Below are 110220 nucleotides of genomic sequence, written 5' to 3' on the forward strand. Positions count from 1 at the left end.
TAGCTTTAAAGCTTTGCTGATTATTTCTTTAATCTTGCTTTCTAAAGAAATATTTGAGTCAGAATTTCTCAAACGGGATCGGTCATTTACATTTACTGTACTATCCAATACTATCCAAAATAGTAGTTTGAGATCAAAAACAAATTTTGGAGATTTTGGAAGGAAATTCTGAATCATTTCCCATTAGAGATAAACATTTTTCAATAATTTAAACGTCGGAAATAATAATTTGATGAATTCTAATTCTTTATTTGTACTTATTAGTCGAATACCTGACTAATAAAATTATAAAATTAAATTGGCATAGACAAATATGATTTGAAAAATTTTAAAAATATTTTTCCTTGAGTGTGCTGACTGGAATGGGTTTCTGAAAAAATAGGTTTGCTCACATACAAACACGAAAAACAGGAAATTGAATTTTCGACTTTGGCAAGTGTGCGTGCCAGGAAAGAGGAACCAGAACCAGAAGCAGAAGCAGTAGCAGCAGCACAGGAACAACTTATGCCCCGTCACTTGTGTGTAATGCGGATAGTTGCTGCTGCTGCTGCTGTGTAGTTGCTGCTGTGCAGTTGCTCCTGGGCTGCCGCAACTATTGCCAACGCAGGACGAGAAGTCCTGAAGTCCTGAAGTCCTGACACTGGCAGCGCCTCGTTTTGCATACCAAGCATGCGAACGGAGCTCGACTTGTGCCGGCGGAAACGAAATATTTAACAACAAAGCAAACACCCACAGCGACACACACACACTCGCACATAAACGGGTATTTTTGTGTGCGCTGCATAATTGAGTGGGCGTGGCTGGCGTCGCAAGTTTAACTTTAATTTGCCGACTTTCATCTGACTTGGTTGTCGAGCGCCGCAGAACTAAGCTCAAATTAATAGCCAGTGATCTGGGACGCCCCCTTTCGAAAACCCCTTTTCCGCCCCTTTGCCACTAAGTCGGCAGCTCAATGACTTATCATATACAAATTACAAGAGTTTTGCTTCCAGTCAGCGCCACGCCCCACGCCCCCAGTGTAGAACAATTAGCGATGGAAGTTTTCCGGCTAAAAGGGGAAAACATCTCAGGGAGTGAAGCAATTTAAACTAAAGTTGCTGCGGACTTTCCCTTTAAATTAATAAACGTTCAAAAAGTGGTTGTTTATTTATGCAGACTCAGGCTTATTCCTTTATTTACCATCGAACAAAAATATTTATTAAAATATTTTGACCTTAGTTATTTTTCTGTTTTATATACCACTAGTTTTGAAAAACAAAAATTTCAAAACAAAAACACTAGTTAGATTTTAATTTTAAAGAGTACCTACATTTAGGTTCATATTTACTAATTTGTTTTATGAGAAATGTCAAAGTATTTGCTTTATTCAACAAATACAAACATTAAAGAGGCTCTGATTGCCTTTTATTTTTATTTAGGGCTTGACGAACTTAAAATAATCTATTAAGAAACAAAATATATTTATCTGCAACCATCCCTTTAGTTGGAATTCCTACCCTTTCGAACATACCCGCTTATCAAACTCTATTCGAATAAGTCATCCCTCCATCTCCATGACTTCCCACATACCCACACACCCCCAAGACCCAGACAAAAGTCAAAAAGTTACAATTTACGCTTGTAAATTGCTTTAAAAACTTCTCTCCGGTTGCTATCTGCTGCAACAATTTTGCTAATTAACTCAAAGCTCAAGTTTTGGGGACAAATCCACCCCTCAAATCCCATCCCAAAATCCTCTTTCAGCGGAAGAGACACCAAGACCCCGAAAACTTCCCTCTCAACACTCGACAAATCGCGTCTGTCGCTAATTTCGCTAATCAAAGCGCGGGGCATTCCCCTCGTGAAAAAAGGCAAAAGCGTTTGGGGGGAAACACATTACTTCGATTTTATTAAACGGGATGGGTGATGCTGGAGAATGGGCCATTTTTAAAAGGAACCGGCAATAATTTGCCAAAAATGAAAACAACTTCCAGAACAACAGCAATAATTGTAGAACTTTTCTTAATGGTAAAGCGAACCAAAATGCTGCCAAGGAAATGAGTTTTTTTCTATTTTCGGCGATAATTAGTAGCGTTGTTTAAGGCCAAAGCAAAAAATATAGAAAGCGACCCGGGTTATGGTTATTGTCCGGGCACGTGCCACCCTTCGGGAACCCTGGTTCCCCAAATATCACACACAAAATGAAGAGCTCGCGGCATTAAGTCCCCGAGAGTCGATAATGTCGCGGCATGGCCACAAGAGCAAACACAACAAACAAGGCAAAAAAGGCATGGCAAGGGAAAAATGAAAACCTTCACTGCGAAAAAACTGATAGCACAAAAATAACACAACATATATAATCGAATATAGCTGCTTATTACAATGAACAGCTGCCACAAGATTTTAAACTTGTCAAATATTTAGGTTTTAAACTAATAAACATTTCAAAATAATAAAAAAATAATTTTAACAAATTGAAAATTCCAATACAATGTGGGTTCTACAAAACCCACAAGGGTTTTAAAAATAATAAAGTTGTCCAAAAGTATGCAATGAGAAATTGTCATATTGTATATTACATACTGACTGACAAAGTTATTGTTATAAAATATTATTATGAACATTTCAAAACTAAAATTTGTTTAGCGAATATCGATTTTACTAATATTTTATTACCTTTTTAAGTGTTATTTGACTTTTTCTTACAGTGTTCAATGGAAAAAAAGGAAAGGCAACACGAAAAACCTTCTGTGGAAAAACTAATAACCAAAAATTGGGTAGGAAGCGGAATCGGACTCGGGGAGTCCGGAGATTTGAGAACTGGATGCTGGCGACGAGCGCCAAAACTCATAAAATTCAAGCCATTGAGTTTTCGAAATCGCTTCAGGCTTCATTTCGATTGCCCCATACCCCTCGATGGCCTTTTTGGCCTCTTGACTTTCGGTCGCACTGCTCCTCGTTGTTTGGCCATTTAAATTCGTTACGTTTCGATTGCCGTGAATATGCAGTCAACTTTATAAAATTTATAGTTTAATCTGATAGATAGGAAATTGCTTTGTTTTGGCCCTGGTTGTGTAAATGGGATGGGCCAAAAAAGAGCGTTGGGGAAGCAGTGAAATGTTGGCAAAATATGAATGAAGATTGCGGATAAGGAGGCAGACTTTACCAATGCCAAGGCAGCACTTTAAAGCTTTCGACTGAGCCGACAAAAAAGGATAAGCCCGAAAATTTATGCCAGCAAATAGAAACAGTAGCGAAGTATATTTTGGATACAAGACGAATTTTGAGTGTTCTTTTGTGGTTTTTATAAATTAATAAATTAAACTTAATGTGCTTAAAGACAGTAGTGTTATTAGGTGCTTTATAACATATTAAAATTAAACAAATGTACATCTCGAAAATGATCTACTTTTAAGCTTTATTTCAAGTAATCAATAATACTGTATATAGTAAATCAAATGAAATGAAGTCTTAATTCATTATACATTTTGGTTGCAAGAATGTGTGCTTTTTTTAATTTAATATCTCCGACACAGCCCAATCCTTTAAATTTTCAATAACACCCATTCTGTCTGCTACATAAAATAAAGATATTTCAGTTATTCCAACACCCTTTCACCCCCATAAATGATGCTGTGTTTTCCCATGTCTTTTTGTGTGTCTGAAAGTCTTTGAATTACAAAAAAGGGAACCTCTGCTAAATAAATGTCGTGCTGGATATGCACCCATGAGCTTTCCAGGCAATTGCCTAATTAAATTTTATATCAAATGTCGTAAAACGAAATTTCAATAAGCGCAAGACAACAGAAAGGTGGGGAAGTCGGGATATTTGCATATCTTTGCGTGCCCATCGAGGCTTAAATAATACTTTGTTGCGACGGCTAGTTCAGGAGTTAATAACACGGTCAAATATTCCGACCAGGTCAGCATTAAAATCATGCGGTTCATTGACCACAATCTCCGCTTCGGTTTCAATATCAAAAGTGGAAGTGGAAGGGCTGAGGAAACAAAACCCAAAATCTAGGAACGATGTCATCATCTTTAGCTGCTGAGCCAGTGTAAGACATTCCAGCACATGAGTACACTTCACAAAATTATTTTAAAATATATGATTATATTTCATTATTATCGTTTTAATTATGCTCACTAGGTAAGTAAAACAGTATCAGATCCGAAATGCGCGTGATTCACTATCAGATAAACTTTTAATTTTCCAATTAAGACCAATTTTTTCTTCAAGTGCGTACCAAAAAATGGACATTGAGGAATTCTGGAGCGGACAGTTTGACAAGTGGCTTCGTTCTTTGCTTAGCCCATCACAACCCAACAGGTTGAGCCATCGAAAACTGAACCGGAATGAATTGAGCTCGACTTTTGACGACTCGACTCGTCGTCATCATTCTCATCATCATTGGACTTTAACCTGACCATCGCCCGAGATACATAGAGATATATACTGCCAGATACGTACTATATATATGTCAATGACGATGCGAGCGCAGCTTGTTTGTTCTTATCCTTCGGCACTCATATAAAGTTTGTTTGCGGATTTGTGCAGTGCAATATGTCATTGCTGCCTCTTTGGGCCATCGACTTGAACGTGGATGAGGATGTGGGTGTGAGTATGGGAGGGAAAGCGACGACCACGCTTAATGGCAATGTACGTTCAAGTAAACACAGCCGGCACCCTGCACACCCACACTCGACAGCCTGGCACACTTGTGTGTAAACGAGGGTCGAGTAATGGGTTTTTCTATCCTTAGACAAGGTCTATGAATCAGTTGATTTTATGAAATTAATTTCGTATTTAAACATTTTTATATATACTGTTCACGATATAATATTTGCTTGAAATAAAGTTAAATAATTTTAATTGCACCAATGTTAAGGACATCAATTTTCATTTATTAGCTAAGGCCAAGATTGTAATTTTGAAAATGCATCTGTATATGTCTGTATATTTTATTTGTTTCTTCAATTTATATATTCAGTTTTCTTAAGTTAAATAATTACCATTCAAACGTTTGTCCTAACAATGGATATATATTTTTTTCCCATGATTATACTAATTTTGGTTAATGATTAATATTGACATATATCATGTAAAAAATGTACATCTAAAATGTGTTAAAATAATTATTTTGTGAGTACCATGTAAGCTTAATAATTTAATATCATTGCACCAAATATGTACCATTAAAAGCTTAAGACCTAGTTTGAAAAACAAAAACATTTTTAGGGATGATTAGGTATTTTCTTTAATATCTAAAACTATTTATTAAATTTTTTAAGTGCCATACAGAATCTACAAAACTCTGGAGACCACCCCTCTTGTGTGCTGATAGAGCTCAGTGTGCAGCGTCGACTAACAAATCCTTTTGGCATTATAAACATTATTAAAATTTCATGTTTCCCGCTACGAGCGACAGCCCCGACCTGCCACTCCCACTTTTTCGCCGCCTTCCGCCCCCGATTCTCGTCCTCCCACTCAAAACGCAAACGTAACGAAACATGAAACTCGAAACATGGCAGGCCGAGAAGTGGATGAGGACGAGGACCAGGACGACGATGAGGATGAGCATGAAGAAGAGTCGGCTTTGAGCTCGTATAGCTCACAGATTCTGATTCTCCTGACCAGTAAGGAAGGCCCCACTCCCCTTAGAGGTTCTTTGGCCCGTAAACCCAGCACCCACCGTTCCCTGGCTATAAGACTGTCTAGCCTTACTTATTTGCAGCATGCTTCATGCTTTATGGTTACTTGGTCAAGGGCCTTTCATGCTCTCCAACACATTCACATACGCATATTGACTTAAGCGCACACACACACACGCACTCATAAAGACACACACACACACACACACACACATAAAGACCGACCCACGAAATGCATGAAATTTTGCACCGTAAATCGTTAAAATGGTTTTATTTAAGTAAATATGCAAAAATGCTTTTGTTAGACTCGTAGCATTATGTTCGGGGTCAGATGTGGATACGTTAATATCCGGAATTTAATTTGAAAATTTAACAATCCACATAAAAGAGAGATACGAGCTGAGACTAGGTAAATATTAAATACTGAACGTGCTCTATATTTACGACTGGTCTGTTTGAGGGTCCACATGTCGCATGTGGAATCTTTGATGGCAAATCTCAAAAAGAGAGATGTGTGTGAGATGGAAATAGTGACATGAATGATGTCTTATTTATGCAAAATAAACTATTTGAGATGGGGGCCGAGAGTAGACTGCTTATCAAAACTTAGGTAAATATATTATGGTGAAATTATTTCTTAATGGGATGTCAAGAATGGGAAACAACACAATCACAGCCCCAAGAGTTAACAGTATGGCCGGCAGTACGTGTACTTGTGAGCATAGGAGACTATTTCATATGGCCTGGTGGTTTTGTGCAGCTGGCGATTTATCCCGGTGGATTTCGAACAATAAGTCTTATGATCAATGTTCCCTGTTTTTTGGGGGTTATACTGAGGGGATATACTGCATTGTCTGGGTAAAAAGCTTAAAGTCTTTGTTGGAGCAAGGCAAATCAGAAAATTTTAAAAAGTGTATTTATTTAAACCAACTTTTCGCCACAAAATTGGTTATCATAAAGTTTGTGGTGTTAAGAGGAGTTTTTGTTTGATAAAACTAAATGTAAGTACTTTGAATAAAGCAAAATAATTATAATTACATGAATGCAGAATCTGTTAAACTTTTTACTTAATGTTATTTTTGTAATGCTTATTATAACTTATTTTAGTACTGAAATTATACTGGGTCTTTGTAAAATCAGCTTATAAATATTCAAACACCTTACATTTTGTTAACCATTTTTACACCGATATTTTTATTAGATCTATTGTACGTAAATACAAAATATTAAGGATTCGATATTTTTTAAAGCTAACCACACTCAATAGTACCAGGCAAAACACTAAATTAACAAATTAACGGATTCAAATCATTACAATTCCAACCATTGTTTCACCAAAATGTTATGAAATATTTCAAACAAAAGTTCGCGAAAGCCATTTGACCTTTGCCCTCGACTTGGCGAAATATGGGGTCCAAAACCTTTTAAACAGTTGCAAACTCTTTCGGGTCATTGTTATGCCAACTTCTTCCGTGCAATAGCTTTGCAATTTTCTTGCCAACTCAAAAACTTCAGCTGCGGGAAAGGCTTTTTTTTCCTAACTAGCTGTTTGCTGGGTGGAAAATGGCTGAAAGGCTATTGGAAATGCACTGGGGTTAGGGCCAGAACTGAGACGTCTCTCCTGCTGGCTAAACCCAAACGCACTTAACACTTGCTACTGAGTTTTGCGTAACTTTTGCGCCCGGAATCCGGCGAACTTTTTCTCGTACCTGGGCAGGGGGAATAAAATCTACTTCAGTGCGTCACGTAGGCGCTTCAAAGTTTTCATTTTTGCAAAATTTACGATTTAACGTTAAAGTGGAGCAAAACAAAAAAAAACCCCTATATTTTCCGTTGTATATATACATATGTACTACTTAAAAGAATGGCAAACTTTGCACACGACCGAAATCCCACTAAGTAAGTGTACGCCCAGTTCGGGTTCCGGGAATATCCTCCGGGTTAGCCGGGGTTCTTCGACGGGCTCACAGGCCGGGTTCAGCTGCACGTACTTTGGATTTTGTTGCTTCTCCTTCTTTATTGCACTTAAGATTTACTCATCAGCAGGTGTGCCAGTGCCCGGGTGGCTTCTATCTTTCGTCTTCCAGCCCCGAAACCGGAATCTACGATTGAATTTCAGACACTATACGTACAGTATGCGGCACCCAACACCACCGCCCATCCCACCATCCGGCGACCAAGTAAAACGCAAAGGCTTTTGCAATTTTTATGTGCAATTTTTTACATGAGAACGAAAGGCGGTACGAGAGTGTCGCTTGTGGCTCGTTAAGGTTATGGGGGTGGTGGGGTGGCTGCTGTTTTTGGGGCGTTAAGGGGTGGGTTAGCAGTTGGGCTGCCACTGATAACCGGAGAGTGGATTAGTCTCTTGGTATCGTTTGCATCGGAAAAAAACAGCCACTGTCTGATAAAATATTAAATGCAAATGCCAGTTAAAGATTAGTTGGTCCTAAGATAAAGCGTGAGTAGTGCGAAAAAAACGATTATGTCTCCAGTTTAATTATCACCATGTTTTTAGGATACTATAAATAAACCCAAAATAACCTTAAAAAATGACTAAAAATACCTAAAATGAGGAATAAATTGTTTTGGAAGTGGGTCGATTTTTAAATATAACAGGTTCTACCAATTTGTTAAGCTGTTTGTGAAAGTAAGCAATGATTTGTAACGGCATTTTTATAGGCATTTAAAGTGCAAAGAAGTTGATATAAAATTGGACATTTGATTTAAGTTTTAAATACATTGCGACCCTGATTGAAATTCAAAAAGGTCCCACAAGCCTCTTTCACCTGATGGCATTCCTAAAGGGTATTGAACACTGAATCACCGCACATTTTTGCTATGATTTAGTGTGCACCACCTGCCGAATCATCGCCACCCAGCGCCCGCAAATACAATTTAAATTTTTAAGCGGCATCTACTTTGGACACGCCTTGGCCTGGGATTCGTGTCACGCAGCCTCGACGGGAGGCAGAGTCATCAGGATCCCGCGCCCTTTTACCACCCACCCCTCCACCACCCTCCTTCCTAACCATCAGCATTGAAGCATCAGCATGTTGTCCTTTGGCTTCGTTTTTCCCACTTTTTTTTTGCCATGGAGCTCTTTGTTGAATGTTGCAATTTCAACCCGTTGATGGATTTGATGGTTTTTTCCCTGTGCTCTTCTCTTGTGCACTTCAAAAAGTTTGAAAGCAAATATTTATTAAGAGCTCTATTGTGTTTTTTAACAGTATCAAACCGCATTTTTTGTTTAGCAACTCTTAAAAAGTTGAAAGAATTTATTTTGTAAGCTTTAAATTTTAAAAAAACTGTAAATCGAATTTGGAAGCAAATGGCCAAATTAGTAGAAAAAAATGAATTCCCACTTGGAAATAAAACTATTTTTTGCAAGTGTAACTATGTATCCTGGCAGCGGCTGCAAAATCAGCGCAAATCAGTGGCAAAGGGGCCGAGGATGGAAAAGGGGGCGGAACAAACTCAAATTGATGACACCCGCAGCGTCCTGTCTGTCATTGATACTTGCAAAAATGCTTCTTTACATGTCGCACGCACACGCTGCGCTGAAATGACACTAAATTTGGTTGATTAGATGCCCGCCAAACAACAACACGGATTTGGCATCCTGCCCCCAGAAGTTCCCCGAAACCCTTTACCCTGTAAATATATTGTGTATCACTCTCATTGTGGGAGCATCCTCGACGCAATCAATGGATCTATAGAACCGCATTAGACTCGAAGCGTGTTAAAAAGCCAGTTGCGAAACTGATTTTGTTCGTATTTTCTTCGGCTTAAATAATTTAAAATCAATCAACATTGAAGTCAGAATAACTCGAGTCTCGACATTACAAAATGCATGATGTATTTAACGAATCGTAAAGTAATTTAAATTTACCTCAGGTTTTTAAAAAAGTACCAGTTTTTTTTAAACACATTTTTAAAGCTCCCGAATTTATAAAAAAAAGAATGGCTATAAACTGTGATGACAGTCACGTTTTGAAAGCTTCAAATTTTTTTCATTTTCACAGCCAATTTTCCTAATCCATTTCCATAACACGCTTTTAGTAATTAAAGTTGATGGGTAACTCTGTTTCGAAAAAAGATTGGCTCTACTTTTTTGGTAGCCCCATCAAAAGTTCCGCTTTCCCGTCGTTTTATGTACCAGTTAACGTCAGTCTAATTGACAAATCTGCGCTTAACAAGCAAACGCAATCTGCTGCAACGCTCCCATATATCCACATAGACGGCGGCTTCTGTGGGGGGCTCAAATGCAAACGTTAGTCGGGTGGGGGTCATATAAATTAACACAAGTATTTTTACCTGGGCCACACCCACCATGCAGAATGCATGCTAACAACCACTTAGCGCACACGTACCTACCGACTCATCCTCTCACCCACTTTCCCACAGGCACCTCTTGCACGTCCCCTTTTGAATTCCCCTTCCCACCAATGATGAAAAACTATTTAAGAAATTACGAGCTGATTCAAACGCTGGGTGTCAGTGGGATTTGAATGGATGGGGGCTAGGGAACACGGGAGCGGGAATGGGAACGGGAACAGGATGCCATTGAGGCCGCGTTTTATTTGCAACAATTTGACGCAAGTTGAAAAGCATGCGGGTGCGTTAAAAGTTGCCGAATGTCGAATTTTATGTGTGCTGCCTCGAAGTGGTCTCAAATCAAGCACTCGAAAAAATTGTTCAAGCTGGGATACAGTCTTTTAAAATAAAATATTTTTTTTTGGGATGCAGCAGAAATAACTATGATTTTTAAATCAATGATGAATACCGAATATTGTTGGATTTATTAGAAAATACGACGTTACTTTTTCTTTGCATGCTTTAAGACAACTTAATTACTTTTTCAAAACCATTTTTGACTTTGATTTTAAATGATGAAACTTACTTGAAAATATAATGAGTTCTTCAACATTTTCGAGCTTTAAAACCTATTATGTTGAAGCAAAATGTTCCTTTAAAGGTACATTCACGAATTCATTTAATATTATCCGCAGAGTTTGCTTGTTTTAATGAGGCTTAATTGGCTTTCATGCTATATTAATCTGTAATATTTTGATGAACATTTGAATAAAGTCAGATATTTAAAATTACAAGCAAGTGTAACGACAATATGATACATTTTCTTGCAAGTGCACTTTCCGTATTTGCAGGAACATGGATCTCCCGCATACGGAAAACTTTGCTGCGCGACAGCCTGTGTAAATAGTTGTCTATCGAGGGGGCTAGATACAGATAAAGACTGCGGAACGTAGTCGGGATTGGCATAATATGTCCCTAGTGAGTCGGCCAGACTGCCAACCCAAACCCGAATCAAGCGCCGGCCTCAATCAAAGTTGGGCGTATAATGATTGTGCCCACAAAAAGCCAGCAGGATAAAGTTTTTCGCACAAGCGGTTGCATCTTTGCATCTCCATTCCATCTCCATCTTTGCTTTAACCAGCAGTTTTAATTTCGCCACAAGGCGACGCGACGCTGCCGAGCGCATCTTCAATGAAATTTTAAACAAATAAAATCGCTTCGACTGCGCCTTCGCCTTCGACTTAATGATGTGGCTGCCACCCCGCCGTTGGCCTGGCACTTAAATTAGTTTCTGCCAAAAAAGCCAAACAGAAGAAAGTATAACAAGAAAGGAATTTTGGGAAAAGTGGGCCTGGTTGACGCCTTGATTGGCTGGCACTGGATAGCAAATTTTATAGGAATGTAGCTCTCTTTAACAAGAGTTTTTATTTTAGCTACTATAATTCAAATTAATCTTTTATTTATTTTTTAAAGTCTTTTGATATTTATTTGACAACTCTTTAAGAGGAAACCATTTTTTATAATCGCACTGGGGATTTGTTTTAAAATTCTAGTTGTATCTAAGGGACAAAACGAATTTCTTTTTTTTTAGTCTAAATGTATTTTTTCAAGTAAAATATTTTTTTCGACGATGCCTGTTGTTTATCTGTGAAAAAAAACTAATTACTTTTTTTTCTCAGTCTAAACTGAGTTTTGCAACTAAAAAGCTGAAATGAGATGAAATGCAACCAACTCACAGTCTTGTGGCGTAATTTGAATTAAAACCAACCGAATATAGTTAACGAAAATTTTTAGCCCACTTTAGATATTTGCGTTGAGTGGCATCAACTTCAGCTGCCCCTCTCACATTAGGCTGTGGAAAATCAACAGTCTTTAAACTTGCTCCCGACGGCTGAGTCAGCTTAATGAATGCAGCACTAGCGGCGCTTATTCGCATTGGCCCAGACCAACCCGATTTATAGTATTTTAGCCCGGTTCGCGGGCCTGGCCCCTGACTGCAACTTAAATTGGAACTGCTTCCGGCGGCTTTAAATACCGTTAGTCACGCACCCAAGTTCGAAGGTGTCTTCAACCGAGAACCGAGGTCCGTCCGCTTACATTGTCTCGTATCCAGAGCCAAAGCTATGGCCAAAAGCCAAGGCAGAGCCAGGACTATCATGCCATTGGCAGCAGAGACCCATTCCGAACTGGCTTATCTGACCCCTCCTCCATCACACGATCCAATATGTCTGACTAACTGACTCAGCGCTTTGATTGCCAGCGGAGCGGGAAAGGAAGCAACTTTTCTTTCTGCCGCTGCCTTGGCGGTTGGCTTCCGTTTCACCACCCCACAGTCATACACCCAATCACACCCCTCCAAAAATTTCAACTTTGGCTTAATTTCGCGCACGAAGTAATACAAAAAGGAGAATTGGTGGGGAGGCGGTAACACGTGCGGCATCCTTAACACATTCCAACAACTGAAACTACATAATAAAACACTTGGCGCTAAGGTTAAATTCCTTTTTGCCAGTTTTTGCAGAGAAAAAAAAAGAGTCTAGTAAATCTAAAAGCCTAAAACAACCTAATTCGTATTCGTAGCCCTGTTAAATCACACAAATAACAAATTTCATAAATTTATATTTTTTTCATTGGTTCTTTTACAATTAAAATAAAAACTTGTAACAACTAACTATTTAAAATATAAGATTTATTTCTTGAAAAAATGTCTATAATAAAAATGGATTTTGAATATTAAAAGAATATCAAAACAGGATAAATTTATTTTATGTTTGTTATGTTATTATAGTCAAACTATTAAAATGAAAATAAAGTATTTTCCTTATCAAAAGATTTCATTTAAAAACGAAAACTAAATATTATAGACAAATAATCTTTTAATAAGAAGATCGAATATTTCCGTTTTTCAGTGTGTCACTATCCTCTGCCCAAAGAAATTAAAACTAAAACGTTGCAACATTTTCGCGCGATGTTTTGCCTTCACTCCCGGATAGCGATGTCGGGGGCTTAAAGGACCTGGTCTGGGGTCGGGTCGGAGGTCCCGTCAATTATTGAGGAGCAGGTTGGCGACTGCAAAAGGTGTGCTTTTAATTGTCCTCGTCGTCATCGTCCGTGGCCGTTCTTGTTGTTGCCGATATATATTTAGCACAAACGCCCACGACCCCAGCGAGATACTCGTGGCACAAATTGCTCTGCTGGCTGGTGTCGGCGTTGATGTTGCCGTTTGTTTGACTGCTTGTTTTGTAATAATTTAGAAACTTTCGCTGAATATGTGCTTTTGCTTTTGTGGCATGTCTGTGCAGGGGGTGTATTCGGGCGAAAGTGTGGATGGGAATGCATGTGCAGCGAACAGTGGGTGGAAAAAGTCAGCTTGCAACGGTTTCATTAATGCCGGAATGGTAAACTGAAAAGTTAAAACGATAAAAGAAAAAAAATAATAAATCCTTTCGTATATTTTAGTTTAAAAAAATGTATTGTTGATATGTATTGATTAAAACAAAATAATATTACTCCCAAACTTATTGCATAAAAAGGCTTAGAGCTTAAATTTTCTAGATGATTTTTCCAGATCAACCAGTTATCCCTTATTAAAGCCTTTACCTTTCCATTTATTTATTCAATAAAATTATCAGACTTTAATTCTATCTCTAACTCTATTCGATTTTTAAAGGTTTCTCATTTTGCTCAAAACGATTATTCTATTCAAAGATATTTTAATCACCCTTAGAACATTTCCCACTCCAACCATTTCCCTCATCAAACTAATTTCAACTCATTCCAACTTACAAATCTACTGACGTCTTCTAAGACATTTTCCTTTGCCAAACTTTTGGCACCCACTGTCCCCCACACACCAATACACACACTCACCCACAACGTCTGTCTCTGTTGCGTTCTCTCTCCACTTTCCACTCTCCCATTTCCACCCCCACTTCACCCATCAGCCGCTTAATTCAAAGCCTTTTCCTTTTGCCTTTGAGATTTGCGTGTTTCGCTTAATGAAGAAGACAAATAATCGCGCAATTAAAGCCTTTTAGCTTTAAGCGCGAGTAAATAATTGCTGTGAGTGCAGAAACGAACACACGCACACGCTCACAGATACTAAATCCACAGCCATGGCCACGGACACAGATACGGATACGCACACAGAGGCAGCGGGCTTCCTGAGCGCTGCACTAACAAATGGTAAATGTATTCAAACAACAAATCTTAATGGCACGCTACAATGAATAGTAAACGAGCACAAGGAGCGGAGCAAACGCGAGGTGGGAAGATAGCGATGAATTACCTGCGAATTTGCACTTCAAAATAATACCAAGCTATTTTAAAAATAGCATTTTAGATTACCAAGACATAATTAACATTTGTATTAACTAAAGGTTATCATTAGAATATTGTCAATTGTTGTTCTCGCCTCTTTAAAAATAATATTTTTCAAATAATTAATAGAAATGGGTTTTTATTTTTATTAATACACATATGAAGTCGTTTTTTACAAGATACGTTTTATTTATAAATGATAAACAATTTGTAATTAATGTAAAACTAAATGTAATTGAGAACATTACTCTTGGTACACACATATACCATTATAAGAGCTTTGTTTATAATTTAAGAAATGTTATCCTCAGTGTATAGAAGCCTAGAAGATATCCCCGTTCCGCTCCTCCCCGTGCATGTTGACTTGACTTGGCTTCCGTGCAAAATTCTTAATTGCACCTGGTGTACGGCGCTTTCCGCTGACTGGAATATCTGGATAGCTAGCTGTATAGCTGGCTGGCTCTTGATGGGTTAGATTAACTGCCTGACAAGTAAACCCACTTGCACACCCATAGCCATACCGACACTCGCATATATGTAGGGCGCAGACTTTGTTGCTGCTTCCGGCTGACTGTCAGTTGGACGAACCAGTCCGTCAGTCAGAGATTCAGTGCCTTCTGTTGGTGTAATTTTTTCACGGCTTATCCGGATTCACTACCCCTTGCTCCATACCCGCAGCCATTGTTAACCACCCTCAAACCGCTCAAGTGCCCTCCACTCACGTGCTCAGCACTCGTAATTATTTTTCCTATTGTTCGAATTAAATGCTCAGGGATTTATATGGCTCTGTTCAAGATTTGTGCCAAACACACACAAAATGTTATTAATTGTGGCTGGGGAAACGGGGGCGAAAGGCCAATGAAAGATAGTTTTTCTTTCCTCTTTCACCACTTTCCTTCTTCGGCGGTTTCTCTTTTACTTTTTTTGCATTGACATTTGGCATAATTATTGCTTTCGGAAATTGCATTGCTTGGGGGGAAATTGATTTTATAACCAAAAATACCACTTATCACCTTTATCGAAGGCCTCAATTTTGTATAAGAGGTTGCAAAAGTAAATAAATAAACTAATATATAATCTGGTCAGGATGAAATCACTTATTATTTGATTGGTGTGAAAAAGAAGGAACATTTGGATTTGATCTGGATCTTTGGATCTTTGTTTTCAGAATTCAGAAAGCGGTTTAAATTTACATTTTGCCTTATATATTTTAAATAAGCTTTGAATTACTATGAGTTTAACAAGGTACCTATACATTTAAATTGGTTTGAACTCAGTTAAATGGTCTTCTTAAGTGTTTGGTTTAATTTTAAGAACCCAAATCAAAGTTCGGCAATAACTTAGAGGATCTTAGCGGCGCCTTTGGCCCAGCTGGTCATAATTTTTGGGAAGAAGATGGCCACGACTCGTCCTTTGTTACCGCAAATTTAAATTTATTTGTTGCTCCTGAAATTGATAACATAACTTTCTTCAGGTTTCCGCATCGTTAGCTCGCTATGCAGCGGAAAGTTTTATATTTCAACAATTTCACAATATTCCCACACAGCCGCCAGCGTACTTGGGCACTTCTTGAGGCGTTTGCCGTTCCTTTTCTCTTCACTTTTCCCCCCTCTCCATTTCTTTCTGGCGCGAAAATTGTTCCGAAAATTGTCATTGGTTCTAGTGGTGGGGATGCTGGTGCTTTTGCTTCTGGTTTTGTGGTTGCTGCAGCGTCAAGTCATAAATTACAGAGCGAGTCATTGGAAAAGCAGAAGAGCGGTAGGAAAATGCGAAAGGGATGGGGGAATTTTTAGCTACTTTCTTGGCTACTTGTGGAAAATTGTTGAATTTATGCATGCATTACTTGATTTGTTGTTCTTAGATGCTGGCGACGTAATTTATTGGTTTGCCCCCGACTCTGCTCCAAGGACCAACCCCCCTCCCACATCCACCATTCCCGAAAGTATGCAGCACTTAAGCCAAAGTCATATAAATGTTTATTAAAGCTAACAAATGTGTTGGACCCTCCTATATACCCCCACATGCACATACGCTAAAGTTTAGTGAAAGCACTTGTACACTCAATTTGAAAATATGACAGTGTTGTCTCTTTAGATATTCAATGCTTTTAACCCCAAGTGCAAGTCTAACAAAGGGAGAGCCGAACAATGGTGGCATTCTCCTGATTCGCTGGCTGCTTAGCCAGAAGCTAGTGCCTGCTGTCCATAAGGAGCAGCGAAAAAAAAGGTACAAGGTTAGCACTTTTCCCCCTTATCAACTGGCAAATGAAGGATATTTTCGGAGGGGGCCATCTCGTAAAAACCACACGGCGACATCTGACTCGGGTTTCCATATGTGCGTGAATATAAACACGTCACTAAACTATAGAAATCCACCCCCCTAATCTTCGATCCACCCCAAAAAAAACCTTTAATATGTCCATTTCAATTGAACGAAAGCGAAAAGGAGAACAGAAATGCGAGGGGAAGAAATTTATATTGAGACTTGTATACCCTTAAAATTACTTTGATTTTTAAGTGATTAAAATATTAATAAAACATCCAACATCTGTGTTACATTTTTGAGTTATCAAAATATTACAAAAATATCCAACATCTGTTACATATTGTTATAATTTAAATGAATTATATATTAGACATATTAAAAAAGAGAATTTTTAAAGTTATAGTTAAATTTTTTTTTTTTCAACCAAAAATACTTTTTTCAAATTACTTTCATGAGTATTAAGTAATTTTAAATATTTTCAAAAAATTATTTTAAAATCAAATCAACGTAAGGGTTAACTAGCTTAAAACTTGTTTTGTAATAAAAAATTTTGGTAGAACCCCTTTGAAAAATGGTATGGATGAAATTGAAATGAAATGACAAAGATCGAGGCATCCTTTTTCATTTCACTGCCACAACTCATTCGCACACCATCGCATAACTGAACATGTGCTTTCGCATCTGTATATGGTCCTGTTTGTGCTCTTGTATGTGTGTGCATAAACATGAAGTAAACAGGATAATAGCAATAAAATATAAGCGCCAGTCGCGAGCTGGTTTTCGGTGGCTCTGTCCTAGCATAAGTTTGAATGCTTTTGGCCTCAGCTATTTTTATGGCTCGCTGGCGGTTTTCACCGCCCCAAACCATTTTCCCCACTAAGGAACCCGCCTTCCCCCATATTTTCCTGTTTTGCCCCTCTTAACTGCTGTTTGTTTATTTTCCCTTTCAGTTTTGTTGTATACGGCAGGCAGCTTGTTTTCTTTTGCCATAATTTGATGTTGCGACTCCTTTTCGACAAGCCTGTGACGTAATATGGGAAATATGTTTACAGTTCGCTTTGCTGGTTTTTTTGGTGGTAGAAAGTGAATGGAAAAGCCGGGTAGTTAGCCAGCTTTGGTTATGGAAATTTATTAAAAATCTATGCCTGGCGGAAGTTTTCCCTTATTGGTTTCTCGCTATTGACATTTGCTTTATGGGTCAATGACTTAAGCTTGATTTCGCGATTGGTTTATTTGTCAATTCTTTTGTATAGGAATTAGAAGTAGGGAGATTCGAGATAAAATTGTTGTCTTTTCATGAGATTCATAAATATTTAATTGCAGCAGAATCATCAAGAACGAATAAATATTAAAAAACTGCGAGAACGTAATATTAAATAGATTAAAAGGTTGCTTAAACTTTCGTTACGGAATATATTTAAAGTTTTTCTGTATTTCAGAATCAATATAAATAATATATAAAAATGTGTTTGAAAAATTCTATTATAGCCTGAAAACCTTCATATTTTCTGGAATAAATCAAACTTAAATGTCTTGGGTTAACAATTGAAATCCATTAAATTTATATGAATTTTTAATTTAATTAAATATCTCAAAAGCGCAAACAAAAGTCTTGCGCACAAAAAAAAAAGTGTGATTTAATTGATCAAAAATAAATAGTCTTAAATGTGTCGACCATGGCTTGTTAGCACAAACAATAACATGCTGGCTCATTTAGCACAAACTATAATTAATTGCCAATTAATTTAACTGTCCTTGCTGTTGTTGGCTGCCAGCCGGTGCCAAACCATGTCCATGCTGAATGCCTATGCTATAATTTTTGTTATTAAGCCTATATGAGAATTTATAATCAACAATGAATATTTAATCAAAATACGAATTGCAAAAAAAAAAATTAACAGAAAGGGAGTTATACGTTTTTAATGGAATTGAAAGCTGGTGCTTAATTTGTATGTTCAAACATAGGAAATTGAATTAATGTTACTCTAAATAGAGTAAGAGCTCATTTTGAAAAGTTTAATTCTAAGCTCGTCTTTATGAGTTTCACTTAAGCAAATGGATATCCCTATTTAACTATATACAAAAATATATTTAAGTTTCAGCAAGTGATTGAAAGCTAGGTACCTGCTTTACCATAAAAAAAGTTAATTAGGTAAAAAATTTTAAATGTGTTTTAAAAATTAAGGAGAACTGGTATTTGCATTGCCATACATTTTATAATACAATCCATACAAAAGAAACGGCACATTTGTTTAATTAAATCAACAAAAATATATTTAGATATTTTTTCAGCATATTTTAAATATGATAGTATATTTTCGCCAATAAATATCCAGAGGCCAATGGGGGTTATGTAAATGTTAACAAAGGGCGCATGAATTATGCTCCGCAGTCAGAGCCATAAAAAATAACTCATGGGGGAGACTCCACCTCCAGCTGCAATATTTACTTTGGCTACATTTGCAAATGGAGCATTACGAAAATAAACAAATTTTCATAAATGACAAGTACAAAGGGAGCGGAGCACAAAAGGATGTTGCATACAAACATACGTGTGTCCTGCGAATGTGGGTCTGTGGAGTGGGGTTTTACGGAAAAATTTCAATTTGAACGACGTGGCAGGGCAATCGGGAGAATGGAAAAGCCATTGAGTCGGGAAAAAAGGGGGAAAGGGTACTGCAATTGGGCCATGTAAATTGTCACAGCAGCCAGGACCTGAAGCAAAAGCAGCCAGCAGGAGCAGGAGCAGGAGCAGGGAAATCCTTGATAGTCGATATTATTTTTCTTACGGCGCTCCATTTGTTCCTTGCCGGCCGTTTGTCAAGTTTGGCTCGAATCGATTTCCATTTTATTGCCAAATAATGTTTTTGCCATAGATTGTGTCATGTTATTTATAGGGCCGCACAAAAGGTATGAATCGCACGTCACAAATGGTTTATTGGCTAACCATTTTTTATGCAATTCTATAATCAGACCCGCGATAAATCCACCATCCTTCCCACTGCGTTTTAAGCCTTTCGCCGTGACTTATCACACGACTTTGACTAATAGCCTTTGTAGCTTGAGACCTTTTCCTTTCGGCCATTCGCCTCGCAAACACCTGGGTCAAACTAATTAAGCCTCTTGGAAGGCGGCGTCCCTCCCCCATTTGTGTGCCAAACAATGGGCTTTGAAACATAAATCAATCAGGCGAAACAGTAACAACAACCAGGGCCAACTTGACGAGTTCCATGGGCGACCCTCAAAACAATCCAATGGACAATGATTAATCGCATTACGGGCAGCGAGATGCGAGATCCGCAATGCCAAATGTGCTATTAAATACCCTAAACGAAATTTGGACATATCGAATGCAAGAAAATTAAAGGTAGGTTCCTTTGGTTTCTGATTTATTGGGGATGAGTTCGTACGCAGTCATGATCGTAATTTGGCAATTAAAGTCAGTATTCGGCATCAAAACAATTTGTTCAATTTCATTTTGTTACTAGATTAGGCCCATTTTTTAATTCATTGTTAGATTAGGCACTTTTTTTATTAAATTGTTTTACTTAAAATTGCTTCCACTTTTTATTTTGGGAATTTAAAATTATAATCTAAGCAAGCCTTTAAATTTTTGTTCAAAGCTGTCAAAAAAACAAGATTTTAGTTTGTGGCTGACTTTCTCAAAGGAAACAACTCCAGTAAAATTTAAGCGAATTAAAATAACAATCAACAAAAGGTATTTTATTTCAAAGTCTCTATTGTAAATTTAAGTATTTATTAATACGGTGTCTTTTATTTGTGAACCATAGTCATGGATCGAGTTATTTTTGAAGATTTTGATAAAATATCGGCTCAAGAGAAAATGACAAATCAGTTCAACCTAAAGTTGCTAAGATATTTTTATGAAATTATTAGCAAAAAATATGGTAAGCCTGTGTCCTAACGTAGTTAAATTATATTACCATTAACTCAGTGTTTTGTTTGTGAACCATAGCTATGGATCGATATGTATTTAACGATTTCGAAAAATTATCGAAAGACGAGCAAAAGGAGAGGTTGAGCCGAGCCAAAGTGGAGCTAAAGAGATTTTATAATATAATTCAGGATGATTTTGAAGGAAAAAGCAATTCGGATCAGGAACTAGTGGACATGATGAGCGATATGGGATTGACCCAAGTTTCAGGATCAGTGCTCCTGACGGAAATTATTAACTCAATATAAAACATAATCTTGCCAAGTATTTGATTGCCTAAATAGTAAATACATTTTATTACATAAACAGCTAGAGATTTCGTGAATATCCTGAATACCAGAAAGCATCCTTATATTCATCCGAAAATATCATTAAAAGCATACAATTAAAAAAAACACATTTCCTCAAGAAGAGCATTGGTTATTTGAAACGAAAATGTTATTTTTCCAATCTTACCCCTTCACCCACTGACCCTTGCAAATGTCACTACGCTTTTTTGGCGCAGTCACGCTAATTAGCCCCAGACAAGGACAAGCCATCAGGCGACCACGCCCACGCCATTTCATCCCACTTTATTCGGAAGTCCTGCCAGACAAAACGAGACGAAGCCAAGCCAAACCAAAGCAAAGCTCGTCTTGCCTGCCACGCCCACCGTAAACATTTTAAAAATAAATTTTACGAATTGTAAATAGCCTTAGTGCGCATAATTTTGTGGATTATACTCACGCCCCATGCGGCTGCCCCTCGAAAAGTCCGCAACGCCCAGAACTTGTTTACTCCTTTCGAGCCATGATAAATGCCTTGACATAAATCTCAGACAGAGGGGGGCAAGCAGCAGGGGCGGAACTCAACTTGGCTGGCTGGCAAAAGTTAATCAACATTTCATTAATTAATTTCTTTAAAGATGTCGTTGGGTGGCGAGTTGATGCCGGCCAAGAGAAAAATGGCTCGGCCGCCAGACGATTTCGACTGAGTCGGGGTAAATTATGTAAATTGGTTAAAAGCTTTTCCGGTTTTGAATTAGCAGCCTCATCAGCGACTGGATATTCCTGCGTCACTCATTATGCTGCACCATTCAAAAAAGCACTGACTTATTTTCCTCATTTAAGATTGGCCCGCGTCTTATTAACAAGCAAGTTGTGCAGTGAATGGAAATGGAAAAATAAGCTAAATTCGGCAAGCCGAAGATTATGCATCCTTAAATATTCTGTAAAACATCTAAACTTTGCATTATATGCGTATTGTTTAAACATTAAAAACATTGAAGTTATGATGATTTTTAGCTTAGTTAATCGATCGTTCCTTTGGCAGCTATATGATGTCGTAGCTGCCATAGAAACGAACGAATAATTTAGCTGAAATCATATAAATCGAAGTTTAGATGTTTAAAAGAATATTTAATTTTTGCAATAACTGCAAGGGTAGATAAAATTCCTTGGTGATGAAATTTCAATATATTTAAAAGTAACGTTTAGTTATCAATACCTTTTTCTTGTAACTTTTAATAGATTTAATTTTAACCATATTGAAACATTGTTTTGTTGATAGATTCGTATCTGAAGTATCCTCAAAACTTGATAAATACAAGGTTTCTTAACCTGCCCGTTTTCTCTGCGGCATTAGTGCAGTGGGAGATTTCATTTAATTTCATTAGAAAACGTGATTAGAGACAACACGACGCAAAGGCCTAGAGGCAAGTGCAGACAGGACATTCAAAGTGCATTTAATTAAGCGGCACGGAGGGCTCAAGGGGGTGGGAGGTGGCTTTGGGGGAGGACAAGAAATGAATCAAAACAATTGTAAATACTGCAACACAAAAGCAATTAGTGACACACAAAGCGGAAGTGCAAAAAGTGAAGCTGTTGAAAATAGCTCGGCAAAAACACAAAAGAGCAACCGAAAAAAAAGACAACAAGATGGCGAGTGGAGCAGGGGTGGGCTTAGGGGCTAGGGGGAAAATGGCCACTGCAGAAGGCGCCAAAATAAACAAAGCGCATTGCTAGTTAGGCCAGACTTGATGAAAGAACCGAAAACCGGGGGGAAATCGGGCGAAGGCCGAAACTGGATGCGCAACTGAAAAGTGGCCAATGTAAATCTAATTAAAAGCAAAACAAAAGCCACTCTCAACATGCCACTCAAATTATAATGCATATAGCGTGGGTCTCTGGCGGAGATAGTTGGGAGAAACGGAGAAATGGAGAAGGAGAGATGTGCACAGAGAAATGGAGATGGAGAAAAGCGCCAGAGTGTGAGAGATGTCAAGTGGAAAGCCTCTGAGCCTCCTCCTCTTTGTTAACCGAAATGAATCGTGGTTACATTTTGATTTTAAATAAGATGTATAAATTTGAAACACATATTTGCTTAAAAATTACAAAGGATACAACACCAACAAATGTTCTAATGAGCCTAGCCTATTTATTTGTTTAAGGACATTTTGCCTTTGATTTATAAGAATTTAAGTGAGTTTGACTATATATTTTTATTTTTATTTTTTTTTTTTGGTGAAGGGTTGTTTTATTATGAAATCATTCAAAATAAAAAGAGTTACCTCAAATTGCTCATTAAAATTCTTGAAACCTCGCAGTTCATTCTATTTTTGAAAAAACCGTACCTTCTCTTCTCTGATTGCGTATATTGGTATACCATAACCAGTATTTTGCAGAAAATGAAAATAAATTGTCAAACCCTATGCAAAAATTTACAATGTTAAATTTAATAGAATTAAAAATATTTTAAGTTTGCGAATTTTTTTTTTCTTTTGAAGATTATTACATGACATAATTTAGGAAATTGCAACAACATTTTTCCCAAATGCGGTTTTTCGCAAAGCGGTGAGGATTTTAAAACCGAGTTTTTAAATATAACATATGTTAATATAGTTATTTGGAATAGTTTTTTTTTCATGATTGCTTTTTTTTTTTTATTTGGAATACTTTTGAGGGGCCATTTTTGTAAATGTAAAATACATTTACATCTTAGTCTTCTCTAACTTTTTATTGGAATTTTTTTTGTATGACTACCAGATTTTTGTATGGGTCGCAAGCCACTGTGCAATCACTGTGCAGCCCGCTCGCCCGCCGAGTTCACACAATGAACCAGCGACAAATGCCAACACGGAAATGCATAGAATTTCACCGAGTCGTGTGAGTAGGGTGTAATTTCGAGGGGCTGATGGGAGGGCTTTGGCCGAGGCCTAGAGATGTGTCCGACGATGTCCGGATAAGGGGGCTTGCTGGGGCTGGGGCTCAGAACTTGGCACATGAAGCCAACGTTGTCGCATCGTTTGCCAAAATCCGCATTAAATTTATGCACTTTTGTTGTTACGGGCAAACGTAGCCGGAATGTCCGTACGGATGCGGGCTGGGGCACGGGTGTACGGGTGTGCTTCTCCGTAAGTTCTGCAGCAAGTCCGTGCCAAGATGGCAAAGGGGAGGCAGTGGGTCGGATGATGATTGCATTGACGATGATGCTGGCAGCACTGCTGCTGGCCGCTCATCCGGCTCAGGTTTCTGGCACGGATCTGGCTTTTTGGGCCGGATCCGCGGCCAAGAACCGAATCAGAGTCGATTGGGGAAAAACAATCCCACACTCAAGCAGAGCACATCCACCGCTGCCCATTTTGGCTGTGATTTTGCAATTAAATAGATTTCAACGTCTCCAACTCCGCCCGAATTGCTTCCTTCCTTCGCCGGCGACTTTCGAGTTCAATGACAAACTCTTGGGCCCATCTGCAATGGGCCGCAGACAACTATATTTCTATACAGGGGCCGCTCTATTTCGTTTGCAGTTCATTTGGCGTGCATTGAAGACGTTGCCATTACGGTGGCAATTTATTTGTAAACAAAATACTATAAATATTCATACGGCAATAATAGCTTTGCACTCCCTTTTCCTCTGATCATTTTTATAAATTTATTTACCCTTTAATGCGACTTTTGAGATTTGGCAAAAGAAAATTGAGATTGCATTTGTTTTTGGCGATAGCTCACTGATGGAAAAACATCCAAGGTTTTGCAATTAAATTTGATTTGCACTCTATTCGGTTTAAAAATTTTTAAGCAGATGCAAATAGGACCACTTCCATTTTCAAATGAACATTAATCCTGGAATAAATTTCTTAACTTTTTCCGTCTGTGATTTTGGGTCTGACAAACACTTTTATAGGTTAAACACTGAGTTAGACCCAAAGTCAATTTCAGCTGGTCCCAAAATAGTTGTATACAGAGTCCCATGAATAAAAGCTTGTTGGGGGTGTCAAAGGGGGATATTACAATTGTTTGTGCGTGCCATGATTGGTTCGGTCCCGATCAGAAGCAATACAATTGACAGCGGGATATGTTGGTAATTTAAGATTCATTTGGACATAAAAGACACAAGAGAAGGGAAAGTCTCCTAGCCAAACTGATTTCATATTTCATTTCTAAAATACACTTGAAAAATTATAAGTACGAATTTTTGTTTTTAAGCCACATACCTATACCTAATTTTAAGCAACTCGAACTAAAATACTTATTTTTGTTTGCTTAAAAATATCTTTGTTTTGCACTTCAAACAAAGTTTGAATTTATTTTTCAGTATCAAGCATATAACAAACCTTTTTTAAATGTTAACATTAGCAATAAGTAATAATTACATATGAAAAAAAAATTAAAAATATACCTAAGTTTTCCTTTTTTTGTTGTTTAATATGATTTACCATGATTTTTGTTCGTCAACGTGTTAAAATAGTATATAAAAACTTAATTACTTATGTTTCAAAAATCAACCTAAGTATTTTAAGTGTCGATAGAGCCCTTTTTTCCCCATCCTTTGAAAATTCAGTCGGCTGTCTGCTTATGTCGCCATAGATTCGCAGTTTGTCAGTGTCGGCGATGAGATGCGAAGTGCGAGGGGATCTTTTTATTATGCTGGCAGGCGTGCGGGTATTGAAACATTTGAGTGAATTTATTAGCGACACATATATGACATTTGACACATTGTGCAACTTCCTTTGTGTGTGATGGTGTGTACATACATATGTGTGTGTGTTTGGCAGTGTGAGCCCCTGTGTTTGTGTCTGCGTGTAGGTGTTTGTCAGTCGCATTAGATGACGCACAGCACGTGTTAGCCGCTGTTGTTGCCATTTCCCCCATTTTCCCCTCACTTTTCCCAACAACTTCGCGACTGCTGTCAACATGGCTCACATAAATCGCAAATTATACACGCAACCACGCCCACTAGGGGTAGGAAAAGGAGGCGTGGAGGAAAAGGGAGCTTCAGGGGGCTTGGCTTTTGTGCGTTTTCTTTGTTTCGGTCGCCGATGCAGCCGTGCATTGGAAAATGGAAAATGCATTCGGAAATTCGAACGCTCAACTTCACACATTGTCTGCGTTTTATTGCATTAGTCGCTCACTCCGAAATTGTCCATATGTGAGGAGCTCATGGGCCTTTGTTACTCTATTATTGTTATGTCCTCGAAGAAACAATTAAATGGGCAAACACATTTGGCTTGAAAAATCCATTGGCTAAAGTGAATTAAAAGAGGTTTAATGTTTATTGTTTAACGTTAGCCTATACAGTTATAAACAAATAATATTTTTTTATTCTTATTTTAGATATTTTGTTTTTAATTTATTTATTTTATGCTATAGCCCTTCAAGCTTGTATTATTAGATAGTTTAAGTTTTTTTTTAAAATTAAATCTGATCATTTACCGTCATGATCTAACAAGTCTATAACCTTTTTGGGAATAAAAATATAACTGTACTTTCAAGCAGATTACCGTCAAAGTAATCAAAAATTGTTTTTTTTTTGATAAAAGTATTTTAAATTTTGGAAATAAGCTTTCAAAAGCCAATCCCCCAATTTGTAATACCGATAGTTCCCATCTTTATTTCTTTTATGCGTTTGGCTTTGTACGAGTAAAAAAAAAGATTTAGCAATGCCAGTCGAGCATAAGGCATGCCATTCTGATATTCCACGTCACACAGTGCGTATGCGCAATATGGAATTGGCTTTATTGAAATTCGCATGGAAAAACAATTTGCCCAAGCGTCAGAACTTGGCTTACACAGCTCAGAGCCATAAAAAAAAGAAGACAAAGCTGCGACGGGGGGCTGGCTGCAAAAGTGAGTACTTGAAATGCGTTGCAGCAGCGATTTGCTATCAATTTTAATATCACATAAAACTAAGGGCAATCCCGAAAGGCAACGCGAGAGTAAAACAACAAGATGAGTACAAGGGGATAGGGCGGTGTATTCAACTATTGAAATTTTATCAAGTGCACATAAAACTCAAAAAGCCATGATGATGTAGCCGGGGTCGCGTTGGCGGGCTAGCACAGAAGGGGGCGGAGGGAAATTCAGGGGCGGGCGTGGCGCAACTATTGTAAAACATTGACAATTTCCGTCACATCTCTGGGGGTAGTGCAAAATGGCAAATCAATAAAAACAAATTGAACTCGAATTCAATAAAAAGCCAGACACTCAAAGAGAACGGCTCCCAAATACCTCTTAGCCCAGGAAATTGACAAAGGCTTTACAATATCCATCTCAGCTCTTTCCTCAGGAATACATTTATTGAAATGGCTTGAAGCACACATTTAAAAAAGTTAAAAACATTAGCTAAAAAAAAAATAAATGTGAGTTTAATCTTTCCTAACCATATTCTACTTGCGATCTTGATTTTACCTGTTAGTTTGATATTTTAAATTAGTTTTATTATTTAAAAGTTCGCTTATGATGCACTCGTGACCCTTTTTAAAAATTTACGTTTTTGAGGATTTGCGTACCTTTTCGTTTACTTCATCAAGGATGTTATACCTTCTTAAGGTATATGAGCAGATTTGAAGGCAACGTGTGTTCAGAACTTATATACCTTCGTAGGCGAAGTAACAGCGCTGTGATAAAGCTTGGGTTGAAGGGTTGCCAATCAGCAGCAGACGAAGCTTTAGTGGGGGTAAAACTTTAACAATGTTTTAAAAAGATATACTCCCGGCTAACGCCGCTGGACGTGATCCCCGCCAAGCTGGCACTCTGGCAATGGATTACGGCAATTGCAGTGGAAGTTGGACCCCCCAAAGTCCCGCTCTAAAAAGGGTGATGAAGTCAAGTGCGACGCCCCCCACATTTTTTCTTGCGTCTTGTTGTGAGCAGCTAATAAAAGCCAAAATCAATGCCATGTTCCACTATATATATATATATATATATATATACAGTGGTTTGTGTGTGTCAAATGCGATAAAATTTGGTCAGCATAAGGTTCAAATACTTTTATAAGGTGCTGTTGATATGTATTTGTTGATTGCCTGGGTTTGGTTTTTATTTGCTCACATTCGTGCTTTGTACTTTGGCTTTGGCTCAGCTTTTTTTGCGGTCAACTCGTTCGTAGCCAGGAAATTGCCAAACACATGGCCAGCCCTCAGCTCACATAACTAGCCCAAAAAAAAGGTCAAGTTAAACGAAGTGTGCTTTGAAAGAAATTCAACTGAAAACAGAATTTAGATCCCTCAATATGTAACATCTGTGGAGCGAGGAAAAAATAAATAAAACTAAACCACTGCCGCTCATAAAAGAGGGCAAAAGGACGCCGGCCACATGTATATAAACCACATCAATAAAGCAAAATTTTTAATATAAATAACTAAAGTTTAATTTGGTTCAGAGGCCAGCACCCACACAATTTCCCTCAAAATCCGCAATTTGGTTTTTGCATGCGGGGATTGCCTGAATTGCTTGATGAAATTTTTGGTCCGGTCGAAATAGCAATTATAATTCTAATTATTTCATTTGAATTCAAGCTGGGCGTTACATAAAACAATTTGGCAAAATATGCAAATTTATGGCAACGTATCAAAAATATTTATAATTATCTTGATTTCATTACAAAGCTACATTGTCTGGTATACTGTTCCAAAATGACAATCAAAAAGCGCGAACAAAAACATTATTTTAATGTTTAGAATATATAGGTAAATGCCCTCATTATATAAAGTAACTTTTATATTTTCATATATATTTTTTAAACCTTTATCTAAGCAGTGTGTCAAACTCAATTCAAGTATTTTTTTTATGATTTTAAAAACATTAAAATATAAAATTAAACATTTTGCATTAAAAACCCAGAGATTAGTTCTTGCTATTATATGTATTTTTTATCAGTATTGTATTCATTAAATTATAAATAACTTATATATACGTCTCATGAAAGGTAAAATCACAGGCAAATTTATATAAGTGCAGGGGTACATCCTAAATATTTTATTTTCAAAAAATGGTTTTAAATATAAACTATCATATATGGAGGGGACACAGAAATCCTTCAGTTGAAATTGGATGAAAATGCACAGAGTATGTTTATTCCAACCTAGAATTCTTTGTTACCCCCGATAAACAGGTGGAGCTTCTGATAAAACTTGTTTAGCCTAATATGTTTACGGACCACCAACATCAGCGGAACTTGTGATTTATGCCCATAGTTTGGACGGCTGTTTAAGGCAACTTCTCTATCTCCATCCCGACTTCACCTACATATTCGAACTGATTTAATGGAACACACCCTCTGAGGAAAATGTCTTTTAAGTTTCATCTCCTCGTGATTTCTCCACTTTTTTGGCTCAGCCTTGCAGACACATAAATAAAGTTGTCACACGCATACGCAGAGAGATAAAAAGCCAAAAACTTGCTTAGCTTTTTGCGAATCTATGTGTGTGTGTGTGTCTGGGATCCTTGGGATCTCCCCCTCTCTTTCAACCACTAACTCCTCCTCATTAAGTGCAGAAAAACGCCTTTTCACTGTCATTGATGTCATTCACGTGCTGCTGGCGGACTAAAAAAAATGGAAAAAAATATGGAAATGTCGTATGCATGAAAGAGATGGGTAGTCTGGGGAAAAAAGACGCATACATGAGGGGTAAAGAGAGAAAGTCGCGACAGACATTCGAGTTTCTCGCTCATTAACCGCGCGCGTTGCTGACACGCTTGAGTTATTTTCAATTAAATGTCGATGAAAAACTCGCGAGACTCCCACACACACTTCATACATACAAACACACACACACACACACACACAGGGACACTTATCGAGGACATGGCAAGCGTAAATGTGTGTGTGTTTGCGAATGTGCATAAATTAAAACTCAACATCGTACGCGCCATGTCCTCGATGGCGGCACTCATAACGCACCCACTCCAAAAGCCAACCCAATGAAAATTTCCACCACCACCCTCCGCAACCACGCACTATAGAAATGCACACCCACCTTTTTTTGAGAACAATTGCCGCATAGCAATGTTGAAAAGCCAAACTAATTAAACACAATTAAAAGTCGCATTGGCCAGAAACCAATCAAAATTTAAACACCTTTAACTGATGCCAATTAAAACTAAAGTTCCAAAAAAAACTCTTAATAACTCCCTAAAAAAATAATGAAAAGAATTCAAAAATTAATTTTAAGAAACTTAGAAAAATATAAAAATTAGTTTTTTGTTTGTTTGAAAGTCAACTAATATCTGGTTAGAATTGATAAAAATAATTTAATTTTGTGATATAACAATAACAAAATACTAAACAAAAAAACACCAACGCAAATCCACTGACAGTTTAGGTACTTATTTTGCGCTGACAACTCTGCAATTTTTTAATTATTTTCATAACTAGCTTTTGTTTAGCGTAGTTTAGTCTTTGGATTTTTCCCTAACTAGCAGCCAATTATAAAAAAAAACGCCACAACCCTCGAATGTGATTAAAAAAAAGAATAAAGTGTAGTAGGGAATAAAAATCCTCATAAAGTGTGTCTACCTTTTGCATGCGCGTAATTTGTTTGTAAATTTCATGTAATTTATGCAACGCACACGTAGAAATGTGTATGTGAGTGTTGGACAAACCCCATGGGGTTTTGTTGGCATGTAAGCCAATTAAATGTCCGTCGACGTGTTTTGTTTGTTTTACGTATTTTGATTTTTCTCATGTAATGTTAAAGTTCATTTTGTTTTGCATTTCACGTGGGGCGCGTCTTTATATAATTTGTTTGGCACAAAAGAATACACTAAAAATAGAACTCAACAACAAAATACCATGCGCTCACTTTCATACCTTTTTTGTCAAGCAGGATCATAAGCAATTTATTTTTCCACTCATATTTTAAAAATCTTTGACTACTTAGAAGAAGAATTGGCAAAACAATCAATATCAATTTAGATACCATAGTTGGTTTTTAAATCGTTCATGTATTAAATGATTTGGATAGGAAAATATATATTAGCTTTGGTTTTTATTTGTTAGTATTTTAATTTAATACTATCGAAAGTCAAATCGGTGTCGATGGTTTTCACTATCGACCTTTGGTTTGTACTGTCACTCGTTTTATGCCCGTAGACAATATACCCCAGTGCTTCTACGATTACCGGGTATAAAAACACGTTCAATTTAACGCTTGAGTTCGGTTTTTGGAAAATATATTTCTGGCTCTTTTCGTTTAATTTTTTTTCGTTTTTTTCTACGTTGATTTATGCAAAGCTTGGGCAAAGATAACGCGCTGCGGCTCAGAGCTCACGGTTTCGCTTGCTACTGTAAATGGCAGATGACTTTTTGCGGGTGTGAGGGGGTGTGAGTGGGCGGTGGGAGGGGGGTGCTGTTTGAGCGGTGCGGACTTTAAGTCCTGAGCCTGCTGTTTGTTTGACCATGTTGTTAGGCCGGTGTTTGCAGTGTTTGGCTTTTGTTTCCTCTGCCTGAGCTGTCTTGATTGCTATCAGACCCTCTCCTTCGGGAAATACGCGTTTCGTATGCCTGCGTGTGTGCCATGAGTGTGTGCGAGTTTTAGGTACTTGTGTTACCTTGTAAACAGCACCCTCATCATCATCATCAACATCTCCGCACTCAGCTTTGTTTAACATCATGCCAGCCGTAAAGTGATCTCTGTCATTTTCGCTGAATTCGCCTTTGGACACACAAAAGATGTAAAAGAAAATTCTCTAGTGGAGTTTATCTAAAAGAGCTTAGTATCTAGCCTAAAAATCCATTAAAATGTAATACAATCGAAAGGAGCCAAATATTTTTCTCATTATCGAGATTCGTATTTAGTACAAAAAAAGAAAGTTTGGTTAACACTGAAATTGTTGTTAAATACTAATTTTTTATAACTTACCAACTTTCTTTAGATTAAGTAAATAATTCCCATAAAATAAATAAAATATGTATGGAAAAACAAATAAACCTGGGTGCTCTTTGCACTATATGCAAGCAAAAATCAACGAACAGCTAATGCCAGCATGAAAATATGTTATTATTATTTTCACGACGGCCCGTTGTTCCACCTCAAAAGGGGCCCTTGCATACAGCTCGGAGAATGAATGTGTTAAGTGCACTCTGGAGAGCCGGTGGCGTGCCATGGAAAATGCCCAGGAGGGGGGTAATTAAAACTGCAGCAAATGAAACAATTTATGGGCATTAAATCAATGGCAGCATGTTATTATCTAGCACGCATTTAACGCAGTCCAGGAAGAAACCGAAATAAAGCTTCTGAAATACGAAACACATTTTGTTATTTTAAACTGTGGGCAAGTCCCGCCCAAGGAATTAAATTCCTAAATAAAATGTAGTAGCTGGAAAATTTGTTTTTTCCCACTCCCCACACAGACACACACGCAAAAGAGGCATAATAGAAAGTAAGGCGAAAGTAGTAAAGGAAGCATGTCGGTCGGTAGATGGCGCTGCTGGCGCTTTCGTGCACATTCTGTGTAAGTAATTTGCATACCGGATCAATCTTGAAAAATTAATGGCTTCCCAGACAGATAATGGTAGACCGCGCATACACACATACACATCCACACACACACCAGCCAAAAAGGAGCAGCCCAGCAGCGGCAGCGAAGCGTGAGGCAAATGCTGAAATATTACGTATACGCAACGTGGCCTGCGACGCCGCTCTGTGGTTTTCAGCAATATTACGTAGCGGCCACAACCAAGTCGTCGCTGTTGTCTAGGCAGCCCGTCGTCAACGTCACTGCCAAAAGACGAGAGCCAAGAGATGTAAAGTGCCTGGCACTCAAAAAAAATGTAAAACATAAATATGTCGCATTTATTCCTTATATTTAAAATTAAACGTTATACGTTATTACGATATCATTACCTATTATTCAAAAGCTGAAAAGATATTTTAAAAGTTAGTTTATTTAATAAATGTTGAAAAATAATCTGAATTATCTTAATTCTTAAAAAATGAATTTTAAAAACATAACAAATTCAAATTCAAATTCATTCCTTGAATATACCATACTAAAAAGACAAATGCCAAATAATTTAAGGCCATTCATTTAAATTACGTATTTTTTTAAATCGAGTGTAACATATTTTTTGTAAGATATAAAACATTAGACAGAGTGCCTTTACAAATACAAAAACATTCCTTGAAATTTAAAACAAAATAAATACAACAAATACATTAAAAGTACTTCGACGCAAAACAAAACATAAAACAAACACTCCCTTCACAAGCAAGGATAATTTTTGAAATTTTCTGCATGACTTATTCTTTAAGTGTAGTAACGAGTGCCTTGTGCCTAGCTCCTTACCCTCACTTAGCCATCTCGCATTTTCCCCTTCCAACCGTTGGCGTTTCCACCTCCTATGCCAAATTTGTGGGTGCGTGTTGGGGGTACTTTGCATTCGGTGGAATTGTCGGAAATGAGGCACCCATGTGTCACAGTTGGTTCACTTCCAGTTCCTCCTACCACGAGCCATCTCCACAATCGCATTCCTTCCTTCCTTTGGCACAACACTGCGTAAATCTTAATCCTTACACGCTTGGCAACACGCTGCCATCGCGATAATAGCCACAGCAACAGCGGTGGCTTGGAACAACAAAATTAAGCGATACCGAACCAAGAACAACTTAATTTTACATGCAATTTTGAGTAATGATAAGCAAAATGCTTTATGGAAATTAACCATATAAAGTAAAAGTACCCCTAAAACTCATTTACATTAATTAACACAGGGAACGTTGCATATAAAGTAGGCTTAAAAAATGTTTTATATAGTACCCCATAGGTTCGGTAAAGTAAGAAACTAGACAGCACTAAAATTAAAGAAAATAAAAAAAACTGAATAAGGCATGCTATATAATTCCGAATAAATATTATTCACCTTTTTAACTTAAGTGAACCAAATTATATATTTTTATTATTAATCAGCAATTACTAAACTCTAATAGTTTGACATTATATTTGAAGTAAGACTTTTTGTACATATATTATATATTCCATCGTAGAACAGTTGAAGAGAACACAAAATGTGCGATTTTTCTAAACCTAAATTAGTTTCCAACAGAAAGGGCAAACCGAAAGCTCTTCAGGTTCTCCAGCTACTTCACCTAATTTGATCAAGTAACTTCAAAGAACTTGTGCATATGCAGCTTTGATTTCCAAATTTCCGAATTTCTCGGCCGCCCGGGAGCGACTGACTCTGCCACCTAGTTTTGGGTAGTTTTGGGTGATTTTTGCCGAACTTCGGATGGGAGATGGCCACAGTGCAACTGTAATTCTCCTTGGGACTCAACTTTGACGTCGCTGGCTGGGCAAACTTCTGGGTTGCAGAAAGCAAAGGCATCTGAAAAGTAGCACCGCCCAGCGCTCAATTAACATTGCAGCCATAAATTGTGCAACTGCCTCTGGATGCGCTGCTTACTACCTATATTCCTGCTGCATTTACGCAGATAACTCATCAGACTAAGCCAAACAGATTCATCTAAAACTCCGCTAGCCACTTTCCTTTCAGGGGCGAAACTTTGCACATAAATTCTGCGCAATTTATTCATAGAAAAAAAAGAGAGAAAGGCTGAGTGGAAAGTGGGAGAAAGTTGCAAAGGTGCTCCGAAAGTTTTTGAGCCCCAAGACGCAGACGGCGACGACGACGAAGACGAACAAGGACGCAAAAAAAGGGACATTCGCCAGTGGGCAGAGATTGATATAAGGCTTTTTATATTCCGACATTTCAAAGCTCATTTCACGGATAAAAGTTAAATATGCTAATGTGTGGAGGCCCGGCTTTGTCTGCCGCTGCTGTGATAAGCAAAGGATGCAAGGATGCTGGCATTAAAAAGGAGCGACAACTGATGACCCAATGGACACTGGATAGGAGGGTGGAGGTTCGTTAGTAAGCCGCTTAGACGGGGATTCGACTTAAAGCCGTGACTGGCAATTAGTCGCCACCGGTCGTAACTCGCAACTCCTTTCGCCGTAAAACAGTCCAAGGTTTTCAATTTGCAAAGCCAGCGCATAGCGAGCAACGAAGCAAGCAACCACTTCACCTACTTCACGCTTGTTGGATTTAATTTTATTGTGGCATAACCTTTTGCTGACACAACCCCTTTCGTGGGAGGGGTTTATATAGGGGATATACTATATAGTGCCCGGATCCGCCTCTTCCCTTCCCTTCCCCTCCCCCGCACCAAGCTGTTGCGCTTCCTTGGCTTTATGTTGTCGCCTCCTTCTCGCCTGCAGTAAAACTTATTTTATTGCGCTCTTATCATTAATTTTATGGCAATGCGGCAACTGTGCGACATTAGCGGTAATTGGCAACAACGATTTGCAAGACAGGCAACAAAACGCCCCACCCAGAACCACCCACTACACGTAACCCAAAACCAAGTGGTATTACCCCATCTATCACGCTCCCCATTAATTGAAATTAATGCCCGAAATATGAGAAGTGATACGATATTTACGTACTTATAGCTGGGTAAAGTCCCTGCATACTGAAGATGTTATTAGCTTAGACTTTTTTTATAGCAATATATATTTATTTAGTTTTGATTTGGGTAACCAATTCTATTTGCATATTTTATGAGTTGTAAAGTTTCATTTAAGCCATTTGGCTACGATCATTATATATTATATAAAACCAATTAAACATACCTTGTGCGTTTGTTTTTGTAAGTTTTTTAACTTTTTTTCCTATGCCAACATTGCATGTTGGTTTTAATTGAATTGCCTGCAAATTACAGCAGCCTGACCGAATCGCACCAGCCTGCGGAAATTGCATTTCACTTGACTGGCATGGATGGAGGAGCGAGGTCACCACGGGTCATTTGGAGTGATGCTCATTAAGGAATTTCAATAAACGGCCAACGGGCGGCATAGATCACTCAGCCGGGATTCGGCCCCGATGGCAATCCCAACCTCATCTCCTCACCGATACTCATGGTAATGCCACGGATATTGGGTCCTATTACAGCTGTAGCGTTTACACAGCAAAAACCTGGTTCAACAAATTTAAAAATTGTAACATTTTTGGTTGTAAACCTTAAATATTATTATTAATATGAAATTAGTTTAAAAAAAATATTGTAACATTTTATTAACTGCGAGTAGTAAATGTTTGGGATCGCTGGTTGTAAGCAGTGCAGCCATCTACCTAATATCAAAAATATTTCTTCTATTTAACAGTTTTAATTATTTGAATAATAATAGTATGAATACATTGGTTCACTGGTGGTGGATTATTATATTTTTTATAGGTGTACTTGACCTTCGATAGCTTTTCAGAGATTATTTTTAATAGCGAATCTACGTTTAATACATATTTTACCACATTAATTACATATTTTTCAATATTCCATATATGCCTCTATTTTTGCTCAGTGTACTGCTGCAGTTGGCCAGCTGGGATGTTGACGTTGATTGGCGTGTGTGCTCGGCGCGTTGTGGTTGCGGTATTGGCGGTGATGGCGGTGCTGGTGGTGCTCGTGTCGGCTTCCATTCCGAATTTCGTGGCATTTTTCGTTAGTTTATGACAAATGCGTTAGACTGTCGCCCTCTTCAAGCATCCCATGCCATACTGTGGAAACCGTCCGGTTTTGTTGCTAATGACATCACGTGCTTCTGGGGGATATAACATCGTATAGATTCTGCGACGGGCTGTCTGTCATCAATGGCGTACGCACATAAACAAAATACGTCAACTGTATCCAATGGTCCACTTCTGGGATTTGGGTTTGCCCCCATCCCATCCCAAAAATGCGAAGCTGCCTCGGGTGTGCGGAATGTCTGGACATCCTGCTGTTGAAAAGAGCCGTCCAAAATGTTTGCTTTCCCACCATCCAGCAACCCGGACAGCTTCCGCATGGCATTGGATTTTTTCATTAGTAAGTATCAGTCGCGTGTCTATATCATATAGCTCAAGTATCGGTCGGACAATATAAACAATGTTGTTAGCGAACTGTTAAAGCAGCTCAAACGACTCAAAGGAATTGACATCTTCGTTGATTTCCAATTGAGTGTTTTGTTTTCCCGCACGTTTGCCTGACTTTGGGGATCACTGTCTATTAAGAAGGACTTTAATGACAAGTTTTCAAACCAATAGTTTAACGGATAAATAAATAAATAAATAAATATTCACTTGCTCTAAGTAAATATCTCTGTATTTAGGACAAATGCCAATCAAGATTAAGCCCACTCTTAAAAGGTGATGAATGTGTTTGGGCGTTCGTTGAGAGCACTTATCGAATCTAAAGCAACCCTAACTTGATGCCTAAAAATATCCCAGCCAACCTTTCAGCCCACTCAATAAAGCAATTTTCTATAAAAAGCTGTGGGTATACAAGCCGCCGAAATTTCTGCCACTGAAAGGCAGAAATCAATTTCTTTATCGGCCAGAACTAATATGTCAAATGTATAATTCGAATTGAGGCCGAAGCTAGGGTTGTAGTTGTCCGAAGCACAAAAGGCAACCAAAGCAAGGCAAAACAAATCAATCCACTGGAAAAATCTCTTTGGTCAACAAATTCTTTATCAGGTGATTGATTGGCCCGGACTTTCGAGGCTGAGATTTATCCTAAACAGGCATCCACATTAATTTCGAGGGCTTTTTTTGAAGTGAGATTGCCTTATTCATTAGTTGCGCTTTTGGCACAAATTCATTTTTAATGGCAGCCGCTTTTTACAACTCGGCAGATTTTAGAAGACTTCTTCTCCTGGCTTTTTTTTTGCCTCAGGCACTTTAATGTATTTTTCATGAGTTCTGTAAAGTGAAAAACTTTCGGATGCGTGCGAATAACTCATATTCATTGATATTCTGGCGTGTCTGAGGTTTTTTCGGTTCCGCCTTTTCCAGATGTTTTTTCTGAGACGCACTCAAAGAAATAAGTGTATAATTTAGTAAAAATCAGGTTAGGTAAACAAATCAGATATTTTAATCTTAAAAATGTTTTTAAATCACTAATTAAATTAATTAAGTGATTAGGATTATAGGTTAATCGTCTGAAATAAAACTCCTCTGCCTTGAAACTGCAGTTGCGAAATATTTTCTGAGGATTAGAGAAAAGACTTTCTAATTTTTTGCCGTGCATCATTCAGCTCTAGCTGGTATTATATAATTCATAGATGGCCTGGACCCAAGTCAATGACTTTGGCAATATTTCGAAGCGCGCAGATCGCGTAATTGCCATCGCAATGAGACCGCCTCACAGCGTCGCCCTGTCGTGTCCTTAAAAATTGCTCACCAGCAACGGGGCTCATAAATAAATTTTCGGGGCAGGCGAAAAAATGGCCGAGCCGAAATCAAAGAAAATAAGCAGAGAAAAACGAATTGCGAGTGTCGTTTGATATTTTATGTCCTGGGGAGGGGGGCGTGAACGATTTGTGCCCACTCATTCCCAGCCAAACGAGTCCAGTGAGTTATTTATGAAAGTCCTGGCCCCGCTACGCCAATGATCGTTAATCATAATCGACGCATAATATTTCGCCAGAGAGAGCGCCGGAAATCGGAACTAATTTATGTGGAAATGAGTTAATTTCCTTTGCCTGAATTGTGTGATTTTCTAGCGATTTCATCGCTGCCATGCCAAAAGTAATTACCAAGCACTTTCCTCCACAGCTCCCGGCGGGCAGAAGAGAGCACAAATTAGGCTCAAGTTGATGTTGGCTGGCAGTTTTCAAGCTAAATTAATTATAATTTTTGTGTTCAGGTAGTGGCTAATAAGCACACGCCAGACTTCTTTTGGGTCATGATTAAAGTTGAAGGATGAGCTGGGCTTTTTTCGGCAAAACTTAAAATATTTCCTTATTGGTAGCTAACATCAGCCACTGAAAGATTATCTCATCTGGCTAAAAAAATAACAGGTCTTATAATATTTTCATAGAATATTTAATTGACGTAATCCGCTTAAAATTTTGGTCAATATTTACTGTGTATGTACTGCATTTGTTTTTTTTCAAAAAAAAGCTTACACTTCGCTTGAATAAAAGCATGAGACTACAGTGTTAATAGGTAAACAAGAAATTTCAATAATGCAGTTGCAGATTACAGAAATATAAAGAATTTAAGAATACTTTTTTTTAAAAAAACCAAACAAAAAGAAGAATAAGAAAAAACTGAATACTAAATGTACACTCTATTCATTTCAAGCTCTTTAATAAAACAATATAATAGAGCCTAAAGCAACCAATAAAAATGTAATAACACGGAAACGAAAAGCAAAGAATATGCTGCAATTTTAAACTTTTTAAGGCGCTCAAATGGCATTAGGAAAAATTTCGTCTCGTCAGCATCCTGCTTCTTGGCTTCCGTCTGACATGTCCTGGCCCAAGGTGTCCGAGGCCAAAAGCTGTCAGAATAAAGTTTTACATTCACCCCACCACCCACCAATCGGGTGGTTGGGCTAATTTGGGCGGTGTTTGTTTGACATTTCAGGCGGAACAGCCGCAACTCGTGGCAACACGCGTTCCTGTCAGTTGGGGTCACTCGAAAATGATGCCAAGTACATGAAAAATGTATAAGCGCCAATTTGTAGACGCTTCCGGGCGGTTGTCGCCTAATGGAATTGTAACTGTCAATTGCGAGATAAAAACACTCAAAAACGTATAGCTAATCGATTCCTCTTGAAATAATTTGATAGATAAACTTTATCTGCCTACAACAAAAATATTAAGGTTATATTAAATAAAAATGTCAACTGTAAGATATAACATTAAGATAAGATATACATTAAAAATCAGAAATCTCTTAAAAAAGTTAATAAATAAATTTTAATAGGTTTGTTATGAAATTAAGGATTTCAACGATTATCTTAAACATTACTAAAAATGTATTTTAAATACTCTTTAAACAATTATAGGAAAAAGAACTTTTAAAAATGTAAGTAAACTTTTTGTTTAAGTTGACGAAAAATGTAAATATTTCTACATTTTTAATACTCAAAATGTTTATTTTTTACTTTTAAAAATTTGAAACGATTCGATTTTTTAAAAAGACCTATTTATAGATCTTGTTTTAATAATAAGTAAATAAATTTTGTTTCTTTGAAAATTACAATAAAGTTTACTTTTCATTCAGTCTTTGAACCAGTTTTTTTTTAATTTAAGAAAATCCTTGTCTGGACTTGTAATAAAAAAATTTTCATAAACACCTGAGACAGTCACCACCCAAGAACTCGATGGCCAATTTTGAATTGATTTTCTTGACTTGCTCGGTTGCCTCTTTGCCATTCCTGCTTAACGTTGACAGATTGTATGCCATTTTTTTGCGTTGTACTTGCAACAATATCGAGGGGAAAACTTTGCCGGTGAAAAGCAGCTGAAACAAGCAGCTGAAAAACTGCTGAAAAACTTGACAACTTGCACAAAACTTTTACCAGCCGTGTGACATTAGGTGAGAGTTGGCAGAGTCCTTCGAGCCTCCTGCTGCTCAACCCTTGGATATTTGGAACGGCAGCAGCTGAAGCCTTTATTCGTTATAAATCACAATGTAATCATAAATCGCTGCCTGAACATAAATTACAATAAGAAACAAATGACAAGTCGGTGTGAAGTGTTTTTCGGTTTTTTTGTGGGGTGAAGAAACGCTGCAGGACATTCCCAGTATAATTTGCCCAGTGTCCTGTGGTGAGAAAAGTGTCATCGCTTTTGCGCCTTTTTCTGGCAAACATCAATTTGTAGAGGCTTCATGGAGTCCTATAGGTATCTAACAATAATTATTTCTTGGATACATTTAAGATAAAATTACTTGAAGAAACAAGTTCACTTAAATAATAAACAGCTATTTAAAATTCTTGGTGGCTTACTTGTTCATTTAAGTCCGTCTTAAGGGTCTTACGAAATATTAACAAAACACAATCTCTTAACATTCACTTAATTCTAAACAAATATTCACACACGTACATGGACACACAGCGACCGTTATTTCCGCTGCGGAGTTTAAAAGTCATTTCTAAATATCTTTTGGTCAAGTGAATTTAATATTTTCAACTTTGATTTTTTGTATCATTTAATTAAGTTTAGTTAAGCTTAATAAAAGTTTAAATAAATGTAAATTTAAATAAATGGCGTACAACAAAGAAAGGAAAAATCCTTTATCAGGGTTAATCCAATTTCCGCAAAACCTAGTGCAAAACCCTTTTTATATGCATAAATTCACAGGGTTAGCTTAACATCTTGACTTATTTAATATACTGTTTCGCTTTAGAAAAAAAAAATCCGAAGACAACTACAAATGGCCAAAGACACTTATTTTATTTTGCATAAGCTGAGCAACACCCCATAATTTAGCCACTAGTCAACGCCTCGGGAAGGGCCGAAAAAAGATTTGGCTTCCTCCTTGAAGTTGCGAGTGGCACTTTTGCTTTGTAATTTATGCAGCCTAAATGAAAAGCATTTTTCCAACAACATTTAATTAAGTTCGGGGGTGTGGGGGTACCAAGGTAGAAAATGTTCAAAGTTGAACACGAGAATTAAAATGCCAGGCCCAAAGTGGAATGGTTTTTTTTTTTGTTGGCTGGCCGATGTTCATTTAAATCGTTTTTGTGTTTGGTGAGTTATTTAAAAAGCTCTTTTTCACAGAAATACAATTTCTAGACACTGAAGAAATTGAATCTATATAAATATTATACTCGCCAGATAGTTTGTTTTTTTTTCCAGACTAAAAAATAATTTTTTGCAGAAATTAAATAAGAAATTATTAAATATTTTGTGTTTAATTTGATCAATCAAAAAAATACAATAGAGGTAACTTTCAAAATGTTTTTTTATAAAATGAAGTATGATTTTTAAGTAGCTCTTGAAGAGTTGTTTAAGTCAGATTAGCACACCCGTGTATAATCTGATTAGATTAGTTTTTCTCAGTGCACCAAACTATGTTGCCGTAGTGGAAAACCAATCAAAATACCTGCTCCCCGGCTTGACCCCTGGGAATTGGCAAGTGGGGCCAATGACTAGCGCAGGGATCATCATTATCCTCGTCATTATCAGCAGGAGTGGCAATGGCGGCAAAGGAAATTGGGTCGTTGTTGGTTTTAATGTGCCTCGGTTGCTACTTTTGCTCTTATCAGCAGCGTCAATGTTTGTTGGTGATAACAGCTGGCGGCAGCGCAGCAGCAGCGCCAGGCCGAAACAACAACAAAGCCCATCCTGCGCAGCGACTGCGACGCCGGCAGCGCAGCATCGGCTAATGGGCGCAAGCAGCGCTGTAATCCTGTATTTCTGCATGTGTGTGTGAGTGTGCGGGACGCCATGGTGTATGTGTGTAAGTAGGGCTAGAATATGTGGAGCAAGTTACGCTTTGTCCGCTGCCAGGAATTCGTGGATTCTCAATATGGACGAGCTGATATCCGAGGGCCAGCATCGGAATTTGTCTGCGGTTCGGCTTCTTTCTGGAAGCGCAGGCGCAAGAGAGACTCGAGAGAGCAAGAGAGAACGGTAGAGCCGCTGGGAGAGAGAAGCAAACGGTAAACTGTTTCACTTCCGCTTCGGTGATGCTGCCTCTGAGGGTCCTGTTAACTCATTACAGAGCTGCAACCACTGTTCTGTTTAATTCAAAGGTCCTGAGAAGGAAGATTTTGATTTAGAAATAATACGAAATCAAAAGAATTGTCACTATTGTCACATTTGTTTATCCTAAAGACAAATGTTTTGATTAGAACTAAGAACTTTAATTTAAGGCACCAGAAATTCCTCCGCTCAAAAAAATGTTTAATCTTTGGTATAGTTAACATAATTCTGTTCTGTCTATAGTTTCTGGGTTGAGCGCAAAGTAACCATTTTTAAATAATCTGTTGAAACCCTTATTTTAAGGCACGAAAATTTTTTGTGATCCCTGATGGCCAACCAGAATAATATTTGTCAACTATTAAAAAAAAAGACGAAATTAATATGTTTTTTTTTAACAGAAATATTAACATTATTAAAGTATTTTAAAAGAACTATAGATATGTAATAATAGTTAATGATAGATTAGAAATATATTTTGGTTAAAATATATAATTTTTAATCTTTGGAAACAACTCAGTCAAAAATACAGAAATTATGGTAAATCATATGTTAATTTTTCCAGCCCCATAAATCCATCCAAATTCCTTTACATCACCCAGCACTGCATGTTCCGATTCCGTCGCGTTCCGCGTTGCTCTCGCGAATGAGCAAATTGCATTGTACGAACAATTTTACAGCCGTGCAACGTCGGAAAATGCCGATAGGCTACGCAAATTGCAGGCTTCGCGGAAAACGGAAAATGCCCACCTCGTGTCGGCGCTTTCTCTCTTTCGCTGCCCGTGAAACTCGCTCTCTCTCTCGTGCTCGCTTAGCCAAGATTTTCCTTCATGTTGCTGCTATGCTGCTGCTGCCGCTGCTGCTGCTGCTCCTGTCGCTGCCACAGCTCTGCTGCTGCTTCTGCTGCTGCTGCTGCTGCGAAGGACTTCTGTATTTTTGGGGCTGTGCTGTTGGTCCTTGGGCCATCGCTCGTTCAGTCGTCGTTGCGTGTTGTAGGTGGCCTGGTCTACTCAGCTCCGTTGTGACTGCTCCTCCTCCAACTGCTACTGCTACTGCGCTTGCTGCTGCTGTCGCTGCTGCATCTGCAACCTGCAACACTCACACCCACGCACCGCCACGGACACCACGTCGCGTTCAGTCTTCGTCCTGCAGCATAACGTCATGTCGCGTAGTGTTCGGCCCAAAAAAAAAATAGACCCAGACTGTAAGGTGACTGAACCGATCCTTAACCCATCATCACCATCCTCTTCCCCACTCAAGTGCCGTGGATGTGTGTCAATTAAAAAGTCTCGTCTCAGTGAGTCGCGTGTTAAATTTGAGGCACGTTCCCCACACACACTCACTATCAATTTAATTAAAACGCGACAGACAGACCCATTAATATCGCACGACTAACCCACCAACAAACCACCGAATTCAACTCAAAATTAAACACAATATTGCGGTAAGTTTGAGCTCACATTATTTTTAACTAATCAACAAATGGAAATTGTATCTATAGCAAATTGCTTTTATTAGCTGTGAATTTGTTGATTCTAATGGATTTTATTGCTGCGGTTATTGGCCGGGAATGCGAATTGCATTTTAATTAATTACGTTTGCACTTTGGTGGACATTTCAATGAAGTTTTGACACGTTTTTTTGTGTTTTAGATTTTACGCGCAAGCTTTGTTTAATGACGTGAGAAATTAAGTTAGTTTTTGGGTCTAAAATATGCGGGCAAACCAATGCTTTATTAAACACGTATAGATATACAAATAGCTAATTAATCTTAAAAAATACTTACAAAAAAGTTTTCTAATCATTTTCTTCAATGTTTTTTTTACGAATTTGATTAAAGTACAGTAAATTATATATAATTAATTGAGTTAAAAACTTTTACAAAGAAATTATTGATCGCATTCTTGAAAATGTTGAAAGCTAAAATGTTAGATATGTACCAACGCAATTATTTAGCTAATATTGAAATAAATAAGTCTTATTTATTGCGAATGGATTGTAATTAAATTTAAGCATCACGAGATTACAAAAATTACATCTGCAAAACCTTATCCCAGGAAACATATTTAAAGAAAATATATATTATATAAAGGAAATTTGTATTGAACTTAAGTAAATGTATGGCTTAAGTTCATTCATCTCTTTTTAATACATATTTTTATGGAAGTGTTGGTAAAAAACTTGCAAGGAAAGACGTGGGCGATATTGTATTGTATTTTTTCGACTATAGAAACTCAGGCGTACGCTTTTAATTTTATTTTTTCTGGCCCCGCTGCGCAAGAAACAAATTTCATTAGAGCACAAATAAATCAGCTTAGAGTGGGCAATAAAAGCCAAGGAAGTGCCTGAGAGTTTCAGGAAAAATTACAATGCATTACGCATACGCCAGGTGCGACTAATGTGTGCAGGCAAGCGTGGCGAACGCGAGTAAAATAAATGGCTGCTTCTGCGAATATATAAACGACTTTAATCAGTTGCCAACTCGTTGGCAGACATTTAATTAGAAAAATCAGCGGCATTAAATATTTCTGTGCTTGGCTTGAAGACATTCCGCTCGTCTATCCCAGACAGACTGTCATTACACAGAAAATTAGATGTGCTCCGCTTTTAGACCCGGCTGACAGCCAGCAAGACTGGCTGTGACAGAGAGGAAAGACATCCGGGCAAACGCGTGTTGAAATGTAAATAAAACATAGGAAAAGCAGAAAGCTGGGCGAGAAAGAACGGCGAACATAAGAATGTATGTAAAATAATAAAAAGCGACATTTACGACATAACATGGCAGCATATTACACGGAAAGCAGGCGAGGAGGAGGAGCTCTAAACTGAGCCAAAGTCGCACTGGCACACACTGCGTATACGTATTCACATTACAATGTTTCGCACTGATTGTTCTCTGCGATGACTTCCTCTCCCTTTTCACAGTCTGCCATGCAAATGTATACAAAGTAATTATGTACATCTGTGTTTCTGTGTGTTTTTCTGATCCGTGCAAGTGTGGGTGTGTGCCTTGTAGTACTACTCAAATAATTGCCAAACCACACACGCAGCTCAGTCTTCGTTGGCTGCCAGGCAACAAAACGGCTTTTAAAAAGCTGAAAAACAACAGGGCAAAAAGAAGAGAACAAATTATCGAACAGGTAATACTCTACAAAAATCTTCAAGAATTTCTAGGCAGGCAATTCTTTAGATTTTCAGAGAACTAGATTAAATTATATATGGGTGTAGCGCGGTTGAAATACGAATTCTGTGACTAAAAAAAATAAAATAATAATTAAATATTTCTTGTGATTTTAGAAGAAAGTATTGGTTTTATATCGGAGGGTATTTACTTTCCACAAAGTTAAACATTACTCATGTTTTGTCTAATACTTAACAAAAACAGTTTATAAAGTTAAGTCATGCCAATCAACAAATAATAATAAATATTATATATAAAAAAAGTGGAAATATAGAAGGATTTAAGTTGTAATTAATACATATTGTGGTCGAATTTAAAACGTTGTTTTTTCTTTTTGGAAAAGAACCCAAATCCTAAAACATCTTGAGATTTCATGAAAAAAAATAATAAATACTCTTAAGATTTTGATAGATCGATGACAAATATTTATTTTTTTATTTTAAATTTTTAAAACTACATTTTAAGGGTATACATTTTTTTTAAATAATCCTTAAGGGCTATACCCAGATCGTCGTTTAAGAGTATCAGACCTGCTTGAACAACATTGTATCTTATTAACAAAACAAGGTTGTATGCTATGTGTTACACACCAGACACGCCCACCGTGTCGCCTTGTTGCAAAAATATTCAAAGTATTGTTGGCAGTAATTTTGGGATACTTTTCAGGGGGGAAACAAAAACAACAACAAGAACAAGAACAACAAAGGCAGACGGAAAACAACATGGAAAAGTTTCGTCAGAGCATACGCCATGAATTTTCATTTAATTAGGCCGCCTTTCCACTCCAACCCTGCATTTTTACAGCCTCTCGTCTCATCCGTTTGATGGTAAGGCAAGCTTGTGAAAAAAGAGAGTTTATTGCAGACGAAAAGGAGGAAAGTAGAAACCCTTTTTGGCTTTATTGTTTGCATGGGCTCGAAGGATCGCAGTTGGGGGCCTGCAAACACTTTCAAATGATTTCATTTTCCGAGAAAACCACACAGAAGAAAAGGCGGGGCAAAGCTGACCAATTTGTAGGCCAGGTTTTTCGTCTACTATCATCAACAACCACAGCCAGGAAAGACATTGAAACCAATTAATTTTAAATTGTTTCCAGACCCGGCCTTCAATCGACATGGTCTCCCTTTTGTCTGAATAATGAGCGTTCAATTTGCAAAAGGTGTCGATGGGGAAAGGTTGCTATGGACGGCGTCTCTGCTTTTCTTTTCTTTTATTTTCTTTCGACCTTTTGTTAGGGCTATCTATTTTCAAGGGCTAATTGAAGTCTGAATGTTGGCCGACGGAAAACCGCAAAAGGTCGTTACGATCCCGGGGGGATATAGACTCTACAACCCACCCACGTTGGGTTTTTTCACCAGCCCATAAAAGTAGGCAATACAATTTCCAAGTTTTCTTTTCCTGCCTCCGTTTGCCTCGTTTTCCTCTTTGAAATTTTCACACATGATTTTTTCATAGACCAATTTGCACACATTATAAGTTTGCAACCGCAAATTGCCACACCCCTTCGGGCCAAACCGACAACAAAAACAGGAAAGCAAACCGAGAAAATAAACTTTTACCAATTTTCCTTTTGTGTTGAGGCGTAGGAATTTTCAAGTACTTATAAACAGGCTCCACAGCTCCTGTTTCTTGGCTCCTCTTGAGCGCAAAGTAAATTTCTAATATGCCCCGAAAACAATTTGTGTAAAAAAAAGAGGTATAAGTTGTTTGAATTTTAATACCCAGAAAGATAAACTTTGCTGTACGTCTATTGGAATTATAGGACTTTACATATATATTAAATCACTCTACTATATATTTAATTAAACCGGCATTGAAATACTTGATGACTTCCTTAAATTTATATTATCATTTGAAGCTGCTATACGTTTCTGCCTGTGTGCAGAAGCAAGCAATTATTTGCTACTTTGACTACGCTTGCGAAAATTAAAGCTGGGAATTATCAGCAAACACACAAGCAGATTAGGCGAGAAGGACTCTTCGCTTGTCTCCACATGCCGGGGAGAGTATAGACAGCCCACAACACTTGCCACCAACCCAAATGTCTTCATATATTTTCGGGTGGGCCCCAAGCCACAAGACCATAAAATTAAACTAGTGCATAATTAAACACTCGCAATTAGGCGTAATTTACTTGGTGTGTGCGGGCAAGTATTTAGGGGTGAATGAGTATCTTCCACCCACACACACTTTCGCCACATTAGTTTTTAATTAAAAAAGGTTTGGGAACCTTTTGCTGCCCGTCACTCCGACATTGCACTTTATTGGAGTATTTAGCTAAAGACCCTTTTGTGTACCAATTGTTTTTGGGACACAATCTTTGGCAGTTGATTTTTGCGCCTCGCTGGTCCCCAAAGTTTAACAAAATGAGGCAGCAAAATGTTTATACACATGTCGCTTAGATAAGAAAACTCTTGGAAAACAAGTTGAATAAGAGCAAAAACTATGCAGAGATAAGCAGCAAATAAAACAAAAGAAAAGCCAACGAAGCGTAATCAGCAACAAGCAAAAAGTCAAAGCGCTGCACATTCGTTGTAAACAATTCCGAGTTGTAATAATTAATCCAACAGATTTACAGCATAGAACTTTTCGCGGAGCGGTTTCATTACTCAAAACTTGGGCTAAGACAGTGGGGAAAGCGGAAAAAGGAAAAGCTTACTACCGGCTTTTCCCGGCGGACCGCGACTTTGTTGTTCTTATTGCTTAATGCAAGGACAGCTTATTTTTATGCAATGCCAGAGCAGCGATAGCAAACAGCAAGGAAACTGCTGAATCCAGCTCTAATTGTACTCAGTATGCGGATAGACAAACCGACTGGTTGACTGACAGACTGACAGCCATTCATTTAAATTCCTAGAAAGTAAAACTCATTTTTGCTGCTGCCGGCAAGTCAAATATTTATGCAACGAGCGGGAGATTCTCCTTTGCAAGTAAATTAATTAATGAAAAAGCAGCGCAGCGAGATGCCAAAACCTCTCAAGGTGGCTGAGCGCATCTAAGCCGATTTTCCCCAATGCCAAAGTGGGGTAAGACCAGTCTTAGGTGGGGTTTTCTGAATCCGGCGGCCTCTTGAGATTTGCATAGCATTTTGCACTGGCATTTGTTTTTGGGCCCGGCCTAATTGACAGCTGACAAGATAATTAAGGTTAATTAGCGGCCTAATTGATACGAATGGGCTGAAAAGTGTTTAGGGGAAATGAAGAGTGAATAGAATCTTATCACTATTTGTGGAAGGCATTCGAATTAAGGTAAAATCGCCACAAATTGGACTTGCTACAAATTTATTATTTTAATTTTATTTAATTTATAAACACTTCAGAAGCACTTTCAATTAAAATGTCAAAAACCTTTCCTTTCAATTATAATGTTCAAATAATTTTTCCTTTATTTCTGACTTTTTGTGGGTCAGAGTGAAGGCCAAAGAGGAAAATAAATAAGCCACCATTAGCGCCATCGATCAAGTGTGTGCTTATCACGATTTGCCTATTTTTCCAGCTGAGACGGGTCGTTGGAATTTTTTTTTTGGGACTGCTCAAACCCTCGTGTTTTGGCCATTTGGATTCGTGTGAAAATCAAATATTTTATCATTGGCCCAAACCTCAGAAATGTAAATATTGGCATAAACATTTAAAAGGCAGCGCGGCACAAACTGAACGTGAGTCCCTACAAAAACGGAGGCCGTATTGAACACACCCAAAAAAGGGAAAATAAGGAAAGTAACGAAAATAATGTGTCTGCCGCTTTGAATTTATAACCACAAGGCCTTGGGGCTAATAATCGAGTAGACGCCCCGCAATGCTCCTCGAAACCTTTATAAATGTATATGTATCTGCAGGTACATAGCCAACCAGTTTCAGGAATTTACTATATAGAAAAGCAACAGCAGGTTCCGGAGGTGGCAGGTCCTGTCAGTTGGGGTGTAGAAATTCAATCCTAATTTTCCGCATTTCCCTTTTACGCTGCCGCTTTTGTTTTTCCTTTTCCGAAGGGGGGCCTTAACCAAATGTCGCCCCAGGCCACACCATGTTAACCCACAAAACCGAAGGAAGGTCGGGGGTCGAGGGTCCAGAGTTTTAGCATAAATCACATAAATATGCAGCGGTTGAAAATGGCAAAGAAGCGGGATAAGCAGGAAACAGTGACGTGGATTTGGGCCAGCGATTCCCAACTCCTCCTCCGAATCCTTGTAAACGTGTTCAGCTGCCGTTACTGCCGTTGGCTCAAAACGGGATTAGCTTTTAATGCCCTTCGGTTATGTTATTTACAAATGGCTTTTCGAATGATGCGCCGCCACAGTTTTGGGAATCTGCTCTTATTTTGCCTTACACTTTTTTTTCGGTCAGCCAGAATTTAATATCCTTGCGGAAGTAGTTGCCATTCATCAAATATGCTTGTGCAATTTATTATTTTCCAGCAGCTTAGTGCTTATTTAATTTGATTTCCTAATACCTCAAGGGGCTTAGGTATAAGATAAAATGTAGAGCTAAGTTTAAAAATGTGTAACGCCAAAGTTTAAATACAAATTTCCCCAAAAACAACACGGTTATTTAATTATAAACAGGGACCAAATATAATAGTTTTTTTGAGACTTTGGGCTCATTATATATTTATACGGAGTTAATATCACAGCAATCCCAAATTAAAATAAATTATTTTCGGTCCCCAATTTTAAATAAGAAGTAGACTAGCACTGGCTTAATAAATTTAATTTTAAAACGTAGCATTAATTTCGTCATTAATTATTTTCAATTATTTTCCTCTCCTCACGAATATTTAATGCGAGCTGTCTTTAGCTTAAGGACATAAATATGTTCTGCGAGAATTTCAGCAATATTTTCGCAAGCGAAACAACGTCCAGGCAGGATGATTTTTATGTTGTATATATGAGTAAGTGAAATGCTGGCGGGCTTGCTGATGTCTCCATCGCATTCGCTCCGTATGTCAGCGGGATTTTCCTGCTCGACTGCCTGCGTGTCCTGTGTCCTGTGTCCTTGCCATCCTTCAGCTGTCAGTCAAGCATTCAACACATGCGACACAGCGCGAAAGATTCATAATTGTTGCACATCCAGGGCCATTCTCATTCCCATTTCGAATCGCGTTCCCAGGACATGATGATCATCATCGCCATAGCTGGCTTCATCATAACTTTAATGCATTGTAATTGTGTCAACGTCGTAAACGTTTCTATGCACTCAGGAAAACGAAAATATTCAATGCTTTGGGGTTTAACAAAAGATACAAAATATTACTAAAAAAATGAATATATATTTATTTACAGAAAACCATTAATTTAGAAGCGGAATATTTAACAATTGATAACAAGTAAATTAATAACAAGTAATAGTTATCTGCCAAAATGGTGTAACAACTTTTTTAAACATTTTTCAAAAGAAACATTTACTTGTCGACATTATTTCATAAACGCAATCTTTTAATCAAAATAGATTATGCTCTAAAAAATAATGGAGCTAGTATCTTATTTGTTGTTTTTTTTTTTAATCTCTTAATACTCATACTTTTTAATAATAAAATTCATATAAGATCCGACTTTCAAAGCTCCGCTTACATTGATTATAGAAAATAAAAAATGTGGTACGTCTCAGTGCATCAGTATCTCTGCTGTAGCGACAAACTGCAAGGCAATGTTACGTATACACAGCGTATTGCCCCGACAATTTGTGCCGCAATCTGTGCCAGAACAGAGCGTTCGTCGTTGCCTCACTTAACGGCTTAATATATTGTTCCGGCAGCTGCGACTGCCATGGCATAATATCCCCGCACACAAACACTCGCACACGCAGTGCATCGCATGAGTGCACATGGCATGTATGAAAAAATATAGACAGCAGAAGAGTAAAAAGCAAAGGCGAAAACCAATTCAATGCAGCTTACTTTTATGCGCAGGCATACTTAATATTTATAGTATAGTCTGTGTGCGACCGACTATTCCGTAATTTAATTACAAACTTTACGCCATTAATTTCAAACTTTAGGCCAACTATCGAGCGCAGCTGCCGCACGGAGCAGACTCAACGTGCCACAATAAGGGGTAACCCTCCATAACCATCCCTATATCATCTCCTCCCCACGGCCATGTACCATATATACCATATATACCACATGCTGTCACCGGCAGGACAATGGATGCACAGCTTCGTCTAGTTTATGCGCTCGCAACATATTGAAAAGCCAACTCGGCCATTTGTCAGCCCGGAAACGCGTTCAACTTTCGTAATTAGATAGAATGAAGGGCGCTGGGAATGGTGTCCAAAGTTGCTCATTTTCCGCTGGCTGTTGCTGTTAGCTAGGTAATTCAATCGAGTACCTTTTAATTATTAAATGGTTGTTATTTTTGAAGTGGGCTCGCGAAATAAGAGCTCGCTTCTTGCCGTTTTTAATTATTAAATGTGTTTTAATTGAGTGTCAAGTACTACATAGAAACAAATGAAAAAAGTACACTGATTTTTTTACCCTTTGTTATTATTAGTTATACAATTTAAATCGATGATCTTTTATATGTGTTGGGGTATCAAAGGCAATTTGAATTCGCCTGCCTGTTGTTAGGTTCATGTATAATAAAGAGTTTATAGTGAATGTAAATCATAATGATTTCACCTTTTCAAGGCTTGTCAAATTACTTCCATAATAACAGATAAGTGAAACGATATTTAAGTAAATTGCTTGGTGACTTGTTTGCTAAATTTTTATACCCTTGCAGAGGGTATTATAATTTCAGTCAAAAGTTTGCAACGCAGTGAAGGAGACGTTTCCGACCCTATAAAGTATATATATTCTTGATCAGCATCACTAGTAGAGTCGATCTAGCCATGTCCGTCTGTCCGTCCGTCCGTCTGTCCGTCTGTCCGTCCGTTTATATGCAAACTAGTCTCTCAGTTTTTAAGCTATCTGCATGAAACTTTCCCAAAAGTTGTCTTTCTATTGCAGGTAGTATATAAGTCGGAGCGAGCCGGATCGGACGACTATAGCATATAGCTCCCATAGGAACAATCTGAAAAATAAATGAAAAAAAATTATAACTTTGCTGTTTTTTAATTTTTTTTTTAGTTCTTCGACATTTAGTAATGGTTTAATATTTCAGAAATATGATTTAAATTTTATCAAAATCGGACGACTATAGCATATAGCTCCCATAGGAACAATCGGAAAAATAAATGAAAAAAAATTATAACTTTTCTGTTTTTTAATTTTTTGTTTTAGTTCTTCGAGATATAGTAATGGATAAATATTTCAGAATTACGGTTAAAATTTCATCAAAATAGGACGACTATATCATATAGCTCCAATAGAAATAATAAAATTATATAAAATAACTACCTAATAATGAGCTGCAAATCATCATTGCTTCAATGTTTTTAGACATATACGCAAGTAAATCATAATTTTAATGTTTTCAAAAATATTTAATTCTTGCAATAGCTGCAAGGGTATATAAACTTCGGCTTGCCGAAGCTTGCTTCCTTTCTTGTTTTAATATAATCTTTACTACATTAAATTGTTAATGTTCTTAATAAAGTGAATTTTTGCCAATCCATTTATAATATTTTGAATTACCCAAACACTTTTTTAAGCCTTCGATTGTTTTATGCTTTGTGCATATTTTGTTACATTTATTTGTGATTGCTTGTAATTTATGAAGTGTGTTCTTAAAAATCTAATTTTATTTATTGAATTATCTTAATGGTATATACTTTATATTTTCTGCTGACTTGCATAATTTTTCTGCATTGCAGCTTAGTGTTTTTTCTTATATTCCAGCAAATGTCAAATGAAACAAAAGAAAATCACAAAAGATTAAAATATGCAAAAGCAAAAATGTAACGCTAAATGGAAAGCCAGCGGTGAAAAACAGCCACAGGGAGTGCATTTTCATCTTATCGAAGAAAACTCCAGCCACCTGAGCGCACAATATTAATGGAGTTTCCTCCTCGCTTCTTATATATACATACACATTTATATATATATATGAATGTTCCCTGACTTCCGATTTTTTTTGGCTCTCGCTTATTATGTAAATTTTTAAGTTCACCATTTTGGCTGATTTATGTCGCTGCCGCTCTGGCAAAAATTTCATTAAACCTGCAATGCAGCCACTCAGCTTGATGAAGTCTCTTTGGTCCTGTCTAGCGCTTTTATCTGCCCATAATGCCTGCCAATTGCATTTGCCAGGACCTGGCTTATCTGCTGCTCCTCCGACTTCCTTTTTTGCTTCTTATCGGGCTGTAATAAATCAACTCTTCCCGCTTTCTCCTTTTTTTCTGCTTTTAACCTTAGACGCATGGCATCATCTTGTCAATGTCGCTGGCAGCGCTCCTTTTTCTATATATATATCCGTCGAGTTCAGGCTTTTCGACACATCATTTTCTATGTTCTAGGTGACGACAGCGAATGAGGAATTTCTCTTATTTCCACCCGTCATTGATTGAGTTTTCCTCGCTTTATTTCTTTGCTCAGAAGTGCCATATCATCAACTTGAGTGGTTTGCAAAGAGTTCATAACTTTCTGCTGACACAGCCGACTTTCCAGCTGCATTTGTCTAATGTGGCAAGTTTGATTAGACTCTCAAAACTTGCCACCAACTTGGCAAGTTTTTTGAGGCAATTAATTTCACATACATTTTTAAGCTTGGCTTTCTACGAAAAGACGATTGGCTTTGCATTATCACTTATCTTAAATCAAACCTGAAACATAAATAATTTAAGCTTACTTTAATTCCTTGGGATTTATGACCTCTTAATTACTGCTGCCTTGCAACAAAGACGTTTTGATGTGGCCATAAATTAAATTTCGCATAAATGTGTGAGAATGGAAATTTAGCATAATCGCCTAATGAAGGTGTTGAAATGCTGGTCCTAGACTTGGATTTTCCTAATTAAGAAATTTCCCAGTACGGAGTGGTCAGCATTGATAAAAGTCGGCTGGACAATGTACCCACGTTTTCAAACTAATTAGAGTTAGCAAAACCAATTAATGCCCTGCGTTTGGGTTCGTGCATATTAATAAGGTGGCCCTAATCGCATTAGAGAAACTGAGTATTTCAGGCAGAACTCTGGTGGAAATCAATCAGCCGGGCTAAGCGTGTCCTGCAAGTTTTATCAATGCTGCCTGGCTCTTGAAATGCCGATGCATTTTGCATGTCGTCAGCTATCCTTCTGGGTCCTGCATCCTGTCTGCGGCACTTGGCCTGCTCGTTTATTTAACACTGATTGCCAATGCACACAGAGATTTTGGCAGCACAGAGCTTTACTTTGGCCCCCAGCTGGAGACGACCTCAGCAAACTGTGAACTCTGGGTATCCGATAACCTCTCGAATTAGAGTGCCTCCCTCTATTCGAAAATATTGTCTTTAAGCGCTTTTGGCAATTGCTTTCCAGAGTAGATCTGCTCTCCTTTTATCCTTATTCGAATGACATCTGCCGGGAGCGGCTCAAAACAGTTTCAATTAGTTGAAATCTTCCACAGATTCCGGAAACAGAAATTCGTTTATTCAATCCCCATCAAAAGCCTTTAATTGACAGCATGGCATACGAGTAATGAACTTTGTTATGGGCTGAATCCCACATAATGGAGCACTTAAAGCAGTCGAGCTAAATTTAATGGTTATTCATTTCAATTTGCATGGGCAAATATTTTCCCAAAATTTGCATGCCAACGCCTGCATAAATAGGAAAAAATATTCCGCCAACCGCAGAACATTAATTAAGTTAATTTATAGGCCAGGTGCGGAATAAATGTCCAAAAATAAAAACATTTATCAGAATAAAATTCAGTCCGCACAAAAACGTTGCATAATTTATGGGACGAAAACGATATCATCGTGTAGTTTACGTCGGGAAATTCCATTACATATTGATCACTCTTGACTAAGCATAAAAATCCATTTGGCCACAGGAAAAAAAATGTCAACTGGAAAAGCAAAAGGTTGCTGGCTATTAAACGGAAACCCCTTCAGACGGTCGGAAAAAGTAACTTTTCAATCAACTTGAGACGGGTTAGCGCCAAAGCCAAGGGGAAAAGGTTAAGAAAATGCTGGCTAAAAAAAGGGGACTCGAATTACTGGCAATTTATAGAGCTTAAAATAGGGGACCCCGGCCAATTTAAAAAGGGTCGGCAAAGGAGATCGACTCACATCTTTAAGAACATAACTCTGTATATCTGAGACTAACTAATTGAGGGAGGCTCCCAGAGCAGACAAACAATTGCAAATTCACTCCGAATCACTTAGAGCTGGAGATGAGCATAATAATAATCATGATGCGGATCAATGGCACTCTGCAAATCAAACTAAAGTTGTTTGCTCGTTTGCCGGGCTTCCAGCCAATTGTTATGCAAATAGCCAAGTGCTTTTCCCACTCTCAAGCCGTAGGAGCACAAATTTTTAAAATATCCCACACTCTCCTCACAGTTGGGAAAATAGGAAATGGAAAAAAAAAGCAAAAGGTTAGCAAAGTTCAACTGAGGCTAGCAAATGGGAAATGGAAAATGGAAAATGGCCGTGGAGATTGCAGGGGACCGCACTAAATCAATATGGTGGTAGTTCTGCATTATGTGGTCTCTTCCCTGGTCCAGGTCGTCCAAAGACCGGAATCCTGGCCCCTCGTCCTTACCCGTCGTGGGCAACAAATCAACATTTGACTTTTGCATAAATTGCAAGAGCAACAAAATTGCTGAAAAGAAGAAAAGTAATTTTCTCGCTTTCGTTTGCAGCTGCAAAATTGTGCACCACTGCTCCGCCAATCCCCCTTTCCGCCCCGTTGTTGATGATACTCCTCCGCCTTTTCCACCGCCATCTCAGTCAGCTCCAGTTGGCCGTTGATGCCTTTGGGATCGGGAGCTGGAGCTGAAGCTGGAGCGGACAGACTTCTGTGGTTCGGCTGGTTAAGCTACCTGCACATTCCGTTGTTTACCCTCGTTGCCCCTCATGTTAATAAGACGGGCGGCAATTTGTTTGCCACTCAACTGTGTACACAGATCATACACAAAAAGAAACATTATATAGGAATAATGGATATTTAAATATTGTTTTAAAAGTATTTTTCCTTGGGTGACTTCCAAAACTTTTAATTTAAACATATGTAACAACGTGTATGACTAAATAAAGTTTTTTTAATTAAAAAAAATCTATAAATAATCTATAAGTTTATCCAACAAAAATCATAATCGATTTCTTGCAACTAAATATATATTTTAAATAGAAAGATACCAGATTGCGTTTAGAGTGGAAAAATCATCAGAAAATTGTATTTCACCATCATTTCAAATCATTTTTTTGGAAATTAAATCAAAATATATATTTTACAACTTCAAAGAACAGTATGCTTTAAAAGAAGAACTCTAGACTTGGCTTTTATTTATTTTGTTATGTCCAGAAAACAAAAGCTTGTTTATTACTTTTCAGTGTTTACTTGCTCATTCATACGTATATGTATGTAGTTGGCATTTTTCCCTAGAAATTGCTGTTCTTTCATTTCTTGGGAAAACTGCCAATGCGTCCGACTTAATGCGTATATGGTTCGATTTGCATTTCATTACCTGTTCGAGTTGATTGCAAAAAATTGCAAAGAAAATGGGATGTAAGCTGCCGGCAGAAGTATACCTAAGGGTTATTTTTTCCGTAACGGGTGCTCATCACCCCACCTGAGAAAAAATGGAAAAAATGTAAAATTCGGTTGACGTGGAATCGGGGTAACCGGAGTCCGACGATGCCAAACAAAACTCAACACAATCTGTGCCAAAAGCCGTTGCAAATCGAGCTGAATCAAGCTGAATCGATGTGCGAATGGGCAAGGACAGCCAAAACAACAACAACAACAATAACAAGGGCACGGCAGCAAGGACAAACAGAAACAGGAAATGGACGTTGTGTGCTCAAGTTTGTTTCCGCTTTCCTTCTTTTGAAATTCAATGCTACGCTTTTTGTTGATCTCGTGCAGGAAAAACGCATTGTAACGTGGTGTGTGTGGGGATATCCAAGGATGTGTATGTGCCAGGGGCGGGGTGGGCGTGTCACTGTCCAGAGCAGCTCTTTGTCGTTGCCGCTGCAAATGCAAATTTGTTCAAAGTTTATTGAGTGCACGTGACGGCAAACAAAAGTGCCAAGTTTCCCCTCCTGGGCTCGTCGTTTTATAGTTTCCTCCCTCCTTCTACCCAAAATTTTGAATTGCAAATTTCTTGGCCAACTTAAACATACTTTAAACATACCTTTTTATATGTCTGTAAGTCGCCTTAATGAGTGTAATTTGAATAAATGGGCTGCCAGCTTATATGCTAATTTTTCTACCAATTTAATTACGGTCCTGGGTCAGGTGAGAAGTAAAATAAGGGTCTAAAGTTTTGTTTCAACAATTTTAACTTACAAATTTATGTGAATAAAGGAAGGTAGCTGAGTTGTAGTTAACATTTTAAAGTTTTAAAGTTTAGTTATAATATTTATTAAAGTGAAGGCCATGTTTTAAATATAATCAAAGAAGTGACATCAGCTTGAAAGACTTATTTATTATTTTAATCCATTGGAAACTTCTACCAGTATGTCAACGTCGTATCTAAAATATATTTTGAAAGGCAGCTTTTTAAGAAGCACATACATATCGTTTTTCTCGAAACGGCATTCCGAACATCATATCTCAAGTATAAATTAAAATAAAGTTGAATACATTTCTTATTATGCCCAAAAACTTTCTCTAAAAAAATTTTCAAAAAAAATTGCCTAATTTTTAATTGGTCACACTGGTATAGCCCCTTAGTTGTAAATTACACTTTAAGAGTTTTCTAGCCATTACATTTAAAAGGAATTATTTAATGAATTTGTATATAAAAGTCTCAAAAACCTTCAAACAAGCCCTTAAAACACAAAAACTAAAAATAACATTCTGTTACATTAAACAGACCTTGCCAAATTGAATATGAAACTTTTACATATCAGCTTAACTAAAAATAATCAAAAGTAACAACCAGCAAATCTATTTGCATCATTGCAGGCCAAACGCCAACCAATAAGACCAGAGCAATCCCCATATAAAGAGAGATAGAGGGATTGATGGAGAGAGATAGGGATAGAGATAGAGGAAGGCCAAACCTAGCCCCGAAAATCGATAAAATGGTAAGTACCCGCCCAGTTGCATTTCTTTTTTGGCTGCTTGCTTATTGCAAATGCTTTTATAAATTTTATGACTCAATACTTCCATTGTGGCAATGGACGATGACAACGACAAGAACGACAACGACGACATTTAACCTACAGACTTTTATGCCAGCACTGAAAAGATGGCATTGCAATATTATGCGCCATCCAGCGCATCTAACCGACTATAATTTTAAAGCCACAAAATCCGAGGAATGGGTTGCGGTTCTTTTGTGGAGAGTAGAGGGCATAGAACGGGGGCCAGACTGTCTGCCAAAGTGAATTTGTGGCTCTGAATTCAAATTGCGCACAAGTCGAGCTTGAGTTTGCAAAGGAGAAATAAGAAAAACCGAATCGGGCAAGTGGAAAATCGAAAAAATTCTAGTCGATTCAGCTTGCCCTTTTTTTCTGGATTTTAGTAACAAAGTAAAGCTAAAGTGTAATGCCATGTATACAAGTTGGTTAAGTTGCAGTAAAGTTGACAATTCAAGCTTTATTTTTCGTTAATTCAGAATAGCACTCGACATTTTATTGGAAGAGCAAATAATTTTATTTTTCCCAATTCCTTTGGAAAATGCCACCTCAATTGCCCTTTTAAGCATAGCTAAGTTTATATTTCAACGGCTATTTTTATCAAATTTAATTACCCACATACCTGGCTATATACTTCTCCAGCAAATGTCAAAAGTTTCGTAATTCAATTGATGTTGCTGCCCCAGGCGGAAGTTGAAATTTCAATCAGCTGGAGCACAAAACGAAAATAATCTGCAATAAAAATGTTTTCCTTTAATAAAAATTCAATTTCCTTCAAGCGACACATGTTGCCGAGTTGGGAACAGGAAGCAGGACTAGGGATAGCAGAATCGCGCAGTGAGGGGACTGAAGATGTGGAGCCCGAAGCTGGATCCAGCTGAACTCTCTGCCGGATGCATTTAGGTAAAGGCATCGCAACGCATCAGCTAACCTCAGAATGAGACGGGCCACAAGGATGCTGCTCGGCTATCCCCGCGGCATCCACCAAGTCAAGGGGGGAGTGGATCAACCTCTCCTAACCTTCAACCCACTTGCCGCCCTTTTGGAACGGAGAACGCGACTAGAAATGTCTTTCAATTTATAATGACAAAGTCGATGTGAGTCCTCCCACGTCTCCACTCCTCTACCATCCGGGTCTTGTCTGTTGCATTCGCAATTCCGCATTAGAAACGGAAATGCTGCGCACAGTGGTGCGATTTTTATATGTATTGAAAGAATTTTATGCGGGCCTAACTTATGAATAACTTACTGGAAAAAGGACTTTAGGTTTTTGAAATACCATGTAACGGTGTCTAGACATATGCAATATACATATACTATATTTTTGGTCCGGAATTCCGATAGATTCATTACGAAAGGCGATGTTCCCATTTTTCATTGCATACTTTTAGGTACTTTTATAAACTATCTTAAAACCTTCGTGATTTCTGTACCACCCCTATATTAGAATTTGCTTGTAGCTAAAATAGTTTTAGATAATTTGCAAACCGGCTTTGACCAGTATAAATTGCCCAAAATTTAAAACTTTCTAAAAAAAATCAATAAAAGATTTTGAGGATACGCAAGCTTACGTTTATCCTTCTTAAGATCGCTAACCAATTGTTATAATTTGAAATTTACTACATACTGACTCCCAGTGTGCCACAACAGCTATAACGTTGTCTGAAGCCCCCTCATCACCTCGAGCTCTTCCCTATTCTATCGTTGTTGAGCTCGCAAACTTTGCGGAAATGCGTCTCACATTTTGCCATCGGAGATCGAGGGGCGCGATGAAGGGGCACAGGCAGATGCTGCGTCAATGGCAGCGACAGCAGCCAGGGCAACCGACACGTCGATGATTGCACATGGCTTAAAGACCCACCGGAGCCAGTTACCCGGCCACGCCCACTCCAACTGCCACTGCCACTGCCACTACTACCACCACTCCCACCGCCCTCGCGTCCTTTTCTCGCATTAAAAATACAACGTCGGCAGATACATCAATTGAAAATGAGGCAAGGAAAGGCAAAAGGCGAGTCGCATCTGCGGCGGACAGCAGAGAACAGGAATCAGGAATCGGGCAAGAGGGGTGATACACGGACGAGTGGGGACAAGGGTTATGGGATAGAAACTCGTACTTCCAGGACAGGTTGGTTGGCCACTGGATGAGAATGGGAATGGGAATGGAGAGATATGGAGATGGCACGATAAGCCAATGTTTGCCTGGGCATGACAGCAACTAAGCTGCAGCTGAGCGGGATTTGATGCCTCGAACGCATCTGTTGCTCCAGAAGATTCTTAAGTTTTCAATTTGCTAGATTAACTCTGAGTAGAGAAGACATCGATTATGCTAGGCGATTTCTGAAATATAATGGATTAGAAATGGGATTTCCTATGCTGCCTGGTTTTTGTGTATTCATATATGGCACATAAAGTGTTACTCAAATTTAAAATAAACCAAACAATCGTCCCGAGTTATGTATGGTAATTTAGAGCTAAATGACAGCTCCAAGGGAACAAAATTCATTGGTTTAGGTTAGATGTAGTGGGGGAAACTTAAGTAAACTGCTCGAAATTATATTCCATAAATACAGAAAATATCCTCCTCAGTTATGTTATCCCCTTCAACAAAGTTCACAATTTCTGTGAAATCTTGAGCCATTTTCCTTGGCCCGTCACCGTTGCGATAACTCAATTCCGTGGCGTAAATTTGCTGAGGCTGCAGATTATCTGCAGAATGCTCAATCTAAGGCAGCATCTGTCAGGCGGAGACAGCTCGGCCATATGTCTCGGCCATACATCACGTACATATGCTCGTATACGTAGCATCCACACCCCTCGGCGAAAGTAAACAGATAGCGCAATTTTCATTTGCTTTATCGCTTAGAGAGAATGGAAACGAGAGGGTCCAATCATCCGACCCCTAATACGTTTAGGCTGCTCATAATCACGCTTCAGCTATTCGAGATGAATTGGTGGAAATCGAAGGGGGTCGGGGCTCTGAAGAAAAAACCCTTGGATAGTTCGCCCCATTGTTCTTATCGCATTATTAGATTTTTATTTGCTTTGGGGCTAAGACTGCTCGGGTTCTTCTGCTGTTCTTCCCACTGGCTTATTTATAAGCGCTATTTGTCTTAGTGTCCCGCCAAACTAATAACTTTGCCGTTGTCCCGCCATCGAGCGATTTTCCTTCTTTCCTATTTTCTTTTATCTTCCTGTGCTGCACTTGACGCTTGGCCAGCCGCAGTAATTCCCTGTACGTAGAGAACATTGGCAATGAATGGTTTTAGCCGAAATCCTTAACAGACAAGCCTTACAAAAATATAAACGATATCTTTATATATAAACATACAAACAATTATAGCTTGAGAAACACAATATTTTGCAAGCCAGTTTACAATGTGTGTTACTCAAAATTAAGTTTAATTTTATTTACATAATATCAATAATAACATCTCTTCATCACTTAAATCCCTTGTGACTTAAAAATATTAATAAAGGGTTTTAGAAGTATGCACTGAAATAAATCCTTCGAAATAAATACATCGGACTCAAAAACTCAAAATATATTGTTATCTTTAAGAATCACCTTATTAAAGAAAACTCACCCTAATTTGTTGGTTAATTTGTTTAAGTGTACTCAAGAACATCCATCTTCCTCTGCTTCGTCGGCAACTCCTTTCGGGATACTTCCTGGACTTTATCGGGCCGCCACTTCCGCTCCACGTACACAAATCACACGTCCCGCAGGAGTCCGGCGCTGGCTTCCGGCTATTTAAATTGACATCCTGCTGCAGGTGACTGCTTCCTGGCATCGCCACCTAGCCCCAATTCAATTTGCAAAATCATTAACACATTTAGTCAATAAGCTCTTGTCGATGCTCTTGAGACGTTTGCCTCCGCCTTCGGGGATTATTATTCATTTTTATGTAATTATCTGCTTACCCCAAGGACAGGGACATGGTCGCAAAAGGACATCAAGGAAATAAACAGGCTTCTTTATGCCCCGTTCTTGTTCTTGTTATAATAACCTCAACGGAGCATTTGAGATTTTCCGCACACAAAATTGTCTTTAACTGGCATTGGATAAAAGCATCCTGTTGTCCAGGTCCATGTAATAGCCATGAATTATGGCCGCAACGTGTGAGCTCCTGTAGTTACACTTCAGAGCGGTTTCTTATGGTCCAGTTGGGTCTCAGCGAAGAATAAGTGTAGTGAACTGGAGGAGAACAGTGAAGACCTTAATAAGTATTTTATAGAGAATTTTGTTTTTTCCTTTAATATATCTAATGTTTATAATCTTTAAAAACAAATAAGGATTTTGAAAAATTTTCAAAAAACGAAACAAAACTTTTAGAAAAATGTAATTTTCTACGAACAATGTAGATATTTAAATATATTTATTTACAAACAGTAAGCATAAAATTACTAAAGCGAGGAATAGCAGCCATACCTACTTTTTTTTAATAAAACAACTTTAATAATAATTTGTTTTCCTTGTAAATATGTTTAACTCAACAATAAAAATTATTTCAACAAAAACCAAAAATAAATAATTAATAATATTAATAACTAATAAGGAAATTTAAAGTTGCTATATTTCAATTGATTTCTCGGATGTTCAATATATAATTAACCAAAAAAAAACATTTTATTACGGCCCTTTAAGTATATGTTTTTACTTGACGGGAAAAATTGAACTTAAGTAAGCTGCATTTTCTTAAAGTCCAATTCTTACTTACTTATCAAAACACGTATCACGATGAAGTCCCTTTTAGTACCACTGTTTGGGTTTCATCATCAGGAGCAGCTGCAGCATCAAAAAAAGGACGACCCATATAAGTTTATGTGGCCGAGTGTGCCGTGTGTGTGTGTGTGTTAGTTTCATAATGTAACCGGATGTGCCAACACAATGCTCGCACATCCGCTTGCCAGACAACAGGACAACAGCTGTCACACACACACATGTACACATAAGTTAAATGCCGCTGCGCTTTTGTTTGCACATCTTGAGGGATCGAAAAGAGAAGGGACATAAGGATTCCCATTCGCCTTTGTCCTAGGCCAGCAAATGACAGCAACGGGCACATTATTAGAAGCAGCCGAGCATATAATAGGGGCATTTCATAACAAGGAGGCGTGAGTCCACACAAACAAGCCCCAACTACAGGCTCTGACATAATTATTAACTGCATAGATGTGAGTAAATATGAGGCGACCAAATGGGCAAAGATAACGAGGCCATTGTATGTTTATGCGAGCCAGTGAGTGAGTGCCTCTGAATTGGTGTTGGTGTGTGGAAAATGGAAAAGGAAAATGGAAAAGGGAAAAGCGAACGAAAAGCCCAAACATTTAGCAGACATGTCACGTGCCGGGCTCATCATTTATGTTTTAGTTTTGGGCGCGCCTGACAAAACTTAATTGATTAAAAATAATATTCCAGCTGCTTTCGACTTTGCTGAAGAAAAGCTAGAGGTACACGAAGCGCATTTTAATGAGTCTCATAATTATTAAAGAATCCCGAAGGGAAACACAAATGTTTGGCATAAGTTTGCTCTTTAAAATTTGTTTTCAATAATTCAGTATCATTTATTTTATTATTTAAACTACATTTTATCCTTGGATAAAAAATATTTCAAAATAAATGTTACCCTCTTTGACATTTGAAAAGTGATATAAAATATTTTTCTTTATTAACTTACTATGCAAAAAGCACGACTTTAATTTTAACAATTATTTTGAAGTAGCTTCTGAAACGGTAAGAAATTCAAATGGAATTGGAAATGGGTAAATTTTGTTCTTAGAAAAGCTTAAATGTTCTCTTAGTATCATTTCTTGCCATCTCTCATTTTCCTCAATTTTTTCGCTTGTTACTTATCGACAACAATTTTTAATTTACTTGTAGTTTTTTTTCCGCTTCCTTTCTGTTGCTAATTATAAACTTTTTTAAGTGGCTTATTGGGACGGCTGTGGTTGCCTGGGATACGTCGCGTATCCGCAGTGGTGAACGCCCAACGCCGGCGGCAAGTCATCAAGTGCTCTTCAACTTTTTTTGTACTTTCCCAAGATGTTGCCGTTGTGTCCTTTTTACCCGAGGCTGGGGAAAATGTATTATTTAAGGCGAGTAGTTTCCGCTTTAAGTATGCACACAGCGGCGTTTATGTGCATTGATAATGAGTAGGCCAGCCGTTTTTTATGCTTTTTAAGCTAGCATAAAAGTTTGATTAATGTTTGCCCAGTGGGGGAATTTATGCCAACTTAACTCTCTTTTATGCATATGCTTGTTTGGGCTGTCATAAAATGGCATTAAAACCATAAACACACCAGTCGCTACCAGCGACTTTTAACAGCCAGCTCATAAATATAAAATTATACATAAATGCGAAACGAAAATCACATCACTTTGGGGGGAGGGAAGAAAAGAAAATGTGGATTTCCCAAAGTCGAACTTGTATTTTCAGCGGACATAGTTGATGTGATGGATCACGATTCGATTTTTAGTAGACATTAAGCTGGATCGCGTGTCCACGCCCACCGCATAAAAGCGGAAACATTTCTCACCTTTGCGAAAAGATAGAAAATCGAGGGAAACTTCAGCACGAAAGGCAAACATGAAGGGAGCATGGACAGGAACATCTGCCGAAGAGGGTGCGTCAGAAGGAAATTTATGATGATAGATGGGGAAAAACCTAGGAAAATACCTTCAATATGCAACAAGCTGCCAAATTGTTACAGCGTCAGCACAATCTTTCGGATATAAATGTTCCTAGCAGAAGCTCCTTAAACGTGTATCAATAAATGAATTGACTTTGCCATAAAATATTCCATATTCCATCACCCGGAATTGCATCACAAAAAGAAATGGTAGCAAGTTGTAAATATTTAATATTCTTTTTGCATGTAGCCCATGATAAAGTGCGTGGCGTTGGGGAGATTAATCATATCCCTAGTGGGATTCAGGACCTGGATCCTAGCCCACCTAGCTGCAGCTGCTCTGGTTTCGGTGCCGAAAAAACCCATTGTTCTTTTGTATTTTTTTTGTTTCTGCGCATTATCAGCATAAATTCAAATAAAAAACGAGAGTAGCTGCTGTCTGTCGTCTGAGTAGCTAAATAAATGATGTTATAACAGAGCAAGAGAAAAGCAGACTGACAGGACATACAGGTCCTGAGCCTGCCCGTCTGCCTGCCACCCAATCATATATTTTTCCCCGCCCAGCTAACCAGCTTTTTTCGGTTCAACTTTGGCAATTTTTCTTGCTCCCCAAAAGTTGACAACAGGCAAAGCGAAGGACTAAGCCAGAACACGTATTCCAAGGGGCAGCAGCTGTCAGCCGAAGAGCCATGACAACATGATGGAGCTCATCAACATCAGTCGACGGGATATGCTATATGTACACCAAAGATGGGGGTCTTAGGCAAATGGAGCAACAAAATGGCTGCCGAAGGATGAAGACGCGTGCCTGGCCAAAATCCCGAGGCGTGATTGATTAATATTATTCTCGGCTAATCTAACTTAAATGGGCCACAGCACAAGAGCCGGCAAATATTACTTATTCAGCAACTTTTCCTCTTTTTCTGCAAATGTGCGTGAGTGCGTCTCGTTGACTACGCTCCATACATAATAAACACGCCGCGTGTTAAGTGCCGGGGCACAAAAAATAAAACGAAATCCAAAAATATATACGGATATTTATATGCACGAAAGGTAGACAACTGAAATAACCTTGTTATAAGGAAATTTGTTATGCACAAAGCACGGTTGTTGCCGAAGAAGTAGCTCAAACTTTTCTTTGTCAGCAGCAAAAATATAATACATGTTGACACGAAACTCAAGTGATGTCTTGGCAGCACTTTATTCCAGCCATAAATAAAATTCTTCTTCCATTGTTTAATGTTTTCTCGCACAATAAAAATTAATTAATCAAATTAAGTTTGTGCAAATGGCCGCCGACAGCCTTTGTCCCGAAGCAGTGAACTCCTCTGATTGCTCACTTCAATCAATAAATGAAGCTCGTTATTAATTAATGTTAAAATGATGGCAAAAAGGCCGAAACGGCTGAAGCGCACAACTTTTCTGATGCGAATTGAACAACTGTCAGCAACATGTGGCCGTTGTCCTGCGCTATTCCCCAGCCCGGAAAACTACCGCTTTTCCGCCTTGAAGGCAAGGCATTTGACAGTTGACTCATTTATTTCTGCAGTTTTCCACCTGCCCATCAGCAACAGCAGCAGTTGAGTTGTTGACTTAATTAAAATAATAAATGATTTTCGGTTTCTATTTGGCCAAGGGTCAGTCAAATTAATTAAACGCTAACGGGGTACATAATTAATTGTGAAATGAGCTGAGGAATGATGTTAATAACGTAAATCAATTGTTTGCTGTAACTAAAGCTGCCTTGTTAAATAGGAAATGTATGTTAATTGAAATAACATCCATAATATTATTAAGTTATAATTGACTTTGATTGATTATATTGCAATAAATTTATTTTGTTTTGAGAGACAGATGAAAGTAATTTTAATATCTGTATCTGAAACGTAGTAAATATTAAGGTCCATTTAACAATTACGGCTTTCTATTTTCTAGCAAAGCATACTGTCCAAGAAACAAAAAAGTTAAATGGTTTTTTTTTAAGAAAATGTATATATCTTGTATCATAAACTTTCCGTAATAAGTTCCTCCAGCATGTCAACATTTCCTTAACTTTATTTACCTTAATGAAAATTGCCAAATATTGTCCATCAGCGCACTTGGAAAACCAAATCCCTTCGTTTGGCCAAGGAAATGGTATTCCCTTTGCAGCAATCTTGTTGCCAAGAATTTTTCAATTAACTTTTTTCGCAGCCGCAAAAGGGGGCGCGGCCGTATCTGGCACTGCCACAACTTATGATTCGTCTTCTTCGATTCTACCGACTCACCAGCCCCCTTTATGGCCATAATTATTGTTTGCATTCGCCGGATGCGGAGTTTTTCATTAGTGAGAGGCAAGCAAAACGGGAAGAAATAATAATAAAGAAATGAAAATCGCACAAAGTTGAAAATCGCTGGGAAACGAGGGACGCTTTTGACGGGGGGACGCATTTGCAAACGTGCCGGTCGCATGCTTCATTGGCTTGTGCATTATTTGTGCAACCTGGGTTGCATCGTAAAAAATGCAGGAGCAGCAGCGCCTCTCTGGAGAGAGGGCAAAGGGCAAAGGGCAAGGGGCGCACAAACGAGAGGACGATGATGAGAGTGGGGAAGGGGGTTGGAAAAAGTGGGTGTTACGGGATGGGCGTGCCGACACGGACATGCGAGAACAAGCCACAGTATTTATGGTCCTGCGGCTGCCGGGGACAGCAACGAGTAATGTTCAACCCCACTCCTCCACTCCCTTTCGCAGGGCGTCGTCTGGCCATAAAACACAATCAAGCGTAAAATACAGGGCGGGCACTTAACCCGGCCAACACCAACACTAAGAACAACAACGACAACCACGACACGTCAACGGTTTTTTACCATTTTGTATGCACGGTACTCGAAAAGGTCTCCGGGTATATCACTTGCATATTCCTGAATATATATGGTTTCAGCTGGAGGAAAAGAAATGTAAAAGCTTCATAAAAGCAAACCACCTGGAAGGCAACTATATTTTCAATGTAGATTTTGTGGTTTCCCAGTGGTAGTGCTTGTTTCTTAAGTTTAGATTCAACAAAATTTAAAAACATGTTTGGTTTTATCTTAAATTATTTATCTTATTTTATTACTTGCATTAATGGAATGTTATTAATTAAGTTCACTACTTAAAAGTATAGTTAATTATTTAAAACCTAAATAATCATCCGGCATTAACAAAGTATTTTTTGTATTTTACATAAAATTAAAAATAAATCTAGGGTTAATAAGACTTGTATTATTGCGCATTTTATGAGGCATTGGCATTAATATAATTAATTTTAATTAATAACAACACACATAAGAATTTTATAAATAAGAAGTATCTCGAGGTTGATAGCTTCAAGGAGTAAAGACGTTTCCCCGGTGTTTTATGTGTTGTTGCTGGCTCAGTGGTTCTTGCTTCTTGGTATTTAAATATTTTAAAATGTTTGCTTAGCAGCTTGGTGGCAGTGCTGTTGTATTTGTCGCTTATTTACTTATGCCCGTGTTGGCATTACGAATTAAACTTGCATGATTTTAATTGCACAGCTTGCACAGAGCGATGGCAACATCATTTCATTTCTGCAATGGCTGCATTTAATGTTGCGCATACGCAACGTTGTCTCTACACATAATGTTTGCGTTTGTAATTGAAAGGGCGGAAAAGAGAGTAATGTCCACGGTTCCGCCCCCGCAGTAAATCCATACTTTCCCAGCCCCCATTTTCTGGTTAAATGTTATTTTTGCCATTAGCCGCATTGTACATTTCACTCCCCTCCATTCCCACTCCATTACATCCGCATCCGGATCCCTTTCATTTGCTGTGCTCATTTTGCCAGTTGTATATTTATTTGTTTTCTCTGAATGCAGCTGCTGTTGCTGACTTTGTTGTTTTTGCGGTGCAGTTTCTTATTTCATGAAATGAAAAGCTAAACAGCAAAACGCATTGTCTGGCACATAATGATCGGAATCATGGAAATGAGGGTTTTGCAGCTGAAGACTTTATGGAACTGTAAACTCTTTGTTAAGTGAGGTGCAAAACATACATTTTTATAGGAGATATTCGTAATTTTTTTATTACGTAAGTACATCAATTGAATTTTGATTCTTTTATGATGATTTTTTCTTCCTTACAAAGTTTTACGAATATGCCTACTTTGCATACTAACAATCAGTTTTGTAAAATTTAATTAAAACCTATAGCTTTCAATTCGTTTATTGATAGGCAATGTTTGACTTTGCTTTATTAATTAAATAATCTAGCTAATGATAAAAAAAAATGCTCAACAAGCTTGATTTATATAAATTAGTATAAATGGTTGAAAATAAACCACACTCAACTATGCGTATAATTTAATAGACAATTCGCTTTCATTGTTTCAAAAAGATTAGTTAGCAAAATGAACTCTAATTTGTTGTTCATTTAAAAAGCATTTCAGCGGTTTTTATTTTTGTGACAAGTACACACGTACATTTGAAGCACTGAAAATCCCCAAGCATTTAATTTAAAGAAATAACAAACAAGATGCACTTACAGCGTCAAAATAGCAAACAAATAAATGGAGGAAAATATAGAAAGTGGAGAGTAGCGCGCTAATGGCAACTTTAATGCTTCGAGGGTTATATATGTATCTATATATTTTGTGAGGGGAGTTCTCTGGGCATAAGGATGCGCATAATGTGCAAAGTTTGCGACGCAAACTAATTTCAAAGTAATTACGTAGCACAAAAGTGTTGATATTAGACTGCAGGCAAAAGGGGGAAAGAGCCAGCTGCAAAAACAACATGACAAAATGTCGTCAGCAGACAACAAAAAAGCCCGAAAAAAAATAACTTGCCAGCCGAACAGCTGCACAAATGCGATGAGCTTACACCAACATCATCGGCCACTCCCCTTGGAATCCCCGCCCCTGTAAACAAGCCACGAATGCGCCACGTCAGCGCAGCATCATCAAGTCCCTTTACCGACTTTCTGGCGCTCCTAACAAGCCCCCAAAAAAATGCAATAAAATAAGGAAAAACTTCTTAGGCGGGAAACGCTGTCAAAGCTTTTGACTTTAATACGCGGTCGGGGAGAAATTAAACTTGCTATCTGGCTTCATTGAAAGTCCCCGGGCGATACCCTAAGTAGCTTCATTTTCTCCCCACCGCCAAACAATTTTCTATTTATTTGTGTTATATTTCACAATTTCATAAAGTAAACGAAAAATGGAGAAATATGAAGACAGTTAAGGGAGTAAGAGAATTTTAGGCGAAGGAATTTGCAGTTAAAAAAATTTAGATGGCAATTTTACATAGTATTTTATGTTTTAAGGTAATTGGTAACCTAATCACATTTTTCAACAACTATTTTGTTAATAGTCATCCCAATTTAAGCTGGTTTAATAAATAAAAAAAATGTAAATGGGCCTGTCGCTAAGAAATTTTGAAATTGTTATTATTAGTTTTTATTATTAATTTTAATTAACAATTCTTAGTTTTATAAAATACCTTTCAAAAATATAAAAGAAAATGTTTCGAGTGTCTATGAAACTGGAGGCACTGTGGGCAACTGGAGGACTACTCCCAAAGGCGCTAACAGGAAGGCACAACACACAGACACACACACACACACACACACTTAAAATACTTACGGCGGAAACGGAAGCTGGCAAAACAAGAAACGCCGAACGGCAAAGCCGGCAAAAACAATGGCAAAAGCAGAAAAGCTGCAGCTGCAAAACAATAGCAGAAACTCGAGAACCGTTCGCACAAAGCGGGTAAAAACAACAATAAATGCGGCAACAGAAGCTAAAACAAGGAAAACAAGCACAAAGGCAGTCAGGGGAAACACACTCATAGATACTACACACTACGTACGTACACACATGTCGAGTTATAATGCAGTCTGACTCTTTATCTGTTATTAGTTTTTTCTCTAAATATAAATGTACTCTACGAAAGCCGGTTTAATAAGTGTAAAAAAAATCTTCGGAATTTGCTATGTATTTAAAAATATCGTAAACTGACTATCTGTAATAATTTTTATTTATATCAAAATAAATTGGCAAGTGCAATCTGAAGTTTCATCTAATATCAGTTATCTTAAGTAGAAATTTCAACCAAGTTTAATGTAGTCTAAAACGCTTTGGCATATTCACAATTTATTTAAACAGCACTTATAGAAAATAGGTGAATGCTTTGTTAAATATTAAATATTTAGTAAGCGAGTCTGCAAGGGTCAACACGGCTTATTAAAAAGTGTTTATATTTAGCAAAAAGGTCTACAAATTGTTTAAGAACGCCAATATTATATATTTATTGATTAATTAACGCCCTTAGCCTCACACTTTTTGAAAAACTGATTCAAAATAAAATATATAATTTATTACAAGTCAGGTTAAGGTTGATTGCAAAAACCTTTTAAAAGCACATTACCCGAAAATTGTTACAATCATTTTTAACTGAGAGTAATTACTGAAGTTTTATCTTTCGCAAATTATTACCGCACTTAGTGTCCAGCCGGAGAATACTCGTACATACCGATTATTTGGGATTCTCCCCGGTTTGGCATTTGAGCCCTGAACTTTCCAAATGGGGCCACTATAGTGGAAACATCTCGGCCATTCTGGTCACGTTCATAAACAGGCGTTTTATGTCCCGAAGGGACAGCTGTTGCCGCTTGCCCGACCATAATGAAAATATTTACAAGATGGAAACTTGTTTCAGCTATGTGTGTGCAGAACATAAAATTAGCATTTTTATGCAGGCTGGCACACAATTAGAAACAGTTGCAGCCCAGAGTCTCAGGATCTCCCTCCTTTTTCCACTGGTTTATACTGTAAAATGGCCAACATAAAGTGAACTTTAATGGCACCCAGGTAGGTTTGTTAGCTCACATTTACATGGGCATTAAATGGCTCCAGGACCAGACATGTCCTGCCGCTGATGCTGATGCTGCTGCTCCTTGTCGATTTGTTTTTGGTCATTACTTGCCCAAAAAGGGGAAAAAAAGGAAGAACAGGAGAAATAAGGGCCAGTTTAAGTCAGCTCCCTTCGGTTTTTAATGGCTTCGACTGCGAACACTTGGAGTGTCGTTTAGGGGGGGCGATTAAATCCAGAACGGGGCGTGGCTGGCCACGGATGCTGGGTTCCTGCTTTTTGTCTGACTGACCATTGCCTGCAATTAAACCCACACCAGTACACACATACACCTCCCCCTGCATCGAACTGCCCATATCCAGCCACCGCCCAGCTGGTGTGTTAATTGAGGTAAATTACGCCATTTTTATACCCGCTTCTCTTTGCCTTTTTTTCTGTCGGCCCGCCTCAAATAGGTTTATTGGGAAATTTATTTGTTTAATTGCATTATTTTTTGTTCCCTCGTTGCTGGCGTAAAAAAAAGAAGATATATGCCATAAAATTGTTTTTATGGCCACTGGCATAAGCTGCAAATTTATCGCTCTTGTTTGGCAAACAGAGCGGACCTGAACGAAGAGCTTAATGAAATTTGAGAAATTTTTATTTTCCAGAAAAGAGAATGCTGCGGAAATTATTTTCCACAATTAAATTGGAATATTGTGCTAACGGTTTTAGCAATCAGAGCCAATTTTCCAGAATTTCATTCGACATTCCGCGTAAAAATCCTTGAACAATTTTTTTTTAACCTATAGCCAACATTAATTTCTGTTTAAGTTTTCCCTGTTGTTTAGTATAGATTTAACTATCAATTAGATAGATAAAACTAAACGGTTTTAAAATATTTTCAAATTAAATTAAGGCAGCAAAATATCTCTTGATGTGTTTATTTGAAGCTATAAATAAATTGAATAAGTCTATTTCAATATAAGAAATGTGATAAGCTATTTAATGGTAAGTAAATGGAGCCAAATGAATATACCTAACATTGCCATACCGAGAAATGATTTTCAAAATAAGAAATTACCCCATTTCAGCTAAGTATAAGCCAAATTTCAACTATTCTCCACAAAATGTATCCTTTCGTGGCACTAGGCATTTCCCCTCGAAAACTAGTTAAAATCCAGGTAATCTCTGCCACAGCTTAGCTCTCGTTTGGGCAGCATTTCGATTGGAAAAAAGCAATCAGATGGAGAGTATCGAAGCCCCTGAAAGACAGCCGGCGATTGGATTGGCTGCTGTCTCAAGCGTTTAAGCCTAATTTGAGGGAGGACTGGGTGCTGAAAGGAGTCCGGGCCAAGCAGGTCCTGGCAATTACAGTTAAGGCAATTTTCGCAACGTGTCTCTGGCTGGCTTCCACTTTTAGCCCACTCTAATCACCAACCAACTGCAATCGGCTTTTGTGCTTCCTTTGGTTTTGGTTCTTTTCCAGCCTGCGCAGCATCCTGTTGATGGCCTCGTTAGTTGGGACTTAGAACGAGCCTCAATACAATCAAATCGGCTCACACACGGCTGCCATAAAAACGAATGTCCTGGCGAAAAATAGAAAAATACAGTAAGGTACTAAACGAAAAAGGAGGCCAACCAAATGCTATTTACATTTAAAGCACACTTTTAAAAGGCTTCGGTTTTGTCTTTTTGGCGGGTCCCCAAAAAATAAACTGCAAACTTTTTGCAGCGCGAAAACTTTCTCAATTTAATTAAAGCGAAGCGACTTAGTGGATTGGGCCAAGGCGCGACACCTTTCAGCCTGAACTTTGGTGTCCTTTATGGCCGGCAAATACCACCGAACATTGTTGCAGGCGGCAAGGAAAAGGGGCGTGCTAGAAATAGGGGGTTTTCCGGGAAAACCCGGGGAAAAGGAGGAAGGACATGCAACTGGTTGCACTATTGCACTTGCACCCGGCGACATTTTATGGACCATTCAAAAGCGCTACAAAAATGAATCACAAGCGATAACAGTTAAGGCGAAAACTTACAGTTTCCTTGATTACAGACAAGTTGCTTTTCCTCCAGGAGAACATTGTGGGCGGTGGCGATTACTCATCCGCATAGCAAGCAGATTGACAGAGGTGGCATGAAAAATGTGGGAAGGAACGAGGTTTCGAATACCCTTAATTGAGTTTTAAAAAAATATTTTTAAATATTATAAGCATCTACGCTGTATAAAAACACGTTAGAGTCTAAGGAATATATACCATTTATTTTTTCTGCATATAGGCGTTCCACTGGGAGAAAATTGTAAATGTATATGAAATTATTTTATATCAACCATACTAGCGTTGCAAAAAATTTAAATCTATTCCCCATATTTATTTTATTTTGGAGCCCAACGCAAAGAGTACAAAATATCAAGAGACAGCACAGAGGGATGCGTATATATAGGATTTAAATCTTAACTGTCATTAGTGCCAACGCAAAACTGGCAGCCAGAGCACTCGGAAGTGTTTAAGTGCACTTGAGTGGATTTTAATGGACTCAACTGGGAGGCGGACGGGGGAGATATGGGCGTGGCAGGGGGCAGAAATAGCAACACTCTAGACTCTTGTGACTCTAATCAAGCCTTTTGTCTCCGTTTGAGATCGTAATGAGGAACAGGAAGCTCAACCACTCCATCTGTTCCTCAATCAAGTTTTCGACTTTTAAAACTCTACACAGACATAAAAGGCCGTACATATTTATGATGCTATTGTTATTTTGTTATGGAAGGAAATTCTATTTATAAACGTCTTTTAAAGATATTTCAATGATTTAATGTGCTGGTCTAAATACTATTTAAATTTTAAACACCTTCAATTTTGGCATTATTAGCTTACAATTAAATTGGAAGTGGAAACAACTAGTAAAATTTCCTTTATGTGTATATTTTCACTAGCCCAAAGCCTCGCTTAAATTTAATGTACGGTGCCCGCTAATTTCATGGACGATTTAATAACCAAAACATTTGCTAATTAGGCACCGAGTGGCCGCCATCAGCAACTGAAGCGGCGATGCGTGACTTAACCAGTACATTTCTCTCCGCACCATTATGCGAATCATATGCAAAACAGCGGCAACTCCAGTGGGGGAAGGCCGGGGAGAAGTGGGAGTAACAATGAATGGAAAACTTATAAATAGGCCAGGATTTCTTGTTACAAATGCTCCATTCAACAACAAACTGAACTCGAGTCGACTCGCACTTCTATGGCCTACTTCATTAATATTTATACAAAGCGAGAAAAGTTTCCGAGTACCAGGGTAAATGGTTTTTGCCTTTGAATCCGCAATGCTTGAAATGAGGCGGGGACTTGGGGAGGTTTTTCTGCTCACTTCTGAAATCGTTTTCACCGTAATTGAACTATAAACGCGCCGAGTCGCACATTTATTTGCTTGTTTATTTGGTTATTATACGACTGTGCTCACAAAAAAACAGGGAAATAAAATGCTGAATTCTAAGTCAAATAAATAAATCAACTACTAGTTAAGCCAGTATTTACGTTGCATTTAAATGTGGAAACTGATTTTCATTATTGTCTTTCCACTCTTCATCTATTTGCAGAAGCGCTTTAACATTGCGGTCGACTGAATCTACATCGAATTTTCAATTTGCAGGGTAAGTTGACAATAAACAACCACAAAATATCAAATGCAGAAAATCGCTTTTTGTGCTACTTAGCCCGCAAACTACAAAAGGCATTGAGCAACTCTTTCAACTCGATTGCACTTGTCTCCGGGCCTGAAATAGATATTTTCGCCAATGGGAATGGAAATGTAATTAACGCCAGCTTATATGTTACATTTCCTCTTGCTTTGTCTGCCATCTGCACCTTGTAGTTTGCAGTTGCAGTTTCCCAGGTCTTGTCATCCAAATAAACAAGCTTGCGATTCGGCAAAGCAGAAAATTAATTTGCAAGTCCGAGAGGTGTTGCTAAATGGGGCAAAGGTAGGCAAGAATCGCTTTGGTAGAACCATTCAAGCTAAAATAAGAGCTCTCACTTACATGTTTTCACATTGGTTATGAATATGTTAGTTAATAAAAGGCATTGTATGGATATTTACAAGCCTATTTAAATGTGTAATCGGGATTTGAAATTGACTGAATACAGCCTTAGCATTTTAAGCAATGCAAGTTAAAGTTAATATAAAGGCCTTTTTCCGATTAACAAATTCAAGAGCAGTCTGTTAATGGCATAGTGTTTTACTCCTTTAAATCTTTTCCATTTGGACCACAAAGTCTCTTAACCAAGATCCCATTTTTTTAGCTCTGCACTTTGCAGAGTTATGTAGTTATCTGTATATCCTGGCTAGAAGAAAGGACTTTCAATCAGTGGGCACTTCCTTTGAGCTCCTACCACCTGCGTTTCTCCACCAAAAATGAAGTTAAAGCTCTTTTTATGGGGCCAACGTGAGCAACGTGAATGTTTTTGTTGATGTTGTTCGCGTGACTGTTATCCTTTGGATGTTTGCCTCCGGATTGTTGATGCAGCCATCCTTTCTCCGTTCCTCCGGTTGTTTTATTTGCCGTACATCTTTGTTGACCGAGTGCAAGGGTGTAACTAACGTGAACATTGTCCGCGCAAGGAATTTAATTTGGCTGCAAGTTGCCGGCAGGAAACATTGTTAACACAGCAAATTTGTTTACATTTTAAGCAATTTTTAATTAATTTGTCTCCAAAATAGGGATAGTTTTAAAGTTGGCATTTCAGGATGAAAAAATGTACTTTTAAATACTTAAGTGCATTCACTAAAGAAAGAATTGCACTTTAAGATATGAACAATAGTTGAAAGCCTGCATATGCCAAATAGGATTCTATTCATTCTAATCCGCATGGGTAGCTTGACTATTTCCTTACATTTCCATGGCTGTTTGCTCAAAGATTATCCCTTGCCATCTTCGTGCTTGTGTGACCGTAAAAAGGACATTCACATCTGCATATATGCATGAGAAATTTGCTAAAACTTTGCAACTAACCATAGAAAAAAAACCAAGTAAAGAGACAAGTCAAATAAGAGATCATCAGATTATACACAAAAGAGGAACTCACTGGCAACTGGCATTAATTGTATTACAAAACGCATCGAAATGGAGTATGCAAATAGCAATATTTTACAAGTTTGCACGGAGGCTTGGGCAGTTACAACATTGGGGTTGATCCTTTGACTTGCAGAAATGCTCAGGAATAAGTGGTCATGCATACTGCATAATAAACAAGCCAGCAAACATGCATTTATTTATTTCAATGCCTAAACAAAACCCAGTTTTTATCACACAACCAAAAACCAAAAACAGCAAATACTGAATAAGCCAGAATGAGTGACATACTGGCTCAAGTAAAAGATACATTGACCAGAGATACAGGATACAACACTGACATTGGCGTATGCTTAGGTTTCCTGTAACTCGGTTTTTGCTATTTGCATACAAAGCATTTGACTTTTGTTCTAGATGACAAATAAAATAAACGATAAACACATGTTTGGCCGTCTGGTCAGCAGTCTGTGGGTTTGATTGGCCTGTTCCATCCGACAGATACAGATACGGATTCAGCTACATATACAGATTGAGCTACTGAACAACTGAGTTCCCTACGTGACTGCGACACGACCAATTAGTGTTGTCCTGTCCACAGACCGCCTGCCGTTTCCCAGGCATCCAGCTCCCGGCAAATTAAAGACTTAAAGCCCATGCAAATACCCATCTTAATGGAGGCCGTCGCCTGTAATTCAAAGCAAGCATTGAATTCAACACCTTTTATGAAGAGCTCGGCGCATGCACATGCATACAAAATCCAACAAAGCTGGGGAAAAGGAGTTGTGCCATTGTGGCTGTGTTCTTGTTATTTGATGACTATTTTAAGGACACTTTGCCGGCGTCGCTTTGCCCAAGTGCCAGTGCACAAAGTGCTAAAAAAAAAAGCTGAAAAGGATGCTCGCACATAGAGAATAAAATGATAACCGGAGTGGAGTAAGCCGAGTACGCAAATTTGATGAAAGACCAAGGAAAATAAACCGAAGAAACAGGAATAGGGGAAGGATTCATTAAAGTGAAATACCCTTTTGGCAAAATTTAATTATTAATTCCTAAAAATGTTTACTTTTACTATTTACATTTAGAATAATTGCAACGAATACTTTTTACATTGAAACTTTATATTAAATACCAAATTAAATTGTAAAGAAATGTTTAAAGCTTAAAAAAGGTAGCAACAAGCTCGTTAACGTTAAAAAATAATTAACACACCTTTTAGTTCTTGGTTAATTCCCCAACTCAGCTTCGATCAAAGTCCGAAAGCCCTTAGTCAGAGTACTGAAATGAAATTTGCCCAGCAGAAATCTCCAATGACGGCGGCAGACTTCAAAGTGAATGAAAATTGTAAGAAAAACTGATGGGGAAAACCGAACTTCACACAACGAAGGAAAAGAGAGTGTGGGAAGGCTAAAAAGTAAACAACCATTATGCACTCCACATAAACGCTTGGGTTCGGGCAGTACGATGCTATCGAGAGGGTAAATGGCAGTTGGGCAGCATAAACACATTTTACAGGGCCACTCTCTCCTCCCCCAGTCACACACAGCGAGAAAAATAAACAATTTCAAAAGATATGCGCAAAAAAATTGAAGAAACAGCGTTGGAAATATCTGAATATATCAGCAGGGACCAAGGGGAAAAGGACAACCGCAGGAGGAAAGCGGAAAATGCAAAACAAACAGAAAATTTTCAGATGGGGGACAAAAAAAAGGAAAACGAAGGCGGCGAGACACTTTGCCGCCAACGCAAATATACCCTGAAAAAGGGGGGGGTGGACAAAAATGGGAAGTGGACTTCAGGAGCAGTGTTGGGCAAAGCGAGAATTACAAATCGCTGTTAAAAAATTATGTTTTAAATATATTAAGTTACCGTTAATTGAAAATACCTCTAAGAAAGTAGTGCCAAAAAATTCTTAGTGTCTTATTATTTTGAGAATATTAGTTAAATTATCAATAATGAGAAAATGATAAAATGGCGTGCCACAAATATTAACACCGTTTTGAAATCACTTCAAAAGATATTCAAAAATATTCGTTGTCTCTCATAATATTCAACGGAATTCTATCCTTAAAATATTTTTAACTAGTTTCAGAGCCTTAGTGATTTCTAAAAAGATATTGTTTCGATAAAAGTTACAAAATAAAATTGAAATTTTTGTAAAAAAAAAAATAAAATATTGATCTTAATAAAACCACTATCCAAAAATAATATTAAAATTTGTTTTGTTTTATTTTTAAAAGAACTTAAACCTGAGGAAACACTCATTTATATGTAGGTGTAAAAATGTCTCAATTTCTCAGCACTGTCGATAAAAATACAGGAGAGAAAAGGAGGAAAAGACCGGAAGCCGGGGCAACAGCCAGAAATGGCGCGTCGTTGGCCACTCAGCAGCGCTTGACACTTGAAGCAAATGACAATGTGGCCGCCAAGGACAACGAAAGGACAACGCTAAAGAGCACAACAAGGACAAAACAAAAAATAAGGCAAACACACATAAATATTTCAATTTCTGTTCGAAAAATTTCACTTATGCATATATATGTGTGGCATTTATGTACGTAACGTAAAGATGAAATATTGAGCGGGCATAAAATTAAATCCACACTCAAACATACAAAGAGGAAGGATGTCGAAGTGGACCAGTTGGCATAACAAACTGCTGATAAAGCGAAAAGCTTGCTCGCGAATGGGGAAAACATTAAAAAAAGGGAAGAAGGAAAAACATCTGAGGGCCCCAAACAGTCATAAATAAATGGAAACTCAGCACCAGCGATGTTCACAAAATTGTGGAAATAAATTTGCTGTATTTGGTTTCGGTTCAATTCGGTTTGGTGCCAATTTCACATGACTGCGGTTCCCTGAACGCACTTTCCAAAAATTGGCTACATTTCCAGCATATGTTTCTGCAATTATGTTTTGACATATGATCCAGTCTTGTAAATCTTTCATTGACAGTGTACTTGGCACGGGTTTTAAATGTTATTGAATTTAAAATACATTTCTTGCCATTAAACGTTTAAGTGACTTAAAGTTACTTTCAGCGCTAAAATTAATATTTAACAATGTAATTTATGACAAAAAGGTTAACCTGCTGACAGCTTTTCTTTGTTATTTGGATTTTACCTCGTTTATAACTCGTGTATAACTGGTCAGCTAATTTTCTTATCTTTCAAAAGAAAATTTCCGTTTGCTGGCTCTCCGGCTCCTTGTTATGGACACGCCTACACATATGCCTTGCAATTGACGGTGCAACTTTACTGCCAATCAAGTGCCAGCCATCCAGCCATTTGAAAATGTATTTTCTTTTGTTAGTCAGCTAGAGGCAAACCGTTCGGTAAAAACTGCTTATCAACGAAGGCGCTATAGAAGCTATATCTGTACTACCCCCACATGCATATATATGTGCGGAATTCCGTGGAGAAATTGTCAGAGAGACATTTGCATGTGTATTTGGTTGTTGTCTGGTTGGGTTGTTTTTTTCTTGCAACATTGACATTTACGCAACATGTCCCTGTTGCATGTTCGCAATTTGCATTTGCAAATAGTTGCCAAAACGAACATCAAATGCGGCTTGACAGAGAGGCAGGATCACAAAAGGAGCGGAAAAATGTAAATAGGGGCGCTTTAACACTATAAAAAAAAAGGTCTCGAAGTCTAAGCATTGAACTCAAAAATGGTACCTAAAAAATGTTGTGTTTTCTTAAGTAACTGTTAGAGCTTATAGTGGCAAAACGAATATTATATTATTTTCGACCCTACTTTTTCACTTCACGACTTTTCGATGTGTTTTTGATTTTAATGAAAGTTCCAAGTGCACAAGCTAAAATTTCCAATTTAAGATTTTACAAAAAATTTTCTACATGCCACAAACTTTAATATGATTTTTCTCGGGATTGAGAGTCTGCAAAAAATTTCAATTTTTTGCGAATCCTTTTTCTAACTGTACTGCCATCATTTTGACTTTTCCGAACGAAAGTTTGTAAATATGCATGCAAATTTTGCTCGTTCTTCTTTTGTTTTCAATTTGGCTGCCTGGAGTAAGCATTTGTGTGGGTGGCTTGGGAGGTGATTTTCCCCACAGTTTTAGTTACAGTTTTCGGTTTCGGTTTCATGTTTGCCATGTTGCGGCTGCTCGTGTTGCCTGGTTTTGTTTTTGCCTCTTGGCATGCATTTTGATAGTTTCAGCTGCCGTTTTCCCCCAACCCAACTTCGGCTTTTTCATAAATGCAGATACAATATGCGAGTGTAGCTCTTTGTATCTCAGCTGGTGTGTGTGGATGTGTTATGGATTGGAATATTGGCCATATTGATAACCACACAACGACAGCAACTAACTGGTGTACTTGGGGATAACATCAATATTCTATTTCTGGCCAGGAGCATTTTTCATTTGAATCCCATCTCGAGCGTTAATTTGCATTCTAAAAATGCCACAAGGCTGCCACAGAGTCTCTATTCTGTTTTTTTCTGGGTATTAGCATATTGAAATTTGATCTGTGCGTGTACCTGTGTGGCAGTTGGTTTGCTCGTCAATTAAAGCATTCATTTTCCAAGACCATTTTCCATTTTTCAGCTGGGATTTCAGGCTGATTTGGCTTTGAATACCATTAGAAATTCGTTAGGGTTTTAATTCGAAAACGAAGAATTGAAGCAGAAACTGTTGAAAAGTTTACTGGAAAATTTAAGCTTAAATGTTTAATATTTTTAATGCAATTTGTGGAGTAAACATAGTTGTCCCAATGAAGCTTTAAATACAATTAATGCATTACGGATTAACATTGCTACTGTTCTTATAAAAAATACAAAAACGAGTTCAATTCACAACCTGGATAAAAAGAATTAGCTAAGAATTATAAATAATTATAAATATACGGTAGCCAAGATATAAAATGTGAACTATTTATATCTTTTCCATAAACCGTTTATCCTCATTACTATTTCGATTACGAAGGATTTTTTCCTAAAATAAAATTAATAAACAAAGGTATTTTTAACCAGTTTTCCAAGAATATTTATGGTTGAAAGCTTAAAGAGCCCAAAAGTGCTGACGCAATTTATTGCAAAATTTGCTAAAAGTAAACTAAAGCCTTACGTTTCTAGGAAAAAGTGTTCACCGAATATCTTCAACCTAAAAGAGCAATTAGAAAACTGTTGGTTTTCATTCTGGCAAATCACTTAAAATTATGAACAAACTTCGGCTCCTGTAGTCCGGGCCTAAAAGCAAGCTGAATAAAGTTAGTCAGGTTCAATCTGCTGCCATGACCAACGAGAAATGTAAACTTTAAGGAAATCCCACACACTCACTAGCTCAGATAAGAAAATCAGGGGTTGGGTAAGTGCAAATCAGAAAAAAGTGCGTCAAGTTTTTCCCCAGGTCTTTTTTCTTTCCCTTTGCTGACTTAACAACATACAAATGATGAAAATGAATGACTACATCCTCGAAGCAGTGAATGAATGAATGAGTGAGTACATGAATAAATGCATGAACTGATGTTTGCATGTGGAACGCGATGCTGAAAGCAGCTTACTCACGTTTGTGTAATCAGTGTGAAACCAGCGCTGGCCAAAAAAAAAGGGAAAAAGAAAAGCTTATGGCAAAGAAAAATTCAAAGGAAAACGAAAAACAGTCTATCGAACGTTATACACCCCTTAGCGAAACGTATACACTTTGCTAATTAATAATCCTAGAAAAAGACATAATAATCACAAGGGCTTTAAAATGATTTTAAAAGGTGTCTAAAGTATGCAATCGAAAAAGTATTTCGGACTTCAACATTCAAACGATTCTGTGGCAAAAGCAGATAATAAGAAACTATATGTAACATGGATAAAGTTTATTAATTTGTTTTTTATCGGCTTGTTCTTAAATTAACGATTATTAAAAGAGAATACGCCCAGCGATTCTTGGATTAAAGGTACGGGAGAACGAAGAAACCGTGCGCTAAGTTCAATATACATGATGACATGAGCCACTCATGCCAGGATTTTTCTCCCCTTGCTCCTGCCTCCTTTTCACTGGATTGAGTGACACGTCGCCGTTTCGGGTGATGAAAATTCCATGTGACGTTCGCTGTAAGCTATATGAGGGGCGGGCTGAGCTTAGGGCGTGGCCAAGGCAAATACCTTTATTGTATGTCAACGTGTCAAAGCCAAAAGCGCCAAAGTCAATTCGACTTGTGGTTGTCGCTCCTTGTCGTTGACAATTTTCCAACAAGTTTTTTCTTTTGCTTTTGCACAATTTTCCACACGCGCTACAAAATCACCCCCGGCTGCCTTAGATTGGCTTAGCTTTTGGCCAAAATGTTATGGCCCGGCTTTAAAGCTTTGACTCTAAATACACTCGCAATGACTCAAGAATGGAGCTGCAGTCCATAAAGCGACACGCACCCATTAAAACTATTTACGAGCAATTAAAATCGAGCCAGTAAAGCACAAAAAAAAAAACAAAACTGTACAAAAACGGAAAAGTGCAAGTCAATTGCATTTATCAAATGCTGCCAATTAGAGCAGGCGAACGAACAAAAGAATTTACTTTCGAAAAAAACGAAGGGGAGAGCAGTTTCAAAACAAAAGCCAAGTCAGGGCACTAAAAATTTATGACAGCAACTAACCTCAAAATGGGAATGCCACCCCGGGCGCATTACGGCCCAAATGCTGTGCCAAAGTTTGAAGAATACCCTGTACTTTAGGTGAGGCTATTTAAATTTGCCTGAATAAAGAAGATGCATTTTTCCAGATGCAACCTTAATGAAAATATAATAAACATAAGCTGTATCCAAGAAATGGGATATGAAGTTACTAAAAAAGCTCAACACATTATACAATGATAAACTTGGGGCCGTTTACTTAATGTCAGGTTGAAATCACTACTTTCTCAACACCATGTAAGAGTTTATTTGTCTAAAAACTCATAGCTGAGGTTATGTTATTGTTCATATAATTTATAATATGTTTGGCTACTTTCCTATTTCAAGATTATTTTTCCGAATTTCTTTCAGATTTCGGACTACAATCCTATTCAGTTTGACTTCATGTCAACTATTGTTCACTAGAATCTTAATTTGACATTAAGAAATTGGGGGTTAGGAATTAAATGTTAAAATATATTTACTTTTTTAAAGGGTATTTAAAATTTCAGTCTAAATACTTAAACTTAACAACCTCTTTACTTTTTGTGGTTTTTGCTTTGGCGCCAATGATGTCGAAAGTTGATTGCGCTTTAATGGCCAAGGCGGTGCGCAAAGTTTTGGCCACCATCCCCTCGCCGGTCGAGATATGCATTGGGAAAAGGAACATTTCTAATTATTTAATGGCTGCACCGCATGCAGTTTTGTTATGCAAATGGCCCCATGGCCTGCCAAATATTTACGACTGGGGGCGTGTTTGGTTGCAGTATATTTTCATTTCCAACTGCAAAGCGAAACTTTCCAATCATTATTGCAGGCGCACTCACACATGGAGTGCAGAAAACTCTCGCACACACACATGCACACTCTGCTGGGCACGTAATGGCCTCCCACCATTTTCCTTTGTGCAGTGATACGTGCGAAGCAAACAAAAAGAGCACGGCCAAACAAAAGGCGCTAACAAAAAAGAACTGGATCCACAACCATAATCGGGCTTAAAGTGCTCGGGAAACTGGGTGAAGAATTTCCCACTTAAAAGGGAAAAGGCCTAGTGCCAAGCACATTAAATTACGACTTTGGTAAAAGAAAAGGAGCCTACTTGAATTTTCAACTTTTTCCAACTGCATATTGCATACACTTGGTGCATTCAGATAAGGTGCAGGAAACGGTTGCAAATACTACATTTTTATCTGATTTCGCATTTACCGCTGGCAAATTTTCTGCACAGGCTAAGGCAATAAATATAAAATCAATCTAGAAAAGCCATTTCCGGTCAAGCGGTCTAAGGTTCCTTTCCGTGATGGAATAACTCTTAAAAAATTTAATGAACAAAAAAATGCTTAACATTTATTTTGTTTTAAAGTAACTTAGGCAGACATAAAGATGTTTAAATTATTTTGTGAAAAAAACCCATACAAAATAAAAAGCTGGGACAATTTTTTTCAAGCTTACCTCTTAAACCGAATGCTTGTTATATTAAGTTTTATTATATTCAACAAATGCTGACTTTTATAAAAATAAGTGCATTTTTCAGAATTTTTAGCTGAATTAGTCCTTCTTATATCCTATAAATCGCAGCTGAATTGGCATGTCCTTTGTAATTATTGGCTGGCTTTGTTCTGCGGTGTGAATTTCAGCAAATGGCAAGACATCTATCCCATTTCAGTTCTCCATGCTGTGCATGTGTCCTTTTGACAAGGACGTGCCCGCTAACTTGATTGCCATTTCAATTGACCGCAGTTTTAGAATGCTCTTTTTGCCATTGCCATTGCCATGGGCTGTGGAATTGGCAGCTACAGCTACAGCTTCTGGCTTTTGTGAGGCTGTGGCTGCCTTTTGTCCACTTCCGCATCATTACGGACCCTGTCGCTTTTGTCGGTCTGATCTATCCATCCCTCCCACCATCTGCCTCCAATACGCCCGTTTTTCGGCTACCATTTCCCGGCTAACATTTTCCGGCTTTTTCTAGCTTTTTGTGGTTGGCGGGCGGCTAATCTGTCGCGCTCATTGAATGCCCCGAATAGAAATCTGGAGTCGGGTCAGTCGACCGGAAGTTGCCACAGCTGCCGGATGCATCGATAGCCATTTGCCATGTGTGGGATATGTGTATTGTTCAGATAGTATTTTCTCCGCATTTCTGCCCGGATTTTCTGAGAGAGGAATTTCAATTAGCGTTCGCCTTTGACTGAACTAGAGCGGGAAAAGTATGCTACAAAAATAGTTGCGGTAAAGGAACTCTTTTCTATTTAAGCTGAAGAGATTTTTCAAGCTTTTAGCTCTTAAGAGCTAAAAAGTGGAAATCTGGTTAGATATTTCATAGGTTTTTCTTTTAATTGCGTTGCAAAAATATTGACTTAAAGAAAATCTCTTTGATATCTGAAGAATAGGGGGCTCTAAAATGCATATATAAAGCAGCGTGAATTTTTTGTTGCTGTTTTTATATTTACGACACAATAAAAAAAAGCAGCTGGATCTTTTGTATTGCTCTAATTTATATTTACTACACAATACAAATAGAACCGCAAGATAAATATGCAAGAATTTAACGAAAACATTAAATTTTCTTGGGCCAAGCCAAATCACGATAACAAGCCACAAATCAAGCGGATGCCGAAACGAAATTGAAACATAAAAAAAATTAAATGAAATGCTGAACCGAGCAAAACGACTCAAATTAATAGTGTCTTGAAGGGCGAAGAGAAAACATTTCAATGGCCAGACATCCTGGCATGCTGGTACCCTTAAAAAAGGAAGAAGAAAAACCCGAACGAGTACAGGAAATGTGCAGGGCAGACAGTCGAAAAAAGAAAAGGAACCCGAGCAGTCGGCAACTTTAAACAAAAACATCCTTTCTGCGGTTGGTGCAAACTGAAACGAAATGAATCCTGCTCAGAAGCAGAAACCATTGCCTACTTTCGGGCGTTTAGACCGGCACTTTTCAATTTAGTTGCCATCGCCAATTTGCACAGACAAACTGCAGCTGCCACAAACAAAGTTTGCCGCTCGGCGAGGAAAAATCTAGAGTCGAGTTCTCTCCGAGTTGATGGCCTTTTAAAGCCATTTGAAGCGATTTCTGCCATGGCCAGTGGCAAATTTTCAGCGCCAGCACCACCGCCAAAACAGCAAAAGACCAAAAACGCTTTGCGGTTTTTTCAGCTGCTCCTTCTTCTTCCACTGCGGCTTTTCCGCCGCAGTTTTGTGGCCAGCTCCCAGCACTTTCCACCAGTTTTCCGTTGTGTGTCTGTTCATGATTTATGTTGTCTCGCCTTGGAGCTGCAAAATCTTGGGTCGGCAAGCGCGAAAAGAGGAAAAGTACGGGGAAAAACACCACTTGTCAGTCAATGCAGTTGGAGTCTTGGAGTTGTTATGGAGTTAACCTTTTATTGAGGAACAAACAAGCAAAAAACTAAGAGGAAAATGCTCGGTGGAACATGCAAAAGTTGAAGCGATTTGCTTCGTAGAAACTTTGCGGTTTTTGTCCCACCCACACGTTTCCACCTGTTTTCCACTCACCTCCGTTGTTTGCCCAACTTCTTTAAGTGAACCTAATGGCCTGATGTCTTCGATGAGTTTATTTGTTTGCCCAACTTCTGTTTGCCTTGCCCTGGACAATTTAGTTAAGAAAATTATCGTTTGGCCGTCAAGTGTTGACTCGGCTTTCGCCCACTCACATGTGTTCTGAAGCAACAAAGTTGCAGCAAAGAAGTTAGGTGGAGAGTGCTTGACAAGCTGAAATGTTGACAGGCAGGAAAACTTGAATATGAAAGTTGGTTAATTGAATTGAATTCATTAGGAAGCCCACAGAGTTTACCGAAATAAATAATTACATAAAATAGATACTAAATAAATAAGTAGGAAATAGACAGCTAGTGAAATAAAGTCTCGCATCTAAGCAAACAGATTGTATTCAATTCTTTTGAGACTTACTTTTTCTGTGCTTATGTAACCAAAATCAAATTAGTAGACTCAAAGCAAACAATTAATTTGTTACGAAACAAAAGGATTATTTAGCAACAAGGAATATAGGGTTATTTATAAATAAATTCACAAATAAAACTTTGGCCCTTGTGCAATGTCACCTAAATTAATAAGCATATAAATAAAAGTTGAACCAGAAAATTAGCCTCTAATTAAACCCAAAGCTTATCCACAACTGCAAGCTTTGCTAACTAAATATTCCCTATTGGACAACACAGCGTATACGAAATATACTAATCAACTTTCAAATATTTCTCTGCTTACAGGAAGCCACATGTTAACTGCCAACCTCTGCCGGGCAAAAATTCCCATGACATGGTCAACAAGTTTATGAAGGTAACACAAAAAAAATACCTACACGGTGGTCCAAAAATGGAAACCACTAGAAAAACTTCATCTACAACTGCCAACATCAGAGAGAGAAGGGAAAAAGCAAACTTTGCTACCCACTTGATATGTTAAATCTGCGTGAATTTATCAACTTTACTAATTAACAGCGTTTCCCCTGCAGCCCAGAGGGCCAAAATCTGTTTACATTTGCAACATGAGAAATTGTTGGGCCAACAGCAACAACACACGGGGCCATAACTTGTTAACGGTATCACTTATGTAAGTTCATTAGCAGCAAAGCCCAGCCATCAATCAAATCAGCAAGCTGGCCAACTGACTTGGCCAACATCGGTTCGGTTAGTTTGCGTTCGCATTTCTCGACTGGAAGTGAAATGAAAATTAGAATGAGCGCACACACACACGTTCACGGAGATCGACTGATGGAGTGACAGGTGAGTATATGTGTGCGTGTTCGTGTGGAGCAGGATTCCAGGCTCCGTGTTCGGGGTTCGGTTGTCCTTGTTCCGGTACGGATCCTTGGACAATGCCCGAGGGCAACGCGTTGTCACGTGAGCGGAGAGCAGGGCAATCAACGAATCAGGCAACCAATCAAGCGGCGTGTGACATGCAACTGAAGCAGCTACGTGACCTCGATGAACAGAGAATCCCAGTCCAATCCAAGTCCATCCGGGGCAACCACAGTGGTGCCATCACCTCCTGATTTATCTTTACTTTTCATTTATACTTGTTGGTTAAACTTGCTCTTGACAACATCTTCGACATCTCTTTATTAGCCTTATAAAAAAAAAAAAAAATAAAAATTAATGCTTCTTGTGCATAGCTGCTTAGAAAAATTCAAACAATAAAAAATTAATTTGGACGGTAAAGGACAGTAAAGTCTAACAGCCATATAGAAAGCACTATAAACAATTTAATTATCGGCACACGCACAGGCAAAATTCTGTTCAAAGAAGATCTACAGAAATATCTTGGGTTTTAAAATAAATTTGAAATGTGTCTAAAAGTATGGAAAAGAAAATAGTAACAATTTCGTACTAAATCTATCACACTTTTAGATTAAAGATATATTTTATATTGTAAGTTGCATAGGTTTAATAGTTTTATAAAAGAAAGAAGAACTTAGAGTGTAAATATAATGTGGAAGCTATCGAATGCGTGGCTTATAAATATTAAATTATATACATTACCTGAGAAGATTTTCCAACGGTGGTCCAATAGGATTTAATAAAATTGCCAATTAACTACCAAGAAATTTTAAGCATTATAATTTGTTTGCAATCAAGCTTTACATTTAAAAATAATTTTCTCGTACACTGGTTAAAAAAAAAGTAGAAATTCATTCCATTTTGCACTCAATTAAAATATTTTTCTATTTAATTTTCATGCATTTCGGTTAATTTAATTTGACTTCGGAATTAATTTATTAATTATTTTTTTCGGAATAGACTTTAATATCTGAAAATTTAATTTGAATTTAAGCCATAATTAATTAAAAAAAATGCATTTAAATGAAATAGAAATTCTTTGAAATCTTTTATATATATTTAATCATGCAACTTATTACGCATTGTAATTAAAATTATGATTAAATATTTCATTTAAATATTAAGTATAACATTTTGAGTTCAATAGTCAGATTTTTATTTTTACTATTCAATTATTGTATCAGTGTAAAAGTTTTCTGTAAAACTTTGAACAAATATCAGACTTGGTGACTTTAATTTTCCAAAATAATTAGTTTTCTGTAAAACTTTGAACAAATATCAGACTTGGTGACTTTAATTTTCCAAAATAATTAGTTTTCTGTAAAACTTTGAACAAATATCAGACTTGGTGACTTTAATTTCCCAAAATAGTTAGTTTTTCGTAAACCACTTTTGCCACCTAAACTCCACACTGTTACCTGAGTCCGTGGCTATCTCACGGTGAGTTTCACACTCTCTATTGCATTATGGACTGGTCGAACGTGCGTCTGTCAAGATGCGAATCCTGCCCAAGGACATGGGGCCCAGGCTGCCAGTCTACGGCCCCGCATGTCAACACTCCTCCCGGCTCTAGGGCAACTCAGACAGCGATTCCTCCTCCTGCTGGCCGTTTGGTCGCTGCGACACGTCAATGCTTTCATCATTTAATTAACTGCTTCGTGCGGCTAAATGGCCAGGTGGTAACTGGAGAGGACGGATGCGTAGTCGTCCCGTCCACATCTCACGTTTCAATTTGCAAGCAACCAGGAGCCAGGAGAACGGCCACTCCTTGGAGGCTCACTTTGCATGCCACGTTTGATTGATCGCTCATCTGGGTGCCAGACTAAACGGGAAATTCGACTGTCACTTTCCCTTGGCCAGTTGGGAATTGTGAGCAAGTCAGCAGCAGACAGGTCCAAATGATGATAATGCAATGAGTAGTCGATGGATACTATTGACAGTTCCAAGCGATGGAAACTGCCACCTGGCAGCCCTGGTTACTTATACCGAATTAAATAATAAAAGCCATGCTTTGTTACATTTATTTTTGTCATAGAGATCAATCAGAACTTAAAAAGTAGACCAGAATTCAAATGTTAGTATATATTATAGTGTATTTAAATTAAATATCACTGTGTTTCTTTCCTGTGTTTCTTTCCTAAAATTAATTGGAGAGAAATATTGAAAATTTACAAAAGCAAAGAAACGAAAAGCGAAGGGTTGCCTGTTGTTATTATTGAGTTATATTTTCTAAAAACGCAGATAGTTTAAGCCAATTTGGATTCAGCTTATCCCCTTTTAGCCTGACAAATCAATTGTAACCATTTTTTGAACAACTTTTGAACGTAAGGTGCTTATCCTCCCTCTTGTCTCCTTTGCATCCTGATTACTTCTAAATGCAAAGAGAAAAGCGAGTAGAACCCAGACTATCGCATTAAGAGATAAGCGTGTGAATAATTTATGGTTTCCAAACAAACCAAACCAGCAAAAGGGAAAAGTTACACCACCTCTATCTGTACTTGGGCAGATTGAAAAGAAAGCCAAAAGCGATATTTACGTTGATTTATGTTTTATTTTCTGCATTATTTTCGAGTTTATATTTAAAACATTAGACAACGTCAGACGGCGACACAAAAGAGATAAAAACGGAGCTGAGAGCTGCAAAAATAAAACTGCAGCTGCAGCAACAAAACTCCGAGCAAATGTAGGTGGAATGTGGAATGTCGAGCTGAAAAGCGGGCATAGATAAAGCGGCAGGGTGAAAGGGCAGACAGACAAATAAAGCGGAAATGTTAACAGCAACGAATGGCGCCGGCGACAGGAGAAAAAGGAAGCGAAATTCGGGAGGGGGTGGAGGTCAGAGGTTGAGTTTTCCTCCTCCTGCATTTTCATTTTGTACACGATTTCCGCTTAAGCACATGGGACAAGCTATCCCAGCTCGATTTCCCCCAGCCATGTGCGTATAATTTATGTTGCAATTTATATATGTATTTTTCATCTCTTGTTTTTTTTCGGGGAACTTCAATTGACTGTCAGTCGAGCGGTGAAATATTCAGTGGAACAGACAGGTGAGAAGGCAGGTGAGAAGTTGCTGCAACGTTCTGTTGACATCAATACCTTGGAGAACTAAAAAGAGCAAATGCACAGATAAAAATAGGTACCTTTTGATAAATGGCAAAGTTTTTTTATTTGTGGACTGATTTAAATGATCCAAACTAAAAATATAATACTGGAGAATTTACATTTCATGAACTGCAGAGTAAGGCCCTACTTAACAGGCCATCGGAATATATAATACATATCTGTAAATAAATAAGCAAATAAATTAATAAGTCTCATGTCCTTTAAATATTTTATTAGTTTTAAATTAATATTAATTTAAATTAACCTTGTTTTTCTGTATTTTCTGTAGCACAATTCTGAACTAATTAACCAAAGCCCCTATAAAATCGAGCAATTAAATCCATAAAAAATAAATTACACTTTATATGGGGTTTAATTTTTTGATGTGTACTTCATGCAGCAGTTGAACAATTTTCTGAAGTCCTTGCTTAAACAGAAAAGATCAGGGGAAAAGAGGCAAACAAGACAATAAAGGGACCTGCATGAAAGAAGAAAATGCCAGTCAAGAGGGGTCCACAACAGAACACATTCCTTTGCAAATGTCAAGTAAATAGTTGTTTGCTCGACAATTGGCAACAGGCTGCCTAAGAACAAGAACTCCTTCAAGACAATTCCCTCTTAGAGCTTTGTCTACCATTCTTGTTATTTAAGCCCGTTAAGGAAACTTTAAGCATTAGTAGAAAAAACATAAACTGATTCTCTAAGAGACAAAAGACAACTCGTTGCGAGCGCATTAAATGGGTATTATTTGTTTAGGGAACTTAAATGGCAGTGAAAAAATAAAGTATTTAATTAATTTCGCATTTTAGTAAATGGTTTTATTACACTCTGCAGTTATTGCACAATATTATTTTAAGTTTACCAAATTGAGTAATTAATATTCAGATTGGGTAAAGAAACTTTTAATTATATTTTTACAACGATTCATTTAATTCTGCATTGTAGGATTTCGTACCTAAAAACATAAACATGTATATAATAAAAATAAAAAAAGAAAAAATCATTAAAAAAAACAAAAAACCAAGCTCATAGATATTTTTTTGATGGGTCAAATCTTCTTAATATAGGATTAAAATTTAAGTTGCGTTTTAAAAACTGAGCCTTTTAAATTTTTTCTACTCAACAACATTTTGGTTTTACAAAGTTACTCAATTAAAGCTTGTTTTGTGGATTTGAAAATTCCCTTTGGAATAATTTCCAGTAACTGTCAGAGGAGATTTTCCTGTATTTTTTCTTGTTTTTTTGCGTTGGCTATTTTTATACCTTTATCATGTTATGTGAATCTCTGATAAATTGTCTGCTGGCTGCCAACTCCAACCCGTCCACTCAGCTTTAATTTGCCTGTCATTTCGCTTTGCCTGCGAGGGCTAAGCTGACACTTGGCCCCGTCAACTGCCACTCCCACCGCTTTTCTCTCACATTTTCAGCCACGCTGCGCACATTTTGTGAAATGTAAGCGAAAAAAGGGGAAAAAGTTGCACAGGTCGCAAACTGGGGGCAAAAAAAAAAGGGAGGAGGCTGGAATGAAACTAATTACGTGGACGACTTTACACGCAGATAAGACTTAAATCACCAAAATGAAATACATTTTTTTTTAGAATAAAAGAGGGTAAAATCTGCCTCAAAACGTGCATAACGTCATTAGGTAAAAGGCTACAAAAAGTGTGAAAGCCAAGAACGCGACCACGAAGCGGGTTAATTACGCACAACAAACAATAAATTACTTGGTCCACGGAAATACAAAAAAAAAAATGGAAAAAAGGCTGAAATAAACTGAGGGAAAATAAGAAACAAATTAGTAAAAAGAGACCGTAATCAGCTTAGAGGGTTTTCTTTCTCCCTAGAAGAGATGATTAAATTTCTATGTCAAAATCAAAGGAATATTGCGTATACGCCATGTGTTTTTCGACTTTTTCGTTATATTTTAGTTTGACTTTCTCCGTGTCTCTCCTTCTCCGCTGTCACTTCTCTAAGCTCTTTTCTTGTCTCCTTCTTTCTCATTCCACTTAATTTCTTTGACTATTTCACATTATTCGCTGGCTTTGTTTTTGCGAGCTCACACAAAAACAAAATAGACTAAGAAAGCAACGAAAAAAAGGCGAAGGAATTTTTTAATTATAAAATGTGTTTATCCGGAATTAATTGTTTTTTTCTTGTTGTTATTTTTATTTTCATTTTAGCAGCTGTCCCGAAAAAAAGTAATCCAACAAAAATATAGTCTTTTTATCTCTTCATCTCTGTTTCACATTTCTCTTTGGTAAATTACTCGCATTTTAAGCTTTGACTTTTTGTCGTGTCAAAAAGAGAGAAAAGAAATTTATCCCCGGGGATTATTAACCTTTTTTTAGAAACATTTGTGGGGATCTTTTCTTTAGAATTCAAAGTTGTAGATGGAATAAATAATATATTTTTTAAAATCCCGCGGAGCAAAAAAGTCCAGCAAATAAAAGAGTGCTTTAATTGTAAACGTAACCTGATTATAATTTATTTTCCAAAATATATGTATAGTATTCCAACTACCGAGTATTTACGTACATTTCCAACCCAAAGTTTTTTATACAATCCTTGAATTTCCCATCAAATAGTAGTTCCGACTCGGCCTCATTACAACAGTTGATTTTTACAATAACTTTAGATAACTTTTTTCCCTATGTGTTGAAGCTTTACGAGTAATATAATTCAATCTCCACCCTCGAAATGAGTGCAAATAATCAAAAGCAAATGGCCATCAACGCAGGATTAACCCGCAAAACGAAGTGCACCCGTCTGGAGAATCCACCGATGTCCCAGTCATATCGCCAGCAAGTCAACGACGATTTCGGACAACCCAAGGAAAAGATTCCAAAGATGAGTAACAATCGACGGAACAAGTCATCCAAACAGCAGGTGCAGGATCCACCAACAACACGCACCAAAGCTGTCGGCCCCGATACGAACCAGATGAACTATTTTGATCAGACTCGGGCCTCCAAAAATCCGATCAGAGCCGTCGGCGGAGGAGGAGGTGCAGCAGTCGTGGCTCAAAAATACCAAAGCAGGTTAGATCTAAACAACCAAGCATCGAAGACAATTCGACCACCGGAGACCTCAGGAAGCATTCAAAAATTGACACTCAAAGAGATCAGGGAATTCAAGGAACCAAAGCTGGTAAAGGAACCCAAAGAAACCCGAGAATTACAAGAGACCAAAGAGTTCAAGGAGCTCAAGGAACTTAGGGAACCTCAAGCACACAAGGCACCCAAGGATGCCAGGGAAAAGGTAGCCAATAAATCGCCCAATCGTGCCTCACGACACAATAGCAATAGAACCAAAAACTACTTCGACAAATACCTAAAGTTCGCCTTTGATCTGAGCACTCCTGAGGGAGTCCAGCAACTAGATGCCCATTTCTTTCCCAACCAATCCATTGGCCAGGATCCAAATGCCCCTGCCAGCTCAAATCTTAAGCGAGGGGATCAGTTTTAATTTTATGTCAAGCCAAAATTGTCAAGTTTTTAACGATGCGATTCTTAAATTGCAGCGACTATATGAGTATACCTTCAAATTATAATTGTAAAACGCAAATGTTACAGATGTTAATAAAATTTGAATGTCAATTATAATAAATTGGTTAATTTTTGTACTTTTATTTTTGCAAATACGTATGCATACATATCACATACAGTTTGAATGCAAAATATTAGCTTAAAGCGTATATACTATTTCTCTCTTTCTCTATGCAAATGTATAATGCTTTGTACAACATAATTTCACGCACACACACACTGACACCCACACTCTGGCATACTTACCAACACACACGAACTGCTTATTCAGCAAAGCAACAAAAGCTGCGCGTTGGGCATTGTAAATCATAATCAAAACAATAGAACAAATGAAGCTAATGTGCCGCATGCAAAACAACAACCGGATAAATGAGTGGCAGAAAGAGACGGACACCATGGGTAAAAGGATATATGATCCTGGCCATGGCAAACCATTAAAGCAAATTAAAATGCGGAATATCTGTTGAAGAGAATCAATTTCCACATTTGTGGATAAAGTTTTGATTACTTTTTAAACAACGGGAACAAATTTGTATATTATTTGTTTATTTATTAAAAATCTACTTATAAATACAAAGCAAATAATATTTAAAAAAAATAGTCAAAGAAGCCCCTGGACAATAAATTTTGTATAATTATAATAGTGGTAAGCCTAAACTGTGTTCAAAACTGATAAATGACAAAAATTGTTTCCATTTAAAACCTACTTTTAGATCATCATGATGTCGAAAAAATGAAGCTTAGGGTATGCAACTACACTTTTTAATAGCCTACTATTCCGATTAAAACATAATTTATAGTCAATGTCGACTGACCGATGCATTGTGCGTATGCACCTTTTATTCAATTAATTTTTCTCATAGCAAAACAAAATATTAATAAAATCGTTCCCAACAATGGCGCGTAAATAGTGCGAATTGATTTATGCGACTGCTGGCGCATTGATATAACCGGTCCCAAAGTACAACGAATCGTGCTTAATGAAATGCAAACAGTGCACAAAAGAAACTTGATTCAATTTTGTGATATTAAACAAATTATTATCTGCAACGCTGTGTGTAGCTGGTTGACATCGGGTCAGATCTATTTTTTCAAAGTATTTGGTCCCCTTCAACCAGCTGTAGCCAGTGGTTGGTGACAACGAAATAAGAGTGAACTGTGATAGATGGCAATCACAAATGCCTGTTTTTATGCAAAAAAATAATAATAAACAATAAACAAAAGTTAATTGACACAAAGAACATTATTTTCACAAAAAATTAAAGCATAAATAATCTGTTAAAAAATGGGCAATAGGTGTGATAAGAATGCATTTTAATTCATATATGTAAGTTAAGCAATTCTGATGATTTAATGGAAGCAATCAAAAATAGTATTTTACTGCCTATTAACTGGATTTTGTAGTCCTTGATTTCGATTGCTACAAGTCTTAACTGACGATGTCATTGCTTGTTCATGGGTACCTAATAGGTATGGGTTAATAGGTACAAAAAAATAATTAAAAGAATTTGAGATTTAATCAGTTATTTGGATGAGATGAGATAAAGTAAAAATAAATATTAAACAGCTGTAAAAAAAAATTAACTTCCGAAATTTGAAACAAAATTGCGTTAACTAAATAATATGGAACACTATTTAAAAAGTAAAAAATAAAAATTTGATTAATGCTATAGATTATTTCTAAGCAACAAAAATTGTAGGTCCTAGAAAATAGAGAAAGGTTAAAAAATAATTAAAGTATTCTTAAGACTTCAAAAACTTTTACTTTTCTGATTACAAAAAAAGCAGGTTTAGAAAGCTGGATTTAGTCATAAAAGCGAATAAACAATGCATTCGATTACTCAGATTATCGAAATCAGATAGGATTTGGGAAAAGGCACTTTGGCCGCTTCACCCCAGTTTAGGCCAATGCATGAAATTTTGCTGTGCAGACAATTTGGTGTACTTCGGGAAGACCAATAACTCACTTTGATGTCGAATGCATTAAGGCTAAGAGCATTACGTATTTGTCGATTTAATATATTCGCACACACACACACACTGTTATGGCAATTGTGTGTATTATATGCAAATATTTGACGAAATTCTGGCAATGGCAAATACATGTGCTCCGCTTGATAAAGTCAAACATTTTGCAATATGCAGTGGCTTTTCACTTGTTCCCTGATTCTTATCCAAAGCTTATATTTCGGTGAAGCCCGAACGCGGGCTATCGAACAGTATGAATTTAATTAATTTTATAACCAAGTGGGGTGAGTGAGGAATGGCCACTCAATTAGTTAACAAGCTGCGTTGGCATTTGCACTCTAATCAATTCGACTGCCTCGTCCGCAATCTGTTCTGAAAATTTGGCAAATCAAGTGATATGTAAATATCCCCCACTACGAAAACGAACTACAATTAATGAAATGTCTGGAGAGCGGATTAGAATTGTTGAAAAATTAAGTCTTCTGCACAATTGAGCGTTAAATTGATTGCACCAACTAAGCGAAAACAATAAAGCTTAAATGAAATGATTGTCTTAAATGAAATAGAATTAAAATAGAATTAAAAATCATTAAAATTTAAAAAAACATAATTTGTTTCCAACATAATTAAAGACAGTTCGATTTATTTTTAGATAGATTAGATTTAGATTTTTAACTTAAAAACATTAAAGTTCATTAAAGAAGTTCATATACCCTTGCAGCTATTGCAAGAATTAAATATTTTTGATAACATTAAAATTATGATTTACTTGCGTATGTTTAAAAACATTGAAGCTATGATGATTTTCAGCTCAATTATTAGATAGTTATTTTATATATTTTTATTATTTCTATGGGAGCTATTATTTTCCGATTGCTCTTATGGGAGCTATATGCTATAGTCGTCCGATCCGGCTCGTTCCGACTTATATACTACCTGTATAGAAAGACAACTTTTGGGAAAGTTTCATGCAGATAACTTTAAAACTGAGTGACTAGTTTGCGTAGAAAAGGACGGACGGACAGACGGACGGACATAGCTAGATCGACTCGCCTAGTGATGCTGATCAAGAATATATATACTTTATAGGGTCGGACATGTCTCCTTCATTGCGGTGCAAACTTCTGACTTTAATTATAACAAGGGTATAAATATACATTTGTTAGACTGGCTTAGCTTTTAAATAACTCAATACTTTTGAGTGGCATTAATAAATAACTGACAAAGTTTACTGTTCTTTGATGTTCTTGAAAAAAACTCGAAAACACATTTTTGAGTGTAAAGAGCTTTTGCAGTTGAGTCATATAAAAAATTATTTTCCTTTTTTTAATGATTAAAAAAAGCTTTAAGAAATAAGATAAGGAAGAAACCGCTTCGTTGGGCAAACTTGATCAAAGACAACTTTGGCCGGCACGTCCATAAATTATTCAATTATGCGCAGCCCGAAACGAATCGAATCGAGCTGAAGTCAACCCAACTGAATTGAAAGTTCAAATTGCATTGAATTTTAAAATGGTCGTCGTTTAATGAAGGCCCTGCGAAATGGAGCAGAAGCGAAAAATAAAGTAAAAAACTCAAACGCTCTCGCACTTTTTTCTGGCCAAATGAAATTCAATTTAATGTAGATTTACATGCACTCGTCGAGGTCGAAGCAGTTTTTCTTTATTTTCCAATGCGAACGCTTGACAAATCACCGCACTGAGGGGTGGAAGTGGGTAAAAGTGGGAGGACCGGGGGGTGGTGACTGCGGCCGTGTCATGAAATGAAATCGACATGAAACCAACGTGACCAACGTCATTAATTATCGCCGGCAATGCCGTGTTCTGCTAATTACGACATGACCGGCACCCAGAATTCCAGCCTCACTGCTCTTCAGGATCTGAACCCCAACTCCCATTTCAACTGAGGTGATTTGGGGCAAGGGTCTGTCCGGAATCACCGGCAACGTGATGGCGCACACTTTGCGTTCTGGCCACGAATAAAAAGTGTGTGCGGTCTGCCGCAAATTTATATGATTGGGAAAATGTGCAGCTCTGGTTGGTCTCAAAAAGAAATTCACTTTCATATATCCGAGAAGGTTTTGGCAAATTAATGTAACGCCGGTTTAATGTGCAAATAGTTTAAGACGAGCACACGCAAAAGTATTACACTGAAAAAGGTAAGTCTTCGAATCTGAATTGATAAACTTGACTGGCTATATTGAATATCCTTTTATAAACTTAATCACAATTGAATTAAATGAAGAATTCTGCGAGTCCACAATGAAAAAAATAATGAATTACTACAATGTATACTAAATACAAATTCGACTTAAATTTGTATAATAGAAGATTACACAAACTGAACAAAAAATATTCTTAATCAGATTCTTCTAGATTTTATAATAACCAGCTTACCAAACTTATTCTTTTTTTTGGAATAACAAGATTTTTATACCCTTGCAGAGGGTATTATAATTTCAGTCAGAAGTTTGCAACGCAGTGAAGGAGACATCACCGACCCTATAAAGTATATATATTCTTGATCAGCATCACTAGGAGAGTCGATCTAGCCATGTCCGTCTGTCCATCTGTCAGTCTGTCAGTCTGTCCGTCCGTTTCTACGCAAGCTAGTCTCGTAGTTTTAAAGCTATCAGCATGAAACTTTCCCAAAAGTTGTCTTTCTATTGTAGGTAGTATATAAGTCGGATCGAGCCGGATCGGACGACTATAGCATATAGCTTCCATAGGAACAATCGGAAAAATAAATAAAAAAAATTATAACTTTGGTGTTTTTTAATTTTTTTTTTAGTTCTTCGAAATATAGTAATGGTTAAATATTTCAGAATTACGGTTTAAATTTCAACAAAATCGGACGACTATAGCATATAGCTCCCATAGGAACAATCGTATAGCTGCCATAGGAACTATCAAAATTAAGCTGCAAATCATAATAGCTTCAATGTTTTTAAACATACACGCAAAATTTTAACGTTTTCAAGATGAAACAGCTGCAAGGGTATATGAACTTCGGCTTGCCGAAGTTTGCTTCCTTTCTTGTTTAATTATAAATTTATTTCTTCCATTCTATTTTTTTCTATTTTCTATTTAGTTTGCTATTTGAATGGAATTGTGTAAATTTATTTTTGTTGTGAAAGTTTAAAAAAATTTCTATGTTAATAATTAAATACTAATCAACGAATAAATATTTCAGACTTATCAGGCGGTCAAAAAAAAAAATTTACGAGTTTCTTATAATTAAGCAAAGTCAAATTTTTTACATTTTTACATTTACGCTGAATAAATCAAAAGTTACTATTTTCAGTTCCGAGTTTCTACATTTCCAAGGAGAAAGGGTTAAAATAAATACATTATGATTTACTTGCGTGTATGTTTAAAAGCATTGAAGCTAGGATGATTTGCAGCTCAATTATTCGATAGTTCCTATGGCAGCTATATGATATCGATTTCCGACTTCAATATAATTAAAAGCGTAATTCTGAACTGTCAAATTTTTAAAAAGTCAAAAAGAATTAAAAATTAATTTTTGCAATAGCTGCAAGGGTATATAAATTTGGGCTTGACGAAGTTTGTTTCCTTCCTTGTTTTTTAGCTTTTTTCGGAGATGTTCGACAAAGCCAAATCGGCCGAGCGACTAATGCCGGCTAGTCAAATCTGAGTTTAGTTGGCATGGTGATGAGGGGTTATGAAGATCAAGGCAGTGTTTTTTATTGTCCCGGCTAATAAATATGTAGATTAGCGCGGAGCAAATTTAATTAAACATTTTAAGGTTCTTCTCTCAACTCTCATCTCCAGAAGATATTTTTTGATAAATGTGCGTTTTAGAGTTCGGCCATTGACTTTATTTATTCCAATTGGCATTCTTATAGTATGAAAACCTTGAAACTTTGCAAACATTTTTAAAACCATTAAGTGCACTTCAAATCAACCATTTTAATCGGTGAGCTTAAGGTTTTTACTGCAGAGCGTAAGTTTAATTCTTATCATTTACGACCTCATCTGATTTTGAGTACGTGATACTCAATTTCGAATTCTCCCTTACAACGAAAATCCAATGAAGAAGCAATTGATTTTAAACGGAACCGAGCGTAATCTCTAACACTAGCTTACAAAATAATATAAAGTAGATTTAAATTTCTGAAATGCGCCTAACATATATAAGATAAGAGTAAGTGTCGTTAATTTTATTTAAGTCAAACTGGTAAAATTCCTTTACTTAATTTTGTAAAATAGTGTAACTTATGCCGTCGTGTGCTCAACATTAATGTTTTCTATGCAATCAACTTATAGTTTTGTTTGTCTAATCTTGTGATGAGGTTGAGTTTTTGGACGAAATGCGGTGCCTTATAGTTCTCATCCTTTTCGGGATTAACGGGCTAACAGCCTTCACAATAAATCAGGTAAAATTGATTATTTATTATGTCGAAAAAGTAGCTTATTGTTCTTACTTTTATGACAGCACCAAACCGAAGCTAGCCTTGGCAATGTGGTAGTGGGTGAAAAAATCTACCATTTTCAGAACAATGAACAACTTAGATATTCAGATGCTCTACTTAAATGTGGAAGCATTGATGCTCGCCTACTTAGGCTACAAAATGAAGAGGAGTGGATCGCCTTAAAACAACACTTGGATTCGCAAAAAAGCTATTTTTTAGATATGACTGACTTTAAGGGAAAGTATATATCGCCGTACAATTCAGATATTGTTGCTTTTCTAAAATGGGAATCGAACACACCTAGTGAGATGAATTTACTTGAGAAATGCGTGGAGTTGCAATCTGGAAATCACTTTATGAACATAGTAAACTGCTCCGACAAAAAAAATTATATATGCGAAACCGAGTTTCCTATAGCGATGGATCAAAGCGCATCTGAACAAGATTGGATCAAAGAAAAAAAAAAATCCAAAATTATTTGGTTTGGTACTCCTATTCTTTTGGGTAATATTAAGAATAATGTGTTTTATTAAAAAAGTAGATGATGATCTTAATAATTCTTAAACAAAATTTTAAAGTTTTTTTGTAATAAAGATTTTTAAAATTTTCTATTTTTCCCTATATTTTCCAAAAAATTCTTTTTTGTTAAATAATAATAATAATTCTCGGGAAGTCTGAAGATAATAAAGATAAGTTGAATAGAAAAGTGATTGTTCAAGACAAGGCTTCGGCAAAGTTTCTTAGGAAACAGCAAGAAATGTTATCAGGGCCCCCAGAATAGGACAGAAGGTCATTAGGAACATCGCTTACTTCAAATTGGGGGAATAAAAATATTACATATTATTTTCAATGCCAAATTAAAGAATGACACTGCAGCCTCTAGATCAGTACATGATTTTAATGAGGACCAATCAACAGTACTCAAGCCGAAGTTTATATATCCTTGCAGCTATTGCAAAAATAAAATATTCTTGAAAACATTAAAATTATTATTTACTTGCATATATGTTTGTTCCGACTTATGTACTACCTGCAATAGAAAGACAACTTTTGGGAAAGTTTAATGCTGATAGCTTTAAAAAAGAGAGACTAGTTTGCGTAGAAACGGACGGACAGACGGACATGACTAGATCGACTCTCCTAGTGATGCTGATGAAGTATATACATACTTTATAAGGTCGGAAATGTCTCCTTCACTGCGTTGCAAACTTCTGACTGAAATTATAGTACCCTCTGCAAGGGTATAAAATGGAGAACGGACGGTATTGTCGAGTCCCCCGAATATTAAATACCCGTTGCTCAGTTATTCACTTTGAAAATACACATGCCCCCAGAAAACCATCGAGTTATGCGTGGCACTTTACACATCGAATATCCAAAAAATGTACTTTTATAGTTTCCGAAATATCGTTGTTGAGAATGAATGAATATATATACTTTATAGGGTCGGAAACATTTCCTTCTACTTGTTACATAGTTTTCTACGAACACAACAAATCCTTTTACTCTACGAAAAACGGGTGTAACAATTTATTAACTCCCCCGACTAAAATACAAAACAAATCCATCAAAAATCCACCCACATTTGTAAGGGGCAAGAACGGCGCTTGCTGCATTTTCCCCCAATTCATTTGACATCGCATTGTGACCATTTTCTTTGGGAAAATCCGCAGCGAACCGGCAACCAAGTGAATTTTGTCGAAATGCTTAGGAATCCAATGAAGCGCCAAGGATAATGGAAGGACCTCGAGGAGAGCGATGAAGAGCTGCTGACCGCACCATTCATTTTGTCATTTTGCAAACAAGTCGCTGTAGAAGATAAGTCGCGCCAAGTACGAAACTTAAGCCACTGAAGCGTAAGATACACACAACAGCAACAGAACGAGGATGCTGTCGAGCAAGTTGAGCAGTAAGGAAATTTCCAACAGGAAGCAATAAAGGAGCAGCAACTAGAAGTACCAGTAAAAACTCCAAGGATAATTTTTCCAATAAAGAGACATTCCATAACATTTAATAGCAATGACCATATTATTTTAAGTGGCAGAAAACTACAACTTGTCACACATTTCCATTTACCTTAATCGCGATATGTGAAAGAAAGAAAGTACCGATAAATGGAATTTACTCAATGGAACAATTATGCGTCTTAGCTACTCCTTAAAAGCAATTGCAAGAAAGTAAATATTCCGTAAGCAAATAGTAATTTAATTAATTAAAAAATGTTACTCAGTTTTAAGAAAACGAATGGGAAGGGCACACTTCTGATTCGGATAAACAGGAAGTGGTCGAAAAAATTTGACTTACATTGCGATTGGGACAGGCACTTCCACTTTGACATTCAATGAGGCCAAGCGACCGCAACGAGGGCTCAAAGGACGAAGGACAAAAGGCGGGACCGAAATGTTTTGCTACAAAATTTCTAAGAAGATGAATGCTTGGTAGTGCCAAGAAGCAGAAGAAACTGGGGAACGATGCCTGTGGTGGATTATTTTCGGGGTGCGGATGGTTTTGCGGTTATGTCAATATGACGACAATAGGATTTGCCACGATAAGCTTCTCTCTGGTGCTTGATTTCCTATAACTAGTGGGCAGACGGGGATTTTCCAGCTGCTCTGACGTCTGAAGAGTTAGCTGATAAATGAAATTCGCAAAGTAAATGCATTGAAGTGAGCTTAACGCACCCCCATTTCTCCCTTTTCCCGCCTGTGGTGTTTCCCCTTTGCCGACTGCCGACGTCAGCGGTTCATAAATATTTTCCCTCATTTTGCCGACTATTATTTTATGCCCACTTGTCAAAGCAAAGTGGAACACAATCCACACAATCCAAAATAAAGCATGTTTTGGCCGTTGGTTTAAGGTTTAAGAGACAAATATTATATCTCAACGAACTTTCGGTTTGCTTTTATTTATATCTAAATATGTTTATCCAATTTGTACATTTGTAGTTAAGTTTTTACTTTATATTATATTTTTGCCAACTTTACTTTTGTAGTATTAAACAACTAAACCGCTACAATTATTGTTAAACTTATAAGTTATTTTAAAGGAGGTTTTTCAATTGCTTCTCATTCAAAACAGTTTCATAATATTTGAAGTCCCATTACCAACTTAAAGAAAGTCCACTCTTTTATTTTTATTAATTAAAATTTTTTGCAGCTCCTGAAACGAAAACTGTGCAACAAAAAGACATTTTAAATATTGAAATACTTTTAATATTTGTAAAACTTTTTTAAAAATTTTGTAATTTTATAGCGTTATATATTTCTAAATGCCCAGTTAACGAATAACAATTTTTTTATGAAGATTAAACATATTCTTAAAGTAAGTATTCTTTTATATTTTAACTGTGTAAAGAACAAAGAATATATAAGTTTGTTAATTATTAACATAAAATTCAAAAGGAATCTGTCAGGTTTTGTTTGAGTTGCTTTTGTTGTGTAGGCATATAGGCAATTTATATGCAATACTTTTGTGACGCCCACACAATTTGTTTGCAATTAAAAAATGTAATCGACCCTGATTTGCTATTAAATCGACCATCATTTATAGTTATGGATCACACCTGCCTGTCTGCGCCATTAAAATTGATGCACGTGGTGGACGCTCTCAGCCATGCAATTATCGTTGTTTTGTCACTTGCAACTTTCGTATTAATTGAAGTGCCACATGAAATATTTCACATTTAATGGTGAGTATTTTAAATAATTTTAAATGAACCGAGCATGGCCATTCCAGAGGGCCATTAAAGATATAATAAGTGGATGTAATTTATGGGTACACTTTTTAAAACCGCAAAAGAAGCGTAAAAAATAATAAAGGGATTTTTGCGCATTTAAAGGTACGCCAGTTGATTTTGAGGCGGATCCCTTTTTTATTTTTTTTTTTGCAAATCTTGGGCAAATAACTCATGCAAAGGACTTTGAAGGCTGAAATCTCAGCAGGTGGATGGTGGTGGATTTGCGGGGGCCCCCTTAATATGGCCATATATCTTCTGCTGACATAACTTTTTATGCCCAAAAAGGACTAAAAGGACTGAGCGTGAGATGAGTGCCAGTCCCTATCGCCTTCGTCGTCGTCGTCGTCATTGCGGGGGGTGACCTGTAGAAAGGGGCGCCGGAAATACGCTTCACGTTTTACTGAATTTGAAAATTTGAAAATTATTCATGAGCATGTGGAAATTAAATTCAGGTCCACACAAAAGAGATTTATTTGCCCGCCTATTGCCCTCTCTTTCACCCTCTCATCTATTCGTCTCTTTTGCTCGGCATGCAATGAAACGAAATGAAAAGGCTGCAGAACAGGACCAAGCGGCTATTTATTTGCCTGGAGCTCTGTCTCCTCCACAAGGATCTTCAGCTTCAGCTCCGTTTTCATCTACATCTATTGCCTTCAATTTTTTGTCGTCGCCTTCTTAGTAGTTTTCCCATACCCTTTAAAAGGGTTGGCGGGAATATTATACCTCATTTTCATTTTTTATTTAATCATACATTTCACTAAGACCTTAATTTTTGTCTTGGAACTTTTGTGAACAAAATGCTTGTATAACAATATTTTTAATACACAATGCACTTCTGTATCACAACTTACAAATACTGAAAGTGGAACATTTAAAACTTCCATAATCATTACAAAAACTTAGCATAAATCCAATGCACATAATATTCTATTTGAAAGTGTATCAGAAGGTTTCCTTCCCATTTCCGCACTTTTTGTGATGTCAGACTTATCGCAAGTTTTCCATTATAAAATTAGGTCAGCTGCAAAAATAACTCAACTCAACTATTTTACCAGTCACTCTTTTTATATGTATTTTCTGAGCTGCGGTCGCCGGGCAAATATTTAGTCGGCGAAGGCAGGCGGATGGAGTGGGCGGGTCCGGAAAATGGAAAAAATGCTAATTTGTCAGTTTTACGCTGACATTGGTCCGGATCCGAAAGCAGGGCCTTGATTCAGTGCCCCGGGAAGACGGCATCCTCCATGGCCATGGCCATTTCGGTTCCAGCCCATCCCACACCATTCCATACCATCCCATACCATCCGATCCCATCTGATGTTGGTTTGGTCTGTTGTCATAAAAATTGTTTCCATTACATTATGCTGATTTCGTGCATTTATTCAGGCCGACTGCCGCTTGCCTCTTGGATATCTGCTTTGTAGCAACTTAATTTCCATTTTTTTTTGCTGTTTGTTCCGGCTTTTTTGTCCTCCTTTTTTTCACTGCGATTTCCACTAGTGTGTATTTGACCAAAAAGCAATTTCTATTTTCTTCATATCGCACAGAAAAGTTGAATTTGTTGTGCTGCAGATAGCGATGCCAGCTGAAAAAAAAGTACTGGTCAAACAATATAACTACTTTTTTTTAAGCTTTTCATATTTTTCGATTGCCTTGGACAAGAAGATGAAAAATGGTAGTTTATCCAGCTTTTTGATAATGGGGCTGATTTCATAAAGTTCGTTTGGCAAGCTAAGCAGTGGATTTGATTGGAGTGGCGACTTATTTGGATTCATCTACTACATTAATGGGGTGAAAAAACTGATGCTCTAAAGGAATGGCTTAGATAACATCTGTTTTTAAAATCAACCATAGAAATGTAAATTAAAGACGAGACAATGACAGTATATGAAATGTAAAAATTATTCTTATATTTGTTTGTCAAATAAAAAAGGGTATACTGAAATGTTTTTGTAAATTTTGAAATATTATAAAAAAATATCAATTTAAAAAGAAAAATATAAGAAGATGAAAATGGGTAATATGTAATTTGTTTGCTAGACAAATTTAATTTCGGCAACTTCGGCCATCACGTAACACTCCTTACCTCAAAAGGAAAAAAACTCCACAAACGAATCGCATCGAAATCATCCAACCGCCAGTCAAATAACCAATAGCAACAACAACAACCACAACAACAACGCTGACAACTAACAAACCGAACAACGTGCGACATGCAACACAACCCACCAGCAACAACATGAACGAAATGAACCTTTAGGACAACGAAAAACGAGGGAAAGAAAAAATAAAAAAACAGGGAACTGTCACTTTACGCTGATTGCATCAATTGAAGCTCCACTGTGGCGCACGTCCATTCATCATCCGGTTGCTTCATCAACATGATGACATGACAGCGGCGGTTAAGACGACCCACCGATACTTGTACCCCTGTGCCGAACCCACTGAACCACCCAGGAACAACCTATGGACCACCCCCTGAAACACCGCCAACTCCCCAAACTACGCATGGCCAACCTAAACGAAGGTTTCCATCTTAAAAAAGAAAGGAAAAGAAAATCTAAAAAAAAAGGAAGTGTAATCTAGCCGGAAAAACTAAGCACCCTGATAATAAAAAGCCAAGTTATTTAGTACATTAAAATGCTTTTATTTTATACACACAATGATTTTTGTAAACTAAGACATAGTTTAAATATAAAAAAATGTAGTATTAAATCAGAAATGCCTTATTTAGGATATTGTTAAGCTTATTAAAAGAAAACGTTAAGTTGTTCATTATTTACATTAAAAAACTGAAAGTTTAATTTAGAAAGTTAAATAAAAAATACAGACAGTATAAAGAGTAAGTATTAATTCAATACTTAATATTATAACCCCTATACTCTTTAGTTTCATTTCTTTACCGAAGAGTCTTAAACTGAATTACTTTTAAACGACAGAAGTATTATGTTGGTTTTTATTAAGTCTTCGTCTAATATAAAAAAAATGTTCATAACCAATAGTTTAAAATTCATGAAACAATAGTTTAGTTTTGATGAAAAATTTGTTTTGTGTGTTTTTCTTAAAACGTAATATGAGAAATTAACAAAACAAGTAGCAAGTTGCGGTAAAAAATGATAAAACCTTTTTCAAGAGTATATAACGAAAATGAAGAAACAAAAATGTGTAGGAAGTGAAAAGTTTGCAACTTCATTTCGTGTTTTTGGGGTGACAGGGACGGGTCTTTTAAAGGGGGGTGGTCTGCACACAAGGAAAATAACGGATTCTTGCGCAAACAGAGGACTAAACGAATTTCGAAAATAGAATTACAACTTTTTCGCCCAGGACGAAGAAGACGGCACTGAACACAGGATGTCTAGAGCAAATTTGTCCGTTCGCTTGTTTCCCGAAAAGGAATTTGCGCTTGTGTTCCTCAAATTAGTGCAACGAAATGAATAGCGGTGCCAGCAATAACAATAGCAGCAAAGGAAAAGGGATAATCTAAGGGACAAGCTATAGCACACTCTAACCCAACTAATCTTTTATATGATAGACAAGATAATCCTATTAACTTCCCTTTAAGTTGGATCTTTATTTTATCTTATGGCCACAAGTTGAAGAAATATATATTTTCGGCTAGTTTTATTGGTCAATTTACGAATGTAATCTTTTGCTAAAGTCTTATAAGTTATGTTTTAGCAGATTTTTTTTTTTAACACATTTTCATTTCAGGGCAGGAATCTGTATTAAAATAACTACAGAAAATTGTATCAAAACTAAACTTAATTCTTGAAAATCTAATTTATTTTATTATGTGATATCACATGATATGTCAATATCTAAACTCTTTTAAAGAGTATAATTTTAAGTGAAAAATTTGTAACTGAGCTTCAAGCACGTTTAGCTGTCCTTTAGTCCCTATTTCCTTTTCCCTCATTTATGTGACCCTGATTGTAGCAGATATTGTTTAAGAGTGTGGAAAGCTAAAATCTCTCAGCTTCACATGACCAGGACTTTTTCCCTGGCTAATTCCTTTATTACGATTCGTTAGAGCCAACTTTGATGCAGGCTTTTGGGCCAAAGCAACAACGATGGCAATTGGCCAAAAGTAATCAGGCAAAGGAAAATGAATCATTCAAGGGGGTAGGGCTACTAAGCCCCCTCTTAACACCTTTCCAGACCTTTCCCGACGAGACCTTTCCCACTCTCTAGACGGAGTCGAAAAGTTGAGCAACTTAATTGCTTTCATTTGGGTTTGCACTGAATGCATCAATATGACGTTGATTTTTAATACTGCCAACGGAGAGAAATCAGGAGAATGAGGAGCGCTGCTCTGTTGGCTACGAAGAAATTTTCCAGTGCACTTCACTTGGCAAACAATGATGCAAGAAATTGATTTTCAACAAGCTCAAGCTCAAGTGCCCTTCACCCTACCCTTCACTCACCCATTTGCCACCCACATCCCCCTTTTTTTCCCACTTGAGGGCGGTGACGTCTGCCTTGATGATGAAACGTTGTCCAAGACAATTGCTTTTTGGCCAAAGTGCAAGAAATAGATAAAATTAGTGAGGGGCGTGGCTGCCTCGAAGTGCTCCTTGACAATTGCAGAAAAGGAAAAGGACTTTCTCTTGAGTGGTGGAAATGCAATCCTCAAGCAGCTGCAATCTCGGCCAAATCCCAGATGGCTGAAATACTGTAAATCCCTTCTCTACTCTCTCGATTCCCCCATTCGTTTTGTTTTATTTGTGTATTAAATAAATTTTAGCCACACATTTAGTTAAATTGGGTTTATACACGTTTTCGCTTTTATTATTTCTTAATTTCCCGCATCGCCTGCTCCTTTTGTTTGTAGAAAGTGCATTTGCATAATTCGCAATTATAAGTAGCACTCTCGTATTTTTCTTGCATTTACCTGGTTGCAACT

At 37.5% G+C, this 110220-nt stretch overlaps 3 protein-coding genes and 2 long non-coding RNA genes across 8 annotated transcripts; 4 read left to right on the forward strand and 1 right to left on the reverse strand.

The window, feature by feature from the left end:
* The first annotated feature begins 5504 nt into the window (after window positions 1–5504).
* Window positions 5505–7943, forward strand: LOC128263364 (uncharacterized). Its single transcript, XM_052998391.1, is given in 3 exon segments — window positions 5505–5616; window positions 7662–7879; window positions 7881–7943. Coding segments are annotated over 3 exon segments (393 nt in total).
* A 12216-nt stretch (window positions 7944–20159) lies between these two features.
* LOC128261825 (uncharacterized) lies at window positions 20160–20861 on the forward strand. The gene is made up of 3 exons (XR_008268291.1): window positions 20160–20248; window positions 20322–20438; window positions 20507–20861. It is a non-coding gene; the product is annotated as an uncharacterized LOC128261825 (long non-coding RNA).
* Window positions 20862–26321: 5460 nt separating this feature from the next.
* Window positions 26322–88738, forward strand: LOC128263129 (uncharacterized). Of its 4 annotated transcripts, XR_008268411.1 has the most exons (4): window positions 56952–57371; window positions 58396–58517; window positions 75625–75678; window positions 87965–88738. It is a non-coding gene; the product is annotated as an uncharacterized LOC128263129 (long non-coding RNA). The 4 variants fall into 4 exon arrangements; XR_008268412.1 differs by lacking the exons at window positions 56952–57371; window positions 87965–88738 and adding an exon at window positions 26322–26592 and having other exon boundaries at window positions 75625–75909; XR_008268410.1 differs by lacking the exons at window positions 56952–57371; window positions 87965–88738 and adding an exon at window positions 43211–43663 and having other exon boundaries at window positions 75625–75909.
* Window positions 81046–81680, reverse strand: LOC128263126 (uncharacterized). The gene is given in 5 exon segments (XM_052997849.1): window positions 81046–81116; window positions 81119–81247; window positions 81250–81367; window positions 81370–81462; window positions 81464–81680. Coding segments are annotated over 5 exon segments (462 nt in total). The 5' UTR covers window positions 81515–81680.
* Window positions 88739–94152: 5414 nt separating the features above from the next.
* On the forward strand, window positions 94153–95227 carry LOC128263123 (uncharacterized). Its single transcript, XM_052997846.1, has one exon. It carries the CDS (start codon window positions 94334–94336, stop codon window positions 95099–95101), a length of 768 nt encoding a protein of 255 aa, XP_052853806.1. The 5' UTR covers window positions 94153–94333; the 3' UTR covers window positions 95102–95227.
* Window positions 95228–110220: the final 14993 nt, after the last annotated feature.

Source organism: Drosophila gunungcola, unplaced genomic scaffold (assembly GCF_025200985.1).
Source record: "Drosophila gunungcola strain Sukarami unplaced genomic scaffold, Dgunungcola_SK_2 000001F, whole genome shotgun sequence".
Classification (NCBI taxonomy): Eukaryota; Metazoa; Arthropoda; class Insecta; order Diptera; family Drosophilidae; genus Drosophila; species Drosophila gunungcola.

What these genes read in the sequence shown, in the direction of transcription:
- LOC128263123 (XM_052997846.1), top strand. Translation starts at nt 94,334, where the DNA reads ATGAGTGCAAATAATCAAAAGCAAATGGCCATCAACGCAGGATTAACC.